Source organism: Haliotis cracherodii, unplaced genomic scaffold (genome assembly GCF_022045235.1).
Source record: "Haliotis cracherodii isolate W230 unplaced genomic scaffold, xgHalCrac1.p SCAF_11, whole genome shotgun sequence".
Taxonomy (NCBI): domain Eukaryota; kingdom Metazoa; phylum Mollusca; class Gastropoda; order Lepetellida; family Haliotidae; genus Haliotis; species Haliotis cracherodii.
In genome coordinates this window covers 16,562,463-16,684,541 of record NW_027266266.1, presented here as the reverse complement: position 1 = coordinate 16,684,541, position 122,079 = coordinate 16,562,463, and the positions used below count along the sequence as shown (strand labels likewise).

At 40.5% G+C, this 122,079-nt stretch overlaps 5 protein-coding genes across 5 annotated transcripts; 2 read left to right on the top strand and 3 right to left on the bottom strand.

Moving 5' to 3' along the window:
* The first annotated feature begins 45,713 nt into the window (after positions 1–45,713).
* Positions 45,714–75,412, top strand: LOC139456270 (interstitial collagenase-like). Its single transcript, XM_071237890.1, has 12 exons — positions 45,714–45,861; positions 55,735–55,823; positions 57,504–57,667; positions 62,065–62,140; positions 63,183–63,334; positions 66,845–67,114; positions 67,914–68,012; positions 68,640–68,816; positions 70,136–70,275; positions 70,845–70,996; positions 72,601–72,687; positions 73,969–75,412. The coding sequence occupies exons 1-12, from the start codon at positions 45,766–45,768 to the stop codon at positions 74,051–74,053; spliced, it is 1,587 nt and encodes a 528-aa protein (XP_071093991.1). The 5' UTR covers positions 45,714–45,765; the 3' UTR covers positions 74,054–75,412.
* A 3,427-nt stretch (positions 75,413–78,839) lies between these two features.
* LOC139455462 (protein unc-93 homolog A-like) lies at positions 78,840–81,515 on the bottom strand. The gene is made up of 3 exons (XM_071237013.1): positions 80,670–81,515; positions 79,517–79,784; positions 78,840–79,117 (listed from the first exon to the last, which is right to left on the bottom strand). Exons 1-3 carry the CDS (start codon positions 81,513–81,515, stop codon positions 78,840–78,842), a joined length of 1,392 nt encoding a protein of 463 aa, XP_071093114.1.
* Positions 81,516–90,318: 8,803 nt separating this feature from the next.
* Positions 90,319–93,229, bottom strand: LOC139455461 (protein unc-93 homolog A-like). Its single transcript, XM_071237012.1, has 3 exons — positions 92,384–93,229; positions 91,066–91,333; positions 90,319–90,687 (listed from the first exon to the last, which is right to left on the bottom strand). Exons 1-3 carry the CDS (start codon positions 93,227–93,229, stop codon positions 90,410–90,412), a joined length of 1,392 nt encoding a protein of 463 aa, XP_071093113.1. The 3' UTR covers positions 90,319–90,409.
* Positions 93,230–98,246: 5,017 nt separating this feature from the next.
* Positions 98,247–102,215, top strand: LOC139455460 (protein unc-93 homolog A-like). The gene is made up of 3 exons (XM_071237011.1): positions 98,247–99,092; positions 100,340–100,607; positions 101,932–102,215. Exons 1-3 carry the CDS (start codon positions 98,247–98,249, stop codon positions 102,213–102,215), a joined length of 1,398 nt encoding a protein of 465 aa, XP_071093112.1.
* A 7,135-nt stretch (positions 102,216–109,350) lies between these two features.
* On the bottom strand, positions 109,351–112,129 carry LOC139455459 (protein unc-93 homolog A-like). Its single transcript, XM_071237010.1, has 3 exons — positions 111,284–112,129; positions 110,251–110,518; positions 109,351–109,616 (listed from the first exon to the last, which is right to left on the bottom strand). The coding sequence occupies exons 1-3, from the start codon at positions 112,127–112,129 to the stop codon at positions 109,351–109,353; spliced, it is 1,380 nt and encodes a 459-aa protein (XP_071093111.1).
* Positions 112,130–122,079: the final 9,950 nt, after the last annotated feature.

Sequence of the window (122,079 nt, the reverse complement as noted above, 5' to 3'; positions counted from 1 at the left end):
AGCAGTGACTGTCAATATGTCTGACAAACATTAAAAAAACATAAAATCCTCATGATGATCAATTCATAATTTATGTCATTTCCAAATTCATATCAAAACAAGAGAAGATTTCTGCATTCGAAACATTATATACATTGCATTCAACCATTGTATCAATGTTGAAAATTTAAGAATAAAATTATTGACAATTCTGTTTTTCAGATTTCCTCAGGTGGTCCTTGAAAAACTGTGGTCAACAAAATGAAGAAATCAAGCATGGATACAGCTTTGTGGAAACGATGGGTGGGGTGGCGTTGCACTTGCATCTGCAAGCCATATTGGTCAATTACTTGTTAGTTTAGTGATGTTTCAGTATGCCTTATAAAGAGGGATGTTGACTCTGGTCACACGTACACCTCTGGATCGGAGTATGCATCTTATACATTACCGTCTTAGCTCCCTCTGTTACTATGGCAGTCTTCTTGTGAAAATCCACCGGTTTATTTGCTGCTAATTGTGCTTCATCAGATTTCTTGTTCTGCAGTCCTTGAGTAGACTTTGAAGATGACCGTGGACAAGTTTCCGCCTTGGCAGGTTCCCAACCATGACTCAGTGGAAGAGGTACACACTGACTCTGTTCCCTCATCACATCCTTCTGACTCAAGGTAGGAGGGCAGAATTTAGTTGACTTTTTCTTTCCATTTTTGGATCTTGCAAATGAATGTGTGTCTTGAGGGCGTTTTCCTATGGTTTCTGAATTTGAACCATTTGCTACACTTCTGGGCATGCTTGAAGTTTTCTTATTCTGGTGAAGTAATTTCTCTGAATTTTTATTATTAAGTAATGGTTCATGGTGAGAACACTTGTTTTGATGCTCTGAAAGGGTTTCCAGTAGCCTTTCTGGACTGGGTGCTGACTGAACTATTCCAGATGATGCTCGGGACTCCTGGGTGAATTCTATAATGAAGTCCAACAGTTGGGTAGACAGGTCCTCCTGTGTGAGCTGAGATACTGGGTGTTGTTTGGTAGTCAGGTCCTCCTGTGTCAGCTGAGATTCTGGGTGTTGATTGGTAGTCAGGTCCTCCTGTGTCAGCTGAGATACTAACTGTTGATGGGCTGATGGAGGCCGCTCGTGGCCTGCAGTGTCAATTAGTATTTGAGTCTGCAAGTTTTCATCTATCTGAACATTGTTGATTCCATGTTGGTGTGCTGGTAGTCTGGAGCAAGTCTTCTCAGTCAGATCAACGAGAGGGATGCCTTCCTCTGCTGAGGGTGTAACATCAACAATAACTTCAAGAGGAGCAAATCTGTCTCTTGTATCTCCACTCATAGCAAGCTGATTGTATTCAGGACGCAGGCGATCATCACCATCACACTCAACTTGATGAGTTGATTGTTTCAAACATTTCTCAATCAAAAGTAACTCAGAATACTTAGAACTCGTAGCAGAAGCAGAACTCGTTTTTTGAGACACATTTAATTTCAAGTACTCCGATGACCTTTCTTGTGTTGTCTCACTGATGGAACTTTTTCCTTGAAAATCTACTTGGGTGATCACGAGCCCATGTAGGTTCCCAGCTATTTCTGTCTTGTTTAGACTATCTGGCTGAGGTGCCTTACTTCCAAAGATTTCATCCAAAATCTGTGTGTAATCACCTCGTGAGGCTTTTTCGTCCTGCCTTCTATCCTGCTGCTCTTCTGGCTTAGAGTGTACATTAGATTTTGTTGGAACACTGAAGGAGTGACACTGTTCTTCAACAAATGTTTTATTTTCTGCTTTATCCCAAGTGATTGGTTGACTTGGGTTAGCAGACGCCAAGCTAAGAAGGGAGGTAACTCTGTGCTTATTAACTTCATATTGTCTAAGTGGAGTTGTTCCCATTGGTCTTGAGAGCACACCTGTGACGGTGAGCAGTGATGAGGATATCACAGACTCACCATCGGACAGACATTCATCTGGTTCAACATTCCCACACTGAAAAATATTAGCAGTCAGTTAAAAATAGTTACCAGATCTTTGCTGCAAGAAGGTACCTAGGCTTAGAAATTAGCACTAGTCCTATAGTCCTTGGCCAACTGCCCAAAAGGTTAGGTATCATCATGGACTTGTATACTTGTTATATAGGTCTGTGGTATCATAAGGACCAGTAGAAAATTCCCACTTTAAGGGTTTTACTTTTTGTTACTGGTGGACTACAAACGTTAGTTTCTACCTCTGGATACCCAAGGCTAGCAGGCACTAGAGATTGTTTCAATGTTCATCTTTGATTTATCTGAGGTTGCTATTGGCCTTTCGATATTTGAAAATATCTTGAAATCTGACATTGAAGAGTATCTGATGTTGATTTCAAACCCAACCAATAATCACTGTCATTTCAATGTCAGAGCATGACATTGATTCAACACTGTTGTGTCTATGGCAGGTTAAACCTCAAACAGTCAAACACCACTGTGTCAAACTTTGATGTGTCAAACTTGCAGTTGTCATGAAGTAAAAGATTATTCCCTGCATATTCCTTATATATTTATCATTTTTGGTTGTGTCAAACCTTGGTGACTGGCGTTGGATTTTTGTATCAAATCTAACAAGAAAACAGTGTTATCACTATCCCCCGCTATGTGGAACATTTGAATTTTGTTTCTTTATATTGTAGCGAACATAAACTATAAATAAGGCCCAGTAATATAAATTTCTAAAATTCATAAAAAGCAAAAGGCAACAATTCAGCATGTGTCTGATAGATGTAGAAAATTTCATCTGGAATCGAACCCTACCCTTATTGTTTTCTAAGTCCAACTTATTGCCATGGAAACATAAAAAATAATAACTTCTTAAAGTGCTAAAAACATAAAAAGGCACCAGATCAGTATGTGCCTGGTAGACATACAAAGTTTTGTAAGAAAGTATGTGACGGTTTTTGAGTTACGCTCTGGAAATGAACCCCCCTCTATAGGACCGAAGTCCAACTTGTTGCCATGGAAATGTAAAAAATAAAAATTTCTAAAATTCCTAAATAGCAAAGGGCACCAGTTCAGTATTTGTCTGGTAAACATGCAAAGTTTTGTAAGAAAGTATTGAATGGGTTTTGAGTTATGCTCCGGAAACGAACTCTACCCTATAGAACCTAAGTCCAACTTGTTGCCATGGAAACATGGTGGGATGAGATGGAAATGTGGCAGCTTTGGTATTATCCTCCTTAGGGAGCTGAGAATGAAAATCGAGTGCACACTGATCCATTGACCTGGGTAATAATATTAACACTTTGAGCATGCACACTTGTATGGAATCCAGTGTCGTACCGTGTAAACACAAAATGCCAACATGTGCTGGAGTTACACACACGACCAATCATCGTAGAAATAACAACGCAAGATAAACATATTCTTATTGCATATATAAGGTTTATATGCGCACTTGTGATGTACTTCATTCCAGGTCGCCTTATACACAGAGTATAACATTTTGGGTTGATTTTGAAGGCGTGTACAGGGGGGTCGTCTTATACGTGGGGTCGCCTTATACACAGCGATATACGGTAAGTACACATAATATTACATCAGGGTTTTACCTCGACTTACAAAAATTGGGGGTTCAGGGGAGCCCCAGTGACTAATTTTAAGGGTCCTTGCTGGCAATATGAGTGTTATAAATGAAAATTATAAAAATGCTGTAGTGTATGTTTGGTAATTATTTAGAGCCTGGAATGAATCAATGATCATGTGGACGGTGGTCATGATTGATGGGTGACACCCATAACTGCTGTTGATGCGTTGTTGGTACAATGAATGTTATTGTGCATCCTCTGGGAGACAATAAAATATTTTTCTGGATCCATTCTCTACATTCGTGCAAACTGGACGCACATTTGTGTGTCGCGAAAAATCCTGTTACATTATTATTATAAACAAGATAAATACTAAATAATAACTTACCAAATTTTCTGTTCTGTTTTGACTGGGAATAATCGGTGAGCAATCTCCTGCAGTGTAGGACATGACATGACATGATATGACATGATATGAAGTGTACTTGTTAACAGATATAATTGCAGATTCCAAAACATGAACTTTCTTGTTTAACACATTCTTTGTCATTTCCATTAAATCCTATAAATGAATAAAATGTAAAATGTAAGAATTGGAGAAAACATGTACCTTCATATCTATTTCATTGAATGAATAAATGAATGACTGATTGTAAAAGACATTAATCAGTTGATTCCGTTTATATATATCATTAATCTTCAATATGTAACATCAGGCCTCCTATTTTGTGTTAGTTGGTTTACACATTTGTTGGCCTAAAATTCAGTGTAGGTGGTCAAATTTATTTTAGAAAAACTTCTCTTGACAAGGCAAGATACCAAAAGATAATTGATTGGAATTTTTGTCAGAATACAGCTTTGTATACATATTATGCACTTTTTGTTATGAAAATCAGTGATAAAATATCCTGCTTTTTTTATTTCACCTAATTGTAGAAAAAATATTGAGAAAATGTTTTTTCTTCCAAATTTCACATTTTGATGATCGGTATTGTAAACCAACTGAAAAGGAACATGGCCTTAGGATCCCTTAATGTTCATGCTTACGGTTGCACGCTGCTAGCTTAGGCACAGATCCCCATTTTGTCAGACACTGATGGGCCAAATTGGAGGAATTCCACTCTATCAAAGACATTGATGTTACCACAACAGGGGTACTTCTAAGACAGGATTCTGAAGTTTTGTTTAAATTTAAAAATGAAATGGTATGGTTATACATTTTGGTAATAAAACATGAGCTTAGGTATTTTGGATCTAAATCTTGGAATCTGAGAGCCTGCAACAACCAAGGGAGACAACCCTGCTCAGTGCTGTGCTACCTATGCACAGACTTATCATATGAATAAATCAAATGTATGCCAATTTTATTTTTCAGCCTTCAGTGCCTGCATTTCGACACACTGAGCCTACATTATAATGTGTACCTTTGTCTGAGGGACGGCACATGGTCTCCCTTTTCTTTTGTGGAGTTTTCACCAATCTGAAGAAAAAAATTCAAGAGCTGAAAACAATTTCCAAAACACTGTTCAATTCCTGATCCAACTGCTCAGATGTCTTGGGCCCCTTTCTGCATACTTTCAGATTTTGTAATTACAACCTGGCTGAAACTGAGACATTGACTCTTTGTAATAAGTGTAAATATTAACTGCTTCTTTTATATGTTATAAAATTAGAAATATGAATTTGCAGACACGATCAGTGGTGTTTGGGAGACTTAAATCAAATGTGCAGGGACTGGCATAGGAACTTATTTAGAATGTTTGCCACTTTTTTCATTCAAGGATCCATGGGCAAAGGAGAGAGTTGGGGTCATTAACCGAGTCTGTCATACAGACCCTGATACAAATATATCCAATGCAGCCCATGCAAGTCTATAATGTTTGGCAAGTCTAGACTGCTGCAATATCTGAAAATGAAGAGAGTCTCCGGGCTCCTTTTATTAAGATATTAAGATAATTTTACAACTGTTTTGTTTTCTTTTGTAAGATATGTTCATTTCAGAGACTAGATGTTAGTCTAGAGGTAAAATAACATAACCCTAACATCACAAACTCTAAGGATTGAAGAGTCATATGAGATCGGTGAAGGGAAACACATTTTCTTGACATAGCCTAGGTTTTAGTTTTTTTTATGATAGGTTACTGTTTAGTGGGATACGGACTGAACAAATTCTAATATTGCAGCCTTACGTATTTGGCCCCAGTCTCTATATACACCCTCTATTGCAGACATTTGCATTTACGTATATGTGCGGAATCTAATACTAACTGCTTACCCTTTCAGACCTGCCCATGTTGACGGCGATGTGACAACATTTGTTCCATCTGTGGTGTCACTGATGACGGACACGTCGTCCTCGGCGATGGAGTCGTCGCACGGGTCCATTGTCGTTTCAGAGTCCGCCATGATCTGTTACACTGCTCAGTGCTCTTCACAGCTATTATGGAACGGTGTGTTTTCATTTTAGTGGACCAACGGTATATATATGACAGAAAAGAATACGAAATGATCGAAACTGGGATATAAAAAAACAAACATGCAACGAATATCTCCTAAAACATGTGAAATGATCCTCTCTTTCTTACGGAAATATAGGCCGCTATTCAGAGCTATGATCTGGTCAGTGTGCTCTGGGCAGACTGTTGACAGTATTACTGTTGTTGTCTTGAATCCCAGTCGTGGGCATTCCTACGTTGGAGGCTATTGTCGTCGCCATTTTTTCTATAAAGGGAAGTAACTGTAAACGAACAACAACAGTCGAACCCTAAGCATCTAAATCTTCCGTCATTATCCTCACTTTTTTGTGTTTCTCATCTACAGGTTTTTCCCAGAGGACGCTGGGCGGACAAAACAAAGCAAAATAGCTTCCTCATTGCAGTTTACCTATTCCAGGCTTTGACGATCTGTAACAAATATTTGACACATGTCTGGTCACAGGACTATATTAGGATAATAACAATCTCGAGGCCAAACTCGCTCATGACCTTCGAACCTGTTAGTATTATTTATTACTTGGTCCTGTGATCTTGTCGACTATAGAAAGCAAGAGCATGTTTCCGTAACCTACATTAAGCTTGTCCCTGAATGGGACGAGTTGGCCACGAATAAAAAGTTTTGTCATTGGTCAAAGGGAGACAATTCAAAAGATTACTTCTCCACGCGGTAATGTTTGTGGTCAAAGGGAAGTAATTCAGTTTGTTAATCAAACTACGCCTCGCCAGAGCTAGACTGGTTCCCGTTCGTTCCCGCGACAGACTTGGAAAGCAAGAGCAGCGACACCAAGCGGAGGATCCGGGAACCAGTCTACTCTAGAGCCAGTTTACTTGGTAATTTCAAATGGATTTACGTCCCTTGTAGAAGCTCCCTTTTGGGGCTTTCTGCACGCAGACATCAGATACTGCGTTGTTCTTTATCGAGGGAAAGTAATTGTGTTAATAACGGGGTGCTATTATGATTATGCGTATCGAAAAACTAAACCATGACGTCATTCGACCTTGAAGCAAGGTAGATAACCCTGTAGTTTCTAAGCTCCTTCTCAGCGTGTGAATTGGCTATCGCTGTGAGGAGCTTGAAGTTCCCTATAGAACTCGAAAAATGCCACATGGTGTGAGGAGCTTATGTTTAACACACTGTGTGGAGCTGATACAAGGGACCTTACTCTTATTTTTTGTTAACATATCATAACACGATTATCTCCCTTAGACCATTGATGGCGCGGCACGGCTTGTCGCCTTCACAACACGCCGCACAGTCGGGGTAATCTTTCAACGACGTTGATATAAACGTCTCGAGTTGACCCCTATTCTCATTCATTGTTCGTTGTTTATGGAACCATGCGACAACATTTTATGTCACAACAAACAAACGAACCGGAAATATCCTAAGCGTCTGAAGCCTTGTTGCAAATATGATCAATCATTTAGAATATAATTGTGGCAGTGAATATCGTAGTTACCGATTTACCCCCAAACATTTTAGCATAACCCCATGTCACATTAGATCAAAACTATGACGTCACAAACTGAAATTGGAAAAGGATCTAAGGGCGTCCTTAGTTATGTCTGTGTCTCTCATCCCCCGCCACCTGCAAATTTCCCTCCCGCCGGAGTGAGTGAGTGAGTTTGGTTTAACGCCGGTTTTAACAGTATCACAGTTATATCGCGGCGTGTCAGCTTAATGTTGGAGGAAAGCCCGAAGTGATGAAGGTCTCAGACGTTTACCAGTTCGGTGAAACCCACGAGCACGGGTATGATGCTGACAAACCTAAAAACATAATTGGGTCGAACCGGGATTCGAACCCACAATAATAGGTTTCTGGCGTGCAACTGGACGCAACTCTGCACAGCTAATCGCGGCGCCCTAGACGACTGGGCCACCCGTGCCCCCTCCCACCGGAAGAAAAACAAATCATTAATTATCCGTCGTTCATCTGTATTTGTATGCCGCTTCATATAAAAAAGCATCAGGTTTTGTGTCATTGGGTAGATCGATGCTCATGTTCTCAATCACTGGATTGTCTGGTGCAGACTACAGAGCCTTGTGGCGCTTTTATTTACGTTTCTATTGTCCGGTTCCTATATACGTTTCTAAAGACAATTGACTTGGGTCAAAGACATGATTATGTTCTAATATCCTTAAACTCACTTTTTTTATACGTTTAACGAAAAGTCTAGTTCTCATTCATATGAACAGATCTATTAACTTTATGTATCTTAAACGCATGAATCATATAAACATCTTTATGCATGTGAATCAGAATTTCTGCTCGGTCTGGCGAACTGAAAACAAGGGAACTTTTCCAAGGTGTTAAACTCAAGGTTCAGGTATACACAAGGATGATCTGAAACCGTTCCACCACGGTCAAATAGCCAACGTCCCTTTTAACGATTTGCCTGAATTAGAAAACAAAAGGAGATCAAATGAAACCGCCTCAGCCGTTTCATATTTAGATCTATTCATAAAGATTCAGCGTTATTATGACAATGAAGTGTCCACAAGGCTGCATGGCAAAATGAATGACTTTCAAAAACTTTATGTCGAGCACTCTACCAGCAGCTCCAACCTTTCGTGTCTACACTTTCGAAGTTCTCAGGGCGGTCGGGTAACCTAGTGATTAAAGCGTTCGCTCGTCACGCCGAAGACCCGGGTTCGATTCCCGACATGGGTACAATGTGTGAAGCCCATTTCTTGTTCCCCGCCGTGATATTGATGGAATATTGTTAAAAACTCACTCACTTTCGAAGTTCTCCTTCATATGAACACATCTGATAATTTTCATCAGGTTTTTGTTCATTACATTAAATATGGAGACCCAGTGGTCCCAAATATATACTATTCTTTGACAAACCTAAGACTGTTGGTATTGTGTCTGTGTGTGTGCCGGCGTGTGTCAGTTTGCAGCGAACAGCAACAAAAACGAAATAAGTACACCGTTCCCCTTGAGGAGTCCAGAGCGTCATTTATATCTGCTTTATTCAAATGGACATGTCAAGCTTGTTTGTCAAGCACGATTACATTTCAAAGAATACTTGACAAGCTTAAAAAATACTACATTATGTCCAGAAAATATTATTTATTAATTATACGCCCTCATCTATATTACTAATACCGCTGGTATTTGCTCAATAATCTATTAAAAAAACCCTTAAATGAATTTATCAGACTATAAAATTCCCAGTTATCTCAGATTTTATAAAAAAGAATTTAACAAGCATTTTACTCTTTATTCAAGCGTCTTTATGATTCCAAACTTGAATAATTTATTTTAAAATGGCATAACAAGTATTACATGTTTTTTTTATTAATTCAAACGTGCATGGATAAAATTCTATTACGTATTTTAAAGATCAGTTTGTTCTGAAAAGTATTCATCAATCTGAAACAATGGCAAAATTGAGAAAAAGCAATTATTGCAACACCCTGATTTCATGAGGAGAAGGAGCTATTGTCTTTTTCTTTTCACACAGAGCACGTGCACTGTCTTCGGAGTAGTTCAATTTCTGTTATCTTGTGTGAGCAGACGCAGTGATGTTCCTCTTGTGTTTTGTCACGACAATCCCTGTCGTGCTAAGTTCATATTTTGATTGTAATGGTGTAGAAATGACAACTCCAAAACTCCGCTTGACTCGAAGTTTCGACTTGACAGCAATACGTAAACATGTTGTCTGCTCGACGATTTGCATCAGCAGATGCAAGCCACGCGGTATCTCCAATACAGTTGTCACATGTGATGACACCAATGTAGGACGTGAGACCACTGATGCAGCACGTCAGGCCATCTACAGCAGTCACGCATCACGGAAAGACGTAGGACGCAAGGGCACACACGTATCACGGAAAGACGCAAGACGCAAGGGCACACACGCATCACGGAAAGACGCAAGACGCAAGGGCAGACACGCATCACGGAAAGACGCAAGACGCAAGGGCACACGCGCATCACGGAAAGACGCAAGACGCAAGGGCACACGCGCATCACGGAAAGACACAGGACACAAGGGCACTCATGCATCACGGAAAAACACACATAGAGGACGCAATGGCTCCAATGTAGGATCCACAGACATTTGGGGGAAGAAGAAAGGAAAAGGTAACAAATTTATCTTATGTGTTGGCAGTGTATCTTCACAAACATGCTAAACGTTCGTCTGTATTGATATTTATTTATTGATCTTGCTCTGATTGTCCAAGGTATATTTTTATCATAGTACATATCTGGATTCCCACCACGACCATTCGTTTACACGTGTAACAAAAAGTGATGCCATAATTATATTCGAAAACGCACACTTTAAACATTCCATTCCATAACCTGATAGATTTTGACTCTCTTGCGTTTCCATATCGGAAATATTGAAATTTTACATACAAATTGTATACTTATATACTTATCTTATCTGACACGATGCATTTCTTCCTTCTTCTTTCGCTCCTTGTGTAGAAACGCCCCAAAACAAAGTTTCCAGCTTCTAAAACCAGTTCACCCGAACACTCCTCGCATCACCATAGTCACCACCCAAACAAGTGGGTCACGCACTACAATCCAGTGCATCTCTTTGAATGCTTCATTGAAGCTATCAATCCCACTGCTAAGACGAGATCAACAACGATTGTAAAGATCATCCACGTCCATAAGAGCATCTTCAAACCAATACTAAGACATCACGTGCACAAGACAGAGGTGGGCAGGTAAGGGTTTAGGACACCACCGAAACGGCAGCATCTTGTGGCGACTTCATCATCGAAGACCAGTGTCTCTAAAGACGTTTGTCGACACTCTCCAATGGGTACTCGACCTGGGACCTGAACGTACAAATAATCACCAAATGATCGGACCTCAATCATTTATTCAATATGTACAAGATACGAATTACACGTCTTTGGTAGCAGGTACCTGTATCAGTTATCTGCATCGTTGAGCTGTCCTCAGTAACTGTTGTTGTACCAAGACCAGCGGACCAAATTGGATGAGGCCTTGTGCATCAGTAAATCGGATGGTGTCTTGCTTTTCTTAGGTTTACCAGAACGGTGAGCCAACTGCGAGCTGGCCAATAAGGAGCTACCAAAAGCAGACGTAACTGTGCTCTTCTGAAGCACCGGAGGTAGAATATTTGTGGTTTGGAAAGGCATAGGCGTTGAGACTCTCCGGTGATATGGCCAAATTGTGGTATGCCTCTTGTTCTGGGATCGGGGAGACGAATCTGAGCAGTTGTGTGTTGAAACGGGTGGCAAAAAGGTCGACCTCTGGGCAATGGTTAAGGTTGCAAATCTACTTGAAGATCATCAGATGTAGAGGATGGTCGATCTGGACGGGAAAGGGAGTCCGCTATTACGCTGTTGATCCCCGAAATGTGTCAAGCTCAGGGCTTGGATGCCTGGAGTGTCGATCAACTGAAAAAAATCCATCACCAGAGCCAAAAGGGACGCTGATTTGGTGGAACCCATCCTGTTGATATACCAAACGACTGAGGTGTTGTTGGACTGGATCATGAGTCGCGTTGTCCAAAGGACTTCTGCAAAATGATAAAGTGCTGATTGACCGCCTTGAATTCAAGATTGTTGATGTGGATGGACAATTCCATTGAGTCTTGCCACCAGATGATTCTAAAGGTGAGCTCCCCAGCCCACAGTTGATGCGTCCTCAAATAGATGTTGTGTTGGAACAAAGGGTTCCAAGGGAACTTCGGTGCAAACGTGCGCCTTGACAGCCACCATTCCAGATGACTGTGCAGAGATATCGGGAGACGAATCAGGACACGACAATTGTCGTCTCAGGAAACACTGAATTGGACGTAGTTGTAGTTGGCTCCTCCAGGTCAGTGCTTGTGCCGATGTAAAAAAAGCGAGTAACTGCTGCCACTGTCGGAGATGTAAAGGCTGTCTGAGTGCTAACGGCACGAACCATTGAATCTTCATCCATCTGTCCGGAGGGACGAACATCTTCCCCAGGTCGGTGTCGAAGAGGGCTCCAATGTGTGAACGGGCCATCCGAGATTATGAAGAAATCTCTGCGTGAAAACGAGAACGTTTAGGTCGGGGTTGGCTTGGATGCAATCGTCTATGAACGACTCAAAAACGATCCCTCGTTTGAGGAGAAACATCGTGATGGGCTTTGTTAGGTGGGTAAAAGACACGGGCCGAAAAAATTCCAAACGGGACATGCAATTGATACTGAAGACCTTGAAAAATAAACCGGAGGTAATGGCGGTGATCCCGACGGATGGGCTGACCCTTGGCCGAATGATTTTACGAAGAAGCGCGACGGAGATCATGCGAAAATGGGTCGGTTCCTCTAGGTACATAGCGTTGAACAATATCATATTGAAAATCATGTGCAATATCTTGCCGTCCTTTTTTAGCGACCAGAAATATCTGTGAGTTGAACCCTGGGGTTCTGAGACTGGGGCCTGAACACTCTAGGGCAAGCTTGGAAAGCAAAGTGTGTCCTGTGGCATCTTGAACTGCCTGGCCGGATACATCCTCTGGAGCGTTGTGAACGTGGTAGGAGGATTCCTGATGATCGGAAGCTGGTAACCTTCGTTGAGAGACGAATGGGTCGTCCAATATGATCCGGTTGGCGCCAAAACGTCCCTGTCTTCCACCTGCTGGAGACTAAAATACCGGTACGACTTGAGGCCCCAGTCATCCTGTAGAAGTGGGGAGTCACTTGTTGGAGACGTCGCCCGACCTGGACGAGTCCTTCGCGGAGGTGATGTCAAACCTTGTGCCCTCTGCAACGAAAATAGTGAGTGAGTGAGTTAGGTTTAACGCCGCTTTTAACAGTATTCAAGTTATATCACGGCGTGTCAGCTTAATGTGGGAGGAAAGCCCGAAGTGATGCAGGTCTCAGACGTTTACCACTTCGGTGAAACCCACGAGCACGGGTATGGTGCTGACAAACCTAGAAACATAATCGGGGCGAACCGGGATTCGAACCCGCAATCATAGGTTTCTGGCGTGCCCAAGGAACGCAACTCTGCACAGCGAATCGCGGCAGCTTAGACGACTGAGCCACCCGTGCCCCCCGCCACGAAAATAACTTAATAAGTTCACTAAACTTAATACGTTCACTACATGTTTTGCTAATTATCTTTTTAGTTCAAAGCGCATAACTGAATTAATCAGAATGGGTACTGCCAATTAAATGCATCTACGGAAGGTAATTTGAAATAACTATCTCAAATTGCAATGTATATTTGTGATTATAATTAACATGCTGACACAGAATCATCCACATTTGAATAGACCCGTGACGATCCTGGTTAGAATAGGCCTTCAGCAAACCATGCTCGCCATATAAGAGGCAACTATGCTTGTCTTAAGAGGTGACTAACGGGATCGGGTGGTCAGGCTCGCTGACTTGGTTGATGCTTGTCATCGTATCCCAATTGCGCAGATCGATGTTCATGATGGCAATCACTGGATTGTCTGGTCCAGACTCAATTATTTACAGACCGCCGTCATACAGCTGGAATATTGCTGAGTTCGGCATTAAAAAAGAAAGAAAGAAACAACAACTTAGTAGATTCTTACGCCAAGAGTGAGTGAGTTATGTTTAACGCCGCTTTTAACAGCATTCCAGTTATATCACGGCTTGTCAGCGTAGTGTTGGAGAAAGGCCCGAAGTGATGCAGGTCTTTGATCTTAACACATTGGTGAAACCCACGAGCACGGTTATGGTGCTGACAAACCTGAGACAGGGCGGAAAGTCATGTTCTTCTAAAAATACCCTAACGTCATAAAATATAACTGATGACAGAAACTTTTGACTTTATGAATGAAGAGTCATGCTAATCGGCCATGTTGAACTAGGTCAGAATTACTTTTGTTACAGACTGCACAAAATACAGGAAGTCGATGAAGCTGAAGAGAGGAAGGCGAATTATTGGCTACAATGACAAAGAAATTTCGCAGATATCAATCGAAGAATGTGAGCGAAGATGTCTTCACTTGAAAGAGTTTTTCTGTAAATCATTCGACTTTAGGAATGTGTTTAACACCTGTACTCTTTCGAAACACGCATACGATGATGTTCCGAAAGCGAACAGAGAGCGGGGACAGTCGTACAGATGGACACATGGCAAGAGAGTGTGTGAAGTCCCTTGACTTGGGTCACATGCCATGGCTAGATATATGAGAAACCTTATTTGTCCAAACACTGTAAACATACTTTGAGAAATATTAAAGAGATGAAATTTGGCAAAACTGATCATCAAGGTTGAAAATAAAGTGTCAAATGTTCTTTAAGTGAAACACAACACTAGTCTCTGAGAAAATGGCATCACAAGTCAGTATCTTGTGTGTACGCCATGTAAATTGATGACTGCCGTGCAACGTCGATACATGGAATGGTTGAGGCGGTTGATGAAGGCCACAGGCACTTGAGCCCACACTCCGAGGAACGCCTGTCGCAGTTCAGCTGCAGTTATGGGCCTTGGTCGGACGTCATTCAGCCGTCTTTGAATCTCGTCCCACATGTGCTCAATGGGATTTAAACTGACTAATATGAATTCATTATTTATTGAAGTAATATTAAAAAAATATGCCACATTTTTAAAGGATAAATTCCAATTTATAAATCTGTTAAAATAAAAGAACAGATTCTATATAACACTCATTGAAATTTAAATCATCACGCAATTTTGACATTTTCTCGAAAATTTTGCTACTGTGAATAACAAGGCAAATCTTGAGATTGTTGTATTGTATCTTAAAGGAGAAATAGTACTATTACTTATGCAGGAAAGACTTTAGACGTTACACTACTGCCATTTAGAAATAACGTTTGAATACTAATATGAACTTCTTTGATAGGCATTTAGAAGTTGGAGTACTAAGTAAGGATAAGAATTTATCGCTCTTAATTGTATAAAGAATTTGTTCATCCATAAATTCTTATCCTTACTGACTAATATGAAGTTGTGGTCTGCTTTACCGTAAAAAACAACGGTTTCATAAACAGGGTACCTAAAGGTGTACTTATATTTTCATCCAAATATGAAATCTGCAGATATGATAACATACCGTTATGGTGATGAGAATATTCTGTACCATGAGAGACATTTAGGGAAAGGTTTTCATGTCATGTTTTCTATGATCAGCAACAATCCGATGTTTTTTAAGTTGAATATGAATTTCTCTAATGTTAGAAAACACTGAAACAGTGAGTTAAAGCGTTGGGCTATACATGTAGCATTGACGACCTGATGTTGTAGAATTGACAATTCAGGATATGTCAGAAAACATATTACCTACAATTACAAGAGTGAGTGAGTGAGTGAGTTGGGTTTAACGCCGCTTTTAACAGTATTCAAGTTATATCGCGGCGTGTCAGCTTAATGTGGGAGGAAAGCCCGAAGTGAACCACTTCGGTGAAACCCACGAGCACGGGTATGATGCTGACAAACCTAGAAACATAATCGGGGCGAACCGGGATTCGAACCCGCAATCATAGGTTTCTGGCGTGCCCAAGGGACGCAACTCTGCACAGCGAATCGCGGCGCCGTAGACGACTGGGCCACCCGTGCCCCCCTACAATTACAAGAACCAACTACAAGTAAGAATCTAAGACTACAAACAATGTAAAATGTTCAAAAATCTGAGGGGAAAGTCATTAGAGTGTTACTGGCTTCCCACCACGTGAAATTCCTTCATAGTGGCTTTACTTGTGGATCAAACTTTATTATCAATAAATAAAAAGCGACAAACCCCTTTCCATATTCAAGAGAAATCTCTGTCAAACACACAGTCGATTGTACGTTCCGACTACGATTGACGACCATGAGCAAGTGTTTCATGAATCACTATCAAATAATGATGCTTAAATGGACATGTAATGGTTATGTTATTTGAGACTTCTCAGTGGGAACAGGTGAGGTTAGTTTTAGTGAGATGGAGTGAGGTGAGGTGATATTGGGTTAAGCGTCGCGTCCAAGATTATTGCACTAATATAGCGACGTGCGCGTGTATGTGTGTGCGTGTCTGTGTGTGGCTGCTTATGCTAGTTCGGACCGATGCCGTGAGATACCATGCCGCAGTTTAACATGAATGCCCCCTTCAGACACAGTATACTGACTCCGAGCCGACCAGTCCTTGTCTTAGCCCCTTAATGCTGAACGCCAGACAGGGTAACAACAAGTACCATCTTTCAACGATCAAACCCCGGATCTTCCGTTCCCCGGACGGAAACTCTACAACAAGACCACGGAGGCGGTTCAGTCGGAACAACTACAAACGTTTCATGTAGGGCAACCAGACTGGCTGGGATAGAATGGGTTTATTCCAGTATTTTTTCCCAGTTAATTCTATAAGAAATTACATTCCAAGTTTCAACACTTCACTTTAAGAACGCATATTTTTCAATTAGCGGAAGCCAAATACAGATTGACGGCGGATATTTTATGGATTAAAAGGTAATTTTGGTCTTTCGACGGGAGATCAGAAGCACAACATTAAGTAATAGCATGAGACCGCCATCGCTGTGACGACTCTTTCATGATCCGCAATGAGTCCGGATCTGAATCCGCAGTAGCACATATGGGAGGGACATCCCTGGTTTTCGTATACAGCACTGGAGCCTTCTGTAAAGAATTCGCATCAGTTGGAAGCAGCTTTGCATCGGGAGTGGCAGCAGTTGCCCCTTCATCAGATCCGACGTCTGGAGGGATGAGACGCATGTAGGAGGCCGTCATCCGGGCACTTGGAGTGTTTGCACGCTTCTGACCCTTTCAAATACAGGTTTCATACGGATAGTCTAAGTGACAGCAATTGTCATCTGAAGCCGTCGTATGAACTCTCCATACGATATTGTTTTAGGTTATAACATCACAGGCGTTTTATCTACAATATTAGGATTAAAATCTAACCTTAGATGACATTGGCGGTGGTTTCCTATTGCCAGAGGGTTGTTCTTACAGACCACAGTCGTTTGTCAGAGCTGCTTCTGTCAGTGATTACATTCCAGAACTGGTTCCTGTCTTCATTGAAAGCATTCTGGGGGTGTTTAGGTTCTACTACACCAAATCAGAACCAGTTTGGACAGATCGAGAGACATCTGCAGGCTGTGATTGGAGGATATTCTGTAAGATTTTTATGTCTTTCAAATGTACATCCATCCAGTTATCAAAACTGACCATGTTTTTCTATATTTAGTACTGTCTTTTTCAACATGATGACTTATGCTGAATGTGACCACAGCTATTTTCAAGTAGGTGACATTTGGTGCGAAGCTGGGGATGGTGTGTTTAGCTTCCGGTACTCGGAAAAGGAGCTGGCTAAGCTAGTCATTTTTATTTTTTTATTGCTGCTCTAGGGCCAAACTGTGCACACACATACATGTAATAGCTGTTGAATGCTTAGTTATTTTGAAAAAAAATCGTAACGTTACTATAGAAGTCTATGGGAAAACATTTGGTTGTGTGTAACCTGTAACTATTTTTCAGGTGTATATAGTCCGTAGGACATTTCGATTGTGGATTCCAAGCCACATTTCAAAAGGATACTTCACGAATATTATGAATTTTTTAAAAATAATTTTATTTCCTCATTACAATTATAAGACCGCGGCTAGGCGATCAATTACCTATTTTACAATTCCTTAACTGAATTGTATCAGATTATAAAATTCCAGATTTTCTATATTTTGATATAAAACAATTTCACTCAAGCGTCATAATGATACCACACTTAAATAATTTATATTAAAAATGAGTACGAAGTCCATAACGCGTATTCCACGACCGTTGTATTGATTAAAAAAGTGCATGATTAAAATTCTATAACACAATTTACAGATCAATTAGTGTTACAAAATTAGTCATAAATTTGAAACGAAGGATAAAAAAACAATCATCGTTCCGCTATGATTGTCATGAATAGAATGAGCTGTTGTCTTCGTTTTCCACGGTGCGTATATACCGTTTTCGGAGGACTTTAATCCCTGGTATTTAGAGTAACCAGGCCGTTATGCACGAAGGTAGTCACGCTCTTCTTGTGTTTGTCACGACCATCTGTGTTGTATTAAGCTCACATTTTGATTGCAATGACATAGCAATGACAATTGCAAACCTCGACTTGGTTGGGAATTTCAGCTTGACAGAAATACGTAAACATGTTGTGTGCTCGGCGATTTGCATTAGTGGATGCACCCTACACCGTATGATCAATACAGTTGTCACATGTAATGGCACCTAAGCAGGACGTATGGGCACCCATGCAGGACGCAAGGACACACACGCAGGACGCAAGGACACACACGCAGGACACAAGGACACACACGCAGGACACAAGGACACACACGCTGGACACAAGGACACACACGCAGGACGCAAGGACACACACGCAGGACACAAACGCAGGACACAAGGACACACGCTGAACGCAAGGACACACACGCAGGACGCAAGGACACACACGCTGGACGCAAGGACACACGCTGGACGCAAGGACACACACGCTGGACACAAGGACACACACGCTGGATGCAAGGACACACACGCTGGACACAAGGACACACACGCTGGACACAAGGACACACACGCTGGACGCAAGGACACACGCTGGACGCAAGGACACACACGCTGGACACACACGCTGGACACAAGGACACACGCTGGACGCAAGGACACACGCTGGACGCAAGGACACACGCTGGACACAAGGACACACACGCTGGACGCAAGGACACACACGCTGGACACAAGGACACACGCTGAACACAAGGACACACACGCAGGACACAAGGACACACACGCAGGACATGAGGACACACGCAGGACACACACGCTGGACACAAGGACACACACGCAGGACACAAGGATACACACGCTGGACACAAGGACACACACGCAGGACACAAAGACACACGCAGGACGCAAGGACACACACGCAGGACGCAAGGACACACACGCTGGACACAAGGACACACGCAGGACACAAGGACACACACGCAGGACTCAAACGCAAGGACACACACGGTTGACGCAAGGACACACACGCTGGACGCAAGGACACACATGCTGGATGCAAGGACACACACGCAGGACACAAGGACACACGCTGGACGCAAGGACACACACGCTGGACACAAGGACACACACGCTGGACACAAGGACACACACGCTGGACACAAGGACACACGCAGAACACAAGGACACACACGCAGGACACAAGGACACACATGCAGGACACAAGGACACGCAGAACACAAGGACACACACGCAGGACACAAGGACACACATGCAGGACACAAGGACACGCAGAACACAAGGACACACACGCAGGATACAAGGACACACACGCAGGACACAAGGACACACACGCTGGACACAAGGACACCCATACAGGACGCACTGGCACTCGAGCAGAACGCACAGGCACCGACCAAGAACGCAAGAACACGCCGACAGGACGCAAAGACACCAGGACAGAACGAAAGAACACCCACTTAAGACGCAATGACACTCGAGCCGGGGGGACCCGACAGTGTAACCTATGATACTTTTGCCTTTGATTACAGTGAGTGAGTTAGTGAGTGAGTTGGATTTAACGCCGCTTTTAACAGTATTCCAGTTACATCACGGTGTGTCAACCTCATGTGGGAGGAAAGCCCGAAATGATGCTTGTCTCAGACGTTTAGCACTTCGGTGAAACCCACGAGCACGAGTATGGTGCTGACAAACCTAGAAACATAATCGGGACGAACCGGGATTCGAACCCACAATCATAGGTTTCTGGCGTGCCCAAGGGACGCAACTCTGCACTGCGAATCGCGGCGCCTTAGACGACTGGCTTAGTCGCCTTTAACGGCAAGTATGGGTTGATGAAGTCCTATTCTACCCCAGAATATCACGAGTCTCATCTGTGTTTTGATGAAATAGAAACAATGTTATTGAATATTTTCTGTAGCATTTAGGAGATAAAACATTTTCAGACTTGCGGGTGTATTGAATATTTAATGACCGAAAATGTCATGTGCAAGCGATGGCGTCAGAGAGAAAAGCGTACAAAATTGATATTATTCACAGTGTCAAGTGTGGAAGATTTCCGCTAGCCAATCCTATTTAACATTTTTCAACCAATCAGATCATTATCTCATCAATTCTAATAATGTTTTAAATACACCATTTACCTTTAGATGCATAATAAAAGATAATTATATCACATCTGATCTTGGTATGTACATGTATATATTGCTTATAAGCTCTTCATGGTTTAAAATTTCACATACCACAAACTCTGATTAGATAGGTACCTAAAAATGTGTAGGACAGGCACGTATGCAACACTGTTACTGCTGAAATGTATTCCTTGTTAAATGTCTAGAATTGTTCGAGAATTTAATAGAAACCAAACGCATGCCCTATATTAAGCATACCGTGAATGCATCCTTGATTTGCAGAAATCTATGCCATCATTCTAGATGTTGAAAATCTAAACCAAATATGTACTATTGCTTGTTCCAATATAAACTATCACTACCGTGTCAAGATCAGAGCAGGTCTCACTTACACGAGGACAAACGCAATATATCCTAAAGGAGACGTTCGCATTTCAGGCCATACCCTGTGTTGACGACACCAATGAAGTCGTTGTTGACGATGTTGTCGACTCACAATGACGCGTCGAAGAGGACGTCTTGCTCGTAGACCTGCTGCTCTTAAACTGTTTCATACGATCTGGTCGGAGATTCTGCGCAGTCCGGGTATTTGGGAAGCGGTTGAGGTGGCTGCGGTCGTCCTTCCACGTAGGTGTCGCAGTCGGATGTTACGATCTTGGGCGGGCGTGGTTGCTGTTGGTAGTCCCGACCTTGGCCGATCATGTTTGACCCATGCTTTAGAAACCGACCACATAGCCTTGTGATGGTGCTTGGCGCTATATTGAAAACCCTGGATACAGCTGATCTGGATTCCCCTACCTGTAAACGGCCTGTGACGTTGTTTCTTTGTTAATCTTTGCATGTTGTTGAACTGTCACTGTTCGATCGACGCAGATGCCAGGCAATCAAAAACCCTGCACTTTGATACCATTCATAGTGCTGCTGCACGTGGAGTACGTGTAGCCCTTTTGTTAATGCACTGGGTGCGTTTTTCCGAATCGAACGTGTTTCCCGACTAATGGTTTGCATATTCGTGTTGTGGTCATTTTGAAATTTGTCACTGGCACTTTAACACATTAAAGAACAAATGTTGGTGTCTTGTAGTGAAAGCATATTGTCATCCTAGCAAGTTTAATTTAAGACGAAATGGATTTTTTTAATTCGTTAGTTGGAAATGAAGAGTCTACAGAGAAATATAAAAACTACATAACTACCGGAGGTAACCACTGTACACAACAAACCGGAAGTTGCCGATTGCAACTCTTGTTTCCTTCGAGGGCAGTTCAGATTGCAGGGTGTGTCTTACAGATAAGGGTCTTGCTATCTCTTAGGTGACCAAAACAAATACAGTAGAACACGGATATAACGAACTACAAGGGACCAGAGAAATCAGTTCGTCATATCCGTTGTTCGTTATACACGTAAATGTATTTTAACATGTATTGACTAATTATAGTCCAATAATCATTTATTCTTTTCGCGTACTTGCTGCTAATTGAACATGAAAATGACAACATTTTAGTTGTAACTTTTGTCGCAAAATTTGTGTGTGTTTAGGACATATCTTCGTACGTAAGTGAATGGACCCGTGAAGATTCCGGGGTAGAATAGGTCTTCAGCAACCCATGCTTGCCGTAAAAGGTGACTATGCTTGTCGTAAAAGGCGACTAACGGGATCGGGTGGTCAGGCTCGCTGACTCGGTTGATGCATGTCATCGATCCCAATTGCGTGGATCGATGCTTATGATATTAATCACTGGATTGTCTAGTCCAGACTCGATTATTTACAGACCGCCGTCATATAGCTGGAATATTGCTGAGTGCGTTGTGTTGTAAAGTTGTCTCTGTTTATAATGAAAGTTGCATAAATGAAAGCTTTAAGCTGTACTGATAGTTGGCAATTGGATTTTTAGTAAGATTTGTTTTTAACTAAACGTTTTCTTCAATCATTTATTTAAAAGGCTGTTTTTTTATATTGCAGATAGTTGCTGTGTTGTACGTACTGTTATGTACTCATGCTTGCGCATTATTACTCATTTTCTTGCGCACTGTTACTCATGCTTGCACACTGTTACTCATACTTGCACACTGTTACTCATACTTGCGCACTGTTACTCATGCTTGCACATTGTTACTCATGCAAGCGCACTGTTACTCAAGCTTGCGCACTGTTACTCATGCAAGCGCACTGTTACTCATGCTTGCGCACTGTTACTCATACTTGCGCACTGTAACTCATGCTTGCACACTGTTACTCATACTTGCGCACTGTTACTCATACTTGCGCACTGTTACTCATGCTTGCACATTGTTACTCATGCAAGCGCACTGTTACTCAAGCTTGCGCACTGTTACTCATGCAAGCGCACTGTTACTCATGCAAGCGCACTGTTACTCATGCTTGCACATTGTTACTCATACTTGCACACTGTTACTCATACTTGCACATTGTTACTCATACTTGCACACTGTTACTCATACTTGCGCACTGTTACTCATACTTGCGCACTGTTACTCATGCTTGCACATTGTTACTCATGCAAGCGCACTGTTACTCAAGCTTGCGCACTGTTACTCATGCAAGCGCACTGTTACTCATGCAAGCGCACTGTTACTCATACTTGCACATTGTTACTCATGCTTGCACATTGTTACTCATGCAAGCGCACTGTTACTCAAGCTTGCGCACTGTTACTCATGCTTGCGCACTGTTACTCATGCTTGCGCACTGTTACTCATGCAAGCGCACTGTTACTCATACTTGCACACTGTTACTCATGCTTGCGCACTGTTACTCATGCTTGCGCACTGTTACTCATACTTGCGCACTGTTACTCATGCTTGCGCACTGTTACTCATGCAAGCGCACTGTTACTCATACTTGCGCACTGTTACTCATGCTTGCGCACTGTTACTCATGCAAGCGCACTGTTACTCATACTTGCACACTGTTACTCATGCTTGCGCACTGTTACTCATGCAAGCGCACTGTTACTCATGCTTGCGCACTGTTACTCATGCAAGCGCACTGTTACTCATACTTGCACACTGTTACTCATGCTTGCGCACTGTTACTCATACTTGCGCACTGTTACCTAGCTTGCACACTGTTACTCATACTTGCGCACTGTTACTCATACTTGCGCACTGTTACTCATGCTTGCATATTGTTACTCATGCAAGCGCACTGTTACTCAAGCTTGCGCACTGTTACTCATGCAAGCGCACTGTTACTCATGCAAGCGCACTGTTACTCATGCTTGCACATTGTTACTCATACTTGTACACTGTTACTCATACTTGCACACTGTTACTCATGCTTGCACATTGTTACTCATGCAAGCGCACTGTTACTCATGCAAGCGCACTGTTACTCATGCTTGCGCACTGTTACTCATGCAAGCGCACTGTTACTCATACTTGCACACTGTTACTCATACTTGCACACTGTTACTCATACTTGCACACTGTTACTCATACTTGCGCACTGTTACTCATGCTTGCACATTGTTACTCATGGAAGCGCACTGTTACTCATGCTTGCGCACTGTTACTCATGCAAGCGCACTGTTACTCATGCTTGCGCACTGTTACTCAAGCTTGCGCACTGTTACTCATGCAAGCGCACTGTTACTCATGCTTGCGCACTGTTACTCATGCAAGCGCACTGTTACTCATGCAAGCGCACTGTTACCCAAGCTTGCGCACTGTTACTCATGCAAGCGCACTGTTACTCATGCTTGCGCACTGTTACTCATGCAAGCGCACTGTTACTCATACTTGCACACTGTTACTCATACTTGCGCACTGTTACTCATGCTTGCACACTGTTACTCATACTTGCGCACTGTTACTCAAGCTTGCGCACTGTTACTCATGCAAGCGCACTGTTACTCATGCTTGCGCACTGTCACTCATGCTTGCACACTGTTACTCATACTTGCACACTGTTACTCATACTTGCGCACTGTTACTCATGCTTGCACATTGTTACTCATGCAAGCGCACTGTTACTCATGCTTGCGCACTGTTACTCATGCAAGCGCACTGTTACTCATGCTTGCGCACTGTTACTCAAGCTTGCGCACTGTTACTCATGCAAGCGCACTGTTACTCATGCTTGCGCACTGTTACTCATGCAAGCGCACTGTTACTCATGCAAGCGCACTGTTACTCAAGCTTGCGCACTGTTACTCATGCAAGCGCACTGTTACTCATGCTTGCGCACTGTTACTCATGCAAGCGCACTGTTACTCATACTTGCACACTGTTACTCATACTTGCGCACTGTTACTCATGCTTGCACACTGTTACTCATACTTGCGCACTGTTACTCAAGCTTGCGCACTGTTACTCATGCAAGCGCACTGTTACTCATGCTTGCGCACTGTCACTCATGCTTGCGCATTATTACTCATTTTCTTGCGCACTGTTACTCATACTTGCACACTGTTACTCATACTTGCACACTGTTACTCATACTTGCACACTGTTACTCATACTTGCGCACTGTTACTCATGCTTGCACATTGTTACTCATGCAAGCGCACTGTTACTCAAGCTTGTGCACTGTTACTCATGCAAGCGCACTGTTACTCATGCTTGCGCACTGTCACTCATGCTTGCGCATTATTACTCATTTTCTTGCGCACTGTTACTCATGCTTGCACACTGTTACTCATACTTGCGCACTGTTACTCATGCTTGCGCACTGTTACTCATGCTTGCGCACTGTTACTCATGCTTGCGCACTGTTACTCATGCTTGCGTTCTGTTACTCATGCTTGCGCACTGTTACTCATGCTTGCGCACTGTCATCAATGTGACAAAACAGGAGATTGTGTTGACATTATGAACCACACTGTAGAGAAGCATCAGTGTCAGACATTGGAAGTGACAAAATGTTGGAGCTCCAGTTTGGCACTATGTTAATTGTCGCAATAATTACATTACGGCTAATAAATGAATCACAACGTAACAATGTTATTTATTTTGTAAAATAACATCATTGAAAAACCCCCCAGATACTCTGCATCTTTCGTGTGTCATTTATTGTTGTGAAAATACGTGAAATCACATATATTTCAATTGGAACTTGACGAACGCAGCTGGCGGATAATCTAGACTTGCATTGGCAATTTATATTTGCATGGAGTGGAGTACGTACATAAATAAAAGCGACAAACCCTTTACATATTCATGAGAAACCGCCACCAAAAAAACGTCGATTGTACATTTCCGACTATATCATGAGCACGTGTTGATTAATCAGAATGAAATAGTGAGATCCTAGGTGTTCGCGAAAGGTTGAGTGTACCCTTCCCCCCACCGGTGGCACCCGTCACAAACACATACAAAGGCAAGTAAATTGTTCACCTGAAAAATCAAGGTATCGCACAGTACACTGATAAACATTTATCTGGTAGCAGTGAATCAATATGGCTATTTGTACATGAGGTTATGATGTCTGTCGATGACAAAAGAAACATCACAATCAGCATATGGATCGCATTCCTTATTTTACCTTGTACCGCATGTTGCCTTAATTTTCAGGTGAACAGTTGATTTGTCTTTGCATGTGTTTGTGACGGATGCCACCGGCAGGGAAGGATACGCTCAACTTTTCGCGAATACCTGATTTGAACAAAATCAGTAAAGGCACTGTCGTGTCACCAGATTTTCTGGTTCACCGATCACTTGATCGTCTGGTTTGTTTACAGGCCGTCGTCGTATGGCATGACTGCTGTGAGGGGTCAGGCAATAAATACTTACTTGTTTATGCAAGACCACTTGTTCATTCTTAGCCTTTTTCGCGAAAACCCAGTGTCACCTCTGATTCAGTGGGCCATTCATAAAATTTTCACAGCTATTTTGTCCTTTACGCCATGGAAATCTATTTCGGCGGGCAATCGAGACTGGTTTTTCTCTGACAATATATATTTTCATCCAAAGGATGGAGTGATTTTCAGAATTGAAACGTTGGTTGACACAAATGGCAACATTTTTGGCGATGCCCGATCAATGCTGGCTGATTCGAGACTGTTGCATTCTCCAAACATAAACCCCATTTTTCCAACATAAACCAACCCGTGAAGATTCCGGGGTAGAATAGGTCTTCAGCAACCCATGCTTGCCGTAAAAGGTGACTTTGCTTGTCGTAAAAGGAGACTAATGGGATCGGGTGGTCAGGCTCGCTGACCTGGTTGATGCATGTCATCAATCCCAATTGCGTGGATCGATACTCATGATATTAATCACTGGATTGTCTGGTCCAGACCCGATTATTTACAGACCGCCGTCATATAGCTGGAATATTGCTGAGTGCGGCGTTAAACAACAAACCAACCAACCAAACAAATCCAACATAAACCAATACACAAAGATTACATTCGATGCCACAGATGGCGTATTCAGTTTGACATAACATGTCTTCAAAACGTTTCGTGAAGTACATTTCAGCTGTATAGATTTTTTTTACAGTAAAATACTTCCATGTGTCTCGAAGTAACAATGACCATCATCAGACAAATCGACTGGGTTCATTTTAACAATAGCGAACCTTGTCCAAAGAAATGAACGAACTGTTTTGAAACAATATGGCATGATCATTATAACCTATGCAGGTGTTGATCTTCTTCCGGATACTTCTAGATCGACAACACAAGACTGTCTGCGGGTCCACAACACCATGTTTATTCCGATAGGTCTTCAGAAAGGGAATGTCGGCTCCTTACTTCCCAGATACAAGAGCCCAGCTTTCGCTTGTTTACACGTATTTAACGCTCTAACATAATATTGTTGACCATAATGTAAATAGATTTATTCGACAAGAACATCACGTCTACAATTACCCGTGCCTTAATACAGTGGCCATCGGGATTATCTTACTCATGAGAGTAAGAGTACAACACGAAGTTGTAGTCTGAGAATTCAAAGAGTTTGTGGCCCGTGAAGATCCGGGGTAGAATTGGTCTTCACCAACCCCTGCTTGCCGTAAAAAAAGGCGACTATGAATGTCGTAAGAGGCGACTAATGGGATCGGGTGGTCGGGCTCGCTGACTTGGTTGGTGCATGTCATCGTATCCCAATTTCGTAGATCGATGCTCATGATGTCAATCACTGGATTGTCTATAGCTGAAATAATAAACAATATGAAACAAACAAAACACGAAACGAGCCAAGAGTATGTCCGACTTCCGCACCCATTCTTGTGTTAACTTCGTAAGTGGCATTCTTTTGTTCTTGAACATACCCGGAAGTAAAACGTTGCAAGAATAAGAATGAAAAAGGCTAGTTGTCAGCCATTTGAACATTTGAATTTTCATATCATTATCACAAATGCTTAGAAAAAGGTTAACATTTCCAGGGGGCTAGACAGGCCCTTATTCTACCTCCTCCATTGGGACCCGTGAAGATTCCGGAGTAGAATAGGCCTTCAGCAACCCATGCTTGCCGTAAAAGGTAACTATGCTTGTCGTAAAAGGCGACTAACGGGATCGGGTGGTCAGGCTCTCTGACTTGGTTGATACATGTCATCGATCCTAATTGCGTGGATCGATGCTCATGATATCAATCACTGGATTGTCTAGTCCAGACTCGATTATTTACAGACCGCCGTCATATAGCTGGAATATTGCTGAGTGCGGCGTTAAACAACAAACAAACCAAACTATTACGATTGGACAACATCTATTCCATGTTCCACTTTGTGCACTGTCTTGATCCGAAGATCCAATTCGGCTCTCCCCCATCCCTCTCTGACTTGGGTACCTCATTGTAGGCGTACTTTGACAGGAAACAGATGTTCCGGAATTTGCGGAATTCCATCGACTTGCAGGTGAATCCTCTATGGTTAACACAACGTCTTATGCATTCTTTCATAAATATTCCTTTATATACTTTGTCATTATGTCCAACAATGGATTTATCTGTCTGAAGTTTGATCTTTCCACTGTACCTCAGGCATTCTGAAAAAAGCAACAATAAAAATAAAAATGTATTCGTATTGTCCTAAATTCCATGCCTGCCGTATGCTCTTTGCTCTACAAAAGTATGACTCAATCGATCAGTGTGCTCCAAAACAGCATTCTTAGCTCCCTGGGTAGTATATAGTATATGCTACCTGGAGACCGTTAGCAGTCACATTACTGTCACGTAATACTGGCCGCGTACCTGGTACCAATAAATGAGTTTATTTCGGCACAGCCACTTGCCTATAGCCAAGGCGACACCTCATGTAACATATGCCTCAGTGTGGGGCAGGACCGACGCTCCAGAAACTGTCAGTGGTCAAGCTTGCACCCGGCGACTCTCCTTCAGAGTGATTTTGAGCTTAATTTGTGCGCTGTACAAAAGGCAAAGTGAAGCAACCAATTGTTGAATTTAAATTTGAATGTAGTGAGTGAGTGAGTTGGGTTTAACGCCGCTTTTAACAACAGTATTCCAGTTATATCACGGCGTGTCAGCTTAATGTGGGAGGAAAGCCAGAAGTGATGCAGGTCTCAGACGTTTACCACTTCGGTGAAACCCACGAGCACAGGTATGTTGCTGACAAACCTAGAAACATAATCGGGGCGAACCGGGATTCGAACCCACAATCATAGGTTTCTGGCGTACCCAAGGGACGCAACTCTGCACAGCGAATCGCGGCGCCTTAGACGATTGGGCTACCCGTGCCCCCTAAATTTGAATGTAAAGACGACAGATGCAATATGATGATGCATTAGATACCAGGGGAAAAACACATTGCATGAATTTACATTTCCGCCACATGAATGATCATGAGATCAATATTTTCTTACGAAGGTGGTTTATTTCAGTAAATGCATATTCACAGTGGGTATTTACAAAATAGCTAATAATTACTGCAATTTCCTTGACAAATGAATAGTAAAAAATGTCATATCAGATGCGTAAACTCTGTATAGAGCATGGCGTTTCTGTGCATTTTCTTATAAAACCGTATATCTATATATCTTAAACTACAACATCATACCCATGTTACATCTTCTCTGTTCAGACAGAATTATTAGGTCATTGGTCATTGGTTCGAATTTTAGATTCACCCCGATTATTTATCTATTGAATGTCAGCACCACACGCCTGACTCTGCTCTCAACAGTGTGAGTGAGTTGGGTTCAACTCCGCTTTGAACAGTATTCAAGTTATATCACGGCGTGCCAGCTTAATGTTGGAGGAAAGCCAGAAGTGATGCAGGTCTCAGACGTTTACCACTTCGGTGAAACCCACGAGCACGGGTATGGTGCTGAGAAACCTAGAAACATAATTCGAGCGAACCTGGATTCGAACCCACAATCATAGGTTTCTGGCGTGCCCAAGGGACGCAACTCTGCACAGTGAATCGCGGCGCCTGAGACGACTGGGCCATCCGTGCCCCCCTGCTCTCAATACACCGGTAGGGAATCCGGGTAGGGATACAGGGATACAGCCTAAGCTGGTCGTAAGATGCAACAAAATGGATTGGGTGGTCAGGCTCAGTAGCTTGGTTGATTGCATGTCATTGTGTCAGAATTGCGTGGATCGATGCTCATGATGTCAATCATTGGATTGTCTGGCCCAGACTCGCTTGTTTACTGACCGCCGTTACAGAGAGCGGCGTTAAACAACACATCAACCAACCAATACGCCTACTGATTGGGTTAAACAGTCCCTTCAGTGGTAAAGCGTCTTCCTCAGGACATTTTAAACTTGAAACTACAGTAAAACAAACGACTAACAGGACTGGTGGTTTTCAGCTAAATACAATATTTTGTATAAATTATAATGTGATTTTAGGAGGCACCTCTGCACAGCCAATTGCGTCGCCTGAAACTTGGCCCCAATGGGATTCTAGTATGTGATACACATTGACATTAACTATTTAAGTAATCAACGGTCAAACCTATGAAACATAGTAGTGGCCAATGTATATTTCGAAGATTGGCAATTGTGTGTATTTTTTTATGTAACCAACAATGAGACAAGGGTGTTGTTTTTATTGGTGAAAAATCCCATTTTGATATTTAAAAACTGCAGTATCTTAGGACCACAAAAATACATTTAATAAGCTTCAATTCATATTTTGGGGGCACGGGGGGCCCAGTCGTCTAAGGCGCCGCGATACGGCACGCCAGAAACCTATGATTGTGGGTTCGAATCCCGGTTCGCACAGTTTATGTTTCTAGGTTTGTAAGCACCATACCCGTGCTCGTGGGTTTCACCGAAGTGGTAAACGTCTGAGACCTGCATCACTTCTGTCTTTTCTCCCACATTAAGGTGACATGCCGTGATATAACTGGAATACTGTTAAAAGCGGCGTTAAACCTAACTCAATCACTCACTCACTCAATGCAGACAACATTTGGGATCAATTTCTGCAAAGTCCCATTTTCAGACTTTGATGACCGTTAATGTAAAACTCACAGTTTTTAGATCATGTCTGATTATTGAAAGTAGATATGCATGCTGAAATGCTTTGAAAGAATGTTTTATTACATTAACCAAGGAGAGTAAAATACGATATCTTTGAACAGTCCGCACACATGGCGACTTTTTCTGAAGTAGGTTGACGGCAAACGGTTTTCTTTATGATGTCATATTATATTCAAGCACCCATAACGTCCCTATTCTCCAGGTGGATCTCATGTAACGTTTTCATAGGTTTTAGAATACAATGTTATGACAAAAACCTCACATGATCATAACATAATTTTTTTAAAAACAATCATTACTCAAGTGTTCATTACGTATAACAGTAGAAACTATTTACTTGTGGCTGCAACAAATTATAAACATCAGCGAGTGAGTGATTGAATTAGGAGATAAACATACTGTGTTTTCAATGTAGAGCTGTTACCTGTAGATTTAACCCCGCTGAATTGAATTAAAATGTTAAATTAGGCGGGGTTTAGCTTTCAATCAGAGGGGGTTTATTGTGATTTAATAGCCTCAGATTGACCAATCAGAATCGAGTTCTTTTCCAAATTCATGGTAGAATTGATTGTAACGCCGCTTTTAACAGTATTCCAGTTATATAACGGCGTGTCAGCTTAATGTGTCAGAAAGGACCGAAGTGATGCCGGTCTCAGATGTTTACCACTTTGGTGCAACAAAAGGAACACGGTTATGGTGCTGACAAACCTAGAAACATAATCCGGGAAACAATCATGGGTTTCTGGCGTGCCTTAGACGACTGGGCCACCTGTGTCCCACCATAAGCATCATAGCTGCGGTTACCGTATCTCCTCATCCGTTCCTCGTTAAGTATCAGTTTTTCTATGTGTCAACACTGGGGGATACTGGTTTTACCGTATGTCTGCCAATGCTCGTTGTAGGATTTAAAGCGTAATTCTACATCTCCGATTAGCTACAGACCATAACAAATCATTCACTTCTCTCCAAATATGATGCTATACGTTTAATCGAAAGTGAACCTTGACAATGGAACCAAGATCGAAAACAATAATCGGAACGGATTTTGGAAAACAAGATGCCGGCCTCCTCGAAAAACATCACCGGAATACTTATTCAAATTTATTTTAGGAAATATAGCATACGTCTAAGGAAAAGATGGTGGTCAATCGGAGATGGAAAAGCAGCCCTAACAGCAAGTTAAGAAAGCAGATATGAACTAGTTCGAGAGTTACACCAACAGAGTAGAATACACTCTCCTACCCAGGGTTCCATGCGGCCGGCAGCCAGCTAGCATAGTACCTCTGCCACAGGCCAGCGCCATGTGACGATTCGTCACATCTTTCACAGTCCATTCAAGATATTGCATATGCTTTTCATCCGTTTCATGTTTGACAAGTCTACACATTTTCATAAACAAATGTCAAATAATGGTTAACTTTCATTGAGAAAGTATGCAAATACGTAAAAAAATCTACTTGTTTTTGCGTAGTTATCCTATGTTTACATTGGTTATACGGCTCCACGTGCTGTCATCGAAGCCCAACGGAGAGCTAGCGACACGGTCACTTTGATTTCTGAAAAAGCGCGTTTGTTTACAAACAAGAGAAACGTCCGGTCACGTGATATGCAAATTAGCCTGTGGCAGTTGGTGTTATGCTGAGTCACCACTGCGACGGAGTGTGGGTAGAATATAATGCGCCTCCTATCGGGTGAGTACATCACGACATGGGACACACGAATTTGTTTCACACGTACCCATTGTGGATCAAACCCGGGTCTCATGCGGGAAGAATGAACGTTTGACCTACGTTCTCGGCTATCCAATCATCCCTCATCCTATACAGGGTAACCAAGTAGATCCGTTTCGATTCCCCACATGTGTACGAATCGTGAAACCCATTTCTGGTGTTGCCCGCCGTGATATTGCGGGAACAGTACTAAAAGCAGCATAAAACCATACACACTCACTCATTCTATCCATCGTCATATTTTGCATCCACTCTCGTGTTCTAAATATAGCAAGGTAACCAGTCCACTTATTGTTGGTAAGTGCACAATCATATAATAGTAAATAAGCTTAATCAATGTAAAACTGGTTCTACCTTTTGGTCTTTTAGAACGCTTTTGTATCCCGGTTGGTTTGGCTGTAAACTTGGCTTCTTCACAGGTAACAGAAAGAAACATGTTTGACCCAAGGATCGCGCGACACTCAGCCAAACACAATGTAGAACATACCATCTTCTGCCGAATTCCAGGCAAATCTAAATCTAAAAATCCGGAATCGTTTACATTTGTCTTCACTGGACAGTGAATGTGTGCATGTGCCAAGACACTTCTAATCCTGGCGAACGTTAAAATCAAGAGCAAGACATTCATGGCTGTTAAGTACCTCTTCTTACTGAAACATACCGGGTGTAAGACGCGCATGTATTGTCTCCGTGGAACACACACACCTCGTTTCGGGTATCGTCCCCCTATGTGTAACACGAGCGCTGAGGTCTGTCCATGTCATTTATTCCAGTCATGTGGTCTTGATAAAATGAGAAAAAAATACTTTAAATTTCGAAATATTGTAGGAAGATGTCCAGAGGATCCAAATTATTCATCCTAATATCATTTTAATATTTTCCTGGGAATGGGGACACTAACATTAGATGACAATTAACGTCTTAATATTGTTCCAAAGGAATGTTAATGAGGCAATTCCATTCCTGGAATTAGTTCGAAATAATAGTAATGATACTAATCCTTGATGGAGGAGTCGCATTAGTGTGTGTGTGTGTGTGTGTGTGTGTGTGTGTGTGTGTGTGTGTGTGTGTGTGTGTGTGTTTTGGAATGCACCTTTTATGAACAGGAGGTGCACTTAAACCTTTCAATAATGGCAAATAAATACAAATAATTCATTCAAGATACAATTTGCGTATCTTGATAATGAAATGTTATTTTTGGCAAATGATGTTATTTGTTTGTTTGTTTGTTGTATAACGCTGCACTTAGAAATAGTCAAGCTATATGACGGTGGTCTGTAAATATTTGAGTCTGAACCTGACAATTCAGTGATTGACATCCTGAGCATCGATCTACACAATTGGGATACGATGACATGCATCAACCAAGTCAGCGAGCCTGACCGCCCGATTCCATTAGTCGCCTCTTACGACAAGCATAGTCACCTTTTACGGCAAGCATGGGTTGCTGAAGACATGGTACCACGGATCTTCATGGGTCCCAAAAAATGTTAAATGCTGTTACACGCTAACATGAGTATGGCATACTTTCAAACAAAGTCCACCTCACTGGGTCCCGTCATTAAATGTTTTAGAGAGTTATGGCCCTTTCTCCGTGCTTTTCAACTTAGTGCTTACTTTGTGAAATGGGGACTAGTTTTCACAGAAACTACTGAAGTTACCAGATTGAAAGTTGCATGCTTATCTAAGAGATACTTGTCAAGACTGCATTTGAATTGGCCCCTAAAATTATTTTTTACAGGGTTAATATAATTTTACATGGTGCATAGTTACTGCAATGGGAACACGTTTTCTCAATTAACTACTGAAGTTAGCTTATCTAAGGGATACTTTTCAAGACAGAGTTATTTTTTTAGAGATGGGGCCTTTGTGTATATTATTTTCACCTTTAATAATTTTTGTCTTTTGCCAAGTGCCTATCTCTTCTTAAGGCTTGATAGGACTCTTTTTATAGTTTATATTCACTACCATATGAACAAAATTCTAATGTGCCCCATGGCGGGGATAGTGATAACGCTGTTTTCGTGTTCTGAATTGCCAAGGCTGTTGAGGCCATGCTCCCTGCACAATTCATACTGCCCAAGCTACCTCAGTGGTCGTGGTTGTTCATAACCATGACTTAAAACGCCCTTAAGCAAGTATTTCAACACTTTCGGTTGCAATGCATCACTATCACCAATGAATACATACGATCGATATATGGAGTGTAGTCGCTGCCCAATAAATCATGCAATGGGTTATAATTCGTTCCATGCGAACGAGTGCTCGAGACCATTGAGCATTAATATTACACCGCATGGCGGGCGTAGGTACTCATGGCTTATAGAGGAACGTAGTGTTACAGAAAGACCGACTGTGCAATTTTGCATTGATGTATTTTTTATATGTGTGTTTAGGCACCCCATATACTGCCAATGTACGGTAAAGCTTTCAACGGTGCAGCTTAGTATGTTGTTGCATCATACACCTTTCACTCAGCTATAGTCCAGCTTCATGAAGCGGGCTGTAAAAAAATCGTATCTGGACCAAACAATCCAGTGAATGATATTGTGAACAACGAACCACACCGTCGGGAAATGATGACATGCATCAACCAGTCACCAGGCGTGACCACCCGATCCTATTAGTCTCCCCTACGACAAGCAAAGTGAGTGAGTGAGTTTGGTTTAACGCCGCTTTTAACAGTATTTCAGTTATATCGCGGCGTGCAGCTAAATGTGGAAGGAAAGCCCCAAGTGATGCATGTATCAGACGTTTACCACTTCGGTGAAACCCACGAGCACGGGTATGGTGTTGACAAACCTAGAAGCATAATCGGGGTGAACCGGGATTCGAACCCACAATCATAGGTTTCTGGCGTGCCCAAGGGACGCAACTCTGCACAGCGAATCGCGGCGCCTTAGACGACTGGGCTACCCGTGCCCCTTGACCAGCAAAGGGTACCTTAGACTTTTATTTAGTCTCAGAAATAAAGTTTTCATAATTTAGAATATATATCTACAAAATCAAATCAAATCCAAAAGGAATCCAGAACAATCGCAATCATTCTAGACTTGAAGTTGGACTCTTTTTTAATTTGTTTCTCCAGGGTCTTTGAGACGGTCTAAGAGTACCTATTCTAACCCTTAAACCGCTAGGGGTGAAAACATCTCACTGATTCTTGTGACAATGGTACATTAATATGATTGATTAAATCTGCCATAGATGACATTTAAATAATTTGCACTTCCTATATTTCTGTAGTACAAGCATTACGCATCTTTCATTTCATATTGTTTTCTGAGTAAACTCAGGAACAATAGGAATTTGTTTTTTTTCCTGGAGGGCTATGGGTGGCCAAGTCTAAGGCAATCTGTTGTGTTGGGTTTCGTCCCAAAGGCGTGACAGAATTCTATGATTGTGGGTTCGAATCCCAGATTCGCTCTGATAATGTATCAAGGTTGTGTCAGCTCTATACCGATATCGAAGTGTTTCATCACCTCAGCAAAGTCTAAGACCGGCATCACTTCTTGCTTTCCATCCACATCACCTGATATCGGCACGTGACAGACAGTAAATTCAGGATTTCGCGAGTGTCCGGTCGGGAATATCTAAGAGCATATGTTGTGTAATGGATGAAAAATAGAGAATCTCACCCGAGTGTCTTTTGACATCAAATATATCAACTCGAGTTGATAAAAGTGGGAAAACTCCGAGGCCATTTGTTTTGTCTTGTACAAGAACATATATTGTCCCTGAATATTTTTGAAATAAATAATTATGCCTCAGACCTTTGAAAACAAAAGCTGCAAAAATTACGTTGTTGCAAGGTTTTTTCTTTGACAAGAATTCAGGTTCATAGTTTTAAGTAATAAAATAAGTGGTTTTGTATTTGAAGCTAACCCCTTACCCACACCCCGAATATCAAATGGCAACCACCAAAATAAATGCATGGAAGTGGACTCCTAACCTGTTGTAAGGTTGATGACGTTTATATGACTATTATATCCACTATTTTGATAAATAGAGAATCTCACCCGAGTGTCATTCCGAGGCTTGCCGAGGATTTTTGCCACTTTTATCAACGAGTGTTGATATATTTGATGTCAAAAGACACGAGGGTGAGATTATATTTACCATCCAACATCATTCTTCCAACTTTTGTAGAAAGTAATAAGCAGTGTCTTCAGTGTAAAAAGTACTGCTTACAGCTTCAGTAGCAGAGCCATTAGTGATGTCATTGATTGTGACGTCATGGTAACCAATGACGTCGCAATGGTCTGCAAAACATTGTGATGCAATTTCATTGCAGCGATATCCACAGTGTAGATATCACTTGTTCTCACCCAAGTGATATCGCCTGTGGGGGCCAGTTTTGGGTGATAATATAAGGGTAACGCGATTTTTCAGGGCATTATCATTTGCAGAAACGCGAGGTCTTCCATTAACTGCCCGACAAAGGAGGGCAGTTAAAAGACCGAGGGCTTCTGCAAAAGATAATGCCGTGCAAAATAGCGTTACCGTTATTATAGCTAAGATGGATGGATTTTTGTATCAAATAAAAGAAACAAGAATATCGGTTTTGAAACATTTACTGCAATCAACACAAATGTCACTGACCCACTTTTACAAATATGGAAATGTCATAGAACAAACCAGATGACGTCACTGTTGAACGTGACGTCACATATCCCTACCCTATGACGTAACCTAACAACGGGCGTGATAATGGCCCCTCGTCAAGCAATATGTGGGCATTATCAAGTTACAGTGGCCCGCTCATTTCTGATTACGTGCGGACGGTTTAATGATAATTCTATCCATTTTAGCTATAATATGATATTGCAGACAGTAAAGGTTGCATTAACACGAGCAACAGATTCACGCCGCCGGGAAAGATGACACACTCACTCTCATCTGCAGCCAGCTCATGCATTCCAAGTGCCACATCCTAGTCTACTACGCCGAGCATGACATGCTAGGTATGTATCGTGTCCGGCTGTTACTGAATACAAACAAGCAAAGTAAATACTGCTATTTAAGAGGTCAGCATCACAATAGCACCATCACATGTGGCTGATTCATGTATTCGTGACTCAAACCGATCTTGTCTCCTTCTCCAATGACGTAAGATGAATGCCGCTGCATGACAGTTTTGAATCATCAAAGACTCTGCACTGTAGGTTAAAGTATCGTAAAATGATTGTTTGTCTGTGTGACACGTAATTCCTATCATAATAGATGTTAGTATCTTCAATCACATGAACCTGGTGATATTTAAACTGTAATATCGACATGAGTTAAAAATGTAACTCACTAAAACACCTTGCAATAATATATTTGTTTTGGCATACAATTTCATTTTTTCAACAGTCTGAAGCATAACTAATCTTTTGGGAATATATATTTTTTTCCGATAAGACTTAGAAAACTATTTAAAACCAAACACCAAGGAGCATTTCTTTAGAATTGTCGATATTGCAATATTATTAATGGTAATATCGTTCACAAATGAAAGTAATTGCTACAAGTAGAAATGTTGAAGTAGCTTGAAGAGGAAATAATTTTTCTTGATATCCAGGGCACGTTCGATAGGGCTCTAAAAAGCTAATGTGAATATTTTGTGATCGTAAGGGTTTAACTGTTTTTGTAATGGCATTGGCAGTTTAGGAATTTCACTCTGTTGTATCAGTATACCCAAACAGAACCAAGAAAGGGAGACCGGTATATTTTTAAATGTGTACTCAGTGTATTTTGTGTGGAATAATCCAGATCTCATGTTAACATTGAATCATCCGAATTAGGTAAACGTACCACTAAAATACGTACTTGAGAGTTAGGTTTGGGGCAACTGGAGTCAAACCCACGAACACGGAAGTCCAAGGGTCAACAGCCAATTGCGTCGCCTTAGACAACTGGGCCACCCGTGCCTACTTATTCTAGTCTTCTCTGAAAAGTGCATGGCCCTAGTCGGATAGAATCTAGGACACATGCTAATGGTATGGGAAAGTTGTGCAGTCGACATCATGTCAACTTGCTACATCATATCACATGCCCATATATTGCTATCATAGCAACACAGTTTCCTGTTACGGTGTGCTGGTTGTCTTTCATACAGATCCTGAAACAATTATATCCGATACAGCCCGTGCTAGTCTGTAATATTAGGCAACTCTTGATTACTGCTATATCAGGAAATAAAGAAGGTTTCTTGACTCATTTTTATAACATTTTATAACTTTATTTCAACAGCTGTGTTTTTCTCTAAAATATGCTCATTTCAAAGACTAAAAGTCTACTGTACGGGAAGCACGGGTTACTGTGCAGAGTTAAGGCGTACCATAAACCTATGATCGTGGGTGAACAATTGACTTGCCTATGCATGTGTTTGTGACGGGTGTCAACGGTGGGGCAGGATACGCTCATCTTTTCGCGAACACCTGGTGTCGTCACAATTGATAGTGCTCATGCTCATGACTTTTGCTATCACCCACAGTATTTTTGTATCTGATACAGGTACTCTTTAAAAGGGTGGCGCGGGTGGCCTTTTCATCTTTGGCGACGGAATTCGCTCTGCATAGTTGTGTCACTTAAGCGTACCAGGATATTATGAATCTTGGTTTGAAGCACCATACACATGCTCGTGGTTTTGCCATTCCAATGATAGGCGAGTGCACCGAAGAGGAGATAGGGGGTCGAGTGTCCAAGTCGTGGCCATGCAGAGTTGCTTGCCTTGGACAAGAATCCTATGTTTGTGGGTTCAAAACCTAGGTTAATCTGATTATGATTCGTGGTTGTTGGTTTCAGCAAAGTGGTAAACCTCTAAGACCTGCATCACTTCGGGGTTCCCCCCTCATGTAGTGAAAGGTATGACTTGAATGACTTTCAAAACGTTTTCTCTCTCACCGCTGTAAACAAGATTTCAGTTACATCACGTCATGGCATCTTGATGTGGGAGAATCGTCCCCACGCACTATTACGAATATACGCATTTTCACTCATACGATGTTTGTTTTTAGAAAACTTAATAGTGCACCAGAAACACCCAGAAGAGACATGTAATTCCCTATCCCACAGCATGATTATACTGATGTTAATTTTAGACATTTAACAGATGATGGCGATTTAATAACGGAACTAGTATCAGATGGTTTTTACAGACCTAGGTTCACCTCTGACCTGCAAACTAAAAAATCTGTAATTGATGTGTGTCAGTTATTGAATTTGCACATTCGATGTGATACTGACAAAGAAAAAGGTGATTATACATTTGTTGGACATAATGGATGCAGTGTAATTGATTATGTCATTGGATCATGCTGGTTATTTGAGAAAGTTCTGTCTTTTAAAATTATTTCAAGAAGTGAATCAGAACATCTCCCTGTAGCATTTAATCTATCTACGAATATTGATTTATCAGAGACTACAACAAAGGTACGTTCAGATGACCAAATGATCAGAGGTACTAAGTATTCATGGAATGAGGATAAGAGGTATATATTCATTGAAATGTCAGCATCTCTCAATGAAGAATTGGAAGATGCGGTACACATAGCCTTAACAGACATTGATTACGGGATTATACTATTCACAGATATCTTATTGCGATCAGCTGATTGTATGAAACGTTGTGTACGACCATTTTCAGGTTTTAAAGATTGGTATAATGCTAAATGTGAATGTTTTTAAAAAACAGAGATGTCATGATCTCAATGTATTTCGTAAATATAAAGTCAAAGTGTCTCTTCAGCACAATCTTGCTGCAAGAAATAAGTATAAAGCTGTATGTAGGAATGCTAAAAGTTCTTTCGAGATTAAACGTCAATCTGAATTTGTAGATTCAATGAAGGATTTCAAAACATTTTGGCACAAAGTTCAAGCTTTATCAGGTACAAGTAAGGATAAAAATAATATAAATACAGAGACTCTGTACGAGTATTTTAAAGACCTGTTCAGTATTGCAGAGCCAGACATATCTACTTTTTATGAAGAAGATACGCCCACCTTGAATACAGAAAGTATACTAACGAATGAATATACTGATAGTCATTGAGTTAAGTCTGTCACTGATGATATATTTAATGCCCCTATCAGCAGTGAGGAAATACAAGAGAATATTCGTAAGTTGAAATGCAATAAAGCAGCTGGAACAGATTATGTAATTAGTGAAATGTTTCAATGCTCAGATAATATCCTTGTTCCATATTTACTTGTATTGTTCAATTCTCTATATGATAAAGGTGTTTTTCCTTCGAAATGGTCAAAAGCAGTCATTGTTCCATTGCATAAAAAGGGTGATAAGAATAATGTTGATAACCATCGGGGAATATCTATACTGAGTTGTTTTGGAAAATTATATACCATGATTCTTAATGGCAGATTAACGTTTTGGTCAGATGCAATGGGAAATATTTATGAAGAGCAGGCACGATTTAGAGCTTGATATTCCACAATGGACAATGTTTCATTTTACAAGCTTTAATTACAAAATATCTCTCAAAAAGGGGAGGTAAATTATATGCATGTTTTGTTGATTTCGCTAAGGATTTTGATTCCGTTTAAAAGGAAAAAAAACCTCTGGCACTTATTTGTTAAACATGGGTGGGCATCAAAGATGGATAAATCATTAACAGCCAATTACGAATCAGTTAAAGCTTGTGTACGAACCAATGGCAATAACCTTACAAGTATGTTTGATTGCCCTTTGGGAGTGCGTCAGGGTTGTGTATTAAGCCCTATCTTGTTCTCTTTCTTTATAAATGAACTTGTTCTTGAAATTAACTCAAAATCTAAAAATGGCATCCAGTTATATCCAGATCTAATAGAAATATTCCTTTTACTTCGGTAATTGGTCTTCAACGTCAAATCAATATTTTGGAATATTATTGTGACAAGTGGTCACTGTCCGTCATTCTAAATAAAACTAAAGTTCTTGTTTTTTAAAGCGGTGGGAAATTATCAAAATTAGAGAAATGGATATACAAAGACGCACATATAGAGGTGGTTTCATCTTATACTTACCTTGGAATATTGTTTACTAGGACTTTGAGGTGGAATAAATATCTAGAATCTACATCTGTTAAAGCTAAGAAAGTGTTGAAGTCAATCCTACAAAGTTTGTTAAAATATGATAATCTACCCTGTAATTTGTACTTTCAAAGATAATGCCAATATTACTTTATGGATCAGAAATATGGGGTTATAGAAAATATGAGTGTATAGAAAAAGTCCATCTTTATGCATGTAAACGTGTAATTGGGGTTCGATCCTCCACCCCAAATGGGAAATGTGGCAGATATCCATTGTACGTATTTTCGCGTAAGCGCTGTATAAATTATTGGTTAAAACTAACGACTCTTCCATCCACGCGATACCCAGTAAAAGCCTATAACATGCTGTTCTATTTGGATCAAAATGCCAGTCACTCACGCAATAAAAATAATTGGGCAACAAATTTCAAAATCACTCTTTCAGTTTAGGCCTTGGAAACGCATGGATGGATCAGGGTGTTGGAAATGTCAAGATGTTTATGTCATTATTACTCCAAAGAGCTTAAGATTGTTTTCAGCAAATGTGGATAAAAAAACCAAAGAAATAGCAAATGTACATATACCTATTCTCTCTTCAAACAACAACTTATACTCGAAGAATATCTAATATCTGTTACAATAAAAAAATTCGAGTATCGCTAGCGCAGTTCAGAGCAGGATATTATGATTTAAAGATCTATAAAGGTATATTTAAAAAGTCTAACAATATCTGTACATCCTGGAACCTTAATGTTGTAGAAAATGAGTATCATTTTATGCTTGTGTGTAAACTCTATCGTCAATTAAGAAACAAGTATATTCCAATGAAGGTTATAACTTACCCAAATATTAATTTGTTTTGCATACTCATGTCAACTTCAAATATTACTTTATTACAAAATATTGCATTGTACATACATCATGCATTGTTAGTTAGAAGAAACACCAAAACCTTGTAAATACGTTGAACTATGGGCCTATGGCCTTTCAGTTTGCAATGAATAAAACAATTTGGAACACACAGCACGTTCAAATAATAATTTGGGAGCTCCCACAATAAAACATTTGAGCCATATTTGCCCAACTGATACTTACAGAGTGCACACTGTTGATATGTCACTTAGTACAAGAACGCTTTGTAGAAACGCGGTAGGAAATGAATATGACTCTATTTTAGTATGGTCATCGTTATCTCATCATAATATCCCAAAACTTTCTTTTAAAGTGAATTTCACTGAGTAACAGTTATTACCAATACAAATGAATGACGCTTTATATTTTACACACGCGTATGCTCTTCTGTTTTTACATTCTTCAGATTTACCACGTTACAAATGAAATGGGTTAGTGAGTTTTTTTACCCGCTGCTTTGAACAGTATTTAAGTTATATCACGGCTTGTCAGCTTGATATGGGAGGAGCGTCCGAAATGATGCAGGTCTCTGACATTTACCACTTTTCGTGAAACTTACAAGCGCGGGTATAGTGCTGAGAAAGCCAGAATAAATTTATCAGGGTGAATCTGGGATTCGAACCCATGATCGTCAAACGGACCTAGCTCTGCACAGCGAACTGCCGTGACAGACAACTGGGCCACCCGTGGCCCTGTTACATCTGTAGCTTTATGAAGATAAAATAACTGATTTTGTTTTAGAATTGAAACAGCAATTAGGCACAACACAGACACATTCGACACTGACGTGCTCAGAAATATCGTTAATGAAGGAAGCCATCGAGTGACACCCAAAGGTCGGATGACCTGAAGAAACACTTGACCTTAATACGTCATAATGGAATACACTTACTGCACACGACAACAGTGTTATCACAGCCAGTTAGGACCTTTGTGTAGAAACTATATTGATTCTAATAAATATATTAACACAAAAATATTGTTGGATAAGCAGCGCATGGAATGATCTTTCGATGATTACCTTTAAATGCTACCTTACAAATATTAACGTTGAGAGAAGCATACCAACTTACGTTAGTGTGTACTGTTTGGTACTACATTAATTTTGGTGTCTTGTCTACCATTCGGCACTCTTGGCAATCACTCATTTTGTGACTCGGCTATTTTCTCCAGATGACATGTAAAGGGAACAATTACTTGAGTAAGAAAATATACAACTTTATGGAAAACAGCTTGTCACATCTATTTAATTATTTTTATCCTTATCCTTTCTGTACACCAGGATTCATTACCTGTGCTTCATTACTTGTCTGCTATTTGTTATTCTTACTGTTTATTTGGTTCAATCAATTATCTGTATGCTTCTTGTTATCTATTACCTGTTGTTGTCAATCTTAGTGAGTGAGTGAGTTAAATTTTTACATTGCATCGGCAATATTTCAGCCATATAGCGATGTGAACTTGTCAATCTTAATCTGCTGCTTATCACAATATATAAAGCATAAAAAAATATACTTCTCATCTCTTGGTTGTTGTCACTCCAGCTTGTTAACGGTTTAAGATTCGAAATCGAAACGTCGCTATGTGCAATAAACAAGTTATGGTCCCTAAAGTTGTAAGTTTTCTTATTTACTCACCATCTTCTATAATGTCAATCAAACAGCTATTAACTGAACATAGGATGACATTCAACCCCATGTGTAATGCCGACAATGCCGATATGTTCTCATATTTTCCAGAGGGGGCACGGGTGGCCCAGTCGTCTAAGGCGCAGAGATACGCTGTGCAGAGTTGCGTCCCTTGGGCACGCCAGAAACCTATGATTGTGGGTTCGAATCCCGATTAACCATATGAGAGAATTAACTAAGAGGTATAGGTTCTTTTGCTCCTCAGATTAGGAATGTAACTTGAGTGAGTAGCACGTGATACCGATAGAGCAGGATATGCTTACCCTTTTCGCAAACACCTTTGTCATCAATGATTTGTTGTAATCCAGTCATATAAATTTGGCTCTTACGCCCTATGGAATCTGTTTCGGCAGATAATCAAGACTGATTATTGTGTATCGATGACGTTTTGAATTTACATAAGAGTATTGAGCGGTGGGCATTCGTTTTTCGTATTTGTCCATGTTTTTTCATCTCCGACCGTCATAACGGTTCTGCCAAAAATAGAAACAGTTTTTTTACGCACCCGCTTATTGGCCCCTCCGAATATACATCAACCCCATGTTGGATAAAATTAACGAATTTCAGCTTCGTAAAAGTTCCTAATGGCAAGTTAAAGAAGGGTTGTAACCCCGCTCATAGCGTTGTTTTAACTCTGATTGCAGGGATATAACAAAACTACAACAATAACGACAACGAGGCGACATACTGGATCACGTAGTCTCGCTGACCTGATTGACTTAGTGTCATAATACCCCGAAGTCGTGTTAAATATTGGATAAACATATTAAAAATGGAAGCTCATGGCTACCCATTTCAATGTTACAAAATGCTGAAGCAATCAGATCGTGAAGGGAAAGCGGATTGGGTGTCTGGTGTAAGAAGCATATTAATACCGGTAATGAAAAACTATTTTTAAATACATTTTAACAAAGATTATTAACAAGTTTCCTCTTCACACTTTCTCAAGCATTAATCATTGATACAACTAGAAATATATTTAAGTATATTACAAGATAGAGCTCTATTGAGAGCCCTTTGCAAATTTAGAATATGTCTCCATAACTTCCTTGTGAATAAATATCGTACAACAAAGGATAGAGTTTTGTAAATTGTAACTGTACCAACCAGGATATTGAAGACGAGTTTCACGTTTTATATGTGAAAAATATAAAACGTTGAGATCACAGTTTCTATCTAATGTAGATATTACACACAAAGACAATCAATTAATGAATGAATTTGTTATCAAATCTTTAGAATGTATTTAGACTCAGGTGAATACATATCATGTTATGTTCAAGATCACCTTGATTTGCATGTATCTGTTAAAACTGAACTGTACTATGGGCTTTATGCCCTTACATACTGAATAAACTGTCTGTCTGTCTGTCTGTCTGTCTGTCTGTCTGATATAACAACCCTTGAACAACAAATAATAACGATAGGGTTAGTGTACGAGCACATTGGCCTTTGAGAAATATACTAGAAAGTAACCTATGCTCGCCGTAAGAGGCGACATATTGGATCACGTAGTCAGTCTCGGTGACCTGATTGACTGAGTGTCACAATACCCCGAAGGCTCGGAATGTTGCTAAGAATATCAATCACTTGATTGCATAGGTCAGAATTTCTAATATACACATGTGCGGCGTAAAACAAACAAACATCATTTGAAGTTATCATTTGTTACGATGTTCTCAGTAAGCATTTACTTGGCTCCAATCTTCCTCTGTACGAACTGCGCATGTCAGATATTAATAAGGAAGAGAGTAGTTTTCTTGCCAACTGCCATCTCTCTGTTGAAGCACGAACATCCGGTTGACCGTATATGACTTCCGGTTACACTAGTCACCAAGCAAACGCAGGCAGTTAACATTAAAGCTTGAAGCTCTCGCCATGGATTGTTCAACACTTCTTCTCCTAACGGTTGGTCTTTGCTCTACGTTTGTCAACACTGCCCCAACCTTCGACAGTCGTCACTTCGATGTTGATGTAAGTGTTTTATTTTTATTTTTTAGTCATATTGTCCAGTGGGATCTTTGTCTTCGGATTCCTTTTCTTTATCTTTGATATGTTAATGTTTTGCATGCATTATGCCTGATACAAGTTAATTGTCAACGTCAAGTGACAGTACATTTTATTAGTTCATGCTACCCCATGGTGTGTCTGCACCGTTATGGCAATGGGTTCATGATACGACTCGACTTATAATTAAGCTTTACATTAAAATATATTGGAGAGGTGAGCTGAAATGGGGTTTAACGTCGCTTTCAGGATTATTGCACTTACATAGCGACGAACATGCGAGTGTGTGTGTGTGTGTCTGTGTCTGTGTGTGACTCTCTCTCTCTCTCTCTCTCTCTCTCTCTCTCTCCCTCTCTCTCCCTCTCTCTCTCTCTCTCTGTGCGTGTGACCCATGACCCAGTTTGACATCCATGCCCCTTCCGCTGTCCGAGCAGACCCTCTATCCTCTACACCACAGCGACAGTCAGTACAACTATTGCCCTGTGTTATTGAATGATTGTTATTCTTAACTGCCGTTGTCTTATCAATCTAATAGAAACCCCAACGATTCAAGAGGCACTAGATATTTCACCGATCTTTATCAAAATGGTGGATATGATAGTCATATAAACGTCATCAACCTTACAACAGGTTAAGAGTCCACTTCCATGCATTTACTTTGGTGGTGGCCATTTGATATTCGGGGTGTGGGTGAGGGGTCAGTTTCAAATAAAAAAACACTTATTTTATTATTTAAAACTATGAACCTGTATTCTTGTCAAAGAAAAACACCTTGTTATTTTTGCAGCCTTTTGTTTTAAAAGGTCTGAGGCATAATTATTTATTTCAAAAATATTCAGGGACAATATATGTTCTTCGATACAATTCCAGCCCCTCCACAGAATATCCAATAGTCGGTCCCTTATAAATAATTTCGGTACGATGGCTCATTACCTCGTAAAAGACAAAACAAAGACCAGATGGCGCTGTCAACTCACTAAACGCTGTCACAGTGGACATTACGGGTAAATTGGCTTTAAATGGTGATCGGGTGGCCACAATGAGAGATCTGACTCATTGTATGTCATCGGGACATACATATGTATGGACGTGAATCATGCTTTCAGTAACTGGATTCCCTTATTCAGACTCGATCGATTACAGCTTCCACGTTATAGCTAGAATAACCCTAACTTCAGCGTTACATAATAAATAAAACTCGGAACTTAAAAACAACCGACCTTATACTATCTATTCGTTACATTTCCTGTTGAGTTTTAAAGAATTCATCTATAGATGTAAGCATGTAAAATTCATCCAACAAAATGAATTTGCCAATCATTTGAGAGGTTGAAACGGCATTTTGTTCTGTTCGGGAGTGATAACCATGGTATCCTGTACCGGGGAACGTCGTATCATTCCTTCATCGCATGTCGGTGAGGTTCTGGTGCCTTATTACACACCCACTACAGGAAGTGTTTCATGTTTCATGAGCACTCAACAATAAACGTCAGTATTCACACAGCAGACTCCTATTGTCAGGCTGACCACGTGAAGAATCGGGTTAGAATTGGTCTTCAGCAGCCCCTGCTTGTCTCCCTCCGTGAAGATCCAGGTTAGAATGGATCTTCAGCAGTTCATGCTTGTCTTCCCCCGCAAAGATCCGGGTTGAATTCATCTTCGGCCTTCAGGAGCCTGTGCTTGTCTCCCCCGTGAAGACCTAAGTTACACTTGATCTTCAGCAGCCCACGCTTGTCTCCCCCCGTGTAGATCCGGGTTAGAATTGATCTTCAGTGACTCAATGCTTGTCTCCCTCCATGAAGATCCGAGTTAGAATTGATCATCAGCAGCCCATGCTTGTCTTCCCCCGTGAAGATCCGAGTTAGAATTGATCATCAGCGACCCGTGTTTGTCTCCCTCCATGAAGATCCGGGTTAGAATTGATCATCAGCGACCCATGCTTGTCTTCCCCCTGAAGATCCGAGTTAGAATTGATCATCAGCGACCCGTGCTTGTCTCCCTCCATGAAGATCCGAGTTAGAATTGATCATCAGCGACCCATGCTTGTCTCCCTCCATGAAGATCCGAGTTAGAATTGATCATCAGCGACCCGTGCTTGTCTCCCTCCATGAAGATCCGAGTTAGAATTGATCATCAGAGCCCGTGCTTGTCTCCCTCCATGAAGATCCGGGTTAGAATTGATCATCAGCGACCCATGCTTTTCTCCCTCCATGAAGATCCGAGTTAGAATTGATCATCAGCGACCCGTGCTTGTCTCACTCCATGAAGATCCGGGTTAGAATTGATCATCAGACCCCGTGCTTGTCTCCCTTCGTGAAGATCCGAGTTAGAATTGATCATCAGCGACCCATGCTTGTCTTCCTCCATGAAGATCCGAGTTAGAATTGATCATCAGCGACCCGTGCTTGTCTCCCTCCATGAAGATCCGGGTTAGAATTGATCATCAGCGACCCATGCTTGTCTTCCTCCATGAAGATCCGAGTTAGAATTGATCATCAGCGACCCGTGCTTGTCTCCCTCCATGAAGATCCCTGTTAGAATTGATCATCAGCGACCCGTGCTTGTCTCTCTTCGTGAAGATCCCTGTTACAATTGATCATCAGCGACCCATGCTTGTCTTCCTCCATGAAGATCCGAGTTAGAATTGATCATCAGCGACCCGTGCTTGTCTCCCTCCATGAAGATCCCTGTTAGAATTGATCATCAGCGACCCATGCTTGTCTCCCTCCATGAAGATCCGAGTTAGAATTGATCATCAGCGACCCGTGCTTGTCTCCCTCCATGAAGATCCGAGTTAGAATTGATCATCAGAGCCCGTGCTTGTCTCCCTCCATGAAGATCCGGGTTAGAATTGATCATCAGCGACCCGTGCTTGTCTCCCTCCATGAAGATCCGGGTTAGAATTGATCATCAGCGACCCGTGCTTGTCTCCCTCCATGAAGATCCGGGTTAGAATTGATCATCAGCGACCCGTGCTTGTCTCTCTTCGTGAAGATCCCTGTTAGAATTGATCATCAGCGACCCATGCTTGTCTCCCTCCATGAAGATCCGGGTTAGAATTGATCATCAGAGCCCGTGCTTGTCTCCCTTCGTGAAGATCCGGGTTAGAATTGATCATCATCGACCCGTGCTTGTCTCCCTCCATGAAGATCCCTGTTAGAATTGATCATCAGCGACCCGTGCTTGTCTTCCCCCGTGAAGATCCAGGTTAGAATTGATCATCAGAGCCCGTGCTTGTCTCCCTTCGTGAAGATCCGAGTTAGAATTGATCATCAGCGACCCATGCTTGTCTCCCTCCGTGAAGATCCGGGTTAGAATTGATCATCAGCGACCCATGCTTGTCTCCCTCCGTGAAGATCCCTGTTACAATTGATCATCAGCGACCCGTGCTTGTCTTCCCCCGTGAACATCCAAACTTAGGGGATCTGGATGTGACTCACTGACTTGGTTGATGCATGTCATCGTATCTCAACTGCGTATATCAATGCTCATGTTGTCAAGCACTGGATCATTTGTGCACTGAACATGCTTTTCCATAACATTTATGTAAACGCCTCTGTGGTGTAGTGAACAGAGCGTCTTCCCGGAGAGCAGGAGATCGGTGGTTCGAGCGAAAGACATTATATAATGATTGTACTTGTTACGCTGCCATTAATGGGATAAAACAAGCCCTGGTCAGCTCAAAGTCTGAGTCGAATTTGGGTATCCATGTCAAACTGCGGCAACGTATTTTTGTGGGCTAGGACAACAAAACCGGTATTATTCCCGACCAGTGCCATGCAGCAACGCTAACACATATGCAGCACGCACCTACCTACCTGCACGCACGCACGCACGCACAAACACACATACGCACGCACACATACGCACGCACACGCACGCACGCACGCACGCACGCACACACTGCAAGGCGGCAACTAACGAAGCTCACTAAAAACTAACCCAAAGCAGTACATAGCCATTCACACCAATCTTAAAATTCTTGGAAATCACTTTGCATACCGTACATCTGTTTCCTTGTGTAATCACGATGTACGAAATACATTGTCTTACAAATAAGGGACGCAACTCTGCACAGCGAATCGCGGCGCCTTAGACGACTGGGCCACCCGTGCTCCCGCTCACATACGAACACCTAGTATCATCACTATTTGATAGTGATCCATAAATACCTGCTCATGATATAGTCGGAATTGTAAAATAGACTTGATTTCTTGTGATATGGAAAGGGTTTTGTCGCGTTTAGTTATTATTGCTCCACGAAGCAGGCAATTGACATTTACATACTTTAAGATTTTAAGCTGGATACTCCAGCATATTACCTTAATTTATTTGACCTTATTTCATTTAGTTTAAACCTAATTCATTGTCATGAAAAGGATTGGGCGCAAGTTATCACAACTAAGAAGGCCCACTCACATATGCTTCTAAGCTTATTTACAATTAATACATTAAGTGACATAGAGGACAGAAGAGAAATAGAAACGTATGTATATTAACATTGCTTCCGCAACTAGCATCAAGTCAATATTAACATAATTTCAGCTTGCCTTTATACGAGTAACGATAATATGTTTCCAGTGTGATCTCGAGGTTGTGATTTTTGTCTCGTCAAGAACTGAAACATTATCTCTTTGTAAACAGTGTAATCAATTCTGTCTAATCAAATCACCACCGACGGTGGTACAAGAGCATTTACGACTAACAACCACAGAGCAAACATAACAAAATACGTTTTACATTTAGCCCTTACAATATGATATACACTTGCAATACATTCAGGCAGTTGTTTAAACATGGAAACATTTTTAGTACACGAGTGTTTCTTGTGTTTATACAAGTAAGTACAGGTTAATAATTTGATACAATATATTCAGTCCAAGGGCAAGTTCTTTCTTCGCGTGGTGTACCATTCCAATCGGAAACTGACTGATTGATATACATCATAAATTCGAATTTGCAGACAACATTGTGGGTTGCGAATGAATTTAACCAAACCTGACCCAAGCACGACTAAAATTGTAATGAAGTAAAGGTAGCAGTTCCCGTTAAATATACAGTAAACTACGGTTATAACGAACTGAAAGGGACCACTAATTTTAGTTCCTTACAACCGTAGTTCGTTATAAGCACAAATACAGCAAAACTACAGGGCCAAGAAAGTAACTTCGTTATATCAGTCAGTTCGTTATAAGCGTGTTCGTATTAACCGTAGTTTACTGTACAAAGGCGCCTTGATTTCCGTGCGCTAACATTTTATTACGTCATAGTCAAATACAATAAATTTGTGACTAGTATTTGATTAAATTTAAACGCATAAATATGAGGTACTTCTACATTGATTAGCTTTTGGAAAAATGGAGCTCATTGTGAAAACAAGCACGAGAAATGTGCTCAAATGTGTGAATCTGTTATGTATAATTATTCATAATTTGTATCACACATGTACCAGTAGAGATCTGTATCTGTTGAATGACATTGGGAGAGTACCCGGGTTTACTGCCAGGAATACAACCCTTCTGTCAATCTGGGTAATGCAAAAGGCTGCAGTGTCTTCACATTCTTCTAAAGGTTCTCGGTGGGTTTGACTGGGCAGCGCTTCCAGGGGGAAGTCCCATTCGCTGTCTGGGCTGCATGTAGAGGGGGAAAGGCCCTGCGCTGATGATGAGCCTAACCAGCCTGACTGCCAGGCTTTCCCAAATCCTCTTTGATGTAATTTATATTTTAATCTGTATATAATAATAATACATTGTCAGTGGATGATCAGCGTTGGTGCAAACATAATATCTCAAGCGACATGTTGGCGTGCCTCTATCTTTTTATTACCGTATTCGCTATGTTTGTGGTTTTGACACAGAGGTCCATCCATGGTACGACCCAGAATATGTGGAGTGCGTCATGGAAATGATGATTATAAATTCTTTGGAATAGACCCGTATACAGCCTCACACATACACAGGCCAACAAACCTTACCTGTTTGATAAATCCAGTGAAATTATTTATATCATTACATTCTCTGTCACTTTTGACTCTAATGTGATTGACAAGATTCAGAAGAAACGGGGCAAATATGCTGACGTCGCTTACGAAATGTCACGCTTGTATCCCAAGTACCACCTTGCCCGACTCCCAATTTGTCTCGGTGCCTTAGGTTTGACTGACATTGGCAGAGTACCCGGGTTTGCTGCCAGGAATACAGCCCTCCTGACAGTCTGGGTAAAGCAGAAGGCTGCAGAGTTGAGGAGTCTTCGCATTCTCCGAACGGTTCTCAGTGGGTTCCACAAGGCAGCGCTTCCAGGGAGAAGTCCCATTCGCTTGTGGGCTGCGTGTAGAGGGGGCAAGGGCCCTGAGCTGACTGTGTCAGGATCACACAAACCCTCTTTGCTGCATCATATATTTTAATCTGTATATATTAATAACAAAAATAATAATCACAATAACAACTATATGATGATGATGGTGGTGGTGATGATCTACTTTAAATGTACTTAAAACTCATTCGCTATGTTGTGTTAAAATTCGGCTGTAAATGCCCATATTATATGTTCTCTGCGACCTTTGTAGATTGTTAAAAGGGGGCAAGAGGACAAATCGTGTTACTAGTGATCGTAGTGCAGTGTTCAACGTGGTGCGAAATTCACTTTTCGTGAAATAATATAAGTAGTACGAGGCACTTGTTAGCTCTTCACCATCAGGAAACGGAGGCACATATGTAGGCCTGTGACAGTACCAGAGAACAGTCGGTTGACCGAGCCATGACCCGTACAGGACCCTGGTACTCACAGCTGGGACTATCCCTTCCGTACTTGGCGGACAGTAATACCGCACTGTTAGTTCACTTCCGTACACTGGCATGACATTGGTTTAACGGTGCCTTGAACAGTACTTGAGCTAAATAACCAATTACCTTCCACTGACTTACCCACCTGATCTAGAAATAAAGGAGACCACTGAGAACGTCTCATCTGTTTGATATTTAGATCTATGCTTAAAGTTTTAGAGTGACAAAACACTCTCCACGAGGCTGTATGACGAGAGATGACTTCAACTTTCCAATAGTCATCTTTCCCTTCATATCGAGCAATATTCCAGCAGCCCCAGCCTTTGGTGTCTAAACTGCACAACGTTTCCGGTACAATCGAGCATGCTCTTACTACGCAGATCTCTTGCTCAGAAATTGTTTGCTCAAGGCTACAACATCCAACCATTTTGCATTCAGTAGAAAGGCCTTAGGTCCACGTACAAAATAATGTCAATTTTGAAAATACGAAAAGACACCCTCGACAAGACTGTATGGCAAGAGGACAAGAGGGATGACTTCAACTTTCCAATTGTCAACTTTCCCTTCATGTTGAGCAATATTCCAACAGCTCCAGTCTTTCGTGTTTACATTTCACAACTTTTGAGATACAATCATGCTCTCATTCGTGACCAACTCGTGTTATTCCGGGACAAGCCGAATAGCGACTCGTGCCCCTCTCATGGCCATTTTTGCGACCGGGTTCCGTCTGGGCACCAACAGTCAAACCTAAAACAATTGTCAACTCGTCGCGTGATGGTTCACATATATGTCATCAGTGGGGCAGGATACGCGATACCTTTTCGCAAACACCTGGTACCATCACTGTTAAATTTGATAGTGATTTATAAACACATCCTCACAATATAGTCGGAATTGTACAATGGACTCTGCTTTTAGCAAATATTTCTTATGAATATAGAAAGGGTTTTGTCGCTTTATTAATATGATTATATCACAGTGTGTTTCATGAGGGAGCAAATATAAAACGTCAATGCCAGAGAATAACAAGTCTCGATTATCCGACGAAACAGATTTACATAAGACACATCAACACGGCGTAACAGTGAATGGATGAATGTTGTTGCTCGCCGCAGTCAGCAACATTGTCGCTATGTTATGACGACCTGCAGATAATCGGGTCTGGGCCAGGCAAAGCAATGATTGACTGGAGGAACGATCAACGCCGTCGGTGCATGCTAAAACTAATTTGTTTTAAGATACATATTCATTTGGTTAAAGAATGGGCAAAGTTTCCCATGTACCCTGCTGGGAAGTGGCGAAGCGCTTACCATTGCTAGCTGTCAAGATGTCCGAAACGGTTTGATTGGCATACTCACGAGTGAGTGAGTTGGGTGTAACGCCGTTTTAACATTATTCCAGTTACATCACGGCATGTCAGCTTAATGTGGGAGGAAGGCCCGAAGTGATGCAGGTCTCAGACGTTTATCACTTTTGCGAAACCCACGAGCACCGGTATGATACTGACAAACCTAGAAACATAATCGGGTCGAACCGGGATTCGAACCCGCAATCATAGGTTTCTGGCCTGTCCAAGGGACGCAACTCTGCACAGCGAATCGCGGCGCCTTCGAGGACAGGGCCACCCGTCCCATGTTTTTGGTCTAGATAGATGTAAATATGATGGCATGTAGAATCGTTGGTTGTCTGATCAACTGTAAACAATGGCCGCTCAAAGAGAATCATTCCGGCTGTTGAAAATCAATGTATACACAATTAAGAAAAAGGAATGCAGATCTATTATTATTTGTGTGGCTTTAGGTAGAATAGTTGAGCACATGTCGATGTCATGACAATGGGTCTCGAATTATCGGGCCAACTCTGGGCCAAATTAACTGACTGTAGTGCTAGCTTCTTTTCTCATGAAAATCTCAAATATTGTAAAATGACATTTGTGTTAAAGATTAGTTACCGCTGCTGATTGGACTATGATACCAGCATTCATGATTTTGTTTGTTTGTTTGTTGTTTAACACCGCATTCAGCAATATTCCAGCTATACGACGGTGGTCTGTAAATAAACGAGACTGGAACAGACAATCCAGTGATTAATATCATGAGCATCGATACACGCAATTGGGATCAATGACATGCATCAACCAAGTCAGCGAGCCTGACCACCTGATCCCGTTAGTCGCCTCTTACGACAAGCATAGTCTTCTTTCACGGCAAGCATGGGTTGCTGAAGACCTTTATCGAGTATGATAGCCGCTGGTTTGACATTCAACGATGAAATAAGCAATAATCACGATCATAGCTTATTCGTGTATTTGTTTCTATAAATACTAACATATCTGTTGGCTCCTTGTTGTATTTCGAACCAGCTCGCACCATGCACACATCCCTGGCGTGAGCCTTACTCACCGGTAGAGGTTGTTTGTTTGTTTGTTTGTTGTCACGAGGTGCCCGAGGTTTGTCAGGGCCTGCTTACCCTTTTCGCGAACACCTGGTGTCGTCACTAATTTTCAGTGATCCGTTCATATACTTTTCACCGCCATTTTGCTCTTTACACCCAGTTGGATCTGTTTCGTGGCATACTCTCTGACAAGGGACAGGGCAAACGTATTACACAAAGAATATATATTTGATACATAAGAAATGGGAACATGTTTATAAATATTCCAGATACACACTGTAACCACCCGATTTTCATCTATCACAGGCATGTGGTACGCGGCCCAATTTTTTCTAGAATCACCGAAAAAGGCCTTTTGCAAATAAAAGTGACAAAATCCTTTCTATATTCATAAGAAAGAGTTTATTGTAAGATTCACTTCTGAACCACTGTAATAAAAGTGATGATACCAGGTGTTCGCGACACATTTTAAAAGACGCTTTGACGATAAGACTAAAAATATTTAAAATATACTTTGGGGATAGTTTGCCTGAAAGAGATGTGAGTTAACGACTATGTCACATGTTGCACGTGTCACACATGTTTATATATATATATATATATATATATATATATATATATATATATATATATATATATATATATATATATATTTCTGTTGCAGGGATTTCTTCAAACATATGGATTTACTATGCAGTTGGCTAAAGAAATCAAAAGCACGACTCCACAGGACTCAAGGAAGAAAGCAATTAAGTAAGAAACGAAGTTATGTGTAGTACGTTCAAATTATTAATAACCTTTCATATTTAAAAGGGACATATGTTGTAGTTCCGGCTTTTCCACATGCACATACTTGTTCAAATCCTGTTACGAGGGAATGAAGAGTCTCCATAGGGATATAAAAAATCTAAATTCTTTTAAAAATGATATATTTCCTGTTTAGTTTTTACATTTGTTTGAAATATAATTATGTCGAAATGAATGTCCGGCTTCTTGTACACGTTTTAATCAACAACCGGCACTGGGAGAAATGTATTACAACATTGACGTTACTAGACACTTCGTAAAGTTGCCTTTTACTATAGACAAATATAACCATACAGTTATCGTAACATCTGTAAATATTTTTCTAAATCTACGTACAAGTATGTTTAGATTGGTAAAGTGTTTAGTATTTGCAAATATAATTACACTGTACCTTGTTGAGCTCATTCATGAGTGGAAGTTTGTATCGAATTCTGGATATTTATATTCCCCTGATCAGTTTCGATGCCCTTACACACGTCCACGTTGGTTTCCATTAGCATATATGGACATATGTAGCAAATAATTGTTCACGTAATGCAATTTTGACATCATGTAAAGTACTCTTTACTAGTCTTTGATAATTATCTTCAGGTGTTCGTTCTTATTGTTTTCGGGGGGCACGGGTGGCCCAGTCGTCTAAGGCGCCGCGATTCGCTGTGAAGAGTTGCGTCCCTTGGGCACGCCAGAAACCTAGGTTTGTCAGCACCATACCCGTGCTCGTGGGTTTCACCGAAGTGGTAAACGTCTGAGACCTGCATCCCTTCGGGCTTTCCTCCCACATTAAGCTGACACGCCGTGATATAACTGTAATACTGTTAAAAGCGGCGTTAAACCAAACTCACTCACTCACTCTTATTGTTTTCCCTCCAGTGAGTAGAACGTTCGCCCGGAGAGCGGAAGGTCGGTAGTTCAGTTCCCTGGCCTCGTCATACTTACTGTTACGTACCCTGACTGGCACAAAGACATTAAAAGATGGTACTTGTTGTTACCTTGCCTTGCGCTCGGCGATTAGGGTATAAAACTGGGACTGGTCGGTTCGGAGTCTGAAAACTGCGGCATGGCATTGTGGGCAAGCACTATAAAATCGTCACAAGGCCTGACTCTTACAAGCAGCGACACACATACACACACGCACGCACGCACACACACACACACACACACACACACACACACACACATACACACACGCACACACACAGACATATACACACACGCACACACACACACACACACACACACACAGACACACACACACACAGACATATACCAACACACACGCACACACTCACACACACACACTCACACACACACAGACACGCACACACACAGACATATACAAACACACACACGCACACACTCACACACACACACACACGCACATACACAGACATATACAAACACACACACGCACACACTCACACACACACACTCACACACACACGCAAGCACGCACGCACGCACACACACACACATGCATGCATGTTGATATGTGAGTGAAATAATCCTGAACGCGACGTTTAACCTCATTCACCTCACCTTACCTTATGTTTTGTCTTTGATTCTCGTAATCATTTATTGTCAGCAAGTATAAAAATGATTTTTAAACTATACGTGATATCTTTTCAGATTATTTCAGAAATATTACGGGTTAGAAACGACGGGTTTGGTTGATGATGCAACGTTCGAGTTGATGACGTCATCAAGATGCGGTGTTCCCGATAACCCTGAAATCTTAGCCAGTTATGATGACAACACCAACACCACGAAGCCTCTCGCCTACAAACTGACAGGTTCGTGTATCTTTTCTAAAAAATAACTGCTATAATTTGTTTTCGATGAAGTATTACGCCAATTTAAGATACAGAGGAACCTACGCAAACCTACAGGGCAATGATGAACAGAGTTACATCCATTAGTCTTTCCAGGATCCGCTGATGCAAACTCGTGTAACTATGGTCCTTGGTTTGTCAGTGTCGTACCTGTGCTTGTGGGTACCAAGTGGTAAGACCCGTGAAGATCCGGGGTAGAATAGGTCTTCAGCAACCCATGCTTGCCGTAAAAGGCGACTATGCTTGTCGTTAGAGGCGACTAACGGGATCGGGTGGTTAGGCTCGCTGACCTGAATGATGCATGTCATCGATCCCAATTGCGAGGATCGATGTTCATGATATCTATCACTGGATTGTCTGGTCCAGACTCGACTGTATACAGACCGCCGTCATATAGCCAGAATATTGCTGAGTGTGGCGTTAAACAAACAAACAAACAAACAAACAAACCAAGACGTATAAGATCAACACTACTTTGGGCTTTCCTCCCGCATCAAGTTGGCATGCCGTCATATAACCTTAATATTCTCTATAATGGCGTCATACACAATGCACCACTTAATGGATGACCTGAGCACAGCACAACGTCCAACAAAGTTGACATGTGTAATATTACTTGTATGTTACTAATCTATACTTTAAGTTAAAGTATGTAGAAAACATGTATCTGTCTTCTGACGTTGTAACGAAAGGGGAGTATGTGCTAAAATGGTTCTTAAAAACAAACCGTGCCCTTGCATTTGAACAGGAAATATATAAGATGGAATGGTTATGAAAACCTCACATGAAGCTGTGGTTGTATATTCCCAAGGGAGTTGAGAATGTAATTTGTGTACACACTGATCCGTTAACGGGTTATAATCGCACGGTATGAGCTTACTGTAGGGAATAGATCCAGCGCATTATTCATAAGAAATTGTTATTATGATCCTAATTAATAATTATTATGACTATATTTGGCCCATTTAGTTGGAATTGGCTACATACCAATATCCACATTGCCGTAAAAGGCGACTATGCTTGTCGTAAAAGGCGACTAACGGGATCGGGTGGTCATGCTCGCTGACTTGGTTGATGCATGTCATCGTATCCAAATTGCGTAGATCTATGCGCATGCTATCAATCACTGGTTTGACTCGATTATTTACAGACCGCCGTCATATAGCTGGAATATTGCTGAGTGCGGCGTTAAACAACACACATTGCATAGTGTATGATACACTCCGGCACGTACAGGATGTGGCATGGGTTCGTGTGGACGTGGTGCAGTAGGTCAATCGGTAACAGCACTAAGTTTTCTCAACCATGAGTGAGTGAGTGAGTTTGGTTTAACGCCGCTTTTAGCAATATTCAAGCAATATCACGGCGGGGGACACCAGAAATGGGCTTCATACATTGTACCCATGTCGGGAATCGAACCCGGGTCTTCGGCGCGACGAGCGAACGCTTCAATCACTAGGCTACCTGACCGCCCCTTCACAACCATGACCAGCGAGCGATTCTCCGTGCTGAGGACGGCTGGTTGTCAGCTGTGGGAAACGTAGGAAAACCGGTTGATCACGCAACAACCCTAACGTGCAGACGTCTGCATATAAATTCAAACTACATCTTTTGTATGATAAAGTGAACGCTTAGGAACATGTAACTCTCAGTTAACTTCGATTAACAAAATGATAATAACAAGAACATCAATAACAGTGTGTCAGTGAGTGAGTTGTGTTAAACGTTATTTGTAACAGTATTCCATTTATATCACGGCGTGTATGGTTTTTGTGGGAGGAAAGCCCGAAGTAATGCAGGTCTGGCACGTTTACCACTTTGGTGAAACGTACGAGCACGGTCATGGTGCTGACAAGTCTAGTGAGTGAGTGAGTGAGTGAGTATGGTTTTACGCCGCTTTTAGCAATATTTCAGCAATATCACGGCGGGGGACACCAGAAATGGGCTTCACACATTGTACTCATGTCGGGAATCGAACACGTATCTTCGGCCTGACGAGCGAACGCTTTAACCACTAGGCTACCCGACCGCCCCTGACAAGTCTAGAAACATTTTCGGGGTGAACCGGGATTCATCAGAAATCTACCACTTTGGTGAAACCTACTAACAAGGGTTTGATGCTGACGAACCTAGAAACAAACTCAGAGCGAACTTGGATTCGAATACGTTCCACAATAGCGTGGCGTGCACCAGGGATGCAACTCATAACGAATTGTGGCGCATCAGACAACCCGTAGTCCCAACCTAAATAACATTTATAGTACACGATAAGATCCTTGTGCGAGTCCGACAGTATCATAATCAAGTGTTTATGAATCTCTACCAAACAGCGATTATATCAGATACTCCTCTCTCATTTGATGATGTAAAATGCAGTGTTGACTAATTTGGCTGAAGATGGACCCCATGGGGTTTTCGAAAGATTTATGGGGGCACGGGTGGCCCAGTCGTTCAAGGCGCCGCGATTCGCTGTGCAGAGTTGCGTCCCTTGGGTACGCCAGAAACCTGTGATTGTGGGTTCGAATCCCGGTTCGCCACGATTATGTGCTCGTGGGTTTCACCGAAGTGGTAAACGTCTGAGACCTGCATCACTTCGGGCTTTCCTCCCACATTAAGCTGACACGCCGCGATATAACTGGAATCATGTTAAACGCGGAGTTAAACCCAACTCACTCACCCACTAAAGATTTATAATCTTTAGGACTAATATTTAAACAATTCCAACGTGAGTGCTGTTGAGGTTTACATTCATCCTAGGACTGAAGAGCAGGTTTAAATAGAAAGAAAATGTGAGCTGTGACCTTGGATCCCCTAAGCATGAATACTTCATAAAATTAACCTAGACAAGTGGTTTGGTGTGGACACGGATGACTGAGCAAATGCTATGAAGACAAAATCATCATTATCATTATAAGTATTCATGGAATACATTTTGTTTGTTGTTAACGTCGCACTCAGCAATATTCCAGCTATATGACGGCGGTCTGTAAATAATCGAGTCAGGACAAGACAAACCAGTGATTGATATCTTCTGCATAGATCTACGCAATTGGGATACGATGACATGCATCAACCAAGTCAGCGAGCATGACCACCCGACCCCGTTAGTCGCCTCATGCGACAAGCATAGTCGCCTTTTATGGCAAGCATGGGTTTTAAAGACCTATTCTAATCCGGATCTTCACGGGTGGAATACAGTTAATGTAGTTTTAATGAAATATTTAATACAGGGCGATCTAGTTTATCGAGACAAGCGAAATGCTGATCTAAGTCAATAATGACGACAGACAATCTTTGGACTACACAGTTACATCGCTTAAGCGATGTATCGAATAAAATCAGTCGGGATTTCGAGGTATCTCTGTGTGTTCGTGTAGCGAGTGCATCCTAGTCGGTGTCCAGTTCCGCATCACTAGTGATCACGGATGATGAAAATGAAGAGGGCACAAGTGGTTGACAGTTTCATATTATACGATCCTGGTAATTGAAACACTACTTACACATGCTAGGCCTTGACACAGTTTCAGATATGTAAACACTTTGTTTAGATGCGTTTGGAGTGTTATGATTTAGTTCCATAATTCATGTTTGTTCGTTTTAACTTTGTTGTTAGGTCTTCAGCAACCCATGCTTGCCGTAAAGGACGACTATGCTTGTCGTAAGTGGCGACTAACGGGATTGGGTGGTCAGGCTCGCTGACTTGTTTGATGCATGGCATCGTGTCCCAATTACGTGGATCGATGCTCATGATATCAATCACTGGAATGTCTGATCCAGACGCGATTATTTACAGGCCGACGTCATATAGCTGCAGTATTGCTGAGTGTGGCGTTAAACAACAAACAAACAAAACATAGAAGCATCAGGTGAACTTTAAATCAGCAAATCAGCTTCTAAATTATCGGTTCGAGTGAGCGAAGTATCCATACAAGCATATATGATTCCTGTATCTTGAAACGAATATAATCGGGGAGTTCTGAATGCAAACTGATAAAGCCGCGCTTTCGTATTGTTGTGGCTATTTTATACATGCTGTTGTTTCTGAGCGCCATGGCATCGACCCACACAAAGGTGTACTATTGTATTATTGTGTGTGGTTTCTGTTGCTATCATCGAAATTTCCGGTGGAAAAGAAATAAAGTGGAATCCTTTCAAAAATCGGAAATCTGATCAAGAACCCACTCATATTCATTCAGACTGGACGATTTGCGCTTTGCTTTCACCTGGTGCAACCTCCTATGGAGGTGTCTTTAGATCTTCAGGTAATAAAGTATTATATGAGAGTACGAGATTATTACTTGCTCATAATATATCAAACATATAAACAAACTAATTCACATGTATTCTGGTACATACAGGTCCTAAATGGAAATATTCAACTATTCGATGGGGAATTTCCCAATTTACAAGCCAGCTGCAACGTGGATCACAACGGTGAGTACACTTCTATGTTATAGTACGCCCAAATGTTAAGTTTGATAATTGCAAAATTTCAAATATGTGACATTTGACATTCTCAATCATTGTGACCAAATAATAACTACGTTTCACCCGAAAACCTTGGATTGTACATGTCATAGTTGATTCTATAACCGTCATGGGTACCATGTGTAAAGCCCATTTCTGATGTCCCCCGCCGTGATATTGCTGGAATATTGCTGAAAGCGGCATAAAACCATACTCACTCACTCACTCACTCACTCACTCACTCAGGTATCCTCCGCACGTAAATGCCTAACATTGCAAGAATGGCGTAAAACCCTAGTCGTAGATTTCGTCTACGTTTATGAAAAAAGACATGTCTTATGTTTATTCATTTGTTTGTTCCTTCAAAATATTGATGGCATAATATTCAGTATGTTATCATCAACAGGATAAGGAAGAGAATATATGGATGTCAGCTTCTTTATTATGAGGAACACAACGTTTCGGAGTATATGCTTACTCTTCATCAAGTGAATGGACTAAGCATTATACTCAAAAACGTTGTGTTCCTCATAATAAAGAAGTTGACATTAATATATTCTCTTACTTATGTGTATCATTTCTAAATGCCTTTCAAAGATCAACAGGATAGTATATTATATTGGAAATATAAAATGTCATGACCAGAGAATAACCAGTCTCAATTATCCGCCCAAACAGAATTCATTGGGCGTACAAGGCAAAATAGCGGTGACAATTATATGAATAGATCACAGACAATCAGTGATGACACTAGATGATCGGGAAAAGGGCAAGCATGTCCTGCCATGGACACGGCTGAATAAAGCATTATGAAAAGGATATACCCCACTTGGACAAAAACCACGCTGTCAACATCTGGTGTTCAGAAGCATCTGTCAAGTAAGAAGAACGTGGAGGTTATTCGGTTGTATTTTGAAAAGCAGTAACCTTAAAGAGTAATAAATAATGCTGCTTCTATCAAATCATAACGTGCCTCGTTATCTTTAAATGTGAGTAATCTCTGTTTCAGAAAGAGTTTGACTGATGCGTTTCAACGATGGCAAGCTGTGTCTGGCCTCACATTTGTCTATTCCGAAGACAAGCCAGATATTGACATCAGATTTGTCTCCCGGGATCATGGCGACGGAAGTGCTTTTGACGGACGAAGCAACAAGATGAAAGGTTAGCTTCAGATACGCATTGTAGGAAGGACATGGCTGTACTGCTGTACGGCGTCAGGAAACAAACACGTACTGGAAATTGTTTGAGATGTGAGATGCTACCGGTAGGCAGGACATGCCCTTTACACGGAGAAGTGGTGTCATTACTGATTACTGTTCATTGTACAATATAGAGCAATATTTCAGCTACATTTGATATCTTGGTATAATAGTTTTATTCCTATATATTATTTTTATTTTTGATTTTTTTATTCCATAGAGGTGAAAATATAAATCAGGCTGATTCACAAAATTGTGCAAAAGAAGACAAGCAAAGACATTTCCAGATCACTTAGCATAATTTCATCCTTTAAGGCTCATCTGAACACACCTTTTCAGACAACACTATCATCTCTACTCCCCTTTCATTAGCATTATTTGCTCAAACTATGTAGCGCCATGAACATTAACTTGGTGAATGGAATCTGGCGCGGTATAAATGGACTTATTATTATTATTATAATTATTATGATTATGATTATTATTATTATGATAATGACTTTGAGACATAATTTGTTTGTTTTTATAAATAAAATTAACATTTTATTATCATTTTCATAGAATTATGTATTTATCCCTTACATTTTTACGACCGCCTCCGTGGTCTAGAGGTAGAGCGTCCGCCCGGAGAGCGGAAGGTGCGGGGTTCGATCCCCGGCCGGGTCATACCAAAAGACGTTAAAAGATGGTACTTGTCGTTACCCTGTCTGGCGCTCGGCATTAAGGGGCTAAAACAAGGACTGGTCGGCTTTGAGTCAGTATACTGTGTCTGAGTGGGGTATTCATGTTAAACTGCGGCATGGTATCTCAGTGAGCTAGCACTATAAATCGGCATCAGTCCGGACTAGTACAAGCAGCCACACAAACACACACACGTACATGTACATGCACGTCGCTATATAAGCGCAATAATCTTGGACGCGACGTTAAACCCCATTTCACCTCACCTCACCTTACATTTTTACAATGTTACCCCCTAGAAAAGCACACACATATATAAACCTTTGTATGCATAATTATAAATGGTTGTAAATTGGCATGAAACCATTCTTTCGGTGCTGCTTCCTGACTAAATGTTCACGTGGAGAGAGAGTGCCTTGGGTTTAACGTAATTGAACAGTATTATAGTTATATTACGAAGAAAACACAAAGTGATGTCCGAGAATAAATAGCGATGATTTTGTCCTTCGTATTGCTGGGTTAGGCGTTTGGCCACAAACAATCTTTTGTTGAAAATTGTGTGTTTGGCGGATGCTATTGCTACAGCAGGACATGCTTACCCTTTTCGCGAATACCTGGCGTCATCACTATCTTCAGTGACCCATTCATGTAATTATCACTATTGTACCCTTCACGCCCAATGAAATCTGTTTCGGCTGATAGTAATCGCGACTGACTATTCGCTAAAGTTGATGTAGTGACTGTATTGTGCGTGTATTTCAGTATTTCAGCTTCATTCCCCATTTTATCCTTCAGTTTCAAGGTTTTAAAAAGTGTGCGTGCGTGCGTGCGTGCGTGCGTGCGTGCGTGCGTGCGTGCGTGTGTCTTTCGTCTCCAAAATCAGGGGGTCGGGAGAACCCCACGAATTGGTCGGTAAACTAACAGCACAAATTTTATGAAAGTCCTTACTGCATAATATCACACGTGTGCGATGCCCATGACAGAATGCAGTTATACGAACTCCTAAACTGATACATATTTTATGAAATGGACATAAATCGAAGTTGAAGTTGTTGTTGTGATGACAATATAAATATGAAAGTATACATTTTTTTATCTTTTATATCTTTATTGATTTCATAACAAATATCTTTAACAGTAGACACGCATCAGCATCACAAAGCACATCTTCTTTGCGTACAGACTGGTTAAGAACAGACCATTCGTATGTTGAAGTTCCGAAGAACAATAGCTTTCAGTAGTAAAGAGAATGCAGATTCTTCAGACACTTTAAACACTTAGCAGCCAATTTATATCCATCATTCTGACAAACCAGTGTGGTTAATCAACACAAAATATATATTACAAAACATTAGTAAAGACAACACACAGGTATCACTAATGATCAAAGGTCAATGAACACAGAATGGAAGTGTGTATTACAAAGGTTCAGTGAAGGCAACACACAAGTTTCGCCGTCATACAGCTGGAATATTGCTGGAACAAACAAACAAAACAAACACACACGTTTCACTATTGACAAAAGTAAGAGGAGAACAAGCTAATATAAACCTACGCTATTTAGGCCACATATTGATATTTTAGCATGTGGACCTTCTACCTTTTTGGTGTGGCCCTTGTAACTAGTGTGTCTGTGGTCCTGTTGACTTTTGAGTGTTGCCTTTTTTACATTTTAGTGTTGCCCTTTCGACTATTTAGTGTTGCCCTTTTGACTTTTTAGTGTTGCCCTTTTGACTTTTTTTGTGTTGCCCGTTTGACTTTTTTTGTGTTGCCCTTGTTACTAGTGTGTCTGCGGTCCTTTTGACTCTTCAGTGTTGCCCTTTTGACTCTTCAGTGTTGCTCTTTTGACTTTTTAGTGTTGCCCTTTTGACTATTTAATGTTGCCATTTTGACTTTTAAGTGTTGCCCTTTTGACTTTTTAGTGTTGCCCTTGTTACTAGTGTGTCTGCGGTCCTTTTGACTATTTAGTGTTGCCCTTTTGACTTTTAAGTGTTGCCCTTTTGACTTTTTAGTGTTGCCCTTTTGACTTTTTAGTGTTGCCCTTTTGACTTTTAATCCTGCCCTTTTGACTTTTAAGTGTTGCCCTTTTGACTTTTTTGTGTGGTCCTTTGGACCTGTGGCCATTTTGACCAGTTCCCCGTTCCTTCAGGTACAATGGTCACTGACCTTGTAGAATAGTGTCATGTAAAATGTCAGAATTAAGAAAATACGCAAATACTTCCAACTCATGCCATAGGAGTCTGTATATTTACATTTAACTATAATTTAACAACTGTTTCTTTCTCTAAAATATGTTCATTTCAAAGACTAGATGTGAGTCTACTGTACTGGAAACACGGGTTGCATAAACCTATGATGGAGTGAACAATTGACTTGCCTCTGCATGTGTTTGTGACGGGTGCCAACGATGGGGCAGGATACGCTCACCTTTTGGCGAACACCTGGTATCGTCACTATTTGATAGCGATTCATAAACACATGCTCATAACATAGTCGGAATCGTACAATTGACTCTGCTTTTGGCAGAGATGTCTGATGAAAATGGAAAGGGTTTTGTCGCTTTTATTTGTTCGAATCCCGGTTATGTTTCTAGATTTGTCAGCACCATGCCCGTGCTCGGAGATTTCACCAAAGTGGTAAACGTCTCAGACCAACATCACTTTGGGCTTTCCTCTCACATCAAGCTGACACGCCGTTATATAATTGGAATACTGCAGCGTAAATCACTTGGTAACGGCATACATGTTACTGACCTAATTACAACATCACGTGTCAATTCTATGTTTATTAGGCAATGTGCTTGCTCACGCCTTTCCTCCCGGAAGTGGAGGATTGTCTGGAGACGCCCACTTTGACAACGATGAGCTGTGGACGATTGACGTTGACAACAAAGACTGGGAAAGGAAGTACTTAGAGAAAGTTGCTGCGCACGAGTTTGGCCATTCGCTTGGGTTGCAGCACTCAAACGTTGATGGGGCACTTATGAGCGCTTACTACACAGGCGTCAAGAGAACATACGACCTCTCTGATGACGACATCGATGCCATACAATTTTTATACGGTGTGTGTATATGGGACTAATGCCATAAATAGATTTAATTGCCTCTTGATACATATTTTGATGTTATATAAGGCAACGAATTTGATACGGATGCTTCTGTGTGTGACTTTGTTAAATACGCGTGACCAATCAGGAGAAAAGGTACCTTATGGGTGCTAGAGTACAACTGTGCTATGACGTCATAAAGTGTTGTGACGTCAACTTACCTCAGTGAAGATCACCATGTGTGATGTCATATATCTCTGTAATAATATAAATTGAAGGTTGTGAATTGTATTTTTGTGTTCCGAAGAGGCTGTAGTTTTAAAATATAATTATTTTATAGTTTATAGTTTTGAAGTATAATTATTTTAAAAATGTGATTGTCACCAATAAGGTCCTTTATCTCATGGTTGGTCTCAACTGTATTTGAAACCTTTTAGTTGATTTACCTTTGATACTTCACTAACTTGCTTGAATATAAGAATCAATAGTGGACATCTACACCTATGTTTAATGGTGGCTAATTTGAAACAAACAAGAAAAGTTTATCCCATATTGATGTATTTGATACGGATGTCACGGGCGATATTACCTGCATCATACCAATGAGTATCTCACTAGTGCAGTGAGTGCAGATGACGTGCACATGACGTATTAATACACAGTGTTCGCAATATGACAGTTTTGAAGTGTATACTTTCTTTAGCCAGACAGTTTATATCCATAAAGCATATTCAGAGTTCAATGTAACCCTATCAATGGTTAATGTGTGGCTTGAGCTTAACATGTTTGAGAGTTTTATTTATGTTTGGTACAGGAAAGCCAGATGGATGGTTTCCAACGCTAGGAGGTTTCGTACCAACACGAGCTCCCACAGTTCCAACGTGTAACAGTCTCTTCCAGGCTGTTGTGTGGGGTATGTCTTAACTTAGAGAGTTAGTTTGGCGTAACGCTATGAAGATCCGGGGTAAGAATAGGTCTTCAGCAACCATGCTTTCCGTAAAAGGCGACTATGCTTGTCGTAAGAGGCGACTAAAGAGATCGGATGGTCAGGCCCGCAGACTTGGTTGACGCATGTCATCTTATCCCAATTGCGTGGATCGATGTTCATGACGTCAATCATTGGATTGTCTTGCCCAGACCATTATTAACAGACCGCCGTGATAAAGCTGGAATATTGCTGACCAGCTGGAATTTTGCTGAGTGTGGCGTTAAGCAACAAACAAACAAACTGGTGTTACGCTGTTATGAAAGGTATTCCAGTGATCAGCTTCGGGAGGAAAGCCCAAAGTCTGAAGGCCTTAGACATTGTGGAGGCAAACGAAGAATCATAATAATTAAGAATCTGTCGTTCGAACCCATGATCATCATATTCTTGCACGTCCAAACTATGCACACTGCACCGCGAATTGCACACTCTCTTGGTTTGTCGCCAGTGTTACCTTCTTGGTACGTTTCCATTGTCATTCTAATGTTATGCTTCCAGTGTCGCCCTCATGGTATGTCTCCTGTGCCACAATAATTGAAATAACTTCTCACACAGGTACTGACAGAAAGGCATATGGGATCTACATGGACCTAGCATATGCAATCAACGACGGGCAGTATGCTCACGGTATCCCACAGAGGCTTCAGACTGTGTTCCCTGGAGCACCCGTGGAGGTGGATTTTGCTTTCACGATGAACCAAAACACACGAACAAAGACCTACATGTTTATGGGTGAGTGTCACATTCATCACCCCCCGTATTACCATTATTTAAAATCTCCTGGCCGCTTCATATCAAAAGACGTTATGAAATTGTACTTGTTACGCTGTCAGGTGTTCGGCATTTAAAGCGCTTAGTCGTCAAATGGGTAATATGTAAATATTGTTAAAAATGGCGTAATACCATTCACACTGAGTCTCATCCGTTTTGTTAAAGTACACACACAGTGTTAGGTGTTTGTTGTATGAATATAGGTTTAGGTTCGAACAGTCAAATAGTCCGAGCATCTGTGCCAGAATTGCTGTATTGGCTGTCAAGCTATGACAATGGTATGTTAAAGTACACACACAGTGTTAGGTGTTTGTTGTATGAATATAGGATTAGGTTCGAACAGTCAAATAGTCCGTGAATCTGTGCCAGAATTGCTGTATTAGGCTATCAAGCTATGACAATGGTACATGTAGATTATATTATGTCTTTTGAATACTATTTTCCTTATGAAAACATTTCCCATAATGCAAACTCAAGATATGATCTTATTCCCTTCAAAATAATTCTAGAGACATCCTGTTTTAAATAGTATGCGTTATTTACGTGACATTCAGTTAACAGTTACTTCTGTGCATTCGATCATAGGTAGTTTGATTTGTGATTTGATACTTTGTGATTTGATTTTATACCTTGGAATCGAATCGAGTAAAGAGGTAACATATATAATATAAGCAGTTTACGAAATAGATAAATTCATATGCTATGTCCATGTAATAGAGTAATAGTTCGTCACGGAATTAGTGAGATAAGATAATACCCCAGCAGATATAACAATACTTGAGATGACCAGAGATAACACTACCTGGGATGCCAAGAGCTGCTTGTGAAGGTTTACACATACTAGGATAACTACGATGACCCATTTAAGACAAAACACCGGTAATTACTATAGTGACCGTATGACCTTGAAAGTAACATGACAACGTTTATTCACAGAAACTCATGCTTGTCGATAGAGAGGAGACAAACGGGATCGGGTGGCTGATGCATGTCATCGATCGATGTCCATGATGTCAATCACTGGATTGTCTGGTCCAGACTCGATTATTTGCAGACCGCCGTCATGTAGTTGGAATATTGCTGAGTGCGGCGTTAAACAACAAACAAACAAATCATAGAAACTCAATTTAAACACTGATATAAAATCATTAGAGATGTTATAATAAGACGAAATTGGGAACAAATTTGAGGCAAGTTCAACTGATTCAAACAGAGAATTTTAAACTAGACTAAAATTGAAATGAAATACTATTTCTACAATATATTTACCTTGGTTTCAGGTCCTAGCGTTTGGCGGTTTACAGGATATACCCTCGACAGGGACTACCCAAAGGGCTTTAATGTCGGCCAACTGCCAGAACCACCGATCTCAGCTGTAGCGGTAGCTGAAAATGGCCTTCCCTCCATATTCATGTTTGGGGTGAGACCACCACTCTGCATCTTAGCAGCGATGCTCGATCCAGTGTCTTATGTTTCATTTTATTATTATAGCTACCCCGACCCATTCGCCACTGGTATTATATGGACTGGGCCAGAGTATGCGTAGAGTCCAGGAAGGGTTGTCTCCCATTCTAGTTTTACTGACCATTGTATTTTTTATGTGTCTTACTACCTAGCACCGAGATATAGATAAGAAAACCATTGTTGGGTTATTGTTATTATCAAGAGGTTGGCGGCGGTTGGGTAGCCTAGTGGTTATAGCGTTCGCTGATCACGCCGAAGACCCGGGTTCGATTCCCGACTTGGGTACTATGTGTGAAGCCTATTTCTGATGTCCCCCGCCGTGATATTGCTGGAATATTGCTGAAAGCGGCGTAAAACCATACTCACTCTCACTATGAAGAGGTTGTTACTCTAGTCCCGAAACTTATTCTAAAGCTGCTAGCTAGTAGTTTCATGATATACCAGATTTCGCATGAAATGTGTTTCCAGAAACTACAAAATGTCAATGAACAACTATAATGCAGCAAGAGTTGTTTCCCCTTTCAGCGATCAAAATGGTGGATCTGGGACGAGACCCAGTACAACGTGGTACGTCCAAAGGGATTGGACTTTCAAGGTTTCTGGTCTCACAATCCTTCCAAATATCCTCTTGTCACAAAATATACTGACGGGGACGTATATTTTATACACAACGATAAGTACGTTTGCAAGGTTTTCCCTCTTTCTAGATTATGATATGTCTTTCTGTCTCTTTTCTTCCATGTGTGGTTTCTCGACCTACATGTAGTGAGGTACATGTACTTCAAGAGGCTTTTGCCATGAACGTCTTTATTGTTTGCTACGACGTTTCTTGCCCCTAATAGTTGAATGCTTGTGATATATACTGCACAAAAACGTTAGGGATCATGAATATATTTGGGAATATTTCTTGTGAAATACACAATTTCCCAAACTTATCCCCCAAAATATTCATTTTCCTTAACTTTTTGTGTTCGGTACATGCTATGAGGAGGTAAGATGTAACCCGAAACGTCGTTGCGAACATAAAAATGTTGTTACCAATGTTGTCTTCATTAATACGCTCGAACTGCTTTAGAGGTTCTTCACTCGATATCAGTCACGTATTAATATTATCATGAGTGTAATTGGAGATTGTTCCCACTAGTGAGCACAGTCGAATACTTCTATAACTCGACAATATGACACGGGTTGTTCCTCAATAGTTAAACACGACCAGTATACAATGGTCTGGTGTATGTTTTCTGTTTATGTCTGGACGTTGGTATTCGACTGAAGGGATCTCGTTCATACACGGTACTACAGACGAGAACCCTGGCCAAAATCAGAACAGGGTGAGAAGGGAAAGTGGTTGGATAGCGGACAATCCAGTGATTGATATTATGAGCAACGATCCACGCCGCTAGGGTACGATGACACGCTAACAACCAAGTCACAGAACCTTGCCACTTACGACTTACGACCAGTAAAATATTGTCGTGGACGTATTTCAATCTGGAATCTTCACGGGTCCATTTACAAAAGCAATCCATTTAAGCCTTGATGTTTAAACAATTTATACTTGCTTTTGCATGTGTTTGTGACAGATGTCACCGGTGGACCAGGATACGCGCGCCCTTTCGCGAACACCTGGTATCATCACTATTTGATAGTGATTCATAAACACATGCTCATGATGAAGTCAGAATCGTTCAATGGACTCTGCTTTTAGCAGATATAGCCTATGATTATGGAAAGAGTTGTGTTGATTTCATTTACTCATTGGCCGTAGTGCACGTTATTATTTCCTCCCGTGCAAAATGTGTTGATCAGAAATCAATGTTGGCGTATATACAACGATGTACTTAATCCGATTGTTGGAGATTCTTAATCTCAATGGAAAACATAATAATAATAATAATAATAATAATAATAATAATAATAATAATAATAATAACCCTTTTCGCTAACACCTGGTCCCATCGCTGATTTTCAGTGATTCATTCATATAATTTTCACCGATAATACTGCCTTTCACTCCCAATGGAATCTGTTTCGTCATAAAGTCGAGTTATTCTCTGGCGTTAACGTTTTAAATTTTCGAAACTATGCTGTTCATGTACATGTAGATTTGAAGGTACTGAATCACATGTGGGTGAGTCAGCTGCCGACTCAGGGATATCATCTCGACAGTCACCTTTCACATTACGTGTCCATGTAGATCGACGGTTTAATAGAATATGGTAATCTTTAGAAGCGCAGACAGTGTAATGGCGTCTGTTATACTGTTATGATATCATTTCAGTCACGTGAGGTTGAACGCACGAACTGCCAGGAGTGGATATCCAAAGAAGGGGGTACCCGAGTGGATATTCCAGTCTTGTCCGAACACGTAAGTTAACATGTAAACACCCTACGCCTAATACGTAACTAACTATTTGATAACGAATTTGAAACGAAATCATTGTTAACCTTCTGGTACCGGAGAATTAAAATCGAGTGCACCCTTATGTGACGTCGTGAGCATTCATTTAAGTTAATTATTATATACAGATTAATATAAATAAATGCAGCAAAGAGGGTTTGGGTGATCCTGGCACAGTCAGACTTGTCAGCCTCATCATCAGCGCAGGGCCCCTGTCCCCTCTACGCCTCCCAGGAAGCGCTGCCTTGTCGAATACACCGATAACTTTTCGAAGAATGTGAAGACTCCCCAACACTGCAGTTTTCTACATGACCCATATTGTCAGCAGGGCTGTATTCCTGGTAGAAAAGCCGGGTACTCTCCCAATGTCAGTCAACAGATTGGGAGGTGCCAAGCCTAAGGCATTGAGAACAATGGGGAGTAGGACCACTATATACTTGGGAGGCAAGCGTGACATTTCGAAAGCGAGGTCCGCATATTTGCCATGTTTTTCCTGAATCTTGTCAATCATATAAGTGTCAAAAGGGACAGAAAATTTAATGATATAAATGATTTCATTGGATTTATAAAAAAGGACACGATAAGGTTTGTTGGCCTGGAAAGGCCTGAGGCTGTAAACGGGCCTATTCCGAAGAATTTTGTATTTGATCATTTTTGACGACCCTCTCTACATATTCTGGGTCCGACCATGGACGGACCTCTGAGTCAAACCTACAAGCATGCCGAAGACGGTAATAAAAAGATCGAGTCACTCCATCTTGTCGCTTAAGATACTGTTTGTGCCAAGGCTGGGCATCAATGTGTTGTTGGACAGTCTCATTAAATTCATTACATAGTCTACATTTCATATTTACATTTTGATGCAAAATCACACATTGACGGTTATTATTATTGTTGTTTTTGTTATTATTATTTTTATTATTATTACACCAAGGTAATAACAATGCTGCTCGATGGCTATTCACCTGAGTGCTATTTTGCGCATTGTAAATTGAATTCTTCTGCTTCTTCTTCTTATTACCCGACCAATAGTCGGCCAATAAGGATGTACCTTGGTCTTTACTGACAGTATTCCAATTTCTAATTTAATTTCTAACTCTAATTCATATAACCACCCAAAAGAAAAACACGTGGGTGGCGCTACATTCTGCTTGTTAATTCTCACGATGCTAAATAACCATAAGCAAACTATTCACATAATTAACATGCATAATCGTTTGATTAATAATATTTCATTCTTTTTTCCAGGGCAACAACAGCAAGCAGGACTGACTATATTGGCTCCATCGTATGTGCCCTGTTATTGCTGTGGACAACTATATGGAGGCACTAATCATATGTACATTGACCCTTTGCTCAAAGTTTTATATTTCTCTCAGGACGCATCCAACATTACTTGGAATTTCCGTAATCATATACCTTCGTGGATAAAAGTACGATTCAGAGAATCAGTAAATTATAAACAATTGCACTGAATTCTTAGCGACCGACTATTTGATAATTCAGTGGGTACGGGGCCTTGGCTTTGGTTCATAGTTAAAAATATATATATCAAAAATATATCTGCTTTTGCACCTGTGGCCGAATAAATAAGAAGTTAGGCTCATAGTTTTCATTAAAAATATATCTGATTTTACACCTGTAGCCGAAAAAATAAGAAGTTAGGCTCATAGTTTTTATTAAAAATATATCTTGTTTTGCACCTGTAGCCGAAAAAATAAGAAGTTAGGCTCATAGTTTTTATTAAAAATATATCTTGTTTTACACCTGTAGCCGAAAAAATAAGAAGTTAGGCTCATAGTTTTTATTAAAAATATATCTGATTTTACACCTGTAGCCGAAAAAATAAGAAGTTAGGCTCATAGTTTTTATTAAAAATATATCTTGTTTTGCACCTGTAGCCGAATAAATAAGAAGTTAGGCTCATAGTTTTCATTAAAAATATATCTGATTTTACACCTGTAGCCGAAAAAATAAGAAGTTAGGCTCATAGATTTCATTAAAAATATATCTTGTTTTACACCTGTAGACAAATAAATATTTAGCCTCCGAACAAAATCACAACCCCTCCCCCCTTCCCTCTCTTACCACACCCACTCACCCGAATACAAAAGTTTCCCTAATAATAGTATACATTTTTGAGACCTATTCTGCAGTGTGTAAGGAAGTGAACGAAACCCAGTAATAATCCTGCTATAAAGCGGTGGTGGCTAGGCCAGGAAAACAGTTACTGAACACATGAGCAACGGTCGAGTCGGACCACCCGATCCACTTTAGTCAGCATTTAACAAATCATACTTGGGCCCAGATCTGCACCGGACCTCAAGTTGCCATGGAAACACATCCAGCAATCTTACATAAACTATAGGTAAAATATAAGTACATACTATTTGTAGATGTGATAAACACTAAGTTTGTTAGGTATCCACATTTGTTTTTACGATAGCATTAATGTTAACATAATACTTTAAATATTTATGCAGTACTTATATATATGTATATAGAGCATGTATATGAAATTATATATAAATATATGTGCATGTATATATTTTGAGATGCAAATAATACAGATGGGTAGTGCTGTATAACTTTGTGAAGAGACTTTCACTTACTGTAAATACCTTTGTTCAAGAATAATGAAGGATTGTAAAAGATTCTTATGTGTATGGCCGTATTTATGTAATGAATGGAATAAATCAGTATTGTTTATGTATAAACACTGGTTGTTAAATTTTTATCTTGGCTTGACTTTCACAAACATGAACATATTTATGATTTGTATACGATTTCGACTGGAATGTGATCATACGTACCCACATGTGTATACCCCTATGTAGAGTGAACCTCATTTTGTTTCAAAACGTTTTAACTGTGTAGCCGAATTTATTGGATCCACATCGTACCAATAATAATATTCCATAATGAATATATCCGGTCGCCTAGTTTCATTTGAAAATGATACATGATACATGATAATTTTAATTTTAAAAATCAACTTATAATATATACGCACTATTTACAAGGTTGAATGGTTTATTACATATCGATTCTGCAAAAGGTCTGTACTCTCATGAATTTTATAAATCTTTGAGGAATTGATTTAAACCCGTGACTATACGAGCAAACTAACTACAAGTCTATTATGAAAGTGCTCGAAGCTACCGTACAATATTCGTTCACTTTCACCTCGTCTGTGTGAAAGACCCGGGTTCGAGACATGGGTACAATGTGTGAAGCTCATTTTTGGTGTCCCCCGCCGTGATATTGCTGGAATATTGCTAAAAGCGGCGTAAAACCATACTCACTCACTCCGGCCTTTCCCACATTGAAGCACGTGTTATATTTGTCCTCTCAGATTGGTGTACCGAACTATGCCTGTTTATCCAGAGTACTTCGTATCCTGTAGGATGAGATCGTCACGGGGAGTAGTTGGATTGGGACCGACTTGGGGCTTGACTTCTGAGAGTCTATTTGGCTTCTGTGGTGCCCCACACTGAAACACATATTACATGTGTCTCCTCAGACTGGTGACTTTGTTCGTAATATGCCTCTGTTCACCCAGAGGAAATGGGTATCCAGCAGGATGAGATAGTAATGAATGTCAGTTTTCAAGCGCCTTGTATACTCCCCAGGAAGCCAATAATAATATTTACTGGCGTCTTCTGTCCGCGCTTATCCGGGTCGGAATAGGTCAGCAGCTTTGCTTATCGTTGGAGGTGACGAAATGGAATCATTAGTCAATAAGCCAGACTGGGTCACTTGGTTGTCAGCGTGTTGTCGTACACTGACTGAATGAGTCGGTGCGCATAACATCAACCACTGGTTTGCCTGACCCACACTGGATTGTGTACAGGTTGCCGTGATCACCTGGGTAAAAGCTTGCTAAGGCATGAAGCAGCACCCAACCACACACTCTTGCGCTTTCTGTAGAGTGATCTTGATCAAAACACTGAAGCTACCACTGAACAAAACACTTCATTCCAAACTTTTCAACTTATTCAAGGCGGGAATCCCCTCCCAAAACAAACAGATAGACAGACAGGCAGACAAACAAACGAAAAGCATGTTTTACCTTACCTGACGCTACACACTAGCGTCAGATAAGTATAAAAAACATTGCATTTAATCAGAAATGCTCATTGTTTTCAAACTTTGGGCTATACAAAAACACGGGCATTATCAGACAACCTAAGACTGCGCAATCAAAAGAAGTATATCCCATTTGGAATGTTCTTGGAAAACCATTCTGCTCTTGAATATTTTGGAATGCATATTTATATTAATATAGCTACATAACTATCTTCAGAAGTTTAGGATAATTTGTCAAAAATGAAATCAAATGCCAGCTGATGTTTAATGAGAAAATACTATGTGAAATGCTGCACTTCATTATAATTGATAACATCTATGTAAAACATTGTGGAAACAAATTGTGATCCCCTTCTTGCTGATATGTTTCATTATGCGGAATTTCTGCTCGGACTTGCAAAGGTACTTACAAGGTAATCTGGCCAAGAGGTACAACTGAGGTTTCAGATATATTGATAATCTGTTTTCGTTCAATAACTATCAAATAGCCAATTCCCTTCCACTGATTTACCCACCTGAACTAGAATTAAGTATACCCGTGAAACCGTCTGATCTATTTCACAGTTAGGTCTGTGCATAACGATTCAGAGTCACAAAAACTCTCCACACGACTGTATGATACAACTCATTGTTCGGGTTGTTCAAGGGGAACGGTGGCCCGGACGTCTAAGGCAGCAATTCGTAGTCCTGAGATGTGTCCCTTAGCCACGATAACGTTTCTAACATCATACTCATGCTCGTGTTTGTTTGCTTGTATCGTATTCTTTATTCAGCAATATTCCAGCTATACTACGGCGGTTGGTAAATACGATGTTGCTTGTCATCATGAGCATCGATCTACGCAATTGGGATTCGATGACATGCATCAACAAAGTCTGCGAACCTGACCACACGATAACGTTAGTCGCCTAATACGACAAGAATGGTTCTGGGCAGGATCTTCACGGGGCCGTGCTCGTGATTTTCACCACAATGGTCACGTCTAAGACTTCCTCCCATCTCAAGCTAATATGCCCTTGATATACTGATGAAAGTGACGTTAAACCAAACTCACGTACTTACTTTCAAAGCTTCCAGTGTATTGATAAGGCATACCATGCTCACTTGCTGAAGAACGCATCTTTCGTGCATGATGTTCTTATTGTATATACTGTTTCATAGTCTAGTAGGAATGCGTAGACCATGTTTTTATTTAAAATTATAAATGTTTTCAAATGTTTATTAAGTCCTTGAAATGAGGCCACATAACATTGTCGCACACACATTACAGTAAAGATGGGTGCTTATGACAGAGGCTACATACTTAGGTAATGTAGGTTAGATTGTTTCAGAATCATGTGAATGATGGTCCTATGTAGGACCCCTCCGTTCCAGTGTAGCCTAGCTACTATTCTTGACCTCTCCCTCATCTCTCATATCTACCTTCATGTAAGATGGTGTCACATGTAACGTATGTAGGTGCTCGAACAGCTTTTTTTTGCGTCCTGTCGACAACAATAAACTTTCCAGATAAACTTTCCAGATACCCCCTATCTTTACTTACGTCAGTTGACGTCGTGGTGTGAATACAAAATATACTTGAGATATAGATTTGACATGATAGGGCAGGACATGATGCTCCTTTTCGCGAGCATCTGATGTCATCACTGATTTTCAGTGATCCATTCATTTTATTTTCACCGTTATTTTGCCTTTGAGATTTCCTTTGATGGAGCCTATGAACTCTGCTGTTGGTAGAGATTTCTTAATATGGAAAGGGTCATTTTCACAAGGAAAGTGAAACGATTATGTAACGCCATTATTGTTTCTATATCGTCTTCACGTATAAGTACGTAGCCTGAAACGTTAATAAACATAAAATCTGAATATTTGGAAATTTACATAGTGAACGCAGGGTGGTTATAACTTGATTAGATATTTACTCCTGATAATGTGTGAACCATATTTGTTAACAACAGTTTGAACAAACGAAGTTTTACTTCAGAGCAATGTATGTTGATACACACACTTGTCATGTATGTAACATGGTGTCAGTTTGTAAATTTAGATTCCTTTGTGTCATTTGAGCTAATTTTTATTGAAGTGGTAGCTGCGACCGCTTTGCGCTTCTGTTGCACTAGTGCATAAATCTCTACGCCTGTGTACATAGTCATAGCCAAGGCTAACAAAGCCAGCACACAAATAAGTTTTGTCTTCAAACACAGAAAGTTGCTCAGTACTAATATAAGGGTGAATCCGATGGCTTTCCATGTGTGGAAGTTGGCAAAGGCTGGTCCGGTCTTTTCCGGGAACAGCATGGCTATCAGAGCTGAAGAAAATCAAAACAAGGTCCAATTTGATATGGCGTTAAGTCCGATGTGACGTCAAGGATACATGACGTCGTGTTTCCGACTTTGCCCTGCGTAATTGTACTTTCCTCTGGGTAAGTTTTATTGTAATGGCGACTAGGTCACCAGTATCCTGATAGTTATGAGATTTTATCAATAAATGAGTGAGTATGGCTTTACACCGCTTTTAGCAATATTCCAGCAATATCACGGCGGGGGACACCATAAATGGGATCACACATTGTACCCATGTCGGGAATCGAACCCGGTTCTCGGCGTGACGAGCGAACGCTTTAACCACTAGGCTACCCGACCGCCCCTTTTATCAATAAGAGAAACTGAACAGGATAACGAAGTAAATGAATGTAAAAGGTTCTTACAGTTGGATTGTGTTTGCCATATTCCTTCCCCAATAGCCCATACAATGGGGATGACGAAGATGTACTTGGTGTCGTCGCTTGTCGGCGTCCACAGATACAGCGTTACAAACATCCCGCCGTGTAAAACAGCAGCAGTGAAGAAGAGAATGTAACGTCCAATGTACTTCGCAATGCGACTGAATAGGCAGGCACAGGACGCAGTGGTTGCCCCGTACGTTGTCATGACGAAACCAACCATTTGTATTCCGATAGGACAGCTGACATAGGACTGCAACAGAACGTATGATGACTGTTGATACATTCCATGCTATTAAATACTAAATGGCTATTGCATACATACTTCTTATTGCATACACACTGCGTCATGTATTCATACTGTCTATTGCATTAATATTTCCTATTGTATTTATTCTGCCTGTTGCATACATATTGCGTGTTGCATAAATACTGCTCCTAGCATCGATACTGCCTATTGCATTAATATTTCCTATTGTATTCATTCTCCCTGTTGCATACATATTGTCTTGTTGCATAAATACTGCTCCTAGCATCGATACTGCGTATTGCATTAATATTGCCTATTCTGCCTGTTGCATACATATTGCTTAATGCATACATACTGCCTATTATATATATGTTGCCTATTGCACACTTACTGTTTATTGAATATATACTGCACATTGCATATTGCATACCATTTTGTACCTTCTGTTGAATACAAATATACTGAATGTTGCATGCTTACCGCTTATTGTATATAAACTGACTGTTGCATATAAGCCGCATATTGCATATATTGCCTATTCCACACATGCTGCTTATTGCACATGTACTGTCTTTTGCATTCATTCTGGCTGAGTCATATATACTACCTATAGAATACATATTACCCGTTGCATACATACTGATTTACACAGAAAGGAACAGTGCATAAACTCATGCCAACAGTATTGATAGGTTTTCTAAATTTTGTGTGAAAGCGATTTGTAATCCAGCAACACACATCGGGAGAAACCAAAAATTGACTTGTCACTGAAGTGAAATATTAAGTGTTAACTTCACTGCATTGAAAATATCACTTTGAAAATATCAGTTCTTGCTCAACAATGTCCAATCTCATTATGATACAATGGCTAAAGAACAATTAACCTACCCTTGTGTAGTCTGACCATAATATGGCTTGTTCCACCGATTGGAACATTATGAAAGGGACCAGGAATATCATCTTGCTGGTGAATAACGTCACGAAGAAGGAACGCAGAGACTGCTTCAAACTGGTATTGCTGTTCCACCCACTTGTCGGTAAAGGTGGTAAGAAGATAATCGTGATGATCAAAGCAATAATATCACATCCAAGATAGATGCCAAGAAGAATGTACACCAGACTCATCTCTGGAGAGGCTATGTCTGTTCCGTTTGATGCCCCAGGACAATAGTCAGACCCACAAACAGGTTCTCCTGTGACATTGCTGTAAGTTCCTGATTGTAGGATCAGTGACGAGACAAGGTTGCCTGGAATCTGGGTGGTTTCAAATATGGTGAAGAACAATCCATTCAATTTACAGAGGACATCGTAAGGGACTGCTCCTGTAGACTTGGCAAGCGAGTAGGAACAGACTGAAATGTAAACACTCTGACTCGTCCACAGAAAACCTGAGATGGCTCCGAGAAGAACTGAAGAAGGAATGAGGGTGGAAAATGCCGGATAGAAGTTCGAGCTTGTGTACAAAAGGTGGATCACCCAAGACAGGATTATTGTCATTTTGATTCCCATGAACCGGATTACAGCCGGTGCCATAATTCCAGAAAATATAATGCATGCATACAGAACGTTCAAAGAAATGATTCCAAGATCTTCCGCTTCATTGAGACTGCTTTGTAGGTTCTGAATGGCCGTGTAAGCAGAATAGGCCACAAAGAAAGAAGCTGCAAGCACAACGCTACTTCTTGTTTCCTTCCCTTCAAAGGAATATGTCTTGGGTTCCTCTTCTTTCTTCATTTTAAGACAGTTGGATGGTGATTCAATAGGAATTTCAATTTCAAAATCCAAATGTGTTTAGTACAGCATTACTCGATAGTTATGAAGGATAAACTGCGGTTTCCTTAAGAAAAATCTGAAAACCTGCTAGAACTATATCAACAATAAACCATACATCGCCATTTGGATGAACTGTTCTGTTGGTGAATTGTGTCGAAAAGTGACAAGTTCACCAGTAAAGAAGTATGAAGGAATGTGGATAGTCACGGACGTTGCTAAGCATGCCAGTGACGAAGCAATTACAGCAGAAGGAACTCTTGCATCCAAGTGCATTCTCTTATCTGAATCACTATAAATACTTTAATCTGTGTGACCTCCATGACTATGCACGTTAAAGTAGACTTCTAGTACATGTTTTGATAGCTATGTCTGAATATTCTCACAAACACCAAAGCAATTGACGGTCATTTCCCCATCGCAGATTGACATATCGCACCCACTTTTTAATGAAATTGCTCGGCAATTGCGTTTATATGTGTTGCCCATATGCATCAAACGGGATGCATGAACAACCCTAAAATAGCGTCGTCCAATTTACGATTTCATCAAGATGCGAGTGTTTGTACGAATCTCCAGAAATGACTTTAAGATAGAACAATGTTTATCGTGAAATTAACCATGACTATTTCTTCATTGTTCTTTGCGATTTATCACGTGGCTTTCTTATATTTATATGTACAACTAAATCATCGTATCTTTAGTGTGAAACGGGATCATGTTGACAGGTGTGGACAGGTGTATGTTACAACACAGCAGTTATGGTCTAATTTGATGACCGCTTCCTCCGACTTCACTTTTTCCCCACTTAGAAATATATATGTAAATATATGACGTCAACGCCAGAGATTAACTAACCTAGATTATCCGACGAAACAGATTCCATTGGGCGTAAAATACAAAATTGGAGATGAAAATTATATGAATGGATCACTGAAAATCAGTTATGAAATCAGTGATGGCAACCAAAATCGTTCATATGCTGGGATAGTCACGAAAGGTTTAGTTTTTCAAATCTCCTGGAACAACTCATTTTAATAAATCTGATTTAAATCTGATTGTGGTGCATGATTATGTTTCCTTTAATGTTGTTATTCCTCACAAAAAATACTGACAATTTACAAAAACCAACACTATCTTTGTGTGTATGACCCTTTTGTCATTGCAAAGAATCTCCTCATCCCTTTACCGCACAGTAACCTTCATTTGGGTTACTTGGGCGCATACAGTTCAGTTTGTTGCTCCATCATTGGAGAGTTGCAGCTTGCTTTGATAACAAAATTATCCTTAAAATAACCATATATAAATAGTAGATATGAAACATCAAAGACAGAAAATAACCAGTCTCGATTATCTGCTGAAACAGATTCCATTAGACATAAAACGCAGAAGAGCTGCGAAAATTGTACCAATTGCTGGAAATTAGTGATAACACCCGGTATTCGAGAAAAGGGTAATCATGTCCTGACGGTTATTGTTGAATAAAAAATGTTGTTAATGTTGTCTATTGTGAGATTTGTATCATTTTCAGTTTGATGCAGATCACTTCAGTGTATGAGATCTCCGCTCTCTTATGGCAAATGTATATAACAACGTCACCAAATCAATCAAACACACATGTACCGTTTATGTCCTTGTGCTGAACTCCCGTAACCTTTTCGCACATCATTTGCTACGTTTTTTTGAGCCTTGCGCGGATACCATGCCAAGGGACAGCCCCTTCAACAACTTGCCGGCCAAAGTAAGGATCGGCCGCGGGTTGTCAATATGTGAGCTCACTATGTACATGTAACACCGAAAAAACCAATGGCGTGAATGACTGTTCATGGTATCATACATTTGTTTGGTACCAGGTATCAACACTATTTGATTGTGATTCATAAACACATGCTAATGGTCTAGTCTCATCCGTACAAAAGACTCTGCTTTAAGCAGAGATTTCTTATGATTATTGATAGCACATTCGGGGCAATCCAATAATTGTGTACTTACTCATTCGCCGTGGTGGACACTTTTAATGCTTCGGGTGCAAGTGCGTTAATCAGAAATCTCTGTTGGAAAATAAACAGCTACATGATCTGTTTTAATTGAGTTGTCGGGGATTCTTAACGCTGTATCGACTTAACTGGACTTAACTCATATATTCGCTAACACCAAAGACTTCGTGTAATATTGTGTCATGGTAGAACACCTGGTATTTACACTGATTTTCAATGATCATTCATAACATATTACGCCCAATGGAATCTGCTTTTTGGAAATCTGAGACTGGTTTTGCTCTGGCGCTGACGTTGAAATATTTTCCTTTTAAGAACTATGTTGCATATGTCCATGTATATTTGAAGGTACTGAATTACATTTGGGTCAGTTGACTGGGATGAGCAGATTCTGAGATAGCATCTAGGCGGTCACTTTTAACATAGAATGTCTATGAAGATCGACAGTTTAATAGAAACTTGTTTGAAAATCCTTGAAAGCGCAAGCAGCATAACGGCGCCTGTTATACTGTTATAGTATGGTCTCATTTCAGTTACGTGAGATTGGACACACTAACTGCCAGAAGAGGATATCCAAAGGAGGATGCCTGAGTGAATATTTCGGTCTTGTCCGTACACATAACTTACCCAAAAGCGACAAAAAGACTTTCCATATACATAGCTAATCTCTGTTTTGAGCAGGGTCGATTATACGATTCCGACTACATCATGTGTTTATGAATCACTATCAAATAGTTATAATACCAGGTGTTCGCGAAAAGGTGAGCGTATCCTGTCCCAATGGTGGCACCCGTCACAAACACATTCAAAGCAAGTCAATTGTTCAGCTGAATAAAACATACGGGAACATATACGGGAGCTATACATATGGTATAGCTCAAAATATGGAATTGCTTCAGACATCATTTTGTCATTGATGAATCATTTTCAAAGCTTTACTAACCCTGATCAAATATATTTGAGCAAGAGTCGTATGACGCGCTTTAAAATAATATTTTTTAACTATAAAACTTCAACTTCAAAGACTAACCAGTTTCGATCATCCGCCCAAACTGATTCAGTATATAATTGTTATATAAAAAGGACTAGTGCAGTCTGTGATGACACAGGGTGTTCGAGGAAAAGACATCATGCCCTACCATGTCAAAACGATATCATCGGTCGTAAGTAGAATACGATTGATCATAAATTTGCCCAAAGTAATTTTTGTCATTCGTGCGTCAAATAGTAATTTGTGTGTGTGTGTGTGTGTGTGTGTGTGTGTGTGTGTGTGTGTGTGTGTGTGTGTGTGTGTGTGTGTGTGTGTGTGTGTGTGTGTGCTGGCATTGTGTTACCTTGCATCCAATGTTGGAATACTGTGATATATAATTTATTTTAAATTATTGTAATTTTCAATTTCATATGGATTCCTATTCAGAAAGATATTTGCCTTGAATATTGCATTCTTGATCAAATCGCTTTTTAGCTGGAAGCGTATTACTCTCTTTGAAATCTTGGTAGAAAGAGTAAACATGACACCGTTTAATCATACAAAGTGAATTTAAATACATTGTACTGATATGAAAGCAAAAGAAGTGTTAGACGAAATTTGAGAACCGATTTGGGGCAATTTGTACTGGATTAACTGAAATAACTTGAGTATTAAACTATAGTTCAAATGTAATACAATTTTCTACAATATATATCCGCCGATTCCATTGGTCGTAAAAGGCAAAATAGCGATGAAAATCATATGAATGGATCACTTAAAATCTGTGATGGCACCAGTTGTTCTCGAGAAGGGTAAGCATGTCCTGCCCTACCCTGTCAAAACGAAATCATAGGTATAGTGTTCATTCACACCAATACGTCCGTCCTAAATAATAGTGCCCAACCTAAATAACTACGAGTTATCACACTGACTCTCAATATTAATGGTCTGCCAATGAGGGTGTCCGATGTCAGCAGTAAGTCATTTCTTTCTGAGTGAGGTGATTTATAAGTGTTCGGAAGTAATAATAGAATGGTCTTTCATTCTGCTGCGCTTGGAACACTTGTTAATTCCCGGGTCAAATTCAAACTTTCCAAAGGAAATAGAGGAAAACCCATCTCATTGTCGACATGCATTATTGTTCCAGGGCAACAACAACAGCAAGCACAGCGGACTATATCCGCTCCATCCTGTGCGTCCTTATATAATTGCTGGGGACAACTATATAGAGGCAGTAATCATATCTGTATGGATTCTTTGCTCCAAATATTATATTTCTTTCAGTGTTATATATCCGTAATCATATATATTCATAGATAAAAGTACGATTCAGAGCATCAATTAATTTGAGACAAATGTACTTGAATTGAATGAAATACTAATGTACATTCTATGTTTGGCGATTTTACATGATAATAGTAGACCTGTTTGGAAGCCTATTTCGCAGTGTGTTAGTGAGTGAACGAACGCTGTTCAACGCTGAAGTCAGTAATAATCCTGCCATATTATGCGGCCTGTAAATAATCGAACCAGGAAAACCAGTGACTGAAAGCATGAGCAACGGTCGTGTCGGACCACACGATCCTCTTGAGTCTGCAAGAACAACAAGCATGGAATACTTGGGACCAGGTTTGCCCCGGTATTTTAGTTGCCATGGAAACACATTCATCGGTCTGACATATACTCTGAGTAAAATAATATGCTGTCAATATGCAAAAGGAACACAAAAGGTGATATGTACACAATATTTATTTTTACATAGCATAAAAGAACAAAAATATGTTGATATAAAGCATATATATGAAATTATATATATATGTATAAATATAAAAATGAGGTAAATGTTCACTCGGTGTACATGAAATATATAATAAAATAATAAAGTCCACGTTAGTCCATTTTCTTCTTTATATCAGTTTCAGACATAGTAGTTTCGCTGTCTCACGACAGCTCTTCAGTGTAACTGACAATGACATATAATATGACGTCATACTTATGATGACGTCATAAATTACAACTGCACAACTGCGCATTCTGTTCGGCAATAACATTATTTATCAATTTACTTTTATGGATCTTTGGTAGTCCGTAGAAATTAGCCGTCTGCGGGTCACAGTTTATTAAGTAGTCTTTTTCTTTAGGGTGTAGATCTCCAGAGAAGTCTTCAATATGTTTTTTTAATCTTCTTAATTACAGCTTTTTCAGTATTATCTGTTTCAATGTAAAATTCCTTGTCTTGCAATAATTCATACATTTTTGATTCATGATATCCCGAGTCCATTATTACGACTGCGCCGCCTTTATCTGCTTCCTTAATAACAATCGCTTTGTCATTTTAAAGAACACGAGAATGTATTAATAGATTTGTCATTTCAATCGTAAATTGAACAAAAATCTGGTGTTCCCCTGCCGTGATATTGCTGGAATATTGCTAAAAGCGGCGTAAAACCATACTCACTCACTCACTCCTTAGACAAGCGTTAAAAGTATGTCTCTGATCATCCAGCCGGATATGAGACCCGGTAGAATGAAATGGTAAAGTGACGGGTAACCTTCTAGCGCCTTACATTATCAGATAACCTACGAGTGCTCAACAAACGGAGATATTTCCCATTTGGAAATATTCTGGAAAAGCCATAAGGCAAATGGACGTTCTTGAATGAAGGTTCAAATCCTTGTTTGGCATGTTCAGGGAACTCACAGTAGAGGCACAGTCTCCAGAGTCACCGCAATTCGCCGTGCAGAGTTGCATCCCTTTGGCATAATTACGTTTCCAGATTTATCAGCTTCATACCCATGCTCGTGGGTTTTATCACAGTTGTAAACGACTAAGACTTCCTCCAGCTGACACGCCCGTCATATAACTGATATACTGATCAATGCGGTGTTAAACCAAACCCACCCACGCATGATCTGTCAAAGCTTCCAGTGAACAGATATGGCCTACCATGCTCATATGTTTCAAGAACGCATCTTCGCGCATGGAACTGTTTTTGTATGTACCCTTTCAAAAGTGAGTGAGTGAGTTATGTTTAATGCCGCTTTTAACAGTATTACGTCTCTGTGAAACATGTGATGTCTCAGAAGATGAGCATCATTATGCACTATCTTGTATAAAATACAACCAAGAAAGAGAATCACAAATTATTCTCAATCATGATAATCATGATAACACTCTGTTAAAAGGAACAATTCTTGATAATTTTAACAACACTTATCCAGAAACAATTTCCAAGATCTGTTATCATGTCTACAATTATATACAAATTCCTTTCTTCATTGAATGTTACGCAATACATTTTTCATCTAAAACATCTTTGTAGTATGATGTTACTGTTGTATACAGGGGCACGGTTGACCCAATCGCCTAAGGCCTGCAGTTCGCTTTGCAGAGTTGTGTCCCAGAAACCTATGGCAGAGTGTTCGAATCCCGGTTTGCCCCGACTATTCCCGTGCTCGTGGGTTTCACCAAAGTGGTGAACGTCTAAGACCTGCATCACTTCAGGCATTCCCCCCACACCAAGCTGACACGCCGTGATATAAGTGGAAAACTATTCAAAGCGGCCTTAAACCCAACTCACTCACTCACTACTCTTGTTTACGGTTCCGTTTGGTAAACTGGGTTTGTGTTATTACTTCCGGTTTAGTATGTCTAGAAGAATGTTACTATGTTCAACCCAAACATCGTGAATATATCATGCAACCGTTTTATTTATTTTAGGAAATAATTCCAAACTACAGACCAAGCTGTTGACTGTGTATCCAGAAGCATACATGTACATACATGTATACGGGTGTATAATCTCTGCCGGAGGTTAAACAAAACTGTCAAAACATAAACAATGCAGAACCGTATACCGCCGCATGAAACGGTATTACAATACACACAGTGAACTACTAAAAACAATACTGTGCTCAACTATGCACAGCAAGCACACTACATGTGATTATGAAGGCAACTAATTACACTTTTTTCATATCAAACACGTTGTTTTACATGTGTTGATTATTGAACAAAGTCATACTTTATAGAAGCCTTGTATTTAACCGTGTTGAGCAATAAGTTGCAATAGCAGCGTGAAGGGAGACAGATTGAGTGCGCGGTACATGTTTAACCTGAATTCCGCCCTGGAACCTTTCTTGCTGGCTGCCTGAATAACGTAGCAAAGGCAGTGCGCAACTGAGCTATTCGGTAAGGGAGATAATCACTCACTCTCAGTGATACAGCTTGAATAAGATACGATGTACATTATTGCAAAGTGTGATAAAACTCTATACTATAGCTACTCCTATAGCTAAAGGAGATATCGCCCAATGCGCAAATTATCTTACGAAATAGAGACCTGATATATTTCCCTTAAATTATTTTAGCTCTTTTAAAAACACAATGAACAAATTGCATGGATTATCTACACTCCGAAACAAAACTAGGTCTTAGAATGTGACAGCGATTGTTTAAAACGTGTCCAAATTAAGTCACTCTCATTTCATTTTAAAAACGCTAAATGTTTCAGAGAAACCAAAATGGCGCTAGCCATCAGACAAACACCTGATAAAGAAGGTTAGTAGAGCAAGATTGACCCAGAAACACTGCGACCATGTAAATGATGCTCCGTGTGAGAACTCACCTACCAGTGTAGCTAAGCTACTGGTCCGGACTTTCTTCTACATCTCTCCTATCTAGTAACATGTACGTAGTTGTCACATTAAACTTTCCTAGGTGACTGTACAGCAATATATGTTGTCTCCTGGCGCCACCAATAATCTTTCCAGATACCCTATATCTTTACAGAAAGTGTACACAAACATCATGCCACATGTTTCGTTACGATAGAACAAGTGAGAAACGCTCTGCGCACTATTTCAAGAGGCTAACGATGCACGTTGATTGAAGCGCGCATAACATTTTAACCAAGGCCTGGCGTATCAGGCACAGTGAGTCAATATCATAAATTATACTTCACATACGACAGTTGACGTCGTTGCGTGAATAAAAAGTGATGATAAGGTTTTGACATGAGAGTCAGAAACACTGACCCTTTTCGCAAACACCTTATTTTCAGTGATACTTATCTTTTTTTTGAACTGCTATTTTGCCGCCCAATGAAATGTATTTCGACGGGATAACAGAGACTTGTCATTCCCTGACGTTGATGGTTTATATTTAAGAAATGGTCTTCGAAAATTCAAAGCGTTTCATACGACTCTTGCTCGAAAGTTCTTTGTTTTTGGCTACATCATTCAAGGCCTCAGTAAAGCTTTGAAAGCGTTTTATAGCAGACATGTGGAGTACATTTCCAATTTTGGCTTGTACCTTAGGTTCCAGTTTTTTTGTATTTGAACAATTGACAAATCCGTTCACACCCGAAGTAGCATCACTATTTGATAGTGATTCATAAACGCATGCTCATGATATGGTCGGAATCGTTCAATGGACTCAGTGGAGATTTTTTTATAATGAAGGGAAGGGTTCAAAATGAGACCGGAAGTGAAGTGGATACATGCTCTATATTTAAAGGCAAATACAACAAGTATGACATTCATACATAGTTTTTATCAAACCGTCCATATTGTCTTGTTGTTAGGTAGCCAACATGACAACCAAAAACAGGAATACACATAAAACATGAATATTTGGAAATTGACATTCTGAAAATAGGATGGGGAAAGCTAGATTGGACAATGCTAAAAATGAACCTTCAGCGGATTGCTTACCAGAACGATAGCTCCCCAATATCATTCGTGATATTATATTCGTCTTACCTGAATACCCAGAAATCACAGATACGGTTTTGTGAACCACATTGGTTGACAACGATTTGAACAAACGAAGAGAAGCAAACAATGTTGAAACTACACACCTTGTCAAATGTGTATTCTAGCACATGGTGTTAGTTTGTGAACGTAGATTTTTTTATGCCATTTGAGGTAATTTCTACTGAAGTGGTAGCTGTGACCTCCGTGCGCTTCTGTTGCACTCGTGCATAAATCTCTACGCCTGTGTACATAGTCATAGCCAAGGCTAACAAAGCCAGCACACAAATAAGTTTTGTCTTCAAACACAGAAAGTTACTGAGTGCAAATGTGAGCGTGAATCCGATGGCTTTCCATGTGTGGAAGTTGGCAAAGGCTGGCTCCTTCTTCTCCGGGAACAGCATGGCTATCAGAGCTGAAGAAAATCAAAACATGAGTATAAGCTAACAGCGCTAATAACAGTATTTTAACGACATTTTTTCCGAGATGACGTCATGCCGTCAATGGATGCCGGTCGTTTAAATGAATGCCCTTGTTCTGTTTCTGACTATACTCTGCGGACCCTGTTCTTTCCCTTGGGTCAGTTTTACTTTGGTGAAATTTACTTTCATGGGCATGGTGCTGACAAACAAAGAACTTTATAATGGCGAGTCCGAGATTACACCCCACGTCCATACGTTTCTAATAGGCTTGAGGGCACAAATGTGCACAGCGAATTGTGCCCTGATAATTATGAGATTTTATCATTCGAAAAAGCGTTAACAAGATAAAGAGACTAATGCCTGGTTCTTACAGTTGGATTGTGTTTCCCATATTCCTTCCCCGATGGCCCATACAATGGGGATTACGAAGATGTACTTGGTGTCGTCGCTTGTCGGCGTCCACAGATACAGCGTTATAAACACCCCAGCGTGTAAGACAGCAGCAGTGAAGAAGAGAATGTAACGTCCAATGTACTTCGCAATGCGACTGAACACGAAGGCACAGGAAGCAGTGGTTGCCCCGTACGTTGCCATGATGAAACCAACCATGTGTATTCCGATAGGACAGCTGACATAGGACTGCAACAGACCGTACGATGACTATTGATACATCCCATGCTATTAAATACCAACTGGCTATTGCATACATACTTCTTATTGCATACATACTGCTTCATGTATTAAAACTCTCTATTGCATAAATAATGTCCATTGTATTCATTCTACCTGTTACAAACATATCGCTTATTGTATTAATACTGCATAAGTATCACATTTTAAGTTCATTCTGCCTATTGCATACATACTACTTACTGCATACATACTGTCTATTGCATATTTTAAGTCCATTCTGCCTATTGCATACATACTACTTACTGCATACATACTGTCTATTGCATATTTTAAGTCCATTCTGCCTATTGCATACATACTACTTACTGCATACATACTGTCTATTGCATATTACTGTCTGTTGCATACCTATTGTTTTTATACAGAGGGAAACTGCAGACTCTCATATCAACAGTATTGTTTTTACATTTTAAGTTGGGGCGGTGGGGAAGCCTCGTGGTTACAGAGACCGGACGCTGTGCTGAAGACCCGGGTTTGATTCCCTACATGGGTACAATGTGTGAAGCCTATTTCTGCTTGAATATTGCTAAAGCATCGTAAAACCATACTCTCTCTCATTCACTCACTCACTTAAGTGAGCAAGTGTGTTGGTACGCCATCTTCAGCATTAGTTCAGCAACACATGACGGGAGACACCAAGAATTGGCTTGTCACAATTTACCAATGTAAGGAATTGAACCAGGACCTTCGGCGAGACGAATCGACGTTTTAACCACAAGACTAATGCCATCGTAATTTGTGATACACAAATCACAGGTGTGGGCGAGTGTATCTTGGTACATATAGCAACACAGATACGTAGACTTCTTGATGAACAGTTAATGTCAACTGAGGGACAATCTTACCGCTTCCATCGACACCATCTTTTCTCCATTTGCGAAACACACAGCATAATATACAGAAACCAGACACGTTCATGCGATTAATAGATATTACATTTCCATAATGTCTTGCAAATATCATCACGATACAATGGCTAAAGAACAAATAACCTACCCTTGTGTAGTCTGACCATAATATGGCTTGTTCCACTGCCTGGAACATCATGAAAGGAACCAGGAAGATCATCTTGCTGGTGAATAACGTCACGAAGAAGGAAATGAGAGATTGCTTCAAGCTCACATTGCTGCTCCAGTCGCTTTTCGGTAAAGGTGGTAAGAAGACAATCGTGATGATCAAAGCAATAACACCACATCCAAGATAGATGCCAAGAAGAATGTACACCAGACTCATCTCTGGAGTGGCTATGTCTGTTCCGTTGGATACCCCAGGACAATAGTCAGACCCACAAACAGCTTTTCCTGTGACATTGCTGTAGGTTCCTGATCGTAGGATTAGTGACGACACAAGGTTGCCTGGAATCTGGGTGGTTTCAAAAACGGTGAAGAACAATCCATTCAATTTACTGAGGACATCGTAGGGGGCTGCTCCTGTAGACTTGGCAAGAGAGTAGGAACAGACTGAAATGTAAATACTCTGACTCGTCCACAGAAAACCAGAGATGGCCCCGAGGAGAATTGAAGAAGGTATGAGGGTGGAAAATGCCGGATAGAAGTTCGAGCTTGTGTACAGAAGGTGGATCACCCAAGACAGGATTAAAGACAATTTAATTCCCATGAACCGGATTACAGCCGGAGCCATAATTCCAGAAAATATAATGCATGCATACAGAACGCTCAGAGAAATGATTCCAAGATCTTCCGCTTCATTGAGACTGCTTTGTAGGTTCTGAATAGCCATGTAAGCAGCAAACGCCGAAAAGAAAGCAGCTGCAAGCACAGCGCTACTTTTTGTTTCCTTCCCTTCAAAGGCATACGTCTTCGATTCCTCTTCGTTCTTCATTTTGAGATAGTTTTGTCAATAAACTATACCAATGCCAGGTGGGTGGAGATTCAATAAGAATCTAAACTGACTTCAATTTCAAAGTGCAAATGTGTCCATTACAGCATTACTCGAGGAGTGTGAAGGCGAAACTGCGGTTCCCTTAAAAAATCAACTCAGGAGCCTTGTGCATGAAACGTCTTAGGTGGCAGTGGGCGGATCTACGATTTCGGAAAAGTTCATTTTGTTCCCATGGGGTTGTTAAGTTTAGAACTAAGACCCGCCAGTATTATATCAGCATAATAAACAATAGACATGAATCCTGGCAACCCCCCTAGGAATGAGCTGCTCTGATAGTGTGATTTATTGAAAAGGCAAAGGTCAAACATATGTTTACCAGTATTAAGGAATGTGGATGTTGACGGACGTTTCTAAGCATGGCCATGACTAAGCAACAATGACTAAGGGGATCTTGCATCTAACCGCTGGGTACACAATAACACCATTCTCTTATCTGAATCCCTTTAAATACTGTGATCACTATGTGAATACTATGTTTTGACCTCAATGATTAGGCATGTGAAAGGAGGCTTCAGGTAAACGTTTTGGTAGCTATTCATCTTACTTTCGGATGTACATGTTTAACCCTTCTTCCTGTTGTTGACCAGATTGATCAGATGCCCTCAGTTGGGATTCCAGATTAGAATAGCAGATATATAACGTCAGCGACGGAGAACAGTCATCTTGATTCCAGTGGGTGTAAAAGGCCAAAAATATTGGGGCGGTTAAGGCTGGATTTTAGTCAAAATTGTGCACTTTGGGTTAAAAGCACCAAACTTGACACGCTTATACATTAAACCATTCCGAACATTTCTGGATATGGATCCATCTCAGCAGCGCCACCTGGTGGTAGAAAATCCAAGATGGCCGCCCAAATGTTTAAAATTTCTTACAATGTCAATTTATATTCAATTTATCATAATTATGTTGTCAATGTTAGTAAATTGAAACAACGTTGTATATAATTCAAATCTAATGTGCAGCGCCCACTGGTGGCGACAAAAATCCAACATGACTGCCAAAATGACTTAATCTTCAAATGTCAAATGTTTGTCAATAATATCAGTAACATTTGTTCATTGCAATCATTTCAATCGAATTTGGCTTCAAAACAATTCCAGGTAACGCTTTACTGAATGTATAAGCCTTTGGTACTAAAAATTATTCATTTGATGCAAGATCTGCCATAAACAGTCTGTACCTGCCTCTTTGAAAGCTCAAGTCAGTATGAAATTTGAAGGACCAAGTTAAAAAAACAATCCTCAAGCATCCTAAACTATCTCAGAACATCTTGTCTTCAAAGCGTGAAATCTCGGTGCACCAGCATATCATCACAAAGAAACCACTGAGACCGAAAAAAGCAAGTCCCAGTTTACTTGGTATTAAAAAAACCGCGATCTTGTTGGCACATTTCACACATGCTGTTCTTTTATACACATACCAGGAAAACCATTTCCAAACAGCCCAAGTATATACCAATGTACCCCCATCCTTGTTTTACAAGATGTGTGATTATGACTTGTGTCTCATTCAAGGACCTTTCACCCAAGACGTAGATAGTGCTAACACAATGCCTGACCATGAGTAAAACTGCTCATATCACACGAAGGAAGTACTGCGAAAACAAGACAAACTTATCCTCCAACAAATATTTCCGATATGCCAATATTTTAAAATGTTCTGTTGCTATGATACAGCATTCAATAAATTTTGTAAAAAGAAAAAAAAAGAGAATTGGACATTTAAATCCTGGTCAGATGCATTTGCTTGCCATGGATGAACCACTATACACAATTACTGAAACAATCCAGTGGAACAGTCCTTAATTAAATGATGAAGTTCCTTATTATGTTTGGTAGATTTGCATATTGAAATAGTTGCTTTCAGGATTGTCAGACACTTTCCCGAAGGAAGTGAAATGAAAACTGCAATCTGTGCTGCTGGGATTGCCTCAGGCAGATTTGCTGATTCCTTCATCATGTGTACCCACCTTGCTACAACATCACACATATGTGCAATATAAGGAAATATAAGCGAACACAGAAGATCCTCTCAAAAACTGTAGTGCACCGAAGTAAGCTGCTCAGCCCTTGTTTCACTACTGGCCTCTTGTTCTTGAACAAGAAATTTGCATATTGTGTCTGGTGGGTGCATTTCAAAAAGCAGATTTCCCAAAGTTTGCAGCATCACTTTTTATATTAATAGCTTGCATTTATGTGCCCCTTACAGTAGAGCACACGCACCGCTGTACCACGAATATTTTTCCAGTGGATTAGTGACACACAAAATAAACGGACATTCTCTGGTGTGGCACAAGGTGAGACACATGAACAATTCAATGGCCGTGTGAAAGGAGATGGCGGTGCAGTTGGATTGACTGAAACAGGCGAGAGTGTTCTTCCTGAGGCCCTAGGAATTCAAAGACATTTTCACGATTTAATGCCTTCACCAGTTCATATACTTAGGATACGTGTGAAGTATTTCCTGAAGTCACCAATGCTTCCCCATCATATGCAGATTCATTTGCAGTTTGTCGTTCTCACTGGTTTATTTGGAAGGTCAATGAAAGGCATCATCTCTGTTCATGAAGATCTCAGACAATTGACAACATTTCAACGTCCCAGAATCTTGAAGTCAGGGTTTGGGAGAGTACATGTATATAGATACCCAAGACCCAACACTTGGTCAGGCACAAAGAAATGTTATAAACTAACACTACACCTGTAAGAAGTCTTGCAAGCCTTTGTAAACTTAACACTGCCTGTCTTGAGTACAGTGCTATGTGATACGTTTGAGGACAGTGTTTACTGTAACTGAATTATAGAACTGTAAACACATACATTGAACCGATATTCCTGGTCATCCTTAAGTAGAAAAAAGGTTGATGTCATATATTCATGGCCATAATGTAAATAATATGTATACATACATTCCAGTTGTTAAGATATGAATCCATTCCCAGATGATTATGAGTGATTTTAGGGTGATCTAATATTAACTAGGTAGAATATTTCTGAGTAGACCATTTATAAAATAATATGCCGAGCCACCATACGATTTGATCATACACAATACATATGAATTGATAGAATTTGATTTATAAATGTTTCATTGTATCAAAACGTATGGACTTATCCTTAGTCCAAAGATATCTATATCTGTTGTAGAAATAGACAATTTCTGAAAACTAAAACATATTGGAGGCCATCTTGGATTTTCGTCATCACCAGGGGGCACTGCATACCAGATTTGAATTATATATAGCATTATTGAAATTGATCCTGAAAAAGTTACTTAAGATAAATTGTATGAACTGACCAGATAATTATGATAAGTCATGAGGGATTTCAACCATGTCGGCGGCCATCTTGGACTTTAATCACCACCAGAGGGTGCTACATACTAGGTTTGAATTATATACAGGATTGTTGTGATTGTATATATTGGCCAGATAACTATTAAATATTGAGTATAGATTGATATCATTTGAGATTTCAGTCATGCTGGTGGCCATCTTGGATTTTCAACCACCAGGGGGCGCTGCAAACTTTATTTGAATTATATACAGCTCTGTTGCAATTAATTCCGCATGCACTATTATGGATATATGTCTAAATGGACCAGATAAGTATGATATATTGAGTATGTATTGATATCATTAGATAGTTCAACCATGGCGGCCATCTTGGATGTTTTTACCACTAGGGGGCTCTATTGAGGTGGATCCATATAAAAAATGTCCGGAATGGTTCAGTGTATAGGTGAGCCAAGTTTGGTGCTTTTAACCCAAAGTGCACAATTTTGGCCTTAACACCCCCCCCCCCCTCCCAACCCCCCCCACCCCCCCACCCCACACACACACACACACACACACTCAGTAAAATTATATGAATGGATGAAAATCAGTGATGACACAATGTCTTCGAGATACTGCTGACCCAAGTTTTAATTTTCTTAGACCTTCATCGCTTTGTGCTTTCTCCCCACATTTCAAAGATCAACTTAGCTGTTTGGATGACCGCTCGCAAGGTGCCCTTAACCTCACGAGCCTTTCAATCTATTCATATCTCCTTTTGGATTTTCTAAATAAGAACAGTTTTGTGTGTTTATTTGTTGTTTATCACCACACATTGCGCTATTCTAGCCTTATGAGGGAGGCCAGTAAATAATGTAGTCAAGACCAGACCTGCAGGGATGCATGTAACATACACATCCAACGCCTTCAGAGTACGACACGCAGTCACCTAGCCGGATCACCCGAGCCATTTATGACAAGCATATATAACAGGGGACAAGTGCTACGCCGGAATTCCTAAAGGAGACTATACATGACATATTTTAGACATAGAAGGGTCCATAAAAGTTTCATTAGAATCGAATTTGCTGGTAAGACATTCAGACAAGAGGTAGGCATCCCCAAGGGCAATAATTTTGCTCCCCTTTTGCGAATCTGTTTCTTTATGCATGTGAATCGGAATTTCTGCTCGGATTGTCAAAGTCAAAATGAGCTTCAGGTATATCGATGATCTGATATTATTCAATAACAATCAAAAAGTCAATTCAGACATGTTACCAATTAAATTAATCTACCTCCTACGACAAGCTCTATCGTCTCGGGGACCTATACTAGTCCCCACAAGAACGTTTTAACTTCAGTCAATCATGGTCAATCAATAATAAACCAAACCTCTGAAAAGTTTAAACAGCAAAACAAGCATGCCGAAGTATACCGTGTGCTGTACTAATATACAGCTGATTTCGTTAAGGGCGAGCACGTGTTGTTCTGTTGTCCGCGCCGTGTCATTATCATGAAATGCAATGACACGCTTTCGGGGACATTACTATCCATAGACATGCATGTCCTATGTGCTGTGACAATGACAATGAAATGCTTGACATGCTTGAATCACTACATCAGCAGAAGGCTTCAGTGGCCATATACACAGAATATCTGAAAAAGCAAATATCTTGTCCAGCAATGGCTGACGAAACAAGGAAACAGCCAGGTTCGTTTGGGGGCAAAGAAACAAGAAGCTGTGTTGTACTATCAGCTTCCTTCTTCTGGGCTTTTGCTGCGTTTGTCGCCATCCAGAACCTACAGAGCAGTCTCAACGAAGAAGCAGATTTAGGAATAATTTCATTAAGTGTGTTATACGCGTGCATGATATTTTCTGGAATCATAACTCCAACTGTTATCCGACTTCTTGGTGTGAAGAGCTCAATTATTGTTTCCTGGGTTTGTCATATTTTGTACACTGCCTCCAATTTCTATCCAGCTTTCTCCACCTTGATTCCCTCTTCAGTCCTTGTTGGCGCAATCTCTTGTTTATTGTGGACTTGTGCGAGCACCTACGTCACCGCCTGTTCCAACTCCCTTGCCAGTTCTACAGGACAATCTCCTTACACTGTGCTAAGTAAATTGAATGGACTGTTCTTCACTGTGTTTGAAACCACCCAGATTCCAGGCAACCTTGTGTCGTCTCTTATTTTCCAACAAGGATCATACAGTAATGGAACAGGGGAGACTGTTTGTGGGTCTGACTTTTGCCCTCAGGCATCCAACGGGACTGACATTGTCACACCAGAGATGGGTCTGGTGTATATTATGCTTGGCATCTACCTTGGATGTGATATTATTGCGTTGATCATCACAATTGTGTTCCTGCCACCTTTGCCGAAAAGCGATTGGAGCAGCAACGTCAGCAGGAAGCAATCTCTCGGTTCCTTCTTCGTAACTCTATTTACCACCAAGCTGGTTTTCCTTGTTCCTTTCATAATGTTCCAGGCAGTGGAGCAAGCCATATTATGGTCAGACTACACAAAGGTAAGTTATTGGTTCTCCAGCCATTGTATCGTGATGAGATTGGTCAAAGTTTAGCAATGTTTAAACCTGAGGGGGCCTCAGTTATTTACTGTTATTTTCCAGCTTCATTACCTCCTTGGAAAAAAGTTATACTACTTGATGACTTCAGAAGGGTAGGCCAAAATAACACATCATCTTACCGCACTGTACAAAGTCAATTTAAAGTGCTGAAACCATAATTAGAGATTCCCATAGCATGTCGACACACAAAACCAAAAAATGAACAAACAAAATTCATATTTCCTTCTTTTAGCTGCAGATATGTTTCTTCTTTAAAACAGATGTCTTTCAATATTCAAACAGTCCATGTTCACAAGGCTTTTCATTCAACATCATTTGTAAAGTGCACTTGCATTGTTTGCTTGCACGCAAAAGTGAACAGCGAGATGATACTTTTGAAACAAAGCATGTTACATTCAGCGTTCATCACATTATAATTTTATTTATTTGAAGCTTACACGATTATATGGCTTTTCGATTGGACGAGAGGTAGGTCACATGACCGTGAGGTTGACGTTCATAAGTGTATGAACGACACAATTTGACGTTCATACGTTTTTCACTAGAAAATGACGTAAACACTGGCGGACTACTTCCACATTCCTGGGGGAACCCCTGGGAATTCCCTAGCACGAATACATACAGAAGCGTACTTTCTGACCATTTAGACACTTTAATCTTGAACTCAGCGTTTTAGTATGCATTGAGAAACGTCAGATTGTTTGACTGCATGATGGTTCCCTAAACGAAGTAAGAGATTGAGGTATGAAATTGCGATAAATAATTATAAGAATTGATTTTCACGTTGTTCATACAGTTTGACGTCACTCTGTGGAGGTTCATACTCAATGAATTCACACAAAGTGAAAGTCAGTTCTTAAATAACAGCTGGTAAGTTGAAGAGAAATAAACCGTAGTTTCATGAAGTAGATATTGAGCACAGTGTTTATGTAGTTGAGTCTACCGAATCACATAAAGATCTCATTCTGATGTTTAGAAAATTATTATTTATACATCTAAGCAGAACACATACGCTTTGATTATTCAAGATATTGATGGGTTACAAGCTCCAAACAACACAATAAAATCAGATTTCGGTACATGCTCATATTTGTTCTACTATTCATCAATATTCATCTAAAAAATAAGCAGCCACAATTATGTTGAGGATAACACTGTGTGTGATGTATTTGTGTATTTCTTTGTAGTCCTTTGTCAGCTGTCCTATCGGAATACACAAGGTTGGTTTTGTCATGGCAACGTACGGGGCAGCCACTGCTTCCTGTGCCTTCCTATTCAGTCGCATTGCGAAGTACGTTGGGCGTTACATTCTCTTCTTCATTGCTGCCGGTTTACAAGGTGGGGTGTTTATAACGATGTTTCTGTGGACGCCAACAAGCGACGACACCAAGTACATCTTCCTAGTACCCCTTGCCTGGGGAATGGGGGAAGGAATATGGCTAACTCAGTCAAACTGTAAGCATACCACACTTAACTTTATAGTAAATATTCAGTATGTTTGTCCATTTTGTTTGGTGCTATATGTTATATTTAGGGCCATTTAACCACGATCATTGTGAAATCCGTTTGTGCTTCAATATTATGATATGTGCCATATATATATAGGTAGTTTGTTGGTTTGTTATTTAACGGCGCACTCAGCAGTATTCTAGCTATATGACGGCGGACTGTAAATAATGGACTCTAGACCAGACAATCCAGTGATTGATATCATGAGCATCGATCCACGCAATTGCGATCGATGACATGCATCAACCAAGTCAGCAAGCCAGACCATCAAATCCCATTAGTCGCCTCTTACGACAATCGATACTGAACCAGGCACATCAGTCATTGATTCAGTGAGTAATGTGCCACGCCACTTGGTACGATGACACCCATTTTAGCAAGTTAAACACTTTCAGTCGCCACTCACAGCATAGGTTGCTGTGGACCTATTCTAACGTCAAATCCCAAAGGTGGGCATCTGATCAACTTGATACACGTACACCTTATATGATTTTTTGTTTTGTTTGTTTGTTGTTTAATGCCGCACTCAGCAATATTCCAGCTATATGACGGCGGTCTGTAAATAATCGAGTCTGAACCAGACAATCAAGTGATTTGGATAGGATGACTTGCATCAACCAAGTCAGCGAGCCTCACCACCCGATCCCGTTAGTTGCCTCTTGCGACAAGCATAGTTGCCTTTTACGGCAAGCATGGGTTCCTGAAGACCTATTCTACCCTTTAACATCACGGGTCTGTGTAGGTAGTTGTAGTAGCTTTCAACACAATATCTTGTGACTACATTCAAACATGCACTTATGCCCAGTTCTCAGCAATCTCATCTCAAACGTTTGCCTCTGTAAACCTCTCCTGTGAAATTGCCGGACTAAGGAAACCGAACTTTGGCATGTATATTTCTCAATATCATAACATAATATTTTGCATAAATCATTAGGATTTTATTAGATTTTTTGTGTGAAACAAGTGGATTCATGCACATGACTCAGGGTTAAAGGGTGATACTTGATATTACCGTACCTGGAGCTAGGCATTAAGGGCATATAACAAGGCTTGGTACATGCAAGTCACTGTCTAATGTCAATAATCTTCAAAGTCAAATTGTTTAAAGATAACTTTGTCTGCCCCAACATAAATATCTATTTCGCAGTTTATTTTATCCTGTTTGTACTTACCAATATTTAAACGAATATTAATTGGTTTTGTAATCGCAGCTTGGCAAATTGTAACACATTTCGTAGTAAATACTAATAATATAATATTCCTTTTCCAGCTCTCATTGCTGTCCTGTTCCCGGATAAGAAGGAGGCAGCCTTTGCGAATTTCCACTCATGGAAATCCTTTGGATTCACTCTGTCGCTTGTACTCAGTAACTTTCTGTGTTTGGAGACAAAATTGATTTCCGCGCTGGTACTGTTAGCCTTGGCTATGTCGATGTACACAGGTGTAGAGATTTATGCGAAAGTTCATCAGAATGCATCAGCCACAGCTACTGTCCACCCTGTAACTCTAACAGCTGTCACATCACGGAAGATAGATGAGCCCAGGAGAACATGATGTACACCTCCGTTATCGTCATTTTGTATAATGGGAGAACCGATGGCCATGTCGGCCAAGGCGCTGATACAAGTTGTACATATTTGCTTCCCTTGGGCATGCCAGGATCCTATGATTGAACGGTTACTGTGTCAATTAGGACATAGTGAATGAGGTATCACTTTGTCCATTGTGGCTTCATGGAGCATCTTTATTTTGAACGCCTATATTGAGAGTTCCGATCATGAACTGCTATTAAAGTAAGAAGAATTCCTTTAGAAATTATACTCCGTGTTAAACATATTAGAGTCTTAGTCTTGTAGGCTTAGTCAATGACTGACGTTCTACAACAATGGGGTTTATCGTATCACAGACGGAATCGCCTTCATTGCTTGTGTCATTGAGTTTATAAAACATTGTGAACTGTAAACATTGTGAAAATAACCAATTTCTCCATTTCTCCAAAAACTATGCTGTTTGGAATCTTTGATAGGCATTTAGAACTTTGAAGGACATGAACACATACCACCTTTATGGATAGCACCTTCTTTTATTCTTTGTCACGTTTCCTTCATCAGGTGAATGCTGAGTATGTAACGACAAACTACTTGGGCTCATCGTTTTGATTTTAAAATATTTTTTTTTGCATCTGTAGCTGACGTTATCCAGCCTCCATACAAAAGCCCAAGCCCCCTCAGTATATCAGACGGTCGGTCCCTTAAAGGTGGTTTGAAGACGAGTGTGAACAACTGAAAAACCCCACGATGGTTTACTGAATAGTTTAAGCAAACATAATGATGGTCCAACGTTGGAAAAATATAATAGAATCAGGAGTGTGAATAATGGTACATGTAAACAACAAAGAAGAGAATATTTTGGGCATAAACAAAAATGTTTAGAACGATGCATTAATGATTCGTAGTTGTTTCGGTCCACCCTAACATATTTGAATATAAACAATCATGGTTTTCAAAACAATATCAGAACCATTGAATGGTTTTATAATTTTAGAAATAACTTTGCTTCTAATGGAGTGAATAACCAAAGCGATTTCAATCCTGTGCCACCCATTGAGAACGAAAATCAGCCTTACACTAACACATCATATCACAAGATGTTCTGGACACAAAAGATGAAAATCTTGACCGCATTCAAATCTCCTTGGACTGATTCTGTGGCTTTGTTGAATTAATCTTGAATTAATAATTATTTAATCAAACAAGTCGGAAAACCTGACCACCCGATACCGTTAGTCGCCTCTTACGACAAGCATAGTCGCCTTTTACAGCAAGCATGGGTTGCTGAGGACGTATTCTACCTCGGATCTTCAGGGGTCCCCAGAATGAAAGAAATCTTTGCATGAAATGTAATGAATAGAAACAGCGAATACAATCAGAATGACTAATGTGACTTGTGTATTACAAATACGAGGGAACGAGTTCGTGATTATTGCACTTTTATGTCGTGAATGCACGTGTGTACTCATCCAGACTTATGCCTGTTTTATAGTGCGAACTGACATACCGTGTTCGTTCCCCACATAGGTGCAATGTGTGAAGCCCTTTTCCGGTTTACCTCTCCTTGATATTGCTAGACTATTGCTAAAAGCGTAGTAAAATCATAATCACTCACTCACTACTCAGTGTTTTTAAAGAATAACATGAATTACTTGTATCAAATGTCGATACCGAGGAACGTCACAACAACCAGGCGTCATGTTTGTGACATCATGATTATATGGATGACGTCACATTGTATTGTTCTCAAGATAGAATCAATGTGACGTTAAATCGATTCAACTCACCAATCAGTATTGAGAATAGGTAACATGCGCTTCTGCAAATATCAGAGAGTCATTTAGGAGACTTTCGTGTTTTCAAACTAGCGAGGTTTATTTAGTTTTCGATGCTCAGAAATTCCATGGAACCGAAAACCTGGAACCGGCGGTGTTAGTCGGAGGGTTCAAAGTCTATGTAATAAGTTCTTGAATTGACTTCTAAACCCGCACAACTGAAAACCCAACATTGTTTTTGGCATTGTAACATACAGAAAATTTAAATCATTTTCTGAAGCACCCTCTCTCAACCTGAACTCTCTGTGTTGTCCTGATAAATATTGATCCAACGTAATATCTAATTAACGTGGTATCGCCATGTTACACGTTTTCTTAAACTTGGGATATACGATGTGAAGGAAAGTATTCATGCCCTGTGAATAGTGCATGACATTTCATACTTTTAAGATTGAAACACACTCTCCTGTTCGTAACAAGAGATCTCTGCATCCTTATGGAATCTCTTGGTGTCAGCGGTCTCTTGACAATATAAGATGCCATCGAGCAATAACAAATACAAACAACTACAATTTAGTATGCACACTGTTCAATGTCTTAAATGTGCTAACACACATGAACATGCACGGACGATCACACAATAACATACACGGATGAACACACATTAACATACACGAACACACACTAACTTAAACGGATGAACACAAATAAACATACACGGACGAAAACACACCACACACACAGACAGACATGCACACACAACACACACAGACATACAACACACACAGACATACACACAACACGCAGACACACACACATACACGCACAGCACACGCACACAGACATACATACACACAACACACACACAAACACACACACAGACATACACATACACAAACATACACAGTGTCACACATACATACATACATACATACATACATACATACATACATACATACATACACGCGTATGTACATAAATCCGAGCTCACATACGATAACAAGAATACTAAAAGAAAGCAATATCATTTATTATTAAAGTACAATTTACATTCCTATCAATAGAACATGTCAAGAGGTGTTTAAATAGTGTTATTTTCTTGTAATGTTATCAGGTATGTATCTCAAACAGTAGCCATTGTTACTCTCGAATAATGTGAAAATTAAGGTTTCTAGATATAAGTGATTTAGTGAATGTCGTATAACGTCGCCCTAGCAATATTCAAGCTGTCATGACGACCTGTACACGTTAGTCTTCAAGTCTAAATCCTGCGTAATATTGCACGAGCAACTAGCCACGCTGTCTGGAAACAAGGACACACAATCAGCGAAATCATATATTGCTACCACCCAATCCTCCTTTCGGTCAACTTGAACAACAAACATGGAATACTTAGGGCCTCTTCTTCTCCAAGATACTCAATAAGGCAATCACGACACACAGTCAATCCTGTTGAATACTACGACCACCAATGCTTTCTCAGTTTAGTCGACTGTTACCACAGACATAGGGTACGACATAGGGACCTACACATTCCCCGATCCCCATAGGGATTACTACAAGAATATATGATGGTTCTGAGGCCGCAGATTAATTACGAGATAAACACTGTTCGGGCAAAACAACCACGACATAACCAGAGAAGACTTGATAAATGCTGGTTAAATATACTACTCAAAATTTGATAAGGATCACTAGGTGATATGTGTGTAAGTTACCACAAACATAACAAAAGACATGACTCTGACTCAGAAACGTGTTTAATCATGTTATGAATGAAAATTCATGAACGGCATGAACTTGTATCAATATGGAATGTTTAAAAGGCATTTTATTAAAAAATGTTAACAGCAAACAAGAGAAAGAATTACACAGTTTTGAGGGATAGTCCATCATTACACTTAGTCGATGAAGTGTCAATATCGAGCATGACCTCCCTTTGCATCAATGACTGCCTGACAACGTCGAGATATGCTGTCAATAAGCACCCGGATGTTCCCAATGGGAAGGTTGTTCCACTCTTCCACGAGGGCATGTCCGAGCTCTGCCAAAGTCGTGGGTTGTGCTCTACGGCGTGAAAGGGCAACCTGGCTCATGTTCCAGACATGCTCAATCGGGTTCAAGTCCGGCGAGCGCGCTGGTCAATCCATGCGGACAATTGTCTCCTGCTCAAGGTACTGCTCAACCACCCTGGCGCGATGAGGACGGGCGTTATCATCCATCAGGATGAACTCAGGGCCAACAGCACCAGCGTAGGGTCTGACGTACACATCGAGGATCTCATCCCGGTACCTCACCCCCGTCATTGTTCCTCTCTCCAGGACATGAAGATCTGTCCTTCCATCTCTGTTGATTCCACCCCAGACCATGATGGAACCACCACCATAACGGTCATGTTCACTGATGTTGACATCATGGAAACGTTCACGTTGTCGTCGCCACACCCGCTGCCTCCCGTCTGTAAAGTCCAAACAATACCTGGACTCATCGGTGAACAGAACTGGAACCCAATCGTTCCGTGTCCAAGTGACATGATCTTCAGCCCATTCCAATCGCTCCCGCCGGTGTCGAACAGTCAGGGGGATTCGGACACATGCCCTTCTCGAGTAGAGACCTGCATTGTGAAGACGATTCCGTATCGTCTGAGTGGACACATTCACCCCCGAGGCGTTCAGGAGGTCGTTACGTAGGCTGGTTGCTGTCCAGAAGGGATGACGTCGTGCCTGAAGAGCCACAAAATGATCTTGGCGTTGGGTTGTCGACCTCTGACGACCACCCCCATGTCGGTGTGCTGCTGTACCAAAATTTTGCTGTCGGGACCAGGCCCTGCTTACAACGCTCTGGCTGACGTTTAGTGCATTGGCAACGTCACGTTGTGAATAGCCAGCATCAAGCATTCCAATACATCTGCCCAGTTGTTCTGTCGTCAGGCGACGCCTTACACGTTGAGGGGGCATTGCATAGATAAACGTAGTGTAAACACTCAATTGAGTTTAAAGTTTCAGAATGAATCAGACACCGTTGCCTGATTGGAAATCGTGCAATGGTAGCAAAAGCATGAACTGTGCTGTGAAACGCATTTCCCATGGCATGAAATGCACGTGCAAGTGTGTTGGAGACGTTTTTGATTTCACTTGTACACAATATTGCCAGTTATGCAGTTATTTTGTTTTTTTATTCAGAAAAATATCTACGATCCTTATCAAATTTTGAGTAGTATATTTTACACTCGATCTTCAATGTTGTACATACCAGAACATGTAGTATTGTTAGGTAAGCGACCAATTATTTGATATTCTGGGGTTCGGGGAATAATGTGGCTTCAGGTTTAAAAAGAAATACATTTTTTCGTTTGATATGCTGGTTGTCCTAACAAATTATGAGAAGAAAATGTTTTTTTTTATCTCTTGAAGCAGTGACGGTAAGAAGATGTCTCCATTTGTTCCGGTGTTTTTGCAGGTGAACAATTAACTTGCCTTTGCGTGTGTTTGTGACGGGTGACATCGATGGGAAAGGATACGCTCACCTCGTGAACACCTGGTATCATCACTATTTGATAATGTTTCATAAAAACAATATTACAATTGATATTTTATTTATTTTCAATTAAACCTAAATTGACTTCCATTACACAACATATATCCAACATATAATATATATATACGTTGGAATGAGAAGCCTATATCTTTTGTGTATTGACGACCTAGTGTCGCATGTTGGAGAAGAACTACTTCCGCATATTGGGGACTTTCTTTCAGATACTGGCACCCTATAACGGGCCAATTCCTAAGAGTGAATCCAAATAGTTGTACCTAAATTGCTGAATAAAGAAATAAATACTCGCAATGTTTTCATTCAATTTATTACATATTCAATGTGACTCTAGCACCGTCGCATTCCACAAGGAAGAGTACAGTTTTAGATTCTGTACTCTGCTCGGGTCACTTGACGTCACCGAAGTAAAGTCTGTGTGTTGCTGTAGAAATATATTTCTAACATTTAACTAAAACCTCGTGCGTTATATACATGACTAAGACTAGTGCTGCTGCTTTTAACGCTCTCTACACCGGGAGACGTTCATATCAGGGGAGAACAATTATTGGAGATTTTCCTACTTCGCGCTCAATGCATGTCTGGAGAATAACCGGTGATATTACATATTATAGCTAAAATGGATAGAATTATCATTAAACCGCCCGCATGTTATCATAAATCAGCGGGCCACTGTAACTTGATAATGCCCTCATATTGCTTGACGACGGGCCATTATCACGCCCATTGTTAGGTGACGTCATAGGATAGGGATATGTGACGTCACGTTGAATAGTGACCCTTATAATAGTGAGTGAGTGAGTGAGTGAGTTAAGATTTATAGTCACATCGGCAATATTTCAGCCATATCGTGACTAAATCAAGTTGTACAGTAATAAGACCCTTATAATAGCCGCGTGCAATGGGAAGATGAATGACTATGTGTTCCGACGATGTGATGCCGATGCTCGAGAACATTAACACACGCGTATGCCTTAGTGCATGCTCATACTACAGGCTGAATCGTACATTTGACTCTACGTTTAGGCAAAATTTTCTTCTGATTGTTGAAAGTGTTTTGTCGTTTTGTTTAAAAATAACATTCCCGGTCCCCTCCACAGAATATACCTTCCCCATATACACCAATGGCGGATCTATACCTATCAATTAAACATACATGTTCTGAAGGAAGACAAAGTCGAGTCATGCTTTCAGGTTGTGACCACTCAGCCAAAGTGGTTTCGCGAACACCTGGGTGAGGTGAAATTGGGTTTAACGTCGCGTCCAAGATTATTGCACTTATATAGCGATGTGCATGTACGTGTATGTGTGTGTGTGGCTGCTTGTACTAGTCCGGACTGATGCCGATTTATAGTGCTAGCTCACTGAGATATTATGCCGCAGTTTAACATGAATACCCCACTCAGACACAGTATACTGACTCTGAGCCGACCTTGTTTTAGCCCCTTAATGCCGAGCGCCAGACAGGGTAACAACAAGTACCATCTTTTAACGTCTTTTGGTATGACGCGGTCGGGGATCGAACCCCGGACCTTCCGCTCTCCGGGCGGACGCTCTACCACTAGAGCACGGAGGCGGTCGCGAACACCTGGTGTCAACACTGATTTTCAGTGATCCATTCATATAATGTTCACAACTTTCTTGGCTTTAACGTCCAATGGAATCTGTTGCGGCAGATATCGAGACTTATTTTTCTCTGGAGTTGACGTTTTTTTTAAAAAAACCAATATATTTTGCGACGTAAATAATTTAAAGTGTCATCTATGCAATTTTATTAAATTATTACAAAATTATGAAGAGGCCAAAATGTGGTTACAAGGAAGTTTTCGATTCTTTTTTGTCCTCCATTTTAATTTCCGATTTGGTGACGTCACTTCCGTGAGATCTCCTGTTATAAATCTCCACACCAGTGTACATCGTCATACCAACCACTAGCAGGCTCATGACGAATATCAGTTTGGTCTTCAAACACAGAAAGTTACTGAGTATAAACGTTAGTGTGAATCCGATGGCTTTCCAAGTGTGGAAGTTGGCAAAGGCTGGCTCCTTCTTCTCCGGGAACAGGAGGGCAATGAGGGCTGAAATGAAAGATTTTGTTACATTAAGCTACTTTTCAATCGATATGAAACTTGTGAAAGATTGCATGCATCATGAAGTGAACTTGTCATAGGTCAAAACGTAGTTGGTTTGATGTTTACTACACAGCATTTCTTAGGAGAGTGCATAATGTTGGACTGTTCGTGATCATTGGGTAGCATTGTTTTTGCATGTATTTGTTTGTTTGTTTGTTTCTGTGTTGTTCTCTGTTCAACGCAGCACTCCGCGATATTTCAGCTATATGATTGCGCTCTGTAAATAGTCGAGTCTTGACCAGACAGTCCAGTGATTGATATCATGAGCATGCATCCACGCAAATGGGATACGATGACATGAATCAACCAAGTCAGAAAGAGCCTGACAACACGATCTCGTTAGTCACCTCTTACGACATGCATAGTCGCCTTTTACGGCAAGCATGGGTTTCTTAAGACCTATTCTACCCCGGATCTTCATGGGTCTTTTTTTAAAAGGACAAGGTATGATAAAAATCCTGCAGCGTACAGAATCCCCCCTTCCTTGTGAGTTATATTCATTTGTATATACCAGCATATAAGCGGGGTTTCCGGATTAAAGACATGTTCAATCATAGGAAAGTTAATCTGGTAAACTTACAGTTGGATTGTGTTTGCCAAATACCTTCTCCAAGACCCCATGCAACCGGAATCAAGAAGAGATAGGTTGTGTCCTCGCTTGTCGGGGTCCATATGTACAGAACTACAAACACCCCGCCTTGTAAGACAGCAGCAGTGAAGAAGAGAATGTAACGTCCAATGTACTTCGCAATGCGACTGAATACGAAGGCACAGGAAGCAGTGGCCGCCCCATACGTTGCCATGATGAAACCAACCATGTGTATTCCGATAGTACAGCTGACATAGGACTGCGAAGAAAATGGAAAAATTCATCACTCATTTTACGCCGGACAGAGAGTGAGTGAATATGTAACGTCACATGGGGAAAATGGCAGTATAGAATTTATAGTTTTTTAACCTCGTGTATTTCTGTAATAACAAATATGATGTATTTGGAATAATATATATTTTAAATATTTTTTCATATAGATATCATTTATTCCTAACATATGATACTTTACGATACGGAAACATGGGTAATAATCATTGGATGGGTGGGGAGTGAAGCAGTGAATGAATCATTTGGTTTAACGACGGTTTTAACAATCTGGCTTAGCATGACGTCAAACAATTTATGAGGTCAAATGTTATCATGGGAACTTAACAACCTGATCAGAAAGTGCAGAGAAGACTTGATAAATCTGAATGTACATTTGTCTGAGAAGGAAAATAACATGTCGAGAAATGCTAACTTGCTGCAGCCGACCCTTCTCCTTTTGCGAAACGTTCAGCAAATATACAGCAACCAAAAACGTTCATAGGATTTATAGATCTTACAATTTGATAAGTTCTTGATCAACAATGCTCAATATCATCGGGGCGGTCGGGTTGCCAAGTGGTTAAAGCGTTCGCACGTCACGCCGAAAACCAAGTTTCGATTCCTGACATTACGTACAATGTGTGAGGCCCATTTCCGTTGTCCCCCGCCGTGATATTGCTGGAATATTACTAAAAGCAGCGTAAAAAATACTCAATCTCATGATGATACAATGACTAAAACAACTCCAACCTACCCTTGTGTAGTCTCCCCATAGAATAGCTTGTTCCACCGCCTGGAACATGATGAAAGGAACCAGGAATATCAGCTTGCTCTTGAAGAGGGTCACAAAGAAGGAACTGAGAGATTGCTTCAAGCTGGCGTTGCTACTCCAGTTACTTTTAGGCAAAGGCGGTAGGAAGAAAACTGTGACGACCAAAGCAATGACATCACATCCAAGGTAGATGCCGAGTAGAATGTACACCACGCTTGTCTCTGGGGTGGCTATTTCACTTCCATTCACTGACAATGGGCAATATTCTGGTCCACACACGGCTCCTCCAGTCACATTACTGTAGGTTCCTGTTTGCAGAACCAGTGATGATACAAGGTTCCCTGTTATTTGTGTCGTTTCAAACAGTGTGAAGAACAAGCCGTTCAGCTTGCTGAGAACATCGTACTCGGTCTTGTCTGTAGATTTGGCAAGGGAAAAGGCACACACAGAGATGTAGATGCTCTGACCAGTCCACATGAAGCCCGATATTGCACCAAGGAGGATGGATGATGGAATCAACGTGTAGAATGTTGGGTAGAAGTTCGAGCCTGTGTATAGGATGTGACATATCCATGACAGGATCAGAGACTTTTTCACTCCAAGAAATTTGATCACAGCCGGAGCTAAGATTCCAGAAAATATTATACATGCGTACAACACGCTCAGGGAAATGATGCCAAGATCTGCTGCCTGATTCAAGCTGCTCTGCAGATTCTGGATTGCCATATAAGCTGTGAATGCTGCGAAGAAAGCAACGGAAAGAACAACCGAACCTCTGGTTTCTTTCCCATCAAAGGACGACGCCTGTTTTCCATCTTCTTGACCCATAGTTGTCCCTGTATCTTGAATCCTGAAGAATAGAAAATGGTATTTTTATCTGCAGAAAGACACCGAGCTGCCGTATTCTACTTTATACCGAAGTGGATAGTAATGTGTCGGCTTCGTAAATGCCAGTCCCTTGTCGCCTGAATGTGTTCTCAAATACGTTATTTATTATATACATGTAGTATGATGGTACGTATGATTTATTTCCTATAGGCTTGTATACCCACACGTGATACTCCAAAGTTGATATTTATATGGTACTCGAAGCTGTCATGCGAAGCAATGACTAGGCATATATACTATGATGAACGAGAGCATCAAGTCAATATATATGCTGACTTCTAGAACCAGTTCTGATTTTATCTTCTGGTAAACATTTCTATTCCATCAACAGTAAACGGAATGTTATAAATTAAATACTAATATGACCATGACAAGTCTGCAAGATATAATATAAACAATAACTAATAGTATGTGAGGGAGTGGATGTTGTTTAACGTTTAATGATCCAGTTATATCAGCGCGATCTGTAAATAATAATTATTACTTTTCTACGCATGCCAGTATGCTCAACATTATTTCTCTGGTCAGTGGATCATTGTGCACTCGAGTTTCATTCTCAGCTCTCTGGGGAGTATACACATAATCCTAGGCCAGGCAAAAACAATGATCGAGAGGATTACAACAATCGACGCCGTCGGGAAACGAAACATAGTCATCCAGGTTACACAGTGAAAGTCAAAATTGTGCCAGGCTCTGTACCAAGCTGTACGACAAGAAGGATAATTTAGATTTTCCAATCCTAAATTTCCCCTTCATGTCGAAAAATGTACCGTCACCAACGGCTTATGCCGCCTACATCTCTGAACTCTCTAACGTCAGAAAAAGAACAAGAAGTATTCTATCACAGAAACGAACACCCCTCTATCTAGTGGATAGAGCGTTTCACCTAAACTCACAAACAAAACTTAAATCTACATTTATACCAATCTTTTCACATTCATGTACAACCTACATTTTAAAAGCTGTTAATAGGTAAACGTTTCACTGTATTGTATCATTCAGATAGCTATGTATATGCATACAGGATCCTTATATATTATTTCGTCAGCGCGATCTGTAAATAATAATTATTACTTTTCTACGCATGCCAGTATGCTTAACATTATTTCTCTGGTCAGTGGATCATTGTGCACTCGAGTTTCATTCTCAGCTCCCTGGGGAGTATACACATAATCCTAGGCCAGGCAAAAACAATGATCGAGAGGATTACAACAATCAACGCCGTCGGGAAACGAAACATAGTCATCCAGGTTACACAGTGAAAGTCAAAATGGTGCCAGGCTCTGTACCAAGCTGTACGACAAGAAGGATAATTTAGATTTTCCAATCCTAAATTTCCCCTTCATGTCGAAAAATGTACCGTCACCAACGGCTTATGCCGCCTACATCTCTGAACTCTCTACCGTACTTTGTAGCATGTATTCAAATCTCACAGAGAGAAACAATTTGCTTACAACTACAGGTAGTTTCCCGTCAAGATTTTTCAGTCAAAGACCTGGTTAAATCATTCCAGAAAGCTTTTGGTTGACATTCAAAACAATTTACATAATTTACATAATACACCACGCTTGTGATCATGATTCCCAATGCTATGACAATTACATTGAGTTCACTGCACATGTTTTTAGTGAAAATTGTGTTAGTGGCGGGTGCTACTGTTAGAGAAGGGCATGCTTACCCTTTTCCCGAACACCTGGTTTCCTCGTTGATTTTCAGGGAGACATTCAAATAATGTTTATCGCTATTTTGCCTTTACCGCCCTATGGGTGGGTTTCGTGACTGATTAGTTTCCGGCGTTGGCGTTTTGAATAACATAGTGGCATTTCCCATTACCCTATCAGTGCAACCATTGTGTAGGGGCCATATTCTGCACCGAAATCACTATGGAGTTGCTGAATAGTTTTTAAAAAAACAACGCTGTAAATCTAGTATTATTTATTGGCAAATAATAATAATAATAATACCTTATGTGTTTTATAGCTACAATTATTGCCTCTCACAGGAATAAAGGTATGATACGGCTTGTTACTATAGTGTATGCCCACGTTAAATTACACTGTAAACTGTAGCTGTTAGCATTATGCTTGAACAGTAGTGTTAAGCTTTGAGTAAACGTCAGAAAAAGAACAAGAAGTATTCTATCACAGAAACGAATACCTCTCTATCTAGTGGATAGAGCTTCTCACCTAAACCTCACAAACAAAAATTTAATTTACATTTATACCATTCTTTTCACATTCATGGACAAAGTACATTTTATAAGCTGTTAATAGGTAAACGTTCCACTGTATTGTATCATTTAGATAGCTATGTATATACATACAGGATCCTTATATATATTATATATCATTTCGTATGTTGTTCCTGTATGTTGTATGTTTCAGAGGGGGCACGGGTGGCCCAGTTGTCTAAGGCGCCGCGATTCACTGTGCAGAGTTGCGTCCCTTGGGCACGCCAGAAACCTATGACTGTGGGTTCGAATCCAGGTTCGCCCCGATTATGTTTCTAGGTTTGTCAGCACCATACCCGTGTTTCACCGAAGTGGTAAACACCTGAGACCTGCATCACTCCGGACTTTCCTCCCACATTAAGCTGACACGCCGTGATATAACTGAAATACTGTTAAAAGCAGCGTTAAACCCAACTCACTCACTCACTCACTCACTCACTATGTTTCAGAACCGAAGTTCAGTATTATAGTTTTATTCTTTACAACTGATTTTACGCGATATGTCTCTCTTGTCTGTACCATTTTCTTGTATATTCCCCATTAAAAGTGCTGAGTATCACATGCAGCCAATCATATTCAATCTTGGCCATTTATTTCTACCACAACCAACTCCACATACCTTGACTGTCCCGTCTAGACTGGCAGTTGTCCTGCTTGATATAACGGTAAACCCAAATGCAAACAAAACCAGTCAGTACCGGCGTGTCATGGGAGAATATGTTTTATAGGAAGACAATTTTTATTACCAACTGTGTATATGTCAAAGGAATATGTCACCATATTTAGATCTCTATTTTTGTCACTTGCTGCGCTCCTTCCTACGTCATATGTTGAATATGTATCACGTAAATTACTCAAGATGTAAACCTGTCTTAGTTGTTACCGTTGGATACTCTACTTGACCCAAAGAAAATGTCAAGTCAAAGTCAAAGAAGTTTATTGTACAAAAGGCCACCGGCCCATATACAAGAAAGAAAGAAAATGCAACCCCCCACCCCCCGACACACATACAACCCCCACCCCCCAAAAAACCCAAACCAACAAACCAAACCCCCCACCACCACCCCAAAAAAACCCAACAAAAAAACAAAAAAAAACCCCCAAAAACAACAACCACCCTTAAAAAAATCCTAAAAACAACAACCCCGAAACAACTAAAAAAACTTTGCACACAACATAAACCAGCAAAATGATGGATTCAAATAAAAAATATTTCATGTTTAAAAGATTGAATTTGAAATGTTAAAAACAGCCTGAGTGAGTGAGTGAGTGAGTGAGTGAGTGAGTGAGTGAGTGAGTTTAACGCGACTTTATTTGATCATGGGTATGGTGCTGACAAACCAAGAAACATTCAGGGCGAATCTGTATTCGATATAGGTTCATGGCACGCTTAAAGGACGCATTGTCAATAAACTACATAGTAAGTAGTAATAAGTGAGTAATAATTCCCAGCCCAAGATCATCTGAATAATAAGCTGTCTCTCTATACCCTATTCCTGCCATCTCTCCCCCTCGCTTCCATTCTTGCTCTTTTAACTCTTTCTCTTCCCTCACTCTCTCCCCTCGCTCTTTCTCTCTCTTGCTCGTTTTGTCCCCACGCACTTCATCACTATCCCAAGCTTTCTCTCCACCTCTCTCTCTCCACATCTCTCTCTCCACCTCTCTCTCTCTCTCTCTCTCTCTCTCTCTCTCTCTCTCTCTCTTTCAACATCCGCGCAACTTCAAAATACAACATATATGTTGAATTTTATAGTGTGGAGCTCCAGGGACATTGAACATATGGGGCAGCTGTGGCAACTGAAAACAATCGCTTGTCCTTGACTGAAGTGTAGCCCGGACCCTTAATCACGAGTGTCAAAATCCTGCACCAGGCAACTCAAGTCCACATTTGACCTCCTATCATGGTGCTGAATTCACCCTAACTAACACGGTCTTGCAGCCACACCCTAGGTGAATACACTGTATGTTATTGGGTGATAACATACTGACAAACAATGACTTATATACCTATATTTCCATAAATCATTAACCTATGTACTTTGTCCCTCAAGTTACATTTGCATACACTGCATCTGCCGACCTTAGTCTGTCCCTGCCCCGCCCATGGCATGTGAGAGTGATTGATTGAGTAGCTCACTCCACTTTTAGCAATTAATTTTTCAGCAATATCACGACGGTGAGACACAACAGTGTGCTTCACATATAATTCCCATTTAGGAATCGAACCAGGGTTTTCAGCTCCATGAGCATACAGTGTAACCACACGACTACCCAACCACCCTTTGAAAGTGTGTTACGATCTATATAGTAAAATGTAACAAAGACATAAATTGTGACGCTACTGCGGTAAACCTATTACGAATTTTAAGACAAATATATAATTTGTCTGCGATAAAATGTAATAACCGTATTACAATAAATTGTCACGACTGTACTGTGGTAAATTGTAATGGCTGTACTACGGTAAATCGTAATAACTCCACTGTGGTAAATTGTAATGGCTGTACAGTGGTAAATTGTAATAACTCCACTGTGGTAAACTGTAATGAATATACTGCGGTGTATTGTAATAAGTCCACTGTGGTAAATTGTAGTGACTGTACTACGGTATATTGTAAGTACTGCACTCCGGTAAACTGCAATGAATGTACTGCGGTATATTGTAATGACTGTCCTACGGTAAATTGTAAGTACTGCACTACCTTAAACTGTAATGAATGTACTGCGGTATATTGTATTGGCTGTCCTACGGTATATTGTAAGTACTGCACTACGGTAAACTGTAATGAATGTACTGCGGTATATTGTAATGGCTGTCCTACGGTAAATTGTAAGTACTGCACTACGGTAAACTGTTATGACTGTACTGCGGTATATTGTAATGACTGTCCAACGGTATATTGTAAGTACTGCTTTACGGTAAAATGTAATGACTGTACTGCGGTATACTGTAATGACTGTCCGACGGTATATTGTAAGTACTGCACTACGGTAAAATGTAATGACTGTACTGCGGTATATTGTAAGTACTGCACTACGGTAAAATGTAATGACTGTCCGACGGTATATTGTAATGACTGTCCTACGGTAAATTGTAAGTACTGCACTACGGTAAACTGTAATGAATGTACTGCGGTATATTGTGATGACTGTCCTACGGTAAATTGTAAGTACTGCACTACGGTAAACTGTAATGAATGTCTAGCTACATCCGTTGTATGGGGAACAACTCACTAGACACTCACCTCTCCAAAATAACGTCGACCAAAATACGACGTTATCAAGTTGCGAACGCATGTTCGAATCTCCAGAAATGACGTCATGATAGAACAATGTTTCATCGCGTAGCTATCTTGTATACTGTGATGATGTACAAAAGTGTTGATATCAATCTCCTTATCAATTTTTAAATAGTTGCATATCATCATAACCTGACAGTGATTCATAAACACAACCGCCTCCGTGCTCTAGCTGTAGAGCGTCCGCCCTGGGAGCGTAAGGTCCGGGGTTCGATCTCCGCCCGCGTCATACCAAAAGACGTTAAAAGATGGTATTTGTTGTTATCCTGTCTGGCGCTTGGCATTAAGGGGCTAAAACAAGGACATGTCGGCTCGGAGTCAGTATTCTGTGTCTTAGTGGGGTATCCATGTTAAACTGCGACATGGTATCTCAGTGGGCTAGCACTATAAATCGGCATCAATCCGGACTAGTACAAGCAGACACACACACACACACACACGCACGCGCGCGCACACACACACGCACACACGTGCATGCACGTCGCTATATAAGTGCAATAATCTGGGATGCGCCTTTCAACCCCATTTCAACTCACCTCACCTACCTCATAAACACATGCTCATATATATGACATTCGGAATCGTACAATAGCAGATATGTCTCATGATTATGGAAAGGGCTTTGTCGCTTGAGGGTGTAATACCACAAATATAGGTCACATATCTGGAACTCGTTGAAAACATTTATATACTATCTGGTCGCACACTCAAGACTGCCTGTTATCGGTACGGCCTACTTTACAATCTTTAGCACACATTTAGTGTTATTAACACTGATAACATGCCCACATCATAAGAGGATAGAGTTAACAAGTCAGGAACAAAGTATGGAATAGTTTACGGGTCACTGTCTCATTCTCGCCATTTCGACTTTTGTTAAACAGTAACAAATGTCGAAGCTGCACAAAGTCGAGAACGCTGTATTTGACGTAAATAGGAAGGTCTCGTGTTGTTTTCAGATACATGTAATTGTACAAAGTGAAGGCAAGCATGCGATACTGTCCCTTACAGTATTCCATATTGAACGTTCGGGTAAATTAGCATTGTAATCTTGTACCACTCTCTCGATGGGAAGGCGGTGGGAGGGGAATGACTGATAATGGTGACAATATATCACCGATAATATTCCACGTCATTGTCCACACATTTATGTCATTAACTGTGATACTTTATTGACACTCGTCGCAGTTATAAATGAAGTAGTGTTCATGTGACGTTTACCGTTGACGCACTCCCTTCAGTTGGAGTTCGAGAAGACATGCTCTTATGTAGGGATTACTATCTGAGTATATTTGTTGAATAAAGGATGAGGTTGGATAAAGGCCCATTTTACACATCCGCAATGAGTAATAATTGTACGAATATTATCAGACGTGTGCAGATGGATGACAACTCACATGTATTCCTTCTTGCACTGGTCTGTGACACAAGATGGCCTTTTTTTACCACATGTTCGTAGTTCAACTGCTTTGGGGACCCGTGAAGATCCGGGGTAGAATAGGTCTTTACCAACCCATGCTTGCCGTAAAAGGCGACTATGCTTGTCGTAAGAGGCGACTAACGGGAGCGGGTGGTCAGGCTCGCTGACTTGGTTGATGCATGTCATCGATCCCAATTGCGTGGATCGATGCTCATGATATCAACCACTGGATTGTCTGGTCAAAACTCGATTTACAGACCGCCGTCATATAGCTGTAATATTGCTGAGTGCGGCGTTAAACAATAATCAACTAAAAACAAACAAAAAACACATGTTTGTACCGTTATAGTCAAAATCTTCTATGAAAATCAGCTTGAGTTAAGGATTTATTCATAGTAAGTAAAATACCTCATGAAAACCGTTAAAATCTGCATACACGGAACTCTGCTTTAAGCAGGGATTTCTTATGATTATGGAAATGGTTTGTCACTTTTATTTATTTGATAAACAGTGTATTTATTATTTGTGTCTGCATATAATTGGTAATACAATTTAGAATCTTCAGTTTAAAATGTTTATAAATGTTATATTGGACATTCACGAGAATTGTGATTCTTGAAATATTCAATATGCAAGTCTGAAAGGCACTTGTAACCGGTTACAATGAACTATTATTTGTCAAGTCAACTGGAAATGACTAAACATTGAATCTTTGGTTATCAACGATGAATTGAGATCTCCAAACGTCCCTTTTCCTCAAAACAAAAACGGAAGGTCTCATCAAAATTCAAAACTCAGATTTATTTAATAAATTAACAGTACTGGTATCAGCTGGTATCATCCATCACTGATTTTCAGTGATCCATTCATATTGTTTTCGCTCCTATTTAGCCTGTTGCCCCCAATGGAATATGTTTGGACAGATAGTCGAGACTGGTTATTCTATGGCGTTGACGTTTTATATTTAGCATTTCAAAATGTGGATTGTTTGAGATTGTTGTTGCTTTGGGTGTTACTCTTGTTTTTATCTCTGTAACGTGTTGTCCTCTAGGTTGTCGCTGGTGCAGTCCATCTCCTATGCACGATCTGCGTGTAGTACTGCTTCTTAATAATCATAGGGGGGCGGTCGGGTAGCCTACTGGTTAAAGCGTTTGCTCGTCACTCCGAAGACCCGGGTTCGATTCCCGACATGGGTACAATGTATGCAGCCCATTTCTGGTGTCCCCCATCGTGATATTGGTGGAATATTGCTAAAAACGGCGTAAAACCATACTCACTCACTATTAATAATAGGGCAAGGATATTGGTGCATATATTTTCATTAATACTAAATAAACATATGTTAACATCTATTTCATTTTTTGCTTCGTGCTGTTTGTCTAATCCGTGCCAATTGTTCAATATTTTAACTGTTTGCGAAGCGGCCCATAGCAACATCTCGTCATTTCAAAGCATTGTTATAAATACGCGAAAACGTCATCCATTGCTCATGACGTTTTACGTGACGTTATTTCAACAGAGATCGACTGAGTTGATACCTTTAGTAGTAACACCCACATTGTTTCCACATACTTTTAGAAAAAAGTCTCTGGGTAATAGATTAATATTACGGATTATCAGTCCTTCGTGAAATGATTTTGAAAGTCGCCAAGGTTCTCAGCTTACATAATTAATTCACTCGGGACAGGCAATCAGTAATTCCTCGTATCCGTAGGATATTTTGTGATTATTCATTCTTGGTCCATTTATCAGGGCGGTGACACGTGAGGAGGGGTATAAACTGTCTTTACTGGGTCACTATTGTCACGTATGGTTAACGCAAAGTCATGCTCAACCTTTGGGTCATAAGGTACAGGTCGCTTTATAAATCTAAAGATGTCAGTGGGCGTTTTTTGCATTCACTTCCCAATTCAACCAGGCCATATCCGAAGTAAAAGTCAATTTATCGTCGAAATGAACCGATGATGCCGATGAGCATCTTCTTCAAGTCACATTGTCAAGGATAATAATGTTTTTTTGTCACTTGAGAAGCGATTATTAATTCCCATTTTGTAACAGCTCGCGTTTTCCTTCCAGCAGCGTTATTAACTATGACATTGTGAAATCGAGGGATAAATCATTAATGTACATGTTTTTATGCCTTGTGTAGAAAATTGGCACACTAATATGTGAAAAATTATGTTGTTTTCTTCAATAATTTTTATTTCAATATGTGGTTATTAAAAATGTTGATTAGACAGACAGACAGGTTTATTTGCATTAAAGGCCACGTGACATAAAGTACAAAACTTTTTACATCATAATTTGAGTTACCACATGAAGATATACAGACTCAAATTAACAAAATTACTTATTAAGCGGAACCGTTCTTAAAAGATGTGTTAAGGACTTGGTAAATGGTAGTAATACATTCATATCTGACTAAGTACATAGGCTTTTAAGTGAATAACAGAGCTTGTTTGACAATTTAGGTAATAACAGTTTACACTCGTCTTCATGATATTTACAGACATATACAACATGAATTTCATCTTCTATTGCGTTGCAATGTTCACACAGAACATTGTCATCGGTCATTGTAGATACACCCCTAGGTAGATGCTGCACGCCCACAGAATTATAGCCTTTCTAAACTTTGTTAATGGACCTTTGTACTCCCAGGGCATTTGAAGAGATAAATATTTTTCACAATCTAACAATGATTTCTGGGTTTTATAAAAGGTTAATATATTTGAGTCTAATGAGGCAAAACTGTTGATTATAGGATTATGTATATGTCCCCCTCGTACATCCATGGTAAAATGGTTGGTTGGTTTCTTGTTTAACGCCGCACTCAGACATATTCCAGTTATATGGAAATATTTATATATAAATAATCGAGTCTGGAACAGACATTCCAGTGATTGACCACCCGATACCGTTAGTCGCCTTTTAAAGCAAG

Coding starts and splice junctions, on each gene's coding strand:
- LOC139456270 (XM_071237890.1), top strand. CDS start 45,766: ATGGATTGTTCAACACTTCTTCTCCTAACGGTTGGTCTTTGCTCTACG. Junction 55,824..57,503: donor TCAAGGAAGAAAGCAATTAA/GTAAGAAACGAA, acceptor ATATCTTTTCAG/ATTATTTCAGAAATATTACG. Junction 67,115..67,913: donor TGCCATACAATTTTTATACG/GTGTGTGTATAT, acceptor TGTTTGGTACAG/GAAAGCCAGATGGATGGTTT.
- LOC139455462 (XM_071237013.1), bottom strand. CDS start 81,515: ATGAAGAAAGAAGAGGAACCCAAGACATATTCCTTTGAAGGGAAGGAA. Junction 79,785..80,669: donor TATGGTCAGACTACACAAGG/GTAGGTTAATTG, acceptor GTTCTGTTGCAG/TCCTATGTCAGCTGTCCTAT. Junction 79,118..79,516: donor ATGGCAAACACAATCCAACT/GTAAGAACCTTT, acceptor GATTTTCTTCAG/CTCTGATAGCCATGCTGTTC.
- LOC139455461 (XM_071237012.1), bottom strand. CDS start 93,229: ATGAAGAACGAAGAGGAATCGAAGACGTATGCCTTTGAAGGGAAGGAA. Junction 91,334..92,383: donor TATGGTCAGACTACACAAGG/GTAGGTTATTTG, acceptor GGTCTGTTGCAG/TCCTATGTCAGCTGTCCTAT. Junction 90,688..91,065: donor ATGGGAAACACAATCCAACT/GTAAGAACCAGG, acceptor GATTTTCTTCAG/CTCTGATAGCCATGCTGTTC.
- LOC139455460 (XM_071237011.1), top strand. CDS start 98,247: ATGGCTGACGAAACAAGGAAACAGCCAGGTTCGTTTGGGGGCAAAGAA. Junction 99,093..100,339: donor TATGGTCAGACTACACAAAG/GTAAGTTATTGG, acceptor ATTTCTTTGTAG/TCCTTTGTCAGCTGTCCTAT. Junction 100,608..101,931: donor ATGGCTAACTCAGTCAAACT/GTAAGCATACCA, acceptor TTCCTTTTCCAG/CTCTCATTGCTGTCCTGTTC.
- LOC139455459 (XM_071237010.1), bottom strand. CDS start 112,129: ATGGGTCAAGAAGATGGAAAACAGGCGTCGTCCTTTGATGGGAAAGAA. Junction 110,519..111,283: donor TATGGGGAGACTACACAAGG/GTAGGTTGGAGT, acceptor TTTTCTTCGCAG/TCCTATGTCAGCTGTACTAT. Junction 109,617..110,250: donor TTGGCAAACACAATCCAACT/GTAAGTTTACCA, acceptor CTTTCATTTCAG/CCCTCATTGCCCTCCTGTTC.